The sequence below is a fragment of the Hibiscus syriacus genome, unplaced genomic scaffold (genome assembly GCF_006381635.1).
Source record: "Hibiscus syriacus cultivar Baekdansim isolate YM2019G1 unplaced genomic scaffold, ASM638163v2 tig00111402_pilon, whole genome shotgun sequence".
Lineage (NCBI taxonomy): Eukaryota > Viridiplantae > Streptophyta > Magnoliopsida > Malvales > Malvaceae > Hibiscus > Hibiscus syriacus.
Genome location: NW_024063082.1, coordinates 3,011,422 through 3,130,186, shown reverse-complemented (window position 1 = coordinate 3,130,186; position 118,765 = coordinate 3,011,422). Strand labels below are relative to the sequence as shown.

Here is a 118,765-nt window from a genome sequence, read left to right as displayed (position 1 = left end):
GAAGTGTTTTTGATCCAAAAATTCGTTTGAAACGTAAAAGTAATTCCAAAAATTAATACTTTTGTATTGAAAAACTCGTTGAAGAATCACTCCCAAATCGAAGCGAAGCGTATGTCTATATTGCATTGTAAGAAATCATTTTTGGTTACTAAGACGGCCGGTTGATCCAATTGGGCCTAATCCCTATAATCAAATGTTCAAAACCCAATATCACGGGCCTTCCTATTCGCAATTGTTATCCGTTAAGTGTTAAATTCAGATGTATTATTTTTCATATTAATATTTATATTTTACAATCAATTATTTAAATAAAAATGAAAATATATTATTAATTAGTAATTCGTGCGTGTCTCCAGATTGAATTATTAAGGCTAAAATTGTATCGTATCTCCAGACAGCACCTCTTTTAGCGTTCAACGCCATATGCTTTTTCCACTCAAAATCGCTTGGGTGACTATCTCAGTTTTTCAACCTTTTTTTTATTCCACTTTGTCTTGCTTCCCACAATACTTAAATAAATATAAAAAAGTCTTCAAAGTCAAATTTATTGAAGAGAAAGTCAACTATAAAGAGATCCACTATCTTCTTCAAGAGAAAAGAGATGATAATCAGGTTGCATTTATATTAGAAATAAATTAATAAAAGTTTAAAAAATAAAAATTGATTGTCAATATAAAATATAAAAATACATATAATATAATAATTAAAATTTTTAAATAAACGATTGTCTCCAACCGTCTCGATTCATCCACGACGATGATCAAGATTTGTGCTTTTATTACTAGGTGAACGACATGGAACAAGTGGCAACGTTTTATCATTTACAACGATTGACCCCGTTCATTATTGTGTCTCGAAGATGCTTATATCTAAAAAAATATCAACATGCTTATCATTTAAGTAGTTTTTATTAATTTAAAAGTTGGCATATGAATGATAAATATTTAGTATCATCGTCTTTAATTTTAATTTTATAATATTAGATTAATATATTTAGTCATTTTTATTAATAACTTATTTTTCTTTAAAATATAAAATATGATATTTTTCATCAAAAACTGGGTTTTTGCCTTTTGAAGAAAACAAATCACACAAGCACATACATAAAGACATCATCTTTTCTGTTGTAGGGTTTAGGGTCCACAAATAATCAAATATACTTCAAGGATATTTTGTTTCTTCTCATGGACTCTTCTCTTTATTCACCTTCACTGTAGGAAATTATTAGCCTTTATGGGGTTTAAAAACTTTGGAGACGAATGAGATAATTTCCCCAGAAATACAGCTGAAATATCATTCAAACAGAAACAAGGCAGAGTACATTATACAAATATATACCTACTGGGAGCGTCTCTCCATTGGATTCCTGCATTTGACCGAACTTATTATGGAAGCAACAATATATATCTTTGATTGATTAACCTAAAAGAGCATATCTATTTGCTCTATGAATTACAAATGACTCCACATTGATCACCTTATCTCTAAATTGTAACCGATGTAATCTTTTTCACACGCTTTTTAATCTACCCTTTGTGAGCAGTAGAGACCTTCGGATAGCGAGTATAAGAACCCAGGTGGTGGCGGTGATTTTCTCTTTGATCATCAGAAGCAAAGCTGAACTTAATACGGTCTTTGTGATCTGAGCATCTAATCCCTTGAAAAAACCGAGAATCCCTTCGCTTCTCCAGATAATACTGACAATTCCTGGCAATGTTTTGCGGGATTTTGGGCGAGGTCTTTTAGTTTTATCATCATCGTCTTCATCTGGATCTGCAGCTTGAATCATTACCTTACACCTGCATTGAATTGGCATACATATGATTACTTCCGTACAGTCAAAAGTATAGTATGCTTTTATAATGCTTTTGAGAATTTAGCTATGCACCTGATTGCAGGATAAGTTATAATAGTTGCAATACTCTTCGATATTGCGCCCAACAAGAAAGCTGTGAAGGCAGATAAAACAACAGGGGATGAAGCATGGTCTGCTTTGTTTGATTTTTGCTTTAGCAGTCGTTGTTTCAGTTGATCGAAAACTGTATACTGCAGTTTTAACGTGCTTCTAGCCTTAGTTTCAATGAAGATAACTAGAAATATTTAAAGATTAAGGTTCGAGGCAACAGTGTAGAACCTGAATTGCGGGGTTGGAGGTCAGCAAAAGAGAGATGCCAAGGCCATCGAATGCGTCACTCAAGGTGCCTTCTGTGAGGGTCTTGCAGAGTCCTTTCGATTTCCCAAAGGCACTTGTCTGCATCCTTGAGGCGGCTGTATCCAGGGGCTACAAAATGATAAATGGTATTAAACATCAAACTCCGAAATTAAATTAGGCATATTCCTGGATTATGCAATATTGTACTACATGAAAAGGAAAGATACTTGAAACCGCAATGGCACAACATCATTATCAGCAATAAGTCATACCCTTTGGTTTGCTAAATTAATACCATACTCGGGATCTATAATTGCATTCTAATGTTCAATGGCATAAAACGTTTCATCTTCTATTCATTTCAACATTATTGATGGGAATAGTCAAAAAGAGCAAAATATTACTTTGTTTTCTGATATAATTAGTCTTTGCAGCCACCACATGGAAGGAAAAGATTCCATATTTTTCAACCACATGGAATTCTGCCAAGACAGTTGAAAACATAAATGGTACTACGGTAGTTTCCCAATTGCATATAGTAGGAGAGGATTCCATATTTTACATCATAAAATTCAATGTACTACACAATCAATGGATACAACTTTTGCTTTGATGGATACAACTTGAATAGACTATATATTCAAACGGAAACTTAAGAGACCGCGCCAAATGATGTCTCACCTGAGTGACAATAGCAGTACAAGCCCCTGCTGCAGCGGCAAGAATCAAGTTTGATTTTGTTCCAATCGACTTGAAACCACTCTTTTCTAGGTACAGTCTTTTGAAGTGGCTATATCCATAGAAGTAGACAAATTGTGCAATGAAGGACTGTAGGTTTTTTGTTCCTAGGCCCTGGTATAAGGAAAGAACTTGTCGGTTTGATACCGCTTCCCATAACACATCAGAGAGATTCCTACGTAAGATAAGAAATCGAGATCAGACACTGAAAAGCTCAAGCAAGAACTTCAAGCATTGCCAGCAGGCTGCGTAGTATATCAAGGAACATTCACCGATATCAAGCAGAGGAACAATACTTTCATTCCTATGAAGAAGGGAAGAAAATCTAGTATCTGAAACTCTAGTTAGAATAACCTCAATCTATAAACCAGAACACTGCTAAAATGTTATAGTAACCTCCCCAAAGATCTTAGACGACTTTGTACGGATAATTATACTAATAAGAAGTATAGTGACTGCGTTAATCGTCTATTAATACGGTGAATTTTATCCCACTATTCCTTTCTCGGTCATCACTGACTAGCTCCAAAGAGTTAGGCCAGAGTCAACTCTGAACTCTCCATATACCATCTCGCAGGTCATCATCTGAAACCCACCGGGCCAATTTTCCACATCAATGACTTAAAGAATATTGCAAAGACAAGTATAAGACCCGAAAAAACAGTAAGGTTATAATGAATGAAAATCATATAATCCAATTCAATTAACATAAGGTTATAATGAATCAAAATCATATAATCCAATTCAATTAACATGCAAATCTCATCATGCTAGGATTATAATAATTTTAATTAATAAGCAAACCAGACCTATATTAAGAATAGAAAATTTTAATCTCTCATCTATTCCAAACTTCTTTCCTTCCATTTCTAGCTCATTCACAAACACAATAGCAAGAAAAGAGAAGACTTTGATCCTTTAAACCTCACCTATCAATGATTTTAAAACGAAAAAACCATATTAAAAAAGAAATTAACTCATGAACTCAGCCACTAACGGAAAAACAAGCGAAATTCAGAATATACTGAATCATGATCAGTGATCAGAACAAAACAAAACAAAACAAAATAAACCCATAATAAAAAGAACATGTAAAAACAGAGAAAGAAAGCAAGGATGAGAAATGGGTACCTGTATTTTCGTTGACCATGAGCTTGAACCTCGGCTTGATACTTGGTTTTGCAGGTATCGAGAGGGTATAAAATCGTGGTGCTTAACAATGATCCTATAGCACCTGAAGTTGCCTCCGATATAGACTCCAAATCAACACCCATGTTCAAAAAATCTTCTCTATCTCTGTTGGACTTGATCTCCGGATCTGTAAATTAAATCTTCTCTATTTGAGCTGGTTGGTTATTTACACAAAAGAATATATATAGGGAGAATAAATGGTAGGTAGCTGGAAAAGGAAAACGTAAACACGAGCAGCCCAGGAATTATAGATTAACTGATGCGATGGAGTTTTTATTGAGATTTGAAAAAACGTGGGATTCTCCGTCCATTTTAACGGGCTGGAATTAGCGTCGTTTGTTTGGTTTTCTTTTTAGGATAAAGTACATAAATAGTGTCCTGATTATATGCTGTTACTTTGTTTAGTACTTTAACTATCAAAAGTTACAAAATAATTTTTTAATTATAAGAATTACTTTGTTGAGTCGCCCGACTATTGAAAATTTTAAAATAGTCAATCGACTATTCACATGTTCCAAAATCATCATTTTCTATTAAAAATTTAAATATAATTTGAATTTGAAGTTAATTTGTTGACTATGATATGATAAAATTATATTTTAATGGCGTCTATCGGTACCCCTGTTGCTTTCAAGCACTATTTCGATGACAGAATATTTGAAGTACTGACTCGACGACATAATATAAGCGATGTCTTGATCCACAAAATGCACCTTAAACGGGTTCTAGGATTATATTTTATCATATTTCAACAACATGTTAATGTTCAACTCATAAAACCGTCAATCTTTAACAAAAAAGAACAAGTTTGGAACATATGAATAGTTGAGTAACCATTTTATAAATTTTAATAGTCGAGAGACTCAACAAAATAACATCCTATAATTGAGTGATCATTTTGTATCTTTTAAAAGTTGAAACTTAACAAAGCAACATACTATAATCATGAGATCATTTTATAACTTTTAATAATCATAAAATTCAACAAAACAATATCTTATAATCTAAAACCATTTGTTTACTTTACCTTTGAAAAATATTCTTGACTTGATAGTGTTTAATTTATTGTCCTGTTTTACATTTTTGAATAATATTACTAATTGTATCTAAAATACAGATAATCTAATTCGAAAATATGTTTAGCCAAGTGCTTAGGAAATTTGGAGACAATAATATTCAAATAATAAAAGAATCTTTCAAAATTTTATAATATAGGTATTAGAGCAATTATTTTAACTCAATTTATTATATTTAATAAATTAACTTATTGTTCATAAATATATTATATTGTTGATAAAAAATCAAATATTGTAAAATTTTGATTTTTTTATAAATAATAGTATTCAATCTCAATATCCATATCGATTATAATTTTATAAAAAATAGAGAAGATATTTAGAATCAAAGTGAAAATTTGATACAAATCGAAATTAAAATAATATTTTTAATTATTATGCTAAAAATTTAATTGATCGATATTTATATTATTCATTAAAATTGGATCATAATTTATCATTTATGTTCATATTAATATAGCATAATATCTTTTTAAAGAAATAAACTTAAAGACTGGAACGATAGAATTTATTGAGCGACTTAAGTGGCTATATAGAGTAATTCTTTTTTGCTATCATATGTTTAAGTATATGTATCTGCAGAGTGTGTATGTGTTGTTAAATAGTTAAGAAAAAAATATAAATAAATACTACTCTCGTACTATTTATTTAAAAAGAAGAAGAAGATTAAAACGATAAAAAGGTATAGAAGAATTGGATGATCGTATAAATGAGAAAGTGTGGTCAAATTTTTTACATAATTCTAAGATGGACCGATCTTTTAATTCAATTTTGATTGTTAAAAGAAACTAATGAATATGACCCTTAACATAGTATTAATTATTAAAAAATATCTCAACATCCGTCCATTTGTCATCTTTCACTTCATTCCATGCTAATGCATGTGTTTCTTTTGGTAGGCTTAAATAAATACAAATTTTTTTATTTAAATTAAATAATGAGCACACCTTTATTGTTTTATTATAATAAATTGAATCAAATGGCCATTGATTTTCTTCTTCGACAATCCACCAAATGTTTTTATTAGAAATAAAAAAAACTGGAGTCCAAAGAGGCGATCTAAAACGGTAGTTAGAGGGGTCTTGGCTCTCCTAAGGTTTTTGAAAATAAAAAAATTAATCCTTTATAATTTTTAAGTTTAAATATTTTAATTAAAATTTCTTTTATATCTTTTAAAATTAAGTCTTAATTTAAAAAAAAACAATTTTAAATTTTAAATTTTAAATTTTTTAAAAAAGTAAATTATATTATCAAAATTCGCCAATGGTCAAAGGTGCGCTGAAAGAAGGAAAGCGGATTAAACTAATATCACCATTATCTAATAAAAAAAACTCCGTTATTCGTTAAGGGAAAAAATAAATCAATAACAGCTTAGACAGAATGAAAGTTGAGGGTTCAAATTCATTGGGAAAAAAAATAAAAGCATTACTCCTATTTTTATATCAATTTTGTAAATATAAATACGAGATAATTTGTTAGAAAAATATATTAAAAAATTAAACACATATGCCATACTTATACTAAAAATATCTTATTAATCATAATAAACGTATTTTAAAATTTTCATATTATATTCATTATACACGATCAAAGATTGTATTACTCTATTATATAGTATAAAGTTGAATGTAATATGGAAAACGAGTTAAAGAAGAGTTATTTATTTATTTATTTAAACGCGAGCATGTAGATACTATCTTACATTCTTGTATCATATATAGATGGATCGTCAATATATACATATATTTGTGGTAACACAAGTTCTTCACCCTTATTTATAAACTTCACGTGTTCAATCAAAATTGAGTTAAAAACATAATATAAAAGCTGGAAATGAAAATGAAAATCAAATGAAATCTTTTAGAAATTTGTAGAAGGCAATTAACAATATAATGTTGTTCTATACTTATGTTGTTTATTATAAATTTTTAGAGCAAATCGAATAAAATACTTCCTAAGGGTCCAAAGAATGTCATAGATGTTGAAAAATCAAAGCAACATAATGGGGGCGGCTTCAACATTAATGGGCGGCTAATTTAGTTAATTTTGGCCACCAATTATTAAATTAATAAATGGTAAAATAGCTAAAATTAGTCATTGTATTTTAGGGTATTTTCAAGATTAGTCCTTAAAGCTTCAACTATAAATACCCTAGCTCATTTAGCTTCAAAATCATCCCAAAGCATTCTAGCTTTCTTCCAATACTAGAGAGAATTTAGAGAGTTTATTGAGAGTTGTTTTCTCCTTTTTTATCAAGAGAGAATTATCATTGTTTTCTCCTTGGTAGATCGAGAGAGGTTGTAATTCCTATTTTTCTCATAGTGAAATTCTTCTACCATTGCCCGTGGTTTTTACCCTATATTATTTAGAGGTTTTCCACGTAAATTTTGTATCTCTTTTATCTTCAATTTTTATTTTCTCAAATTATCAGTTGCATTTTTGCTCTATCCGATAGCCGTCTTCCGCAACAATTGGTATTCGAGCTAGATTTGAGCGTGTAATATATGCTTACTGTCTTTGTGGTTGCCACCAAAAGGTGGATCCTCCAACATAAGGAAGTAAGAAGGTATTACCCATTCTTTGAAGGTTCCAGAGAACTATTCACGATAGTGAAATAGTGGGAGCTATCCGTAAAAGAAGCTATGACAACGGAATTTGATATTGAAAAATTCAATGGGAGAAATTTCTCATTGTGGAAATTGAAGATGAAGGTCATCCTGAGGAAAGACGGGTGTTTAGAAGCTATCAGTGAAAGGCCGGTAGATTTCACAGATGACAACAAATGGATCGAAATGGACGGGAATACTATGGCAAACTTTCATCTAGCATTAGCAGATGAAGTATTGTCAAGCATCGAGGAGAATAAGACAGCTAAGGAGATATGGGATCATCTCACCAAATTGTACGAGGCCACATCGCTGCACAATAAAATTTTCCTTAAGAGAAAATTGTACACTCTCCGTATGCCAGAATCTACTTCAGAGACGGAGCACTTAAATACACTGAACACCTTATTTTCTCAGCTTACATCCTTAAGCTGTAAAATAGGAGAACAAGAATGTGCTGAACTTCTACTTCAAAGTCTACCGGATTCGTATGATCAACTCATCATTAACTTGACAAACAGTAATGTCACCAGTCTAGTCTTCGATGACGTTGTAGCTGCTGTTCTCCAAGAAGAAAATCGGCGCAAGAACAAGGAAGACAGACAAGTAAATCTGTAACAAGCAGAAGCATTGACAACGATGAGAGGGAGATCACCAGAACGTGTCCAAAGCAGCAATCACAAACATGATAGATCGAAGTCAAGGAGCAAGAAGAATTTAAAGTGCTACAACTGTGGAAAGAAGGGTCACTTGAAGAAGGATTGTTGGAGTCTAAATAAAATCTCCAATCCACAAGATAATATCGTAAACACTTCAGATGATGGAGATGCTCTATGCTGTGAAGCGTCAACCACCGTGGAAGGAAGAAAACGATTTACAGATATATGGCTCATTGATTCAGGAGCAAACATATCACATGACCTCAAGAAGAGAATGGTTCCATCAATATGAACCTGTCTCAGGAAGATCTATGTATAGTTGCAATGATCATGCCTTAGAGATCATTGGCGTAGGAACCATCAAATTGAAGATGTATGATGGAACAATTAAAGTTGTTCGAGATGTGCGGCAATTGAAAGGCCTAAAGAAAAATTTATTATCCTACGGATTGTTGGATAATAATGCAAGCAAGATTAAAACACGAAAATGAATCATTAAGGTGTTCCGTAGAGTGCTTGTTGTGCTGAAAGGTGAAAAGATAGCTGCAAACTTGTAGTTCAGATTCTGCAATGCTATGGCATAAGAAACTTGGACACATGTCAGAACAATGAATGAAAGTCCTTGTGGAGCAAAAGCTACTTCCAGGCTTAACAAAGGTATCACTTACTTTGTGTGACCATTGCATAACAAGTAAGCAGCATCGGTTGAAATTCAACAAATCAAATTCTAGAGGCAAAAGTGTTCTAGAATTGGTTCACTCTGACGTATGGCAAGCACCAGTTACATCCCTAGGTGGAGCAAAATACTTTGTCTCATTTATTGATGACTACTCCAGGAGATGTTGGGTGTACCCTATCAAGAAGAAGTCAGACGTGTTTTCAACTTTCAAAAAACTTCAAGGCGCGGGTGGAACTTGATTATGGAAATAAGATCAAGTGTTTCAGAACAGATAATGGAGGAGAATACACAAGCGAAGAATTTGATGACTTTTGCAGGAAAGAAGACATCAAAAGACAGTTCACAGTGAGGAACACTCCTCAACAAAATGGAGTGGCAGAGCGGATGAACAGAACCTTGTTAGAAAGAAAAAGAGCAATGTTGAGGGATACAGGCCTAGAAAAATCATTCTGGGCAGAAGTAGTCAATACCGTTTGTTATTTGGTGAATCGAGCTCCATCAACTGCAATACAGCTGAAGACACCAATGGAGATGTGGACTGGTAAACCAGCAGATTATTCAAACCTACATGTATTTGGAAGTATCGTGTACGTGATGTACAACTCCCAAGAAATCTCAAAGCTGGATCCAAAATCCAGGAAATGCAAATTCTTGGGGTATGCTGATGGAGTCAAGGGGTATCGCTTGTGGGATCCCACTGCCCGCAAAGTGATCATCAGCAGGGATGTTATCTTTGTAGAAGATAAACTACAGAGAAAAGAAGACGATGATAGCACTGAAAAGTCAGAGACTACACAGATACATGTGGAAAAGGAGGTTGAAGAGGGAGATTCTTCTGAAGCAGAACCAACACATGATGAACAAGAACCAGAGAGTTCTGAAGCTCCAACAACTCGTCAATCAGATCGTGTGAGAAGATGTCCCAATTGGCACTCAGATTATGTTATAGAAGGTAATATTGCATACTGCCTTTTAACAGAGGACGGTGAGCCATCAACATACCAGGAGGCAATAAACAGCTCAGATGCTTCACTATGGATGATGGCGGTGCAAGAAGAAATCGAAGCCCTTCATAAAAATAATACATGAGACCTTATGTCACTACCACAAGGAATGAAGCCAATTGGTAACAAATGGGTCTTCAAAATCAAGCGAAATGGTGATGATCAAGTTGAGAGGTATCGTGCAAGACTGGTGGTCAAAGGATATGCTCAAAAAGAAGGTATTGATTTCAATGGAATATTTTCTCCCGTGGTTCGACTAACAACAGTTCGAGTAGTTTTGGCAATGTGTGCTACATTGAACTTACATCTAGAGCAGCTAGATGTTAAAACAACTTTTCTTCATGGAAATCTTGAAGAAGAGATTTATATGCTCCAGCCTGAAGGTTTTGAAGAAAAAGAAAAGAAGAACTTGGTTTGCAGGTTGAACAAATCTCTGTACGGTCTAAAGCAGGCGCCGAGGTGTTGGTATAAGAGATTTGATTCCATCATTATGTGCCTTGGATACAACAGACTTAATGCAGACCCTTGTGCTTATTTCAAGAGGTCTGGTGATAATGATTTTGTTAAATTGCTGTTGTATATGGATGACATGTTGGTTGTAGGACCCAACAAAGATCATATTGAAGAATTGAAGGCACAACTGGCTAGGGAATTTGAAATGAAGGACTTGGGATCAGCAAACAAGATTCTAGGGATGCAAATTCACCGAGACAGAATTAATAGGAAGATTTGGCTTTCACAAAAGATTTACTTGAAGAAGATCTTGTCACGATTCAGCATACAAGATTGTAAGCCAATTTCTACCCCTCTTCCTATTAACTTCAAATTATCCTCCAGTATGAGTCCTAGCAGTGAAGAAGAGAGGATGGAGATGTCTTGAGTACCGTATGCATCAGCAGTGGGAAGTTTGATGTTCGCTATGATATGCACAAGACCATACATTGCACAAGCAGTGGGAGTGGTTAGTCGGTACATGGCGAATCCAGGCAAAGAGCATTGGAATACAGTAAAGAGGATCCTGATATACATCAAAAGAACCTCAAATGTTGCATTATGTCACGGAGGATCAAACTTACTGATAAATGGTTATGTAGATTCTGACTATGCAGTGGATTTGGATAAAAGCAAATATACTACAGGATATGTGTTCAAAGTTGCTGGTGGAGCTGTAAGCTGGGTTTCAAAATTGCAGTCAGTTGTGGCTACATCCACAACAGAGGCAGAATATGTAGCAGCTACACAAGCCAGTAAAGAAGCAATTTGGTTGAAGATGCTATTGGAGGAGCTTGGGCACAATCAAGAGTATGTCTCTCTATTTTGTGACAATCAAAGCGCCTTGCATCTAGCAAGGAATCCAGCATTTCATTCAAGGACAAAGCACATACGAGTTCAGTACCATTTTATTCGTGAAAAGGTAGAAAAAGTGACGGTAGATATGCAGAAGGTCCATACCAAAGATAACATAGCAGATTTCATGACCAAGGCGATCAACGCTGATAAATTTACCTGGTGTCGATCCTCTTGTGGCCTGACAGAAATATAAGCAATATGAAGGTACATGATAGAAAGAATGGTGTGAAGATATGATTGTTCTAATCAAATCTTCAAGTGGGAGATTGTTGAAAAATCAAAGCAACATAATGGGGCGGCTTCAACATTAATGGGCGGCTAATTTAGTCAATTTTGGCCACCAATTATTAAATTAATAAATGGTAAAATAGCTAAAATTAGTCATTATATTTTAGGGTATTTTCAAGATTAGTCCTTAAAGCTTCAACTATAAATACCCTAGCTCATTTAGCTTCAAAATCATCCCAAAGCATTCTAGCTTTCTTCCAATACTAGAGAGAATTTAGAGAGTTTATTGAGAGTTGTTTTCTCATTTTTTATCAAGAGAGAATTATCATTGTTTTTTCCTTAGTAGATCGAAAGAGGTTGTAATTCCTATTTTTCTCATAGTGAAATTCTTCTACCATTGCCTGTGGTTTTTACCCTATATTATTTAGGGGTTTTCCACGTAAATTTCGTGTCTCTTTTATCTTCAATTTTTATTTTCTAAAATTATCAGTTGCATTTTTGCTCTATCCGATAGCCGTCTTCCGCAACAATAGATTGGATCAAGTTGTGTTACTCTCTACAATTTTTTTTAAATTTTTAATTGATAAATTTATTTAAGATAAACTACATAGTATATAACTAAATTTAGATGTATTGTTTATATTATTAACCTTTCAATTGTTTCAATTGAAGTACTAAACTTTTATTTTCTTTTCAGTTATACCATCATACAATTAATTAGGTAATAGCAGTATAGCGAGATGATATAGATAACAATAACTGACGTAAATACCATATCGAAACGCCATCATTTTGATAAGAGAAATTAAGAAAACATTAATGTGTCGGATTGAGTTTGAACCAAAGACTTGTACGAAAATCATTATTTTGCAAAAAAATAGAAAAATATTAATCCAATGCTCATTGTTTTGTCTTCTGTTGCTGTACATGTTGAGGTTCTGCAGAATGGAGCCTTCAACCAATTGATTCGATAATTGAACCGTTCTTTGATCAATAGTATTCTATGAATCGTTAAAAGTATTATACGAAATCATTAACAAAATTAAATAAAAATATAAAATTATGAATCGTTAGTAGTATTGAGGATTCAACAACAAACTCCACAATCCAATACCACTGAACTTTTTTCACCCTGTTATTTCCTTAAGTTTTCTAGACAAAGTAAACACGAGAACGTGTAGGCTGCGGAAACCTATTAATCGTGACAGATTCTAAAAATGTTCGGTCACTAAAATCATCGCTTCATGGTGAAGCAAAGCATGATGAAAATGATCAACATGAGGGGACGGAACTACGATTAAACTATATATCGAATGCCTGAATGGATTTAGAAGTTGACAGATTTGATTCGAAGGAATCATTCGATAACGCTACCAACTCTTTCTCTTGTTGTTCTTTCAGAAAGTTCTGACTAGCTGCTGTTACGATTTTAATGAAGAAGTTTAGCAGCATCAGCCATACTACAGTGTTCCAAATCGAAGCAACCGATAAATCCCACTTGTTCACCTGTAAAAAACTAGATTAGTTTCTGAGGCATCCTGCATATGTATGCTCATCAGCTTTCATACATTACCTTAATGTTCGCGGGAACTGGAGGAGAGGGTGACATATATTTGTCCCTAACAGTATGCAGTTTCCCAATAAGGTTAGGCATGATGGTGGCTAGTCCGGGAATGAAGCTGAGCACTCTAACGAACTCGTTTTCAATGAAGTCGAGAAGCTGATAGTTGCAAACTGAGATGATAAAAACCGTCTGCAATATCAACCATAAAATAACATCAAAGTTTCATTTTACTTACATTTTGAGATGAAATCTAGGACTTTTCATACCTGAATGTGAGTTTTAATAATTGCCTTTCCCAGTAGTGTTGCTAGAAAGAATTTCCAAAATGGAATACCAAATTGCCCACACATGATACCAGCAAGGTCGAATAGTGGATTCGGAACCTGAAAATAGACCACTTGAATCAGAAAAGTATAAATTCATGTGTTACTAACAGAAAGACAGCCCTTTGATTCAAGAATAGCACAGAGATTCATTAACACAAATCAGTAGTACATTACCATGAATACCTACCTACTCTTTCATAGCATTGATCAAAGTTACAATCACAAGTACAAATAAAATTGTGAAGAAAATGAAAAAGAAAAAACGTTCCGGATTACCGAAGCAAGAACTAAGATTGTGAAGAAGTTCAAGTATTGGGAGTGTGAAAGTAGCCAATTCTTAATCTGTTTCAGATGATTGGATGTGTTACTACCATCTTCCATTGGAGAAGAACCAAAATCATACATGATATCCAACTTGCTACCTGATATCCGAGCTGCGAAAGCATTTAAGTTGGGAAATGAAGATTATAAACCGGCAAGGTCGAATTGTGGATTTTGAAACAAAAAAGATTCGGGAAATAATGGAAGTGTACAAGCCCTTGCTACCTGCTCTAGATATGAAGTATGGAGGGAGCTCCCCTAGTGCAGTTCCAATACCCCATAAGATGGCCTCTAATTGAACCTGAGGCAATATGCTACTGAGTGGAACTCTAGAACCATGTGCTGATGAGAACAATGGAGGTCCATATTCGGAGCAATTTTTATTCAGCCATGAAGGACCGGTGTTCAGTCGAATCGTGTCATATAAAGCAGTTTTTAAATCAACACGGCCACATTGCACAGCTTTCATAGTAAAAAAGGCGATGTGTGGACCCAAATACAAGACAAACGTGTGCAAACCAGATCCTAAGAGAATACAACAAATTCAAAATCCCATAGGAAAAAAATCCATGTGTGAAGATGATTTTATTGAGAATAAGAAGAAACTTGTTTTAAACAGAAAAAAGAACACAATAGCAATACCAAAGTAGTGTGACAGCTAATCTAGTGAAGCCATTATCACCATCTATTTAAACTGAAATGCCAATGCAATTCACCATCGGGGTAAACTTGCAGGGAAACTATGAACGGAATACTTCGGAAGCAAATTTTAATGTCCGAGTTCTAGGATGTCTTCCCCTAAGCGCCCAATGGATTCGGTCCTCAAGGATTTGTCACCGGCAAGTAGGCCTCTCATTTGAGAGTCATTTCACAACATAAATGTTGATTAAGCTAGCTAGCTCAAATCCCAGAATGTAAGGCGATGCAAGGGAAACGTCATAGAACCCGTCTATTACGCTAATGGTACGAATACGATAACCTTGAATATAATAGTAGCAGTAAAAAATCTGATAGTGACAAAGTAGAACTGCCCTTACCAAGACCAATTGATGATGCAACCCCAAGGGCCAACCACCAAAGTCCAAATTGAACATAATGAAAAAGCTCTTGAATCTGTCAAAGTACCATTCTTTATCAGAACAGAGAAAAAAATCAAAATACTATTGCAGCTTCCAAGTATGCATTGAAACATTAACATGAAATGAAGCTGATAACTGTAAATATTCCTATTCAAACCAACACACAAGCAAAAAACTATGATCAATATTACAATTGTTTGCACTTCCAACTTGGATGACAAAAGAGATTCACTCGAGGTGAGTGTTGGATACAGGTACAGGTCTAAACACCGTTATGTTCATGTCCGAATATGTGTCGGGTACGGGTATCAAAGATGGAGGCTTAAAATAAAATGGAGTACTACCAACCAAAACACAAGCAGCGATTTGATCTTCTATGATTTAGATTGAAATATTCACTACAAGCAAAATAGTGTAAATAATATCTGATATCATTGTCGAAACGATTTTTTTTAAAAGGTGAAAAAATGTGAGATTTTGAAAACCACATTAATTCTTAATTGTCTCTTTTCATTTTAAAAACATATGCGATTTAAAAGACCTCTCGTTTCGAAAAATTTGAATTTCCTTTACGATCGACAAATAAGGTTCGAAGAGTCGCCACCAATCTTTGATTAGGGTGTGATTGGACACCCAAAAATGCGTTGTCATTTTAAATAAAAATTAATTTTAATTAAAACAACAAATTGAGGTCTGCGTTACCAAAATCCGAGTTCGGGAGTCGGTTGCGTGTAGGGAAGGATTAGCACCCCCACAACGCCCTAAATCGGTACCTAGTCGATTAATTAACGTCTTTGCAATGAACTTTATAAATTCGAGTTTATTTTGATTCTTGATCCCATAAAGTAAAAATGTAAATTTAAAACATTCAAAAACACTCAAACAAATTAAATTAAAATTACCAAGTCATTTTAGAAAGATAAAGAATGTTCGATTATTTACAAATATCGAGACCAGATCTTAAAGATATAACAACCTTTTCTCGATATATTTAAATAAACGAACATTTCTTTTTCTCTCGTTCCCAAATTTTAGTGTGATGGATCAATTTTTAGGTTTCACTTTCGGGATACACTTTTATTTTAAAATCATTAAAAGCGGACCTCAAATCAGTTATGACTGCCCACTTAATACAATTTTAAATTAAAAGTGTATTACCCTTAGTCCGATTATGTAATAGGTCAAGTTATGCAAATGAGGCTATCATGCAAATTATACCAAAATGATGTCATGTAAAGATCGATTAAATAAAAGTATATATTATATCTAAATCCATGCTTATGAACCGTATAATAACATATGCACACATATCGCCATCATTCAAACCTAGGATAAACATACACACGAAACGAACCCTAACTAACCATACATGCATACACATAAGAAACTTAAACATGGACTAAAACGAAACATGCGAAAATTAAGAATGAAATGTCTAAAAAAATAGATTTTAAGTATATTACTAATTAAGGATGAAATCAAATACGCAAAAAAATATGAGAACTAAAATGAAAAATAAAAGATTCTAATCGAGGACTAAAATATACTAAGCTAAATATACTAGACCTCACGCTAATAACTTCTAAAATAATTAACCCTAACATTTCTAATATAAATTCTAAATATACTAAGCTAAATATACTAGACCTTACGAATAATTAACCCTAACATTTCTAATATAAATTCTAATTATAAACTAAACCTAATCCTAAACTCACACTACCTTAGCCGCTCTCTCACTTTGCTCTCCACTCATCTTCTCCACGACAACACCTCTCTTCTCCCCTAACTCTCTCTGTTTCACTTCTTCGTTTAACCCCTACAACCAAGATGAGAATCAGTTCCCTCAATCTCCATGAGTACCGTGAACTCCACCATTCATTGGTGATGAAATCGACTCTAGCTATCATCCGTGACAGTCGTAGCCTAGATGAAAACTCACAAATCCAGACTTCATTCTTTCCTACCTCAAAACCTAGGACACTAAAATGAATCTACAAAGAAAACCTCCCAAAGCTAACCGCAATAATTCATGCTCTTAAGCCCAACGACTAGACGAGAACAGTCTCTCTATTCCGACGAAGATTCAATCAAAGCAAGGTAACTCTCTTTCATCTCATCTCTGCTCTTTCATTTCTTATTATTTTGGTTCAAATATGGGGAAGAAAACTTACTGGAAATGCAAAGAAAAATGGTTGATAAATCTCTTTACTATTCTTTGTACACTATTTTCGTATGGGAGAAAAGAAATGAAAAATAGGAATGATTGTGCGTTTTGTTTTCTCTGAAAAACGAAGGGGAAGAAATTACAAAGCTTTCCTTTATTTTAAAATCCGAGAAGCCTGTTACATTGCTTCTAAAAAAACAATGGTAATACGGGGCTTTCCAATATTGCTTCTATTTGTGTTTGGAAATACTCTGCTTGCTCTTAAAATCTGGGGCCAAGAAATATCCTATACACCCGTCTAACAAATTTCCACTCTCAACGAAGACTTGGGATCACTCCTCTCCAAAGAAATTGAAGTAAAATAAGTATAAAACTAACTATTCATTTCTGTTTTTACTTCAAAGCTTTCTTCTTTTATCATGCTTATCTAAATAGAACACACACTACACTGTAAATAAAAAATAAACTTAGAATGAATATACCTCGAGAAACTGCTATTGCCTTTGTGAATGAATGATATTTACTTCTACTGGCAGAATGAATAAAAGAATGCTTTCCTTTATTCCTTCCAAAATGGTGGTCGAGAGACCTTTACAAAAGAATTTTTTTTTTTTGATTTGTTCTCTTCCTCTGTTCCAATGGTCTTTGTTTTCTCTCGTTCTTCCTCCTCTCTTTTCTGTGATCTCCCCTCGTTGATGTCCCTCCTGATGGTTTCCAGTCGTTCCAAAAAAACTGACCTCCCTCTTTCTTTTTTAGTGGTTAAATGTCCCACGTTTCTGGTAGTTATTTCCCCACTATCTTTTTTTTTTTTTTTTCTGGTTTCTAACTTCCCAGACAAATTAAGCATCTACAATCATCATACCATTTCATGATGTTTACCAACGGTGATGACCAAAATCCCAGTACTTCCAGCCAAAGTGCTTGAAAACATGAACCAACCAGCTCGATTTTGAATTGTTTGATGAATCCACTGAGTAATAGCAAGAACAAAAAGTTTCAGAGTTCTTAAGGGCTGATTTGTTAATGTAAGATTTTCCAATTCTGCTCTGTGCTTCTCACGAAGTTCTACAAGATAAAAATATATGATTGTAATGGTTACTCCTTCCAAAACAAATATAAAACCACTGCTATCCAAATTAGTACTCCATAAATCAACAGAAATTTCCAAATGAACAAGTAAATGAAGAAAAAATGAATTAAACTCTATTTAATAATTCAGCTAGTTTCTTATTTAAATTGATAAAGATGATGAAAATGGGAACAAAAGAACATACAGAAATTAACAGGGCAAACTCCACGAAAACCAAAACTTAAATCAGAAGCAAATGATTTTCCCGGGAATCAAGCAGAGAGTACACAAACCAAGCAGTTCTGGAAATGGAAAAAAACAGTCAGTGAACTCACCAGAAATTAGGAGATCCTGACCTTGGGTGGTCGCCATCTAAAACAAAGAAAGAAACAGAGATCGCACTCTGAAAATTCTAGCTTTAGCTTAATTTATATAGTATTCAAACAATTGAAAAAAAACTGATGCCATGGATTTTAAAAAGAAAACAGAATAAATTATTAACGGGAATATTTGCTGTTTGAAAAAGAAAGGTTATCGAAAAGTGGAAATTAGATTTCGTATAGGGAATTGTGATCGTGACAGAGACCACGCACCATTGGCGTGAAACAGAGGAGACGGAGACAGAGGGAAAACAAAAAGTAGGGGGCAGAAGTCCATGCTTCTAAAGTAGAATGAGATCCGCTGCAACCGGTGTCTTGGGCTGGCAGTCAGCATGTTTGCCGAATCAGGAGGATAAGGACATGGTTATGTGGCCCAAAGGGCAAAGGTAACCCATAAGATTAGTCTTATAAAGATTAGTTATTTTTTTGTTCATTTCTTTAAATTCATCTGTTTAAATTCATTTATGTTGATAGAAATAAATGGGTGTTATCGACCATGTATAGTTCATTTTTTTTATTGAAGTGTTAATCAAACCTCAATCAATTGAAAATATTAATGATACAAAAGAAAAATTAACAGTGAAAGTTTTAAAATTTTCAAAACTAGTTAAAAAAAATCAAACTCTTCTCTATTAAGACGAGTTTATATATTGATATTTAATTTTAATGTCAGGTTTAGAATAAAAATAGTTTTTTTATAAGTTAGGTAAACTTAATTGATATTAATTTTAATATGTCACCTGAGTGTTCTTATATCAAAAGATGCTCATATGAAGCTTCGTTCACGATTATGTTAAAGATCTTAATATTCGAGGTGGTACAACAGACTAATATTGATCTTTCCTTTGAATATAATTATAAATTGTAGGACATACGTATTTGAAAAGCTTGGGATGGACTGGCTCTCGAGATCAACAAGTTGTTCATATTGAATCATCATGATTCACAAATGCCATAACTCATAAAGAAGAATTCTACTTCGATGAAGCTTTGGATGATGGGACTTCGAAGCCATTGGCGATTGAATTGAGTTCTTGCCACATCCATATGGGGATCGATGTGGTGTTGTTGGCAAGGTTTATTCATCTGAACAACATAGAGTTGAAGGTTCCATATGGTTGTTTTTTATCAGAAGACTTGCAGTCGATGATAAAGATTCATCAACCGGTCTTCAACTCTGATAAAAGACAATGCATATGGTGTTGATGGATTGGAATTTTGGTTTGCAGTTGAACAATGGGTTCGAGATTACTGTTCATTTTACTACAAGACCAATGAAATGGTTCAACAAGACCCCAATTTTCAAGCCGGGTGGAAGATCGAGAGGAGGGTCTTGGTGACAAGAAATACAAACCATTGTGGCTTGAAATGCAAACTCGAGAAGACATCACAGATTCATGCACAATGATCATATGGCCTTCTTCATCTCTCCATGCAACCGCTAACCTAGACCAACCGTCCGACCTGAACCTGCAGGTTCATGCTGGAAAAGTCACACTCGAATATACTGAACTCGAGTCAAATCTTGACAAGGTTTTGATCAATACAAAGCGTGTCTATATAAAGCTTAGAAGACATAATATCCGGAAAACAATCAAAAAGCAACTCAAAACATTAATTTCAACAACATCCATACTTGATCAAAACCATAAAGTAACAAGCTTAGAATCAAATCCTTAAAACTTACTACAAAATCTAACATATCTTGGAAGCAAGAAAAAACAAGTTGAACCATGTTCAGACAAATATCTTCAAAAACAGAAAAGAGAATCCATTTTCAGAACAACCAATACTCGGTGTCAATGGTGTAGCAGATCAGTCTCCCTTCTTCCTGAAAGAGCATCCCTCGGTGAGTCTAGCTCGACCTCCGGTTGGCTGGCAGAGAACAGTCTGACAGTTACCACACACCACCACTGTTTGAGAGTGGCTAAACACAGTTGTTCTGTCCAAAACAAAAACGAACACAAGATTTAGACAATATGATCCATTGAAGACAAATTACATTAATTTTAAAGATCGATAGACAATTCAAACAATAAAAGAACTTACATATTGAAGCAGCCTTGACATTTGACATCCTTAATGAAGAACAAAAGAACAAATTTAACACCCCAAACATATTTATACGAGCAGATGTAAGATTTAGATCATAAAGAATAAAGTTTTAACGATTACCATGAAGAACGAATTAGGGGACTGAACGAGACGCTTGAGCTTGTGTTTCTTCTTCTCAAGCTCCGCTGGAGGATTCAACAAATCGACATCGTTTTGGAGAACCTAAAAATTCCAAACATCCACAAATCAAGTTCAATTATTAAAAAAAAATAAGAAGAAGATACCAGGCAAGAGATTAAACAGACCATTTTGGCTTGGCCACTAGATGTTTCAAGAGCAACCTCAAAATCCCTCGAAAGCTTAGCAGGCGGCAGAGGAGGAGGAGGAAGCAAACGGCAATGTGAGGTTTTATATGTAGATTGGTTGACCTAACTCGGTTAACACAGAAAACCCAAGGTTTTGAAAATCGATCCAAACTTTTTTCCCAACATTAAACTTGGGTTTATGTTTGAGCCCAGTCTTGTTTTGGCAATTGAGTTTGTTTACTTTCTTATTTTCTAGCCCAATATAAATTCAAACAGAGAAACAAGCAGCCCATTTGTTACACACATAGTAAAACCCACTAGGGGTGAAAACTAAAGTATTTTATTAAAATATGAGAAAAGTTTTAATTTTTTAATATCAAATCATAATTATTGAATTTTAGAAGTTATATTGTTTTGATTATTGAATTATAAAAAAATATTTTCATACTTTTTAAATTGATTTTTTAATAATGGACTGTTATTTTTATCCATGATAGTAATTTGCAGTAAAATTAATATCAAAATATTTATACTTTCTCATCTTATTACAGTATCTTTTTTCTTGTTTGAATACACGTCTTATTAACAATACTACTCGAACCCTTGGTTCCATTCTTGTTTGTTGTTGTCTCGAGTATGGAATAGCGGTACCTGAACTCCTGAAGAGCCGCATCCCTTGTCAGTGAGCACTGACTGGAACTTTGGCAATGGTGAACGACTATAAATCAAGGCAATCTAGATTCTAGCGTCATAATTGCATTGATGCGCTCATTTTAAAGGACATAAAGCAACAAGACTATGAATAGTCCGTGCGAGCTTTAGGAGGGGTGTAAATGAATCAAACTCAAACGAAGAATGTTACGTTTGTTGTTTATTTTTTAAGTATTTATGTTCGGTTCGTATTCGTTTAAATTTTTTTTATTTTGTTCATATTCATTTATTTATTTTTAAAGTATTTGCATTCTTTTGTTTTATGTTTGTGAGCATGGTCGTTTAATATTCATGAACATTTTCGTTTATATGTCCACGAACAAACTCATTTAGTGTTCTTTGACATGTTTAATTAGCTTTTGTTTATTGTTTGTTTAGTGTTCAATTTTTTTAGTTTTATCCTCTCATTTACAAGCTAAAGAGAATTTGGTAAAATTATACCATAAGTGCTTAAATTCGTTAAAATTCACAATTTTAATTTTTACTATGTATTTAATTTAGTCACTACATTCACCAATATTTAAAATGTAAAAAAATTAAAGGGAAATGAGAACTGGGTAAACAAACATGTTCATGAACATAAATGAATGAGTCGATAAACGAGCTTAGAAAAAATTTCATAAACGAGCTTGTTCGTGAACATAAACGAATCGAACACACCTCTATTCGGGTTCGTTCGTTTATTAAATGAGCATAATTTTTTTTTCAAATTCATTTGTTTAGCTTAACAAACAAAAATAAACGAACTTTATACGAATAGTTCACAAAACACTCTGTTGATTTATACCCCTAAGCTTCAGGCCTTCAGCAACGCAACATAGGCAAGTGCTACATTCTTGCAAACTGCAATGTGCCGTATGACGAATAGCAAGGGATGCATTGATCTTAATAAAAAAATTCAATATAATATATGATCAATGAGAGATAATGATGGTACAAAGTATATTTAGCGCATGCAATGACAAAAGAATGGTTTAAGAATACGATTTGCATAATGTAATGGTATAAGAATGGTTTATGAAATCAATGTTTATCGTATATAATATACAGGATGACGTAAAATCAAATATGTTTAAGAATGGTTTTGCATAATAAAAATTTGATATAGTTTAGGGTCAATTTGTAAATAAAACCTTTTCTTTTTCAGTTGAAATTCCTTTTTAAGATATGATGCGAGTGTCAAACCAAAAGGTTAACATCCGGAGACCTCCCTCTAAAACTACATTACATTTTTAAACAGTTCGCGGCTAAAACACTTCTCAAACTCGAAAGCCTTGTATCTAATACGTACATATTTCTCTGGTCAAACTCAAATGCGCGAGACAAACACTTAGTAAAGGCAATCAAAAACCGACGACGATGGCGGGGGCAATCTCTGGCCTTGCGTACCCCGACCGGTTCTACGCGACGGCGGCTTACGCTGGATTCGACGGGTCTCCCAATCCCAGCAATAAGGATATTGTCTCCATGTTCTCCAACGACACTGCTTTGATCCTCTACGCCCTATACCAGCAGGTAATATCACCATTCTCTTTTCCCTTCTCTCTTTGTTCATTGGATCCCGCCTTCTCCAATTCGACTCCGGCTTGTTAAGTTTTTTCTGATTTCCAGCAATGTGATGTGTATCTTAATTCGGATAAGGATTTCGTATGTTAGAATTGATTTCCCGTATACATAATTAAAGCATTTGAAGTATAATTGTGGTAGATCTGGCTGTACACTCTGAATTCAAAACAATTCGAACGTTGATCTCTCAAATAATTGAATAAACATTTATGCAGCACTTGAAATATGAATTGGATGAGCTTGTGTTTTTTTGGTTTTTCTAGGAGGTTTATTTATGCTGTAAGGTGGTGTTGTTGTAATGGTCATTTTATAATGTTTTTTCTTGGTTGATGATAAAATTTTGAGCACTCTTTTCCTCCTTCTAATGTCCGTCGAGATACCTTAGTGTTTTGACGGTTATGAAGGATGATTTTTAACGAGGCCTCCCTTCTTTTTTAAAAAAAAAATGTAGCACTTGAAATATGAAGCTCATGTTTTGTTAGGTTACCATTTTGCTGAATTGCTATGTGGTTTGCAGGCTACTGTAGGTCCTTACAACAACAACAAAACTCTATTTCCATATGCAATGGGGAAAGGAGGAGGTAAGGTAGTAGGTTGTCCCCCAACGCCAGGTTGAGAGCAGCTTCCGTGGAAGACATTCAGCAGTCAAAAAATTAAAAATAAAGATAAAATGCAATACATGTTTAAATAAATAAATAAAATACGTAGTTGAACAATCTTCATATGTAATCTTCATATGCACGTCTGTAATGGGAAGTAATCCCTGCAAATAAATCCCTTCGTAAAATTATCTGCATATAGACAGAAACGAAAGACCCGGCCAAAATTAAAAAGAGGAAACATGAAGAGTAGTATACACAGGATTCAACGATAGCAGGCTACGAGAAGGAATAAAGTCAAATGGAATAAAACCTAAACTAAGGCAACACTACTCCGCTACCTTAATTCTAAGCCTTCATAAATTTCAATGACAAACGTATAAAAAGTATAAGTAATGAAATTACTACAAATACATTAAAAGAAGACAAAGATGATATACCCAATGGATGTGACTCGCCCTACTCGACTACCTTGATCTTAAGTCGCCATAATTTCCTATCAGAGGTCATGTCCTTGGTAAGGGCTAAATTCTTCAAATCAGATCTCAATCAGTCTTCCCACTTCTGCCTTGATCGACCTCTCCTTCTGGTACCATCGACTGTAATCGACTCTACTCTCCTAACCGCATCTGATGGTTGTCGTCTTAGGACATGCTCAAACCATCGTAGTCTTCCCACCCTCAATTTTTCGAATACAGACACCATCCCCAAGGACATCCTAATAGCAGAGTTTGGTGTCATGTCCCACAGAGTCTTACCACATACCCATCGAAGTATTCTCATTTCTGCAGCATCTATCCTCCTTACGTGATCTTTCTTGATTACCCAACATTTTGATCCATACAACATCGATGGTCTTATTGCCATTCTATAAAATTTTCCTTTTTAGATGTACCTTCTTGTCACACAAAACTCCAGTCCACTTTAGCCATCCCGCCTTTATACGGTGTGAAACGTCATAATCTTCACCCCATCTTTATGTATCATAGATCCTAGTTACTTGAAACAATCCTTCTATGCATGTTCAAAAACTGAGTTTGTGGAATCCTGTTGAACAAGGGAAATGGAGAAGGTCTGCAAGCTCATTTTCTTCTATCTGTAATTTTACCTTTGTAGTCTTCTTGTTGTTGCGTTGTAATGGTTATTTTAGTTTATTATTGTTATGCTTAAGGTGATAATGTTCTGATCTGTTTGCTCAAAGTGGTGCTAATGGTGGCAGTGTTTATTCGGAGAGATGTGAATGGATAGGCAAATATGCGGGTTTGATTTTATTGGTTGTTTCAACATTTGGTGACATTGTTGCACTGTTCTGCATAGTATGTGTATATATATGCGCTTGTTTTTTATGTTTGTCTATTGTGTAAACTCAAGTATTAGATGATCAAAGCAATTTATTATATGTCAAATGAATGTTTTGTGTAATTTTTCTTCTTCTTCCTTTTTGATATTCTTTTGATAAAACTTTTCACTATTAATACAGCTGGCAGCAGCTCGGGAAGATGGTTTCTACAGAAGCTATGCGTCTCTTCGTGAAGATATTGGAGGTTTAAATCAATAACTTTTTCGGATAATTTTTTTACGTATACGAATCAATTTAGTTTGAGGACTTCTTGTCCAGGAAGAAGAACCAGGATGGTTTTCACGAGCTTCTAACTCTGGCTTGGAGCCTGTCACAGATGTACAATTTAATGTGAGTAACCTGTTACTTTCTCATTTTTTGTTCTTATTTTGATATTTCCCATGCTCTGTTATTTTAACAGTTTTGGTTGGGCAACGTTATCATTTAAGGGCATGTAACTCTGTTACAGATCTTCTTCTCAACTTTTAGAGGAATTTGTGTCTGTACAATTGTTCTTTTCGGTCTGTAGTTAAATTTTAAATGAGAGAAGCCATATTGCTCACTGGAAGTGCTTTTATCGAGGTCTTTAGTTCTCTTCACTTTCTTTTTCCTTTCAAACTTGTTTGCATGTTCACAGCATAATTCAAATGTTGAACCCATCATCGAGAATGGGAATTCTTTCATTGAGATAACGACAATTACTGCTGAAAATGGAGGGCTGATGGAAACTCAGGACAAAGATGTTGTACCAGAAGGCCTTGGTTCGGTTGTTGTATATGATCAATGGATTTCACCTCCAATAACCGGTCAACGTCCTAAAGGCCGATATGAGGTATTGGTGTCTGTCATTTAAACCATACCTTTCTTCTTCATCTTTCCTTTTTCTGCATCTAAAGAATGTTTGCTCTTACTTGTCAACATGCAGCAGCAGTTGTCGAGGACAAGATGTATATACATGGTGGAAATCACAATGGTCGTTACCTAAATGACCTTCATGTAAGTAATTTGTTTACCTTTTAAACATGCAATACGCATGGTTATGCAATTTCTCCATGAGTTGTTCTCGTAACATCTTATATTATATTCCTTATACAATTCAATTTAATGTATGGTTTTGGACTTGAAATGAAATATTTCTAAATTGTAATTCTCACTTTCCAGTTCTTTGCTTGGAAATTATAATCTAATTTTGCAGTCTTGATAAGCTTTGCATTATTGTTCATACTCTTTTATTAAGCTATTTTTACATGACAGTTTTCATGTCCCTAACGTAAGGTTTGATACAGGTTTTAGATTTGAGAAGTTGTATATGGTCAAAGGTTGAAGATAAGATTGGATCTAAGTAGGTGGAACCTCCATCTACTGTAAATATAATCCCTTGTGCTGGTCACTCATTGGTTAGTAGAGAGCTGACTTTCTTTTTATTTTCCTTTGATTTCTCAAAAGCAATGTTCTCTAAGAATTATGCACAACTCTTTAGAATATGTTGGATAAATTTTCTAGTATTCATGCTTAATTCTCTTTGTCCTTTATACTTTTTTCCATGGATACTTTTGAAGAACAAGTTTCTTTAAATTTCTGGCCATAGAGAACCGAGTATCTTTTTATTTTCCTTTCATTTCTCAAAAGCAAAGTTTGAGTGCACATTTCATTAGAATCTGTTTGCTAAATTTTCTTGTATTCGTACCGGTTGTCTTTCTGCAGTTATATTATTTAATTCTCTCCCTCCCTCTCTTCTATTTTCCCTATAGATACCTTGGGAGAACAAGCTTCTTTCAATTGCTGGCCATACAAAGGATCCTTATGAAACTATCCAGTGTCCTCATTCTTTCCCCTTATAACAATTTGAAATTTTGAAACTATTTTTCTCCATCTTTCTCTTGTTTTCTTATTCTACTGTTCTGTATTCTTATGGCAGTGAAGACATTTGATCTGCAAACCGGCACATGGTCAATGTTGACAACTTAAGGAAAAGCACCGGTATTTATCTTTTCTTCTGGTTAACTATCTTTCTTTCTCCTGTACCAACTAGAAAAAATTACAGCACTATATTTAGAAACTTTAGCAGGTTCATGGTTGTTGTGGTATTCACAAAGAATTTGACCAGCCTCCGGATTTTTTATGCGAATTAACGTTTCTTGCTCAATTGAATACGTTATCTAAGAAACTGAAAACTAAATAATAGAATGTTGATTGAAAGGCAATGTTTAGCTGAAAATTTATAGGTATGCTTGAACAAAGGCTTGAGAAGCAAAAATGTCGACTGGATATGTGTGTTTATATAGTTTTCTGCCCCTTTATTTTCCTCATGGCAGTATTTTTTCTGAAATTCTTCCCCAATAGTTTTGAGTTTTTCACCCTAAGTTGAGTGTATTGCAGCTGGCTCGTGGTGGTCAATCTGTTACCCTCGTTGGAAGAATCTTAGTAATATTTGGTGGACAGGATGCAAAGCTAACGCTCAGGAATGATCTACATATACCTGACCTAAAAACCTTGACCTGGGATGAAATTGATTCCGTGTAAGAATATTTTTGGCAATTTTGGTCCTGCACCGTCTCTCCACACTCCACATATGTTACTGGATATCTTCATTCTTCAGTTAAAGATGTGCTTCTGATACTTATAAAGCCTTTAACATGGAGATTGTAAATGAGTTTACATTTGCTACCTACAAAATATCAAAATCTGGCTTGAACTAGGTTTGTTGCAAAGCACAAGCAGATTGGTCCATAATTTTGACCTAATAGGTTCCACTATCATAACAGCTATCTGATGTTTCAGTTTCTATCTTTTTCCTAAGAGTAGTTTGCCATCAAAATTGAATTCACAATTACGTCAGCTTCATTCCAGTAAAGAACTTATTATTTAAATTACCAAAAATGCTATACAAAACTGATATCGAGGTTGTGGTCCAAAATTACTTCACATGCATGGATTCATTTTTGTTTTTGGTACACTGACATTGGACATGCAGCATACTTGAATCCAAATTCTGCTTTCTAGTACTATTTCTGAACTTCTTTTCTCTGTGATTGATATGTAAGCCAACCACTTTACAAACGGACATTTATGAAGTAAAATTCAGCATGATATAATCCTTGTATTATACTTCTATTTTTAGGTGTCCCTTGCACCCAATTATTTTTATAGATTGGAACAGTTGTATTCCACGATAACTCTTGATATTTGTTTATTATCATCGTCATGCAGGGGGGTACCTCCCTCACTGCGGTCTGGACATGCTGCTGCAGTACATGCAGAGCGTTATCTTCTTATTTTTGGTGGGGGTTCACATGCTACTTGCTTCAATGATTTGCATGTCTTTGATTTGCAAACTGTAAGATAATTACTCTTTCAGTCTTTTTGCTTGTGCTTTTGAGAAATTAGTATATCTCTTTTACGTACTTGGATTTATAGATGGAATGGTCAATACCCAGACAACAAGGTGAGATACCCACTCCTAGGGCTGGTCATGCAGGAGTGACTGTTGGGGAGAACTGGTTTATTGTTGGTGGTGGAGACAATAAAAGTGGTAAATGTCTCACATCGAAATCAAATAGAAGATTACTATTTTAAATTGTTCCTTGGATGATTTTCCCATTATATGCTTAGTTTAGAGCTACTATAGTTTACAGTTATTGTGAGTTTTACAGAAGAGTTCTCTCTGATTTTATTTCACTTGAATGCAAAAGAAGAGATTTTCCTAATTTATAGAACTAGAGTTACAATCCTAATTAAAGTAAAATTCTTTTAAAACTAGTTTAGAGATAAGATAGCATCTTATCCTTTTGGTAGATAAGACTCGTACTAAGATTTAAAATTACTAGCTAACTAACAAACACGCACGTCATCTATAATCTACACTCCCCCTCAAGTTGGTGAGTATACATTGTAGAGTCCCGGCTTGGAGTAAGTTCATCAAAGGTTGTTCTTGGAAGTGTTTTGACGAGTACATCAGCTAGCTGTTTATGAGTATAAACAAAGTTGAGTTTAACTGTCCCACTAGTAATCTTCTCAAGGCATGATAGATAATTGTTTCGATTTCTATGGTTACATACGGCTGTGGATCCCAAGTTTATTTAACCTATTTTTTGGGTACAATAAGAGTACGTAACTTGATGGGTGAAAATATAAGTTTCAACTGTTAAACCGCGACTGTTTCTGATGGATTTGAGGCTAATTTGCTCGAATTTATCAGGAGCAGTGCTTTTATCTTGCCTAATATGTTCAATTAGTAAATGACAGATTTTATTAGATGATGTGAAAGATGCTGTTGACAAAATATTTCTTTCGTGAATTTTAAATAAACTGCAATCAAACTTAATTGTCAAATATTGAAAGTAAAAATGAAATATATATATATGATTTTTGTCGAAGATAAGAAAAAACAAGAGTAATAATTGTTAAAAATACGTGTTAATATTAGTACATACACAAATTAGATCAAACAACTAACATATGTTTATCTTTAATCAAATTTTGGAGGAGTATATTAAAAATAGTCCTTATTAATTCGTTGAAGATAAAAATTTTAAACGTGCAAGTATCGTCTGACAATGTTCGTTCTAACATATCTCTTCAACACATACATCATTGTTTTTTTTAAAGACTTTGGTCCTATAATTTTTCTCTAAACACATTTTTCTTTTTATTTTAATCTTCCAATATTACATAAATAAAAATACACACATTCAAATATGGTTGATATGTTTTTAAAAACACATCTTCACCTTCATAACAAATAAAAGATATCAAATTAAATAAATAATCAAAAACAATGATTACCAATTTGACATTTAATCATTTTTATGGGTAAATGAAACTAGTCTTGAGAACCCTTTCAAAGAAAAGGAATGTTTTCATGAAACATTATAGCTCTTGGAAAGCATGATTCCATTTCACTCGTCAACCTTTAAACATAGAAACCCTTTGAAGCATAATTTTAACACAGCTTCGCGCCCATTAAACCCCCAAAATGATACAACTAGTTCCATCCCCTTTCCCACCTATCAAAACCTGAAAATCAACATGGGTAACTCTAAAAATTCCCGAAAGCAAACCAAAACGAACTAATCCTTGTTTTACACTGATTTCATATACTAACATCAAACCTTGACATTTAGATCATGTCACGACTATCACCAACTCCGAGTATAAGATTTAATCTTGTGTAATGCAAAGCCGAAACGCATATCAAGGAAACAGAAAGGCAACGATGTATTAGGTTCAATGCAATTAAACCAAGTAGTAAACATTGACAAATCCACAAACCAAGTTCAACATAATCCTTAAAAGAAACAAACTAGAATTTAATAGTCATTGACAAAAACATTTTCCCCTCCCATGTTCCACTACTGCTGACGGACTTCGGCTTTCTTCTTCTGCCAAAGCCTATCAAGTGCACTGTCAGCATCACCCTGCAAACATGAACAAACTAATACTTAAGACAACTCAACTTCATCATATGATCTTGTAAATATATCGAAGAACTTCCAAAACATCACATATACCAACAATAAAACATGGCAAAAAATAATAATTGAGATTCGCGACTTAAAAGCATAAAACATGCGGACCAAGCAACGGCCCAAAACAACTAATCGGCTAGTAAAGACACCGAACACGGACCTGGGCACGAACAAAGCCACAAAGTGCAAAAGTGGAGAATGTTCCGGTGTATCTGCCAAGCTCATCCAAGTGTCCAACATTAATCTGAACAGAGGCATGATCCTTCGAGGTGATCAGCCTATTAGTGGCCGAACTGCAACAACAACATACATACATATAAGCTTCCAACACAATCAATGTAAATGAAACAGAGGTGACCGTCAGGATCAACACCATTTTCTGGGGATGTAAAGATCCATGTTTTGACCCTCTTCATTCTGCATCTTTGCAAATTGCTTAAACCAACAAGAATCCCGAAACACTCAAATCACCTATTTCAACACCAGTTTATATTCATCAACGAAAAATAACACGCACAGGAAAAATAAAGAAAAAGCAACTTCATTTCAAAACCCAATAAATAAATTACTAATTCGAAAAACAGAAAGAGTAACAAACATTTCTAGAGAGAACCCTAAATCCAAGCTTAACAATTGCTATTTAAGAAAAAGTTTACGATCATGTTTGTATTAACATTTTAAGAGAAAATAGAAAATGCATGCTTATCAGAATAGCAGAGAACAACAACATTTAGAACTGTAAAACATGAAAGTTAAATCCAGATAGGCAGGGAGGCGTACAAGATGAGAAAGAGAGGCTGCTGCAAAAGAGGTTTAGAGCTATTTGTTTGCTGAATTTATATGCGAAGAAAAAAAAAACCCTAATTTATTTTCATATTTAGCCCACTGGTGAGTAGAAATCTATGTGTTTACTCCGAATCTGAGCCTGTTTTGTTCTTGAAATACTGCTCGGTCCACTAAGCCCAATATGAACCCACTGTTTGCAAGGCCGAAAGTCCAAACCCAAATCATGCCCTTTTCATTTAAAATTAAATCTAAATTTTTATATTTAGCTTAATTTTTATAATTTAAATTAAGAATGAATTCAAAAAATAAATATTTTAATTAATTTAAATATTAAAATGCATTCTATATGATTATATTAATTTTAGTATATATATATTCAGAAGATATATTATTGTACTATTATCAAAAGAATTGCTTTTCATTTTCAAATGTTTTAATTTTTGTGTAATCTGTTTGATAAAATATAATTGATTTTATTATAATATAATGTATGTACAATAAAAAAAATACTTTTTTATAATTTATAATTTAAATTTTGGTCTGATTTAAAGTGTCTTATGGTGCAGTTTTTTTTAGTGGAAAATAAATTACGAGAAAAAATATGAATTTATTGTGAATGTAAAACTATTGAATTAGTAGGCCCGAGACCAAAGTCCATCATTGATTTTATTGGAATGCAAAAGTTTCTTCTATGGTATGATATAATTTTTTTTAATTAGAGTTAATATGTTTGCATAACTATATATATTTATAAGATTTTAAAATTTGATATATTTTATTACTGATTATGGTGAAAACCTTTATATTTAATTATAATTTTTTATCATATTACAATTAGTAAGTTAACTTTCAGATCAAACTGTCGGTAATTTTTTAATAAAAAATAATAAATTTAAAACCTAATGAATATTTGTATGATTATTTTTAATTTTTAATTATAAAAAAATCAATAAAATAATATCTTATTTACTTAAGAAACACTTAAAATGTGAGTTCATATATCTTTTTTACTTTGGCTTTGAAACCGCAGTTGTTCTAGAGACGAAATAAACTTTTTACAGAGTTTCAGCTTTATTTTTGCCGTAAATTCCGACATCTCTTGTCTTCGACTGGGCCCCCCATATCTAAGTTCAAACTATTTTCTCTTCTTTTATTTGTTTAGTTAATATCTTCTTCGACGTCTTTTATTTCATTCTTAATAATTTATATATAATTTATTGATTAATTAATTTAAATTAAATATCTTAAAATTTTATTACCAATATAGCAATATCTAACATTCGACTCAATTTTATAGTTACAAATTGTATTTTTATATTAAACGCGAATTAAATCCTTTTACATAATTGTATATTTAGCAACCGAGCAAACATGAAATAAATTATAGAATTAATGATTATTTGTTGGCAAATGATAATTTGCATTTTACTGCATATTTAATGTAAGCGAAAACTATGCTGAGAGTCACTAACTTTTAAAGTGTTTGCAATTTGATCACTAAACTTTTAAACTTACATTGGAGTCATTAAATTTTTAATTCAATTTTATTTGCGTATGTCCACATGTCATCTTTTAATAAAACACCTTCTATTCAGATGACAATATACCTCATTATCTTATTGGTATAAAACTGAGACGAATAAATTATACTCGTTGAGGATCGAACAATGGACTTTAGAAAATATGAGGGTCGATGTGCTTCTGATTCTACAATGTTGGGGTTGAAATTTGAATGGCGTTCAATAATGGATGAGGAATCCGACAGATCCCATGGAAGCCGTGCAAGCAAGGCATGGACATGGCTGGCTTCCTTTAGCCACCACATGGAGACTATTTTTTTTTAAAAGTTTTAATTTTGAAGCATTCTCACTTTGTATTGTTTATGGATATTCCCCTCATATGGCCAGTTAGGTTTTGTTGCATATTTTCCAATTCATATCCAGCTTTTCTTTTATATATACTAAGAAATAGATCAATATTTTTAAATAGAGAAATAATGTTGGAACCAAATTTTATAAAAATATCAAATATGAGCCCCCACAAATGTAAATACAAATAATATTTATATTTAAATTACTTTTGGATATGTAAGTAATGGAGATATATAATTCTCCCACACAAAATAAAATTTAAACAAGAAGGAATATCTTCCTGTTTTCAGTGTTTTGTACAAAGCATATGATTAAATCACACAAAATAATAAAGATATTGAAAAAAAAGTGATTAAAGGAAGTGTCGTTCTACAATCATATAATACGTTTTAGGATTCTTACATATTTTTTTGTTACGGTATAAAAACGCAACACCAAATTTTTTAAATAAAATAATAAAAGTTATTGATAAAATACAACTAAATTTAAATTAGTTGATTCTAACTTTGGTAACCCAATTTCGCCCACCGATAACAATATTATAAAATAAGATTAAATTTACAGTAACTAATGTCAATGAAAACAACGTCAATGAAAAGCAATCCAACCCGTTGAAAACAACGTTGAAAAAGAATCTAAGCCATTCGATGATTTCTGTTCAGACAGCAGTTATTTTGTAAATCCTATCCACACCCACAGATAAAAAAATGAATTGAAAGAGAAAAGACAGAATATAAAACATTAGAAAAAAATCCTACCCAAAAAAAAAATCCAAAAGATAAAAAGAAAATTTTTCGTTTTCCAGTTCATTTTCATTTCTAAATTTCTTTGAAAAATCTGATTTTTGCGTTTCTGTTTAGTCAATCAGAAACGAATTTAAGACGACAAGTATTTTTTTTTTTTTTGCAATTGTATCTGATTGGCATCTGAGGTCGAGTACGTTATAAGGGAGGAAGAGGAGGAGGTTGATTTGAACGGTGTAATTTTTTCTTTTGAATTTTAGGAATTTAGATTTTGAGATATCGGGGTTGGGTTAATTTTAAATTTAAGTTTATAGTTGTTTTAATTATGGGATTAGGGAGTAAAGGTGGGGTGGTGGACGACGGTGATGGAGGTGGTGGTGGTGGTGCTGCTGATGGGAGCGATGGTGTTGATTGCGAAAATGGAGGGAAGTCTTTCGGTTCGGTTTTATGCTCGATTTGCCTTGAAATGGTGACTGATAATGGAGATCGATCGTGGGCTAAGCTTCAATGTGGGCATCAATTTCATTTGGGTAAGTCAAAATTGTCGTGATTTGGAACTGATTTTATCAAGGAATTTTCATTAAAAGAAAAACTGGGATGGGAAGATCTGAGCTCCAAGTTTGCTCATTTGATTTATAGGGTGTGTTTAGTTCTGGTTTTGATTGATGATGCAAATGAGGAAATCATAAAGATTAAGCTTTTTTATTGCTTATGATATTTTATTAGCTGGCGGTGAAAATGAAAATGAAATTTAGCTTCTTGAAGAATAAGTTAAACCAGAATCAATCTAATGCAGCTTTGATGTTTCAATAAATTGCTCCTTCTGTTTTTCCTGTCAATTGCTATCTAATTAGATGATCGGAGTGAAGTTTTCAATGCAATTAGTTTTTGCCTTTTTTAGAGACTATTTGTCTGAGAATCAGGTTGGAAGCAAAAGTTTATGTGATCTTCGGATTTGCTCAGTTATATTATAATATTTCGATGCGCTGCAGCATGAGGGAAATGACTACTGGCATAGACATTTGCGGAATTTGAAGGATTTGAGAGTATATTGTATGTTATTTTTGTTGATGTGGTCAGTAGTAGACAGTGTGAGAAAATGATCGTTTTAAGTCTGTTTTAAAGGTTCTAATAAATTATTACTGTTTGCAATGATTGTGACCAGATTGCATTGGTTCAGCATTCAACATAAAGGGTGCAATGCAATGCCCTAATTGTAGGAAAATCGAAAAAGGTCAATGGCTTTATGCCAATGGTAACCGTTCATATCCGGAATTTATTGTGGATGATTTGACACATGATGAAGACCTTTATGATCTAAGCTACTCTGAAATGGTAATGTTTTATGTCGCCTTATTTGGAATTTCTTTTCTTTTCTGCATCTTGGTAGGTTTAACCATCTCATCACTCATCCCTTACCCTCCACCCACGCCATGTCAATTTAAAGGACCATCAATTTTATTGGTTATCTATTGAGTGAAACTTGAGTTTTGATGCTCATAGTTAATGAACCATATCTCTTTTGCTAAAGTTGAGCCAGTCGATTCTGTGGGTTTCTTAAGTTCAACAATTTATGCCCCAATGAGAATTTGACAGATTAGGGTTTAAGTTGCGCTGCTCTTTCCATGTATGGTTTTGCAAACCTACACAATCCTGTCTCCAAGTTAGTATTTGCTTTGGGCCCTCTTTGGCTCTTAGTGTGCATTCATTTTAGACTTACCGATGAGTCCATTTGAAATCTAATTTTCTGCTTACTTATTTTGCTTTTCTTTTTTATTTTGTTTTTGTAGTCGTTTGGAGTTCACTGGTGTCCGTTTGGAAGCTTAGCACAACTTCCTTCATTCGAGTAAGTGTGATTAATTTGCTGCTTCAAATTTTCTGTGCTGAAATGTGTCCTTCCTTTGTCTCTTCTTTAACATCAATATCTTCCATCTTTTATTTTTTGCATGGAATCTTTGTGATAATAACCGCGAGAGCGAGAGAGAGTATGGTGGAAAGTTGGTATCTTTTTAGTTAATATTGATTTACAAATTGGAGAATATTCATCCTCTGCTTATTATTTGTGGTGGCAAAATGGAATTGGAATTAAAACAAGTAGCCGATCTGTGATCTGTCTTTCACCTTACTAAAATAAACGTAACACCAGCTTGAATGTAACTGAAGCAGTTTTAACAATCTAAAGTCAGAAAATAATGTCATGCGACCCAACTGCAAAAACTTATCTTCATGGTTCTTTGTCGAATGCAAATTCTTTCCACATGAGATGCACCACATTACTTACCAATGTTTTAAGGGGTTTATTCACCAGAGTCATCTTTAGGCTGGAAGTATTTCATGAGCTTAAATTAAAGGAGTATAGAATATAATGGCATAACTGCATTGTTTATTCCGTTGGAAGTTACAATATCCTTATTATTCTAAGTTGAAAAAAGCTGTTTTAGTATAACGTTCCCTTTTATTTCTTTACACAAATTATTACTGTATTGCTTGCCCGGTTCTTCTTGCCTTGTTCTAGTTTCAATTATGTTCTTCCCTTAACAAGTCCTCTTTTTGTTGCTCCTAGGGTAGGAGAGTTTTCATCAACCTCATGTAAGTTTTTTCCTTGTTTTTTCAAGTTTGTGAAGGTTTTCTGGCCTAATATACTGATTATAAGTTATGCTGGATGCAGATCACGAGTTACTGGGACAGCAAGCCATCTTTGCCGAGCATTCAGCATCTGCTGGTCATCCATGTCCATATGTAGCTTACTTCGGGCCAACTATTCATCCCTCATCCTCAAATTCCAGTGGAAGTATTTCAGACAGTCCTACTTTCACTCACTGGAATGGTCCATCAGTGCCTAGTGAGATGCCTACGTCTTATGCTTTTCCTGCCATGGATCTCCATTATCACAGTTGGGAGCATCATCCCCCTCCATTCTCCACATCAAGCAGTCGAGTTGGTAGTTCTGATCTACCTTCAAATCCGCCCATCAGTCAAAGGTCCACCAGGAGTAGTTCCGATATGCCAAGACCAGGATCTTTTATGCATCCATTTGTTGTCGGCCACAGGTATTCCTCAATACAATTGACATTTGGGATGCGATTGAGTTTTTCTACTTTATGGAAAATAGAAAATATGTAGAAGCTTTACCATTTTGTTCCGCAACCATTTCCAAGAAAACGGCTACAATCTCTTCCCTTGAAATAATAACTCCCCTAAAAAGTGCCGTAATGATACACACCGACAAAACATAAAGTTATTTTTAGGCCGCTGTTTCATTTTCAGAGTTAAATTGTCATTCAGGAAAGAGAACATTTTGTTACATGTGGCCATTCTTTGTTATATAAATATCATTGTATTGATGGTGTTTTATCTGCCAATTGTTTCAATTCAAGTGATGTGTTTTGCAGTTCTGGTGCAAGAGCAGGGAGTTCGGTTGCTCCCTCGTTGATCCCTCCTTACCCTGGTAGCAATGCTCGGGCCCATGATAGAGTTCAAGCTCTCCAGGCATATTATCAACAACAACATCCTAGCACTTCGCCAGGCATACGGACACCCATTATTTCCGGCTCCCGAAGATCAAGCAATCACAGAAGTCATGTCCAAGCTGGACCAGCAGCCTCATCATCTGACCAGGTGGGTGGCTTCTATTTCATTCCATCTGGCACATCCGGCCGTAACTTTCAGGAAGCAGAAAATCCTCCAACTCGGTTCCATGCATGGGAAAGAGATCACTTTCCTCCATTTTCACTAAACCAGGTTGACAGAGAATCCGGTTGGAGCACATTCCATCAATCTGCTGCCGGTGCATCAGATCCCGGTGTAAGATCCAGCAGCTTCCGCCAGAGGCACGGATCCGAGAGGACGCAATGAAAAAAAAAAACTTTCGTAGTTTATCTTTCCTCATTTACACCCTTATTGGGTGAAGCAAAAACTACCCTACTGTGAATGAAACCGAAATGTTTATGTATGGTTTGAGAGACGGATATATGGGTGAAAACTATGATGTGGCTCCGAAAACAATCATTTTGGTAGCCGCATGGTGTTTGTGCTGCACTTGGCTTCCTCTCCTATGCTTTGGTTTTGAGGCTTATCAATTATTTGAAAATAAAAAACCGAATGTTGGATAGTATAATTGGATTCAGCTATTGCATTATGACTTGCATACGGTTTGAATATTAATGTTCAATTCACATATTCAACGTTTGGAAAACCATTTTACATGATAAAATGACAAACATGCTTGTATGCATTTTGTAAACCACAGATGGAGTTTAATTCAAGAATTCTACTAAAATATTATCATTCGTCATATTATTATTTATGCACTTGTTATATAATTTGACTAACTGAACCAACTGAAGAAGCAAGAATAGTTAAACAACTCACCTGTAGGTCTTGCCATGAGGCTGAAGAAGGTAAACCTCGACAGTCAAAGCCTATAACCCGAAACTTGATTTCTTCTTTCTTTGCCTCATAAAAATGAAATACGAAAATTCACCTCAATGAAAGCATAACCAACCGGCCTTATTGGGATCTACACAAATAATGACTGGATGACCTAGAAAACAAAATTTAAAAGTTGAATGATAAAATCAGATTTTTTTATAATAGTTTGAAGGGATTTTATCTATTATTATTACTTTATTTTAATTTAATATTTGAATTAAGCCTATTAGAAAATTAGAAAAAACAGACGAAAAGAAAAGTTTACAAATCACGTGGTACAGTCCAATATCGTAGGAAAAGTAGTCAACTTTGTCTTCCTAGATTTTCGACGGCTCACATTTTTACTTCTCTCCGTCGCCAATTTTGCTTTGCCTTTCTCATTGTACAAGAATATATTTCTAATTTGCTTCCCTCTTTTATTTCTGTTTCTCTCGGAAAGGCTTATATTTTCAGTTATACACAATAATGGCGGAATCAAAGACCAAGTTTGAATCCATAAGGGGATGGGTTGTTGATCACAAGCTTAGAACTGTTGGTAATTATTTTCTTTTTCTATTTCACTTTTTTCACTGGAATTTTTTTTGAGTTTCTTTTGCTTAATTTTTTTTATTTATGGTTTGTTTTCAAACGAGAGGTTGTTTGTGGCTTAGCGGAATTGGGAGTTCCATTGCTTACAATTGGTCTCGACCTAACATGAAAACCAGCGTCAAGATCATTCATGCTAGGTAAATCCTTTTATCAGTTTTCCATTTAATTTTGTTTTTGTTTGGTTATTGGAATTCGTATATATTTCGTTCGATTCATGCAAAAAGGTATTACGAATGAATGATAATTTTCCTCTGGAAGCTTGAAAGGAGGGATAGAAATTTTGCCTTCTGTCTTCATAACCGATGTAGGAATTTATGCTAGGAATTTATGCTAGGAGTGCAAACTTAAGAAGTTAAATTAGAATGCTAGGGGTGAAATTAGATAATCAATAAAAAATATAAAAAAACACCTAAAATATAAGAGAATTTGAAATTTGTAGGGGTGTGGTAGCATCCCAACACCCCTTTGGTCCATCCCTGTCTCTATTCCTCTTGGTGTTGGTCATAAATGGCTTGATTACTAGTTTTTCTAGCTGTTGGGTTCGATTACACGGCCATATATATATATATATCAACCACCTGTGCTAGGTGATGCAGATAGTGCTACGTTCGGTGCCTGAACTAGATTTTTGTTCCATCCTGGTTTCAAGACATGAATTTGTTAGGAGGAAAGTAGTATCCCAAAATGGTTCATCCACCTACTTTAAGAGCTGGATTCCAGAAAGGATGGGGCTCGATCCCCGGTTCTCGCATTTGTTAAATCCCCCTTCGCCATTTCTTCCTACATCTTGGTTTATTACTTACCAAAAATGAGTTTTGGGAACTTTTTAGGGTCTCCCAACATTTTTTTTTTATAGGAATTGAAGGCCTCATTAAAAACCTCCTTCTTGATTAGAGAAACTTAAAGAGAAGCTCCTTAATCAGCGGAAGAAGGAAAAGAGTGCCTTAAGATTTCATTGAACATAAGGACACCAAAATACATCCAGATATCGACCCCATACATAAACAAAACACCATAAAACAACCAAAAAACACCCCCATAGCAGCAACAGTAGCTCAACCTAATATCAACCACAACAACCTCTAAAGGACTGACCCAACTAAAAGTCTAACTCTTGACTCGGAGAGCACCAGAAAACAGACACCTAAAAAAGAGACAAAAAAATGACAGCTGACTCAAACCATAGTATCCAAAATAAAACACAGACATCCAGGAGCTTATATCCACACGAAGAGGGAAGAAAACCAAACTATAGACTCTGGCTCCAAAGCTGGAAAAATGGAATCATAATCTGGCTCCCAGAACAGACAAATCTCCCACACATTGAACCTTCTACTGCTGCTTGATTTGGCTGTATCAGGCCATTAATTGGGGACCCAAAACTTTCTCTGCTAACCCCGATATATCTCTTCCATCCAGCCTGTCAACCACCGCCCCAACCTGTTGGGCATCCCCATCCTGGTGGGCCTCCACACCCTTGGAACTACTAATAGCACGCCTCTTGATAATGTTAATCACGTTCTTCATCACCTTTGCCTTTAACCGACCATCCAAGTTGGATGAATCAAAAAAATCCAATATTCTCTCTCTATCACGTGCAGACATACAACTTTCGCTGCTTTCAAAAACTGACTCTCTAGCCCCTTGATCCAGCACATTCTCGTGCTCCACCACATCCTCGAATTCCGATGGAATAATCCCCAAACCAGCAGCATAATTCCTTAAGCCCATAATAAAATCCTCCCCTATGTTCCTTTCCACTACTTCCCCACCCGACGAGAAGCAGCCACTAACTCTTTCCCCCATACAACACCCCACCAAAGATAACGGGGAGGCAACTGCCTCATCCATCAAGAACGAGTCTGCCCAGACTGAATCGGGACTGAAACAAGGCTCAAACTCAGAAAAACAAACTGTAAATAACAAGTCCACGGCTTTCAAAACAACGGATTCTTCCACACGTGTTTGACGGTTTGTAATAATTTGAAACAAAGCCCTTTCAAAAGAACCTGGATTCACAGATCCTTCGTCAATGGAGATAAGTTCTCCCCATTTGTCTGCAATGCTTCTGAAGGTGGAGGGATTCCACAAAAACGGTGGGATCCCTTTGCACGAAAGCCACGCCCGACGGATGCTGCAATGAAAGTTTTCCGACCACACTTCTACTTTGCCAAAACATTTATTCAATGCCCCCATCTGATTATTCAGCGTGAAATCCCTACTCTCATCATCTTCAAAAATGATTAGAACTGCTAACCCGCTTAGCCTCATGATTTTCGGGCCTAAAATGCCTTCCTTATGCATTATGGTAGCCAACTCATTCATCTTTAAAAAATTTCTGCACCACCCTACCAAGCTGCCTCTGCAAGTTAGCAGTTTGTCCTCGTCAACAGAACCCACAATGGGAGCCTCTAAATGCCCAACATCCTCCCTTTTACTTTTGATCTCGGCTGGTTTTAAACCCGAAAACTTCTTTCTCCAAAAAGCTTCCCGGGGTTGAAATCTGGCCAAAGAAACTCTAACTTCATTACCGCGAATCCTAGATCTGTCAACACAGTTGATAGCCTTCCTTGCGTCCTCCAATCTGGTGAAACGAACAAAGCCAAACCTACTTCCTCCCTTGCTTCTTTTGTTAGGGATGAAAGAATCGACCACCTCTCCATGTTTATCGAATAACAACCAAAGCCCTTTATGATGAAGACGCTCTGGAATGTTGAAAATGATCACCGTAAAAAAATTTTTCCCAGCAGAACTAGTCACCTTACTTGCCATCATAAGACAAAAAGAGGGATCAAAGAAAGAGCTGTAAAAAAACGCCTAAAAAACTAGAGAGAAGCAGGAGCTTCTCTCACTCCTTCGAAAAACTATGGAAGCCTAAAAAATGTCTCCCAACATTTTTATTAGAGCTATGGTAATCTGGTTAGGATTGTTGCAGCATATTTGATTAATTGAACTGTAAGGACTATCAGGAATCCATTTTTTACGTACAATAAATGAATTTGAACGATTGGAATGATTTTCCTTGGTTTTTTATGAGTGTACTTTTCTTAGTTATGCTGAAACTACCGTGACGTGTTTAGCTTCAACTTTTTGCCATTTCATCTGTTTTATTCTTCAAATTTGCTTGAAGGGTACATGCTTATTCTTCAAAAATTTACAAAGTAGAAGTTCTGTGTTTTTACACATGCAACTAAAAAATTAATGCGGCATGTTATTTTGCTTGAGCTTTGTGTGATAGTTTCTGTTTTATTCTGCAAGTTTGCTTTGAGGTTACATGCATAGTCTTTTACGCCTAAAAGATGTAAAAAATGGGGGGAGGCCCTAGGGGGTTTTCAAGGGTTTACAAAATAGTAGTTATGTCCTTAACTTGTGCAAAATTGTTACCTCTTTAAACCGTGCTTTGCTCTTCTTTTCCATTTTCATGTTGCTTATCTTATCGGGAGCCCCCTGGTCACCCAAGGAATTGTCTATCCCCTCTTAGCCTTGATGCGATGTGAGTTCAGTTTGGTCCGTACGTGCTAATAGCGGAAGTAACGTGACGTCTGATCTTTAAGTAGCTTTTTTAGGGGCACATTTGTTTTGTATTTATTGCAGAAATCAATGTTTATCTTAGCCTAATAGAGGACAATAATGGTCGAAGGGTTTACAGACTTAGTAGTGCTGCCATTTTATACACGAAATATCGATTCCTCTTTAAACAATGCTCTACTCTTCTTTTGCATCATCATGTTGCATATTATGACGACTTCTTTTAGGGGCTTATTTGATTTGTGTGTATCACAATACTTAATATTTGTATAATCCTTTTTGTTCGAGCTGGACTTTCTTTTTGTCTTCCTCAGCTTCTGATAGCTTTTGATGTCTACACCTTTCTTTACTCACCGTGCCTCATCGGTAACTCATTGCCATATGCCTTCCCGTTCAGGTTGCATGCACAGGCCCTTACATTGGCTGCATTAGCTGGTGCTGCGGTAGTTGAATACTATGATCACAGGAACAGGCCAAAAGCCGATCCATACGGGAAATATCTTCCATACTCGCATAAAGATTAGATGACTCTTGATTAATTTTGCCTCATTTCTCATCACATTCTTTTCAGCTATTTACCTTATATACATAAAGCATGCATGTGAGGCTTGCAAATGGATTGAGATTAAGTTTTTATCCGAGCAATATATGGAAAACCAAGTGTTTTTCCATCGATTGAAGGATGACTAATTCCAATTTGTATTGAACATTGATCATCAAATTGATTGAGTGAACTTTTAGCCACTTGGTAAATCATCACCATCTTATGTGATTGATCATTCATGTGTTGGTGAATGAAAATTATTGCAGTTTAATGAAACCAAAATGTGATTTTAACAAGTAATGTAAAACCATTTGAATTGAATTTGAAGGAAGACATGTTTTTGAGTAAAGCTTTTGGGTGTTTGTGGTTAGGAAAAGAATTTGACTTGTATCTTTTGGACAAAGACAAGTGGAATAAATGGATTAAAATTAAGTTTTTAAAATCATATTGAACTAGCATAATTTATTCATCGTTAAACACCTTACTACTTAAGCAAAAACATAAATAATGATATAAGAGGGGTTAATAATTACCAATATTATTTATAGTATTGCCTCGAAAGTGCAAAGGCGGCTAATGACCTAACCCTAAGCTATTTTCTCCTAATTTCTTCCAACAGTAATCCGAATGGATAAAGATGAGGGTATTTTGGATTTTTTGGCTTTGAACTTGATAAAGGATGACCTAGTCACGTGACACTGATGTGGCCTACTCTAAAATAAGTGGATAAAGATAAATCAAAACTTAAAATAAATGATTTCTTTAATTTTCGTCAATAAAATTTATTGATATCTCGTTAGGTTTTATTAAAAAACCATTATTGTTTGACTATAACGTAATTACTAAGAGATTATTTTTAAGAGAAATTTGCGAGATGTAATCTGTTACATAATCAGTGTAATATTTAATAATTAAAGATATTATATTTAACGATTTTTTTATAATTATGGGGTGAATACTGCCATTAATAATAGTCATACTCTCCGGTTAAAATTTAATTAAAGATATTAAATATTATTCTGATAATATTTTTACACTTTTCCATATTTCTTGGCATAAAATATTTTTAGAGATCATTAAATTATATTTAAATAATTATTTTTTAAATGTGATTTTAAAAATTATAAAATAATTATTAAATTTATCAAATTACTTTAAAATAGTTATTATAGTATTATAATTGAGTGTAAAATTTAATAAATTTAATGATTATTTTAAAATAATTTAATAAAATTTAAGAATTATTATTTTAAAATCTTAAAATTTCAATAAATAAAACAATAATTTAAACATAATTAATTGGGCTCTTATTAACTTTATCATATTTCTAAACAAAATGAACTAAACAGAGATCCATTTGTTGGACTCCCACCCGATCTTATCTGCAACCACGTGCCTTCCTTTCATTTGCCACGTCATCACTTTTTCTCAGATCCAGATCAACGGTCTATGTTTATCCTAACTTGTTCGACTTTTAACTCCCCTCATTTCGTCGTTAAATATCTCCCATTGAGTCTCCTTACCATTCCGACTATCAAGTTCCATTTTAAACAACAAAAGATCTTAAGAAACCCGACCTCCTGTCCATCTTCTGATCTATGGGGCTACTTGACCAGTTGTGGGACGACACGGTTGCGGGTCCCCGACCGGAAAACGGTCTCGGCAAGCTCCGAAAGCACTCCTCTTTCCCTCTCCGGCCTAACTCCTCCAAGGGTACGCTTAGTTAGGCCACTCCACTTTAGCCAATCATCGGAATGGCAATATATATATATATATCAGTAAAAGCAATGAAAATCGTCACCAAAAGTGATTGAAAAGCGTTGAATTGAACTGTCGAGCAGCTACCAATAAAGAAAAATCGTTACGAAACTCGAACTTTATTATTTTTCAGTCAGTAGTTTGAGATTTTTATTATCTTTTAACTTGTGTTATTTTCTTTAATTTGGTTCGACGATGTAAATGATCAGAACCCGATGGCGGGAGTATGAGATCGTTCAGTGATGAAACGACGTCGGAGGAAACGACGAAAGTGACACGTACGATCATGATCGTAAAATCGCCGCGTTACCAGAGCGGATCACCTCCGGTTTCGCCGGCCGAATCGACTCCTCCGGTATCTCCTTTTTCTGGTAATATATATGTATACAAAAACTTTTCCTCTGTGATTGTCGAATTTGTCCCTGATTTGTTTCGTAAACCCCAGATTTGTGCTCCCTGGGAAAGTAGAATATCGAGGATTCGAAGGGTAAATCGGGCAACTTAATTTGTGTAATCTTATTAGCGCGCTTTAGGAGGGTAGTTATGTCATTTGATAACTTTTTATGTTTTCCTCAAACGGACATAGATAAATTCAACGTTTGGTGGATGCTAGCGTGTATTTTGTCCTAGTGTTTGGAAATGACAATAAAGCCCTCGTTGACGTACAATAATGCATGCAAAAGAATAAAGTTTTATGGGAAGTATATCTGCCCCAGTTTGGTCCGTTTAGTATGTTAAAGAACTTTTATAATTTTGTGGGGTATAATGTCACAACAATCTACATATTTTGACGCTAAAAATCAAAACTAAACATTACACCAAGGTTTTATTTTATGTAGGAAATTTATGTCAACTAACTTTGCTTCATTTGTTTGATGATAGATGTCATTGTTGTACAATTGTTAAATGTTTTTGGTCCTTTGAATGTCCTTGCCCTATTGATATTCAGCGCATTGTGTAGGAGGCAGAGAGCCATTTCGGTTCCGGAGAAGGTCAACAACGGATGCATACGAGAAGGCAGGGAGCGAGGTTGGACCTCGGAGCGCTCCTCCTCCTTATGACGTGTGAGATGTGAGCCTCTCCGGTGATCTTTTATTCTACGTCAAACCGATGTTTGCTTACCTACGACGTCTTCACAGCTTAAGCTTATAATGTAATGTCAATTAGAGTTTGCTGCTTTGTTCTGCAATGCAATGCATACTTATAAGGTTTCGACGGCGCAAAAGAGCTGTAAACTATGTAGAGATGGTAATGTAAGGTTTTCTTTCTTTTCCTCTCTTCTTGTAAATAAATTTTCGGTGTCGGTTTTGGAAAAGGGGAAAGACTCTTTTTCAGTTACTCATTATTGCAATTCAATCCACACCCACATTGAGGACGCTCTTCAAAATTATGAAGGGGAAAACAAGCAGCAGCAAACCCTACAGATGAATTCAAGATCATCTCCTTTCCTTAAAAGATTTCAACAATATTAGCCCATATGAAAAAAAACCTTCACTTTAACACCTTGCAAGTTTGCCCTTTGATATGTACCCTTTGATGGTAATTCTTATATTTCAACTGGTAAGACCCTTCAAGAGAGAAACTACAAACTATCATTCAAGAAAGCTTACAACTTCCCCGATGAAATTGTCCAGATTATAGCCAACAACACCTTCTGGGAGAAGACCAATGGGAAAATTGAAATCTTTCACAACTTCATTGGCTGTTGGCTTATCGTTCTCACGGCAGATTGTTTTTGGGATAAAAGATAGTGAAATGGCAAGAAAATATAAGGGAAAAGTTGGTGAAGAAAATATTGTTTCCATAGTTCTGTGTCTGGATAGCTATTTTTTTAATAGAAAATGTAGTTGAAAACAAAGAAGACAACAAGACAAGCAGGGAAATTTTGCAACTGCTTCCTTCAACAATCGACAGCAGTATCTGTAATTTGTAATCTAATAGTTAGAGTGGACACAGGGTATTGAGTTTGGGATAGCTTCGATCTTAGGATTAAAAATATAGTCAATTTTAGCTCAACGGGCCCTGATATGGCTTACTCATATTTCATTGGGTTAATTTATAATCTCTTAAGATTAAATATCTTATAATTTATTATTTATTAAAATAATATTTTTTTATTTCACATAAGTAAATACGTGTATGCCAAAATATACTTTTGAAAAATGTATAGTCACTCGTGATTTCTGGAAATTACGAATCATATGTGTTTTATCCTATTTGATATTGAAAGAGTTTGAAGAATGCATATATATATATAGTATAGAAATTTTATATAAAAAACATAGATAATACATATAAAAAATAAGTGTTAGCACAAGCAAAGAAACATCATGATAACAAAAACATACATATGTAAGTTTTGTTTTTAATCACTTAATAAGTACATGTGAAAGATTATATTTAAACACTTAAAAATTAACATCAATTTTTTTTAAAAAAATAGTATCATTATCGCCCAACCTAATTGTGTTAATAATAATACTAATGTTAACACGGGTCAAAACATATTTACAACACATACCACATGTGTGTGTGTTTCTTCTTTTTAGAAGAGAATTATTTAATTTGTTTTCATTTTAATCCCCAATAATTCATTCATTTTCAAAAACAGTTGTTTTGTATTACCTAGCAACCCAAATATGGTGACTAAACTAAGCATTTTCATGGGGATTCAGGTTCAAAAAGACAGGAATAGAAAACAACTCCTGGATAGGCAAATGGATTTGCAGATAAAATACATGAATATTGGATCCTGATTGGAAGTGGAGAAAAGTCTTCCATTTCACTTACTCCCACATGGGTGGTATTTAAAAATAAAATAAATATATATTTTTAAAACAAATGGATATCTTTAAAAAAATCACTTATTAACTTATAACGAATTGATTTAGTAGGATAATACACTAAATTATCTAAGAAAGTCCTGAATTCAAATATTAACGTTTAGATATACTAAATTGAGTTAGGATGATTAACACATAATGAACATATGTAATACTCGATCCAATTTAATCAATCAATAGATAAAACACGAATGATTATATATAAAAAATCACTTATTAAAATGATAATTAGACAAAGGGGTACACCAAATTAATCGTTCGTTAACGGTTGAATCTATATAAATCCGAAGATTAATACAACTAAAGTCTATAGGGCCTAATGCCACCAAATACAAGAGTTGTAAGAGAATTTTAATTAGTTAATTGTTTTTTAATTAAATTATTTAAATAATGTCAATTAATGATTAACCTTAACCGATAACAACAACCGAAAAAGTTAACAAATTTTTACATGACCAAATTAACACGTTAAATATAATTCAGTATCTAAAATTGAAACGTTTTAAGGTTCTATAGTAAAAATCGATATGCAAATTAAAAAAAAATGGATGTCCCTTGTTCCCATATGTAATGGGATAAAGGGGAGGTAAGATAATAGGCTACCCCCAACACTAGGTTAAGAGTAGTTTCCGTAGGAGACCTCCAAATTATAAAATGCCCTCCATGGGACTCTATCCTACAACCTCAAGGTTAAGAACCTTGTGCTCTACCAATTGATCTGGATGGTCATTTCGATATGCAAATTAAACTTTTCTTCAATTAAATTATTTCACGATTAACGATTTAATAAAATAGTATTCTAATTGAATCTCACGCTAAAATTCAAAACTACAATTAAAATAATTTTAAACTTTAATAATGAAAAACATACACAAGTTTAATAATTAACGATATAAATTATCCAAAGTTTTGTATACAAAAGTAATATATTACTTAATTTAATTACAAAATTTATGAAAGAAAAGTAGGAAAATAAAATCCCCACCTAAGGTTGTAAAATCAAGTAATCGTTCAAGTTTCAGTCAGATTTTGTCAAGTCAGGTCAAATCGGATATAGGTTGAGTTAGGTCAATTTAATGGTTTGACTCGGATTAGGTCAGATTCAAGTCAAATCAGTTCGGGTTATTTTCAAATTGATTTGACATCATATTCAATTTGAGTTCAGGTTGGGTTAATTTTAGTTCAAATCGATGTCAGTTTCTGTCAAAATCACTACAACAAAACATACTTTTAGCAGCGGTTTTTTAGTCCTATAGCGGCGTTTTTAAGCGCCGCTAAAAACACCACAAGAAGCGCCGATCATACCAATGCCGCTAAAGTTAGCGGCGTTTGAGAACAAAAAACGCCACAATAGGTCAAGATCATAGCGGCGTTTTTGGAACAAACGCCGCAAAAGATCGATATCTATAGTGGCGTTTTTGGAATAAACGCCGTAAAAAGTCAATATCTATAACGACGTTTTTGGAATAAATATCGCAAAAGGTCAGATTTATAGCGGCATTTTTGGAACAAACAACGCAAAATGTCAGATCTATAGCGGTATTTTTTGAAACAAACTCCGCAAAAGATCATATCTATAGTGGCGTTTTTTGATACAAACACCGCAAAAAGGCTCATTATAGGAAAAAAAAAAGAACCATTAATATAGAAGACTAGATGACAAAACATTTCTGATTCTAACACTGCATTCAAAATAAGTGTTCAAATGAAAATCAGAAATGATAAGTAATTCATGTCAAGCTTTTATAGGCTTCAATAATAAATTATAAGGAAAATTAGGAAATATTTACAGTGGGGTATTTCATGGAAAATATTATATTATCAATACAATAAAGCAAGGGCTCACAAACCATGAAGGTATTTATCCATGGATGTATATAAGGCCTGAAAGAAAAAAAACAATATAGACCTTATAATAAATGTAAATATCTTCTCGGAAGAAAGCTGTTACAAACAATATAGACCTAGCCAAAAACAAGAGACAAGAATCTCTTATCAACAAAGAAAAAGGTGAGGAGGAAATTAGCTAAATGCTGATCACCAAAGATGTTCTCACTTGGCGAAGATTAAAAGCAAAGTGCAAACAAGAAAGTTGCAGCCATGAGGTATCAAACAACCAACACTTCAACTAGAAAAGTAAAAAGTTAATCCTCAATGAAAATTTCTACTGTAATTCCTATTTATACTGATATTATAAACATGGAACAAAACAGAAACACGAAGAAAGTAATAGAATACATGTTGATTAGTGCTGCGATCGATCAATTTCAGATGCAAATTAAACAAATATCAAGATCTAACAAGTTTCAGTCTATTCCAATAACTTATAGGTAATCTAAAAAGTATAAAAACCAATGAATTGATAAGCAATTGCAACAAAGGGCGTTTAAATAAATTGATAAACAATAAATCAGTTGCATCAAATTAGTAGACAGAAATATAGACAAATATTTAAAAACGATTAAAGAGTCAATGTCGGATATCAATTTAGATTCCAGATGGGCTGACAAATATGTTTCTACAACGAATAAAATAAAGTGTATCGGAAGTAGAAAATAATTTATCAAATTCTGAATGAATATCTATATTTTACAAGTTTCAGTCTATCCCAATAACCTTATAACCATTATAGGTAATCCGAAATTCATAAAAAAACAATGGATTGATAAACAACAAACCAGTTGCATCAATTTAGTAGCCAAAAGATTAAAGAGTCAACGTCGGACATCAACTTAGATTCTAGATGAGCTGCTAAATATGTTTTGACAACAAATAAAATAAAGGCTATTGTAAGTAGAAAAAGATTTATCAAATCCTGAATGGATATCTATATTTACAGAAAAGATCATACTGAAAACTAAGATTTATCCCTTAAAAATCTCACATGGACATCACAAATTGAAACAAAAAAATGCAGGAACAAAAACTAACAGAACTAGACAACTTAGTTCTTCTACTTATACAGTGGATTAATATGATTAATAAATTTATGGATTTTAATTTTCTATTATACTAATCTTTTGTGCAAAAGACTTGAAAATGGTGTTAACCAAATGAAAACTACCAGCACAAAAGATTAAAGCATCACAGAAAATGCTAGAACAGACTACAATTATGGATGTTACTCTCAATCAACAATAAATAGGAACTTACTAATTTCAATGTAAAATGGATGTTACTTTGACATAGAAAACTCTTACATCGAACCATCGTAACAATCCCTTAGAGAATGACCTTGTAAGGAGAGTGCCTTGTAACCATGTGGCCATTACTAGTCGGTCCATTTCCGTTTGAGGATTCATAAACCCTCTCCATAAGTATAGAGAAATCAGTACTCCTTGGTGAAACCCTCCCACCTTGACTGAGTAGATTACTTGCTAAAGTCCATACAAAAAATCATTCCGGCATTACAAAAAAAACCCTGCAGGAATGAGGACGAGGTGGAACCAAAGTAATTTCATGCAATTGACAATGACAAACCCAGAAACAACATAAATCCATAAAAGAGAGGTGTGGAGGTTGAATTTTCCATTGAGAACTGCTCAACTCAAAGCCAGAAAATAAAATTTTGAATGTAAAAAACAGACATGAAACCTCTCAAGAATGAAATAGAGCAGAAAACGTTGAAACCTTGAAGTTACAAAGAACCAACATATGAATTTCTGTATATTTTTTCTGCAGCAATTGAACTGAGAAACAAACAGCAATTCAAGCAGTGGCAGAGGTAATATAAGGGTAACTCTCACCAAACTAAAGTAGAAGCAAGAAGAGATAAGAAGATGGGTAAATAAGGAGAAAAATCCAAAAGTTCCAGTGTTTAAAGCCTAAAAAAATACTGACATAAACAGCAAAATGAAAAGACAACCTTAAATTTCAATCCCAAAATTAAACAAAATCCAGAATCCAAATCAGTGTAACACCAGAGGAATCAACTAAGCAATACAAAAAAGGAATAATCTTTTGGCCCTTTGTTTATCAGTGTGGATTAGAGTTCAATGAAGATTAATTAAAGGGTAAACGAAATTTATCTTCCCAAACTCTTAAAAAAAGGAATTGATTACAGTAGAGAAAATAACAAAAGCAAGAATACCAATTCCCCATAGATTCAAACAAGCAGATTTTCTGAGGCACAGCACGTCACGTTACAGCAGAGAAAATGGGTAAACTGAACAGAATCCCGAAAATTCGAATCTTAAATGGTTTGAAAACTCGAAACAATGAATGATGATCCGAACCCAGAAAAAAAGACCCAACTTTATCTTAAACTTCAAAAGCTTAAAATCATTACATTTCTTCATAAAACTAATCAGAACCTGAACTCAACCCGAGACATAAAAACTCGACTGAAGACAAACTCACCTCAAATATCTAACGTCCTCTCAATCTTCTTTGTGGCGCACGAACGCTAACCGAAAATAATCGAATTTGGTGTCTTGATGATTCTCGATTCCCTTCTCCTTAAATAAAACAAAACCACAACTTTTGATTTTCGGAAGAGACTAATCTTCCAGTAGCAAAATACCGAAGAAAAAACTACCCAAATTAATAAACATGAGATCGACAGTGAAAGAGATGGGTTTGGGGTTTGGTAGTGAAGCAGATGAGTTTGGGTAAACGACGAGATTGAAAAATGGGTGAAGGGAAAAAACGAAAAAGAGTTAAAGGACGCGGGATTTAAAAATTATAAACTATAGCGGCGTTTGTATAAAAACGACACTAAAGTACAGGTCTATAGCGGCGTTTGTATACAAATGCTGCTAAAGTACGAGTCTTTAGCGACGTTTGGATAAAAACACCACTAAAGTACTACTTTGTTGTGGCGCTTTATGAAAAAATTCACTATGGATGAACCTATTGTGGCTTTTGTATAAAAACGCCGCTAAAGTTACCATTTTGGCGTTTGGTATGTAAACGCCGCTATATGTTTAAAATTAGTGGTGTTTACTCCCAAAACGCCGCTAAAAATGCCAAACAATTTTGTTGTAGTGAATGGTTCAGGTCCGAAGCAGTTAAATACCAGGTTAATTCATGTTAAGATTGACAGTGAGATCTCATTCAGATCATGTCACATCTTTAACAGACAAAATTCTGATTGAATCTTACTAGATACGAATTGATTTCAAGTCAGATCATTTATGGGTTAATTATTTTTCGCCTTTCAATGTTTTATGAACGTGAGAATTTCGAATTGTAATTATATATAATTTAGAATAAATTACAAAAAATATAAATAATTATGGGTCAATTTTGATAAAATTATAATTTGAAGTACTAAATTGAACAAACATGAAATTAGAAACAAAAATTAAATAAATTAAACAACACACATGGATAAGAGATCAAATCGAAATAATTATACAATGTGAAGTTTAAATTAATATAAAAATATACTAAATTGCATACATTTAAAAAGTTGATGAACAAAAGTTTATAGAATTTAAAATAAAATTTATTATGTGATTCATAGGGTTTGAAGTAAATTACAAAAATATAAATAAGTAAGGGTCAATTTCAGATACAAATATAATTTTAATGACTAAATTGAATAAATATAAAATTACAAATTTAAATAAATTAAACAACAAAATATGATCAAATCAAAATAATTGTAAAATGTGAGGAAAAAATTGTAAAATGGACTGAATTGCATTCATTTCTAAAATTAAGGGAAAATGAAACAATTATAATATATATATATATATATATAATATATAATATGTATGATGAATGTTATGATAATATGATGCATGTATATAAAATGTACATTATACTTATGCATATATTATAAGTATATATATATATATATATATATATAAAGTATAAGTATAATATATTTATTAAATATAAGTATATAGTATAAGTATACAATATATATATATATAAAGTATATAAAGTATAAAATATATTTAAGTATAAGTATATGAATATAAAGTATTAAATATATAAAAATAAATTAATAAATTGAAGTATTAAAGTATATAAATTCAAATTTCCTATTTATACTTAAGCTAAAATTCAAATTCAAATTTAAACTTGAATTTTAATTATAAACTTATATATATATATATATATATATATATATATATATATATATATATATATAATTATATAAAGTATCAAAAGATAGTATAAGTATATAAATAAAAATATAAGGCATAATGCAAACAAATTCCCCTAGCGTTTGACACTATATGCATTTGTGCCCAAATCGTTTTTTTGGAGCAGTTCTACCCACAACGTTTGATAATGAGGCATAAGTCCCCCCGTTGAATGGAAACCGTCAGTCAACTGACGGTAAACGGGTCCATCTGACGTGGCATGCACATGTGGTCACCGATAATGACGTGGCATTTCCATGTCATTATTTTATGCTGATGTGGAATTTACACGTTAGATTTTTATAATAAAATGTAAATTAAAAATGTGAATCAGTAGGAGAGTGACACGTGTCACTCTCCTATTGGTGCGTATTTGATAGAGGGGATGAAAAGCTTCAAATGCGATGAATGAGATTCGAACCTGGGGTAAGGGCGTGAAATGAGATGGCCCTTGCCATCAGGCCAGGCATGTTAATCGATAGTTATGTGTAACAATATGGTAATAAACCAAAAATAAATGTCCAGGTTTAAAAAAAACTTGATACACGCATTTAGCATACATATACGCTTCAAACAATATTTCCCCCCAAACCCAAGTATCCCCAAATACAAATAAAACCAAAACCCTAATCGTATATCCCCTTTCAATTTTGACTCCATCAAATCTCCTCTACAAGAACGAATTCCGAATCTTTCCCCATTCATTCTCTCCATCTTAAATGCAATAGAAGGTGAATTTAGTTTGTAAAGAATAACATCGATTATTTGGGTTTGTTTAGGCATAATGGGTTTAGGGTTAAATGTTTTGGTTTATGTCATTGTGTCGAAGCATTTGTAAAATATTTGGGTTTTCTAACTTGTGGGATGTTAATAACTTGTGGGTTTTGCACAAAAGGGTATATATTTGGGGTTTGAGGCTTTATTACTTGGGTTTCCTGTAATTAATCAAATGTGGAAAGCTCATTTTGGATGCACATATCATCGGTGGGGGACTTTGTAGGGTATATGAGTGGTAGGGATTGTATGTTTGGGTTTTTTATTGGGAAAGTGGTCCTCCATGTTCATCATCAATTATCTTTTTTTACACTGTTTGGGTCCCTCCATGTGCATGCTAACATTAATGTTTTTTTATTATAAATACAGATGGCCGAGGAAAATGAGTATTACATGAATTTGCATGTTGGTGGCAAATTTGTCTGCGATCCATACGTGCGATATGTAGGTGTGAGTCAATTAGGATGAAAGAGGATCCAGATACAATTTCGTATTTTGAAGTTCGTAAAATTATTCAAAATACATTACATTTTAATGGTATCCAAATTATATACTTCCATGAACCATTTAGTGGTCGTTTACAAGATAATCTTATGGTGGTTTGGGATGATACAAGTACAATTGCCATGTTGAATTACTGGGTAAAATATGGTTTTATAGATATATATGTTGAGCATGAAGTAGACACTCATTTTTTTGTTGATGATAATTTACGAATAACTGCCGCTGAGGGTGTTGGTGAGGGTGTTGTTGATTGTGCTACTGAGAGGGTTGCTAAAAATGTAATTGCTGCTGGTCTTGATGAGGGTGCTGGTGATTACGCTGCTGAGAGGGTTACTAAAAATGTAGTTGATGCTGTTGGTCTTGGTGATATTGGAGATGTTACAGAACATGATGGTTTAGATTGTGATAGGGGTGGTGTTGATGATACTGATACATGGGATAGTGGTGTTTAGGATGTTGTTGCTGAAGGAGAAGGTGGTATTGATCCTACTGGTGGTAGTAGTGGCAAGGGTGTGGAAGAATTTGAGGATACAAATGAAGATGATGAAGAGAGTGATAGTGAGGAACAAAGTGCATATAGTATAAATGTGCCACATTTATCTAACGATGAGGGTGATGATGAACTAAAATATGCCAGAGAGAATAATAAAGGCAAAAAACATGTTGATGAGGAGAATGATAGTGGTTTCATAGGAAATGACATTGATTTCCATGATGAGGTAGTTACAGAAGATGTAGGCGGGAATGATACTGATTACTATGATAATGATGACCATGGGAGTTTGATTATGTCAGATGATGATGAACATGAAGAATGTGCTAGGAGAAGAGGAAGATATCATATTTACAACCCAAATACATAGAGTCCTCATTTATGTTTGGGGAAGATATTTTTAGATGGCAAACAATTCAAAGTTGTCATCCATAAATACTCAAGATGCAGAAGAAGAGAGTTGAGAATTGTACTGTAACACCCCCAACCCGTATCCGACTCGAATACTAATCCGATGGGTCACATTGACTTTTCAAAGCTTGTGCTTTTATAAAACCATCATAAATTTAAAACTTTCATTAATACAAAACTACATTACAAGTTCAAAACATTACACTTCGATCAGAGCGTACATAATATATGACTATATTTACATGGCAACACATATAAAATATAAACCAACATATTATGTAAGGTGCTTCTGATCTGATCTTCAAATGAGGATATGCTGATCTGTTGCTCCTAAGACCGGTCTTCTTGCTTTTCTGAACCTATGTGTAAATCACTTACACGTTAAGTCATAAACTTAGTTAGGCATAAATATATAATAATGCATTCCATATGGATATGAATATAAGACATGTTATTCATCTAAAATCATCACTATCATTCACAATTTCATTTCATTCATATGATTCACTATGAACAATATTAGTATGATACCCTATAATGCAATACACACATTTTCCATATTATTTATAGGCCCGTATATATACTGAGAACTTAAGGTATTCGAGTACATAGAGGTTGTGCACATATGCTGTCACCACAGCTCGTATAATTCCCACTGAGTGGCATATGAAATTGTCTCGAAGGACCTGTGAGTATGTCCTGAAGGACCTATGAGTTGTCCCGAAGGACCTATGAAACCCTCGACTCTTGGAATGTCAACTATACCTATAGCTCTCACATTACATCACATGGGCATTAATATTATATTTCATATAACTATGTACTTGTATCATTTCCCTTGTAATCACATATATCATTTGTTCTATCACATTTCCCATGTACATATAACCATTAATCTCATATCATGTAACATAAGTATTTGAGTACATTCACATGGATCATGTATCGAATCATATGTCAACATATATATAATTTATGTATATTTAATAAAGACTATAATGTATGCATGTTCATAACTACCATACTATGAAATTAATCTAGGAAATAGACTTATCACAAGTCTTAATTCCTTTGAACTACATCTCTAATATGCACTCACCTATATTCCTTTGCTTTTCCCCCGATCGATCTTACTAGGCAATTGTTCCGGAACTTGTTTAAGCTCTGTATCTACATAAATAAAATTTTCAAAATGATTATCAGATGCCTAAACCTTGTAACTTGCTTCTAATAACTTAAACAAATTTAAGGAATCACTATTCTATTTTTCCTTTAGGGGGTATCGATACCCTCAATACATTATGTGATTCTTTCGTTTGAGAGAGTATCGATACCTGTTGAATGGGTACCGATACCCCTAGCCCAGAAATGCCATTTTAAGCACGAAAATCATTCTCTTTTCAGCTCAACTCTTCATATTTCACCTCCTTTAACATCCCTAACTTGCGTACATATACTTACACTCATTCCTACTCAATAATCACTTCCTTAAACTCAAAATCCTATCATTTATATGATATTCAAGAATTACACTTAATTTCCAACATGTTCTAATTTTCATTCTAACACTTCATATTCCTTAATTCCATTAATGACAAGTCAAATTTAAGCTTGTAATATACTTAATACTTTCCTATCAAGATTTCAATTTTCTATTTCCTTTCTTTAATCCTTCATATTCTCCTCATCTTGTTGTTTTAGAACAAATTAAGTTTTCCTTAAGCTTAATTATCACCTAATAATCAAAACATAACTTGAATTTCAACTAATAATCAATTAATAATGAAACTTACCTTTACTTTGGGGTCTTCACGTTTGAAGAGAAGAGAAGAAGAATATATCTCTGGAAGCTTAGATTTTTAGCTTCCTTGCCTTTCACGTGGGTTAATATAACCATAGCCCAAATTAAATTATTTTATTCCAAAAAAATCATTTTGTCCTTCAATTTCTTCTTCTTTACACTTCAATCCTACACAATATTTCTCATATAACTCATTAAACTATTTAATTATTCTACTTTAATCACCAAATTCTGAAACTTTATAATTTAATCACTAACCCAATATTGAGAATGTTACAAATCTCCCCCTTAAGAAAATTCGTCCTTAAATTTTCAATGGGCAAAGAGATGTGGGTACTGATTTCTCATATCCTCTTCATGTTCCTACGTTGCTTCCTCAACCTTGTGATTCCTCCACAAGACTTTAACCAATGGAATAGTCTTGTTCCTCAATTGTCTAACCTCATAAGCTAAAATTTGAACCGGTTCTTCCACATAAGTCAAATCCGATTGCACCTCAATCTTTTCTGATGTTACGATATGGGAGGGATTTGATATATACTTCCAAAGCATTGAGACATGGAAAATATTATGAATCTTTTCCATTTCCGGTGGCAAGGCCAATTGGTATGCCACTGGTTCTACTCTTTTTATAATTTCATATGGTCCAATAAACCGATGACTTAACTTTCCTTTTCGACCAAACCTTAACACCTTCTTCCATGGAGACACCTTTAAAAATACTTTATCTCTAACTTGGAATTCAATTTCCTTTTTCTTTAAATCTGCATACGATTTCTTTATATCATTTGCTACTTTTAAATTATTCTGGATCACATGAACTTTTTCTTCCACTTCCTGAATCAACTCGGGACCCAGGACTTCTTTATATTTGAGCTCATACCAGTTCAAAGGTGTACGCCACTTCCTTCCATATAAAGCCTCATAGGGAGCCATTTTGATACTTGACTGATAGCTATTGTTGTAAGCAAATTCAGCAAGTGGGAAATATTTTTCCTAAGATCCTTTAAATTCAATCACACAAGCTCTCAACATGTCCCCTAGGATTTGAATAGTTCGTTCATATTGTCCATCGATCTGAGGATGAAACGCTGTGCTAAAATTCAATCGAGTTCCCAATGCTCCATGTAATGATTTCCAAAATCTCGAAGTAAATCGAGGATCTCGATCAGAAATAATGGAAACAGACACACCATGCAACCTTATAATCTCTATAATATACGACTCAACATACTTATCCATGTAGAAATCTGCTCGTATCGGAATAAAATGGGCTAACTTAGTTAATCATCTACAATCACCCAAATTGAAACTCTTTTGTTCGGAGTCATAGGTAACCCCGTCACAAAGTCCATCGTTACATTCTCCCATTTCCACTGAGGAATCAACATAGGTTGCTATAATCCTGACATAACTTGATGTTCAGCTTTGACTTGTTCACAAGTCAAACACTTGGATACGAATTCCGTAATATCTTTCTTCATTCCAAGCCACTAATAGCGACTCTTAAAATCCATATACATTTTATTTCCTCCTGGGTGCATTGTCAATGGACTACAATGAGCTTCTGTTAACAACTCATTTATCAAATCCTTATCATCTGGAATTACTAGTCTCCCTTGATAGTATAAACCCCCATCAGCCTTAACCTCATAATCTGTAAGCTCTTCATTCTTGACTTGCTGCAACCTCTTTGAATATTTTTCATCTTCAGCTTGCAATTATTTAATTCTACTTATCCATGATGGTTGAAGGGTTAATTCCGCACATAAAACATCATTATCATTCAATGAAAACCTAGCATCCGAGGCTCGTAAGGCTGCAAACGTCTTTTGGCTTAAAGCATCCGCTACCACATTTGCTTTTCCAGGATGGAAATCTATCACAACATCATAATCTTTCAAAAATCTATCCACCTCCTTTGCCTTAAATTCAACTCCTTCTGGGTCATCAGGTATTTCAGACTCTTATAATCTATATATAAATAACATCGTTCACCATACAAGTAGTGGCGCCAGATCTTCAGGGCGAATATCACTACAGCCATCTCCAGATCATGTGTAGGATAATTCTTCTCGTGCGATTTTAATTGCCTCAACTTATACGCTACCACTTTACCTTCTTGCATTAGTACACATCCCAAGCCATTATGGGACGTGCCACTATAGACCACGTAGTTTTTACCAGACTCTGGTTGAACTAATACTGGAGCTTCTGTCAAAATATTTTTCAGCATATCAAAACTTTCTTGACATTCAGGGGTCCACAGAAGCGTTACACCTTTTCTCATCAACTTGGTCATTGGTAGAGTGATCATCGAAAAGTTCTTAACGAACCTTCGATAATAACCGACAAGTCCTAGAAACTGCGAACTTCAAATACATTCTTGGGAACCTCCCATTCAAGAATAGCTTTTACTTTCTAAGGTTCCACTCGAATTCCTTCACAGAAATCACATGTCCGAGAAATATAACTTCATTTAACCAGAACTCACATTTGGATAGCTTGACATATAACTTCTTGTCTCGAAGAGTTTGCAAGACTATCTTCAAATGTGCACTATGTTCTTCATTTGTCTTTGAATATACTAATATGTCATCGATAAACACCACTACAAATTGATCCAAATAAGGTTGAAAAATTTGATTCATCAAGTCCATAAAAGCAGCGAGTGCATTTGTAACTCCAAAGAGCATCACAATGAACTCATAGTGGCCATACCTCATTCTAAATGCGATTTTTGGAATATTTTTCTCTTGAACTTTCAATTGATGATATCCCGATCGCAAGTCAATCTTAGAGAAGACCGAAGCTCCCTTCAACTGATCAAATAAATCGTCAATTCTAGGGAGAGGATATTTATTCTTAATGGTTACTTTATTGAGTTGTCTATAGTCTATACAGAGACGCATTGATCCATCATTCTTTTTTACGAACAATACTGGAGCTCCCCATGGTGAGACACTCGGTCTTATTAATCCCTTATCTAATAATTCTTGCAACTGAATATTTAACTCTTGCAACTCCTTTGGAGCCATTCTGTATGGTGTCATGGCAATAGGCGCAGTTCCCGACATTATTTCGATATGGAATTCAACCTCTCTATTAGGAGGTAAACCCAGTAATTCTGCAGGAAATACATCAGGAAATTCTTGAACTATGGGAATTTCCTCAATCCCCTTTTCTTTAGTTCTCACATCCAGCACATTCGCAATAAACCCCTGACATCCCTGCAGAAATAGCTTCTTTGCTGACATCACAAAAATAACATTTGCCAATGGATTTCATCATTCACTGAATACTACCACTTCTAATCCATCTGAGTTGACTAACGTTACCCTCTTTAATCTACAATCAACATTTACATAATAACGATATAATCAATCCATTCCCAAGATTACTTTAAATTTTGTCAAAAGGTAATTCCATCAGATTAATAGGGAATTCAATTCCCTGAATATGTATGGGACACCCTCGACACCTTCTATTAACTCGAGCATTGTGCCCTAACAGATTCGTATTTATAACTTCATTACTGGTGTCTTCTTATGGAATGTTCAATTCTTTCACCATCTTACTATTGATATATAAATAAGTAGATTCTGGATCAGTCAATGCCATGACACATATATTCGATAGTAAGAAGGTACCTATTATAATTTCTGAATCATCCCGGTCTTCATTAGTTTTGAGGTTATATACCCGAGCAGTGGATTGAACCTCCTGTTGAGTAGCAAATTCTATCGGATTTCTTCCTCTTCCTCTACCTCTACCTCGTCCCCTCTGAGACATTGAAGCAGATCTTTCCGGTTGGATTGGCTCTTCGGTTTTCACAAGACAATCCCTCATAAAATGCCTTGTTTCCCCACATCGGAAACAAGCTCCTATTTTAACTCTGCATATGCCACTATGATTTCTCCCAAAATCTGACACTGTGTAACTTGAATCTGATATGCTCGCCCTTCACCAGACCCTAAAGATTGAGTCTGTCTTACTCTCATCTGATTTGATTCTCTAGCAGATGATGCCACCGATTCTGATCTTGCTTGAGATCGAAAGCCTGAATCTCTACCTCTCTTGGGCGGTACAGAACTCGATGAAGCTCCAACTCTTTTGGATGGTTGGGATCTTTGCTCCCCAAACTACTCATTCTGAGCTCTCTCAAGAGCTTTAGCACGATTCACTACTTCTTGGAATGAAGACAAATTCAACACAATCAACATCTCTTTCAACCTCGGGCGCAAGCCTTCCACAAACAATTCGCATGCATCATTCTCTGTAGGCATTAGTTCCGCTACAAAGCGACTTAGTTTGTTGAACTCACACTCATATTCATACACCGTGCGGTTCATTTGCTTTAAGTTCAGAAATTCTTGCTTTATTTGTTTGATAAATTTGTCCCCTATATATTTATGCCGAAATTCTTCTAGAAATAGAGACCATGCCACAGGATCACTTGTCATCCTCAATGTGACATTTGTCCACCATATTATCGCTTGCCCACGAAGCAAAGAGCTACTCCGTCAAGCTTCTCCACATCAGAACAGTGGAGTTCTTCTAGCATAATCTTCACATCATTAAGCCAAAGATCCACAACAACAAGACCTTCTTCGACTTCACCCTAAAACTCTGGAGCTCTTAAACCCTTTAACTCTTTTACAACATTCATTCTCGGAGTTGAAGTAGCAGGAGGTTGGAAACGTGCCAATACCACGTCCAACGTCCTAAATAATACATCTTGATCAGCTACATGCACTCCAGAAGGTGTTTGTTCTTCACCTTGCCTGGCCAGGGCAGGTGAATTACTGCTCTCAGCTAATCTCTCATCTCCCACTTCACTTCAGGAGCTATCTTGTTCGGACATCTAATAAAACATAATCAAATATCTATATTAGCTAAACAACATACTCATTACTCTTATCAGATTAGAAGTTCTTATTACTATGTTGGCATATACACTTTTTATGACACTTTGAACTTTGATTTATGCAGAGAATTGACTAAACCTGGCTCTGATACCATTAAATGTAACACCCCAACCCGTTTCCGACCCAAATACAAATTCGATGGGTCACATTGACTTTTCAAAGCTTGTGCATTTATAAAACCATCATAAATTTAAAACTTTCATTAACACAAAACTATAATTACATTACAAGTTCAAAACATTACACTTCGATCACAATATACATACTATATAACTCTATTTACATGCCAAAACATATAAAACATAAACCAACATACTATGTAAGGTGCTTATGATATGATCTTCAAATGAGGATATGTTGCTCTGTTGCTCCTAAGACCAGTCTTCTTGCTTTTCTGAACCTACGTGTAAATCACTTACACGCTAAGTCATAGACTTAGTGAGGCATAAATATATAATAATGCATTTCCTATGGATATGAATATGAGACATGTTATTTATATAAAATCATCACTATCATTCACAATTTCATTTTATTTATATGATTCACTATGAACAATATTAGTATGATACCCTATAATGCAATACACACATTTTTCCATATTATTTATAGGCCCATATATATACTGAGAACTTAACGTATTCGAGTACATAGAGGTTGTGCACATATGTTGTCACCACAGCTCGTATAATTCCCACTGAGTGGCATATGAAATTGTCTTGAAGGACCTGTGGGTATGTTTCGAAGGACCTATGAGTTGTCCCAAAGGACCTATGAAACCCTCGACTCTTGGAATGTTAACTATACATATAGCTCTCACATTACATCACATGGGCATTAATATTATATTTCATATAACTATGTACTTGTATCATTTTCCTTATAATCACATATATCATTTGTTCTATCACATTTCCCATATACATATAACCATTAATCTCATATCATGTAACATAAGTATTTGAGTACATTCACATGGATCATGTATCGAATCATATGTCAACATATATATAATTTATGCATGTTTAATAAAGACTACAATGTATGCATGTTCATAACTACCATGCTATGAAATTAATCTAGGAAATAGACTTATCACAAGTCTTAATTCCTTTGAACTACATCTCTAATATGCACTCACCTATATTCCTTTGCTTTTCCCCCGATCGATCTTACTAGGCAATTTTTCCGAAACTTGTTTAAACTCTGTATCTACATAGATAAAATTTTCAAAATGATTATCAGATGCCTAAACCTTGTAATTTGCTTCTAATAACTTAAACAAATTTAAGGAATCACTATTATATTTTTCCTTTAGGGGGTATCGGTACCCTCATGGCATTATGTGATTTTTCGTTCAATGGGGGGTATCAGTACCCAGCTGGGGGGTATCAATACCCTCAATATATTCTGTGATTCTTTCGTTTGAGAGGGTATCGATACCTGTTGAATGAGTATCGTTACCCCTAGCCTATAAATGTCATTTTAAGCACGAAAATCACTCTTTTCAGATCAACTCTTAATATTTCACCTCCTTTAACATCCCTAAATTGCATACATATACTTACACTCATTCCTACTCAATAATCACTTCCTTAAACTCAAAATCCTATCCTTTATATGACATTCAAGAATCACACTTAATTTTCAACATGTTCTAATTCCCATTCTAACACTTTCTATTCCTTAATTCCATTAATGACAAGTCAAATTTAAGCTTTGAATCTACTTAATACTTTTCTTTCAAGATTTCACTTTTCCATTTTCTTTCTTTAATCCTTCCTATTCTCCTCATCTTGTTGTTTTAGAACAAATTAAGCTTTACTTAAGCTTAATTATCACCTAATAATCAAAACACAACTTGAATTTCAACTAATAATCAATTAATAATGAAACTTACCTTTACTTTGGGGTCTTCACGTTTGAAGAAAAAAGAAGAAAAAGATATCTCTGGAAGCTTAGATTTTTAGCTTTCTTGCCTTCCACGTGAGTTAATATAACCATAACCCAAATTAAATTATTTCCTTCCAAAAAGATCATTCTGTCCTTCAATTTCTTATTCTTTACACTTCAATCCTACACAATATTTCTCATATAACTCATTAAACTATTCAATTATTCTACTTTAATCACCAAATTCTAAAACTTTATAATTTAATCACTAACCCGATATTAAGGATGTTACATGTACATTCTGAAACTAACATGATTAGTTACAAATGTAATGCATCTAAGAGTTGTCCATGGAGAAACAATATGAGTAGAAATAAGAAGGTAGGGAGTCTACAGGTGAAGACTTTCATAGATGAACACAACTGTCATGTTAGTTTTAATAACGGGATGGTGACTGCAAAGGTAATTGCAGAACATTTTGAAAATACAATTAGAGACCACCCAAAAATGAAGCTTAAAGAGATACAAAGAAGGGTGTAATATGAAATACATGTAAATGTTAATCTAAGTAAATGTCGATGGTCAAAGAAAATAGTGACATCAATGTTGGGTGGAAACATGAAATAAGAATTTGCAAACTTGAGGGATTATACAGATGAGTTACGGGCAAAGAATTCAGGGAGTACAATAAAGATGACAACAAATAGGGTGTCAGATAATTCTCCACCTCACTTCAAATGATTTTATGTATGCTTTGATGCTATGAAGAGAGGTTGGAAAGAAGGGTGTAGGCCTATAATCGGTGTAGATGGCTGCTTCCTTAAGGGCCCATTCAAAGGCATACTTTTATCTGTTGTTGGGAGAGATGTCAATGATCAGATGTACCCTATCGCTTGGGCTGTTGTCGAGGGTGAAAGCACAGATTCTTGGTCTTGGTTTCTAAATATAGTGGTAGCATACTTGGGATTGGATTATGGATTTGGCTACACCATCATCAGTGACCAACACAAGGTAAATCAATATATTAAATTTACTTGATGCTAGTTGTTATTGTACTGTTAACAGTCTGACTTGTTGTTGTTATATAACTTGTTGTTCTATGATAATTGAATATAATCTCAAACTAAGTTAAATTTTGCTTGATAGGGTATTGAGATTGTTGTAAATGATGTTCTACCACGAGTAGAACATTGGAATTGTGCTCGACACGTGTTTGCCAATTGGACTGGAAGGAAGAGAGCAAAATCATATCAGTTTGCCTTTTGGAAAATTGTGAAGTCCATGACTGAGAGAGAATGGGAGAAGAACAAATATGTATTATCAAATATTGATAGCGTACTTGCTGCTGAATTGTTTAGCAAAAAAGAGAAAATGTGGACCAAGGTCTTTCAAATGATGCATTCCAAGTCAGATATAGTGGACAATAATTTGTGTGAGGCTTTTAATTCGAGTATTGTAGATGCAAGGTACAAGAGCATCATTACAATGCTTGAAGAGATTCGAATCAATATAATGACAATAATAATTGAAAAACAAAGATTCCTCACTACATGGAAGTACAATTTTGGGCCACTAATCAAGAAAAAAATTTGACATCATGAAGAAAAACATCATTCAGTGGAGAATGATTTGGAATGGAGATAGTAGAGAATGATTCGAGTGGGTTGTGCTGCTTTTTATTAGGGTATATGTTTTGGGTTGTGCTTCTTTTTATGTATGGCAAATATCTGCCTAACTTCATATGATATACCCTGCAACAGTAATATATGTTTTTTTTGTATGGCAAATATATGCCTAACTCAAGAATCAATAACATTTCTTTTTGACTATTTTCTGTTTATTCGGTTTAAGCATATTAACTAGGCAATATAATATAAAACACTAAACATTTAATATTAGACATAGTCATTTCTTCTCAATAAGTAACAATCATACACTTGGTATTACACATACATAAACACTTAATCTTTAACAAAACACCTAAAGTGTTATTGCAAGTACAATTACCACAAAGATACATATGACACACACCATTGAGAAAATACACATTGTCTTATAAAAATCCTTTTGTTTCTTCATTGTTTTAGTTTTTTCCTTCAAGCTCTTAATCTTTGCCTTTAATTCATTATCATTGTCTTCACTTTGCGCACTTCCAATCTCATTAACTTTGCTTTGAACACTTTCACTTTCACTCACTTCCAATAACACACTAATCCTTTGAGCAGCACAGGAACAACTTCTAATATGTCTTTTAAGTCTTGCATTCTCTTTCGTTAAATTTCACTCACTATCACGTAATTGTCATAGTAGGCAATTAGCTCGCTCTGGCATGCTACCATCATACCATTCAAAATACCTACAACCATGCTAGAATAAGGGAAAAACATATTTGTTATCAATCGATATATGCAACAACATTTTATCGTTCAAGCTAACTAATACAAGGTCATTTTAAACATATTCTTACCGAAAAGTTTGAGCAATCGTAATACCTTCTCCCGGGGTTTAAATCGCTCCATGAAATTTTCCTAGATGCCAATTTATTACAATAACACTTTTTTGGGTCACCGTCGTAGACGAAATCTCGTCGCAAACACTAACGATGGTTGGACATGTGAACCTGTCCATTACACAATTTCTAATACAACCCAAATAACAAACAAACAACGTTAATTATTAAATTAATTCAAGTAATATTCATTAAACAAAACTAAATCAAAAACCCATTCGAAACCCGCACATACCCAAAATATTTAACAAAACTAAATCAAAAACCCATTCGAAATTGAGGATATTTGATGGAGTCGAAATTGAAAGGGGATTTGCGATTTCAAATAATTTATGATTTCATTCAAACAAATCAACTCACCTTCAAAATATACGCTTAATTGATCGGCTTGAGGCTGTTGCTTGAAGGAAAATCCGTTCTTGTAGAAGAGATTTGATGGAGTCGAAATTGAAATGGGATATGCGATTAGGGTTTTGGTTTGATTTGTATTTGGGGATACTTGGGTTTGGGGGAAATACCGTTTGAAGCGTATATGTATGCTAAACGCGTGTATCAAGTTTTTTTTTTAACTTGGACATTTATTTTTGGTTTATTACCACATTGTTACACATAACTATCGATTAACATGCATGGCCTGGTGGTAAAGGCCATCCCATTTCACGCCCTTGCCCCAGGTTTGAATCCCATTCACCGCGTTGGGAGCCTTTCATCCCCTCTATCAAATACGTGCCAATAGGAGAGTAACACGTGTCACTCTCCTACTGGTTCACATTTTTAAATTACATTTTATTATAAAAATCTGACGTGTAAATTCCATGTCAGCATAAAATAGTGACATGAAAATGCCACGTCATCATCGGTGACCACATATGCATGCCACGTCAGATGGAACCGTTGACCGTCAGTTGACTGACGGTTTCCATCCAAAAGGGGGGACTTGTGCCTCATTATCAAATGTTGTGGGTAGGACTGCTCCAAAAAAATGATTTGGGAACAAATGCATATAGTGTCAAACGTTAGGGGTATTTGTTTGCATTATGCCTAAATATATATATAATTAAATATATATATATATATATACATATTATTAGTACACACACGCGTGAGCGCGCGCGCATACACACATATATATAAAATATAGTATAAATATAAAATATATATAAATAAATTTATAAATTTAAATATTAAAGTATATAAATTCAAATTTCTTATTTATACTTGAGCTAAAATTTAAATTATATTTGAGATAAAATTAAAATTTATATTAAAATTTACATTGAAATTTACGCTTGAAATTGAAGGTGAAGTATAAACCATATTTATACTTGGATTTTAATTTGGTGCTTTGAATTTTAAATATATATATAAATATGAGAAAATAACCTCAGTGACCAAAAATGCCTTATAATATACGATTTTAACCATTTTTTTTGGATTTGCCAAAATGACCAACTAAATCGCAATGCGATCGATAATTCGCAACGCGATCTCCGGTATCGCAAATCAGTTTCCAGATTCGCAACGCGATTCTGACTATCGCATTGTGATTTTCCAAATTCGCGTTGCGATTTTCCTAATTCGCAATGCGAATACGTAAATCGCAACGCGAATCTGACTATCGCAACGAGATTCTGACTATCGCAATATTGAATTTCAAATTCGCAACTCGATTTCTGAATTCGCAACAGGTTTTAGTTTCACAACACAAATGTTTTGGGTATATAACTACGCAGCAGCAACAACTCATAACCTAAATCCCTAAATCGCAACTCATTCCATCTCCATCTATCACTCTCTTAGGCGACATCCGTTCCTATATCCAACGACATCCTTCCCCATCCGGCAACAAATTTTAGTTTCGTAGCTCGTTTGTTTAGTAAATTAATTTACAATAATGAAAACATCTAATGTTGATCATGTTTGGATAGATTTGTGTTTTGGAGGGTCATGGGAGAATGTTCATGGGTGTTTTACAATATATGCCTTTACCCATGAATCTTCAACTAAAACTGTCATTAAAAAAGTTAACTTATGAAACTCTAATGTTACGTGTTGTAAATAAATTGAATTTAGAGCCCCTAAGTGGATTTAGGCTATCTTATCAAAGAAATGGTAAAGTTTATTTGTTAACCGACAATGAAGATGTTGAACGATTCATTGCTTACATTAGTGTTTCAAGTGATGATGTTACATTGTATGTTGTTGAACCTAGAAGTAGTGAAGTTGGGTCAGTAGCGGGTAGTAATCAACTAAGTTTTTCAACCCCAGTTTATGGTGCTCAAAATTTAATGGTTCCACCATAATTTTATCACCAAGCAAATATTGTTTCACCACATTTCCAATACCAAACACAATCTCAAAACCCACAACCTTTCCCTAATCCAAATCCCAATCAACTTTCAGCACCAAATTCCAGTTTTCGTATTGACCAGTTAGACGATGATGAGCCAACAGAAAACATTGTGAGTACTAGTCAGTATTCAAAATTTGATCTTAGTCAATACCCAGACTTTGATCTTGGTCAATACTCAGATTTTGATGATTTTTCAGAAGAAGAAACAGACCCTGCGTGTAATGATTTTGATATTGGTCAATACCCGAATTTTGATGATGAAACAGCCGTTGCCGAGGAAGATATTGTTGATGATAATGAGGAGGAAGTTACGACGGTAAATGAACATGTTGAACATCCATTCTGTAATTCATATAACCCTGAATAAGAAAAAGAAGAAGAAAAAATCCCCAAAGAAAAGTCCCCGAAGAAAATGCCACGGGAGTATAACTGGAATATGCCATAATTACTTCAGATACCGGAAGAAGAGTTGGTAAATATAGCAGTTGATTGTTACACAAAAATTATTCGTATCAAGAAAGATGATTGTTTTGATACAAATGAAGACTTGAAGATAGCTTTGTATACGAAAAGTGTGGAAGATGGCTATCAACTAAAAGTTAACAAATCAAGCAAAGATCGTTCCGAAACAAGGTGTATGATTGACAAAAACTGTACGTGGCATATGATTGCAAAGAGGATAAAAGATTGCGAAATGTTTCAAGTTAGGACTTTTATTGATAAACATACATGTTCAAGAACCCAAGTTTTTCCTCACCATAGACAGGTAAACAAAAAGGTGTTGGGTGGTTTTCTGGCTGTGTTAATGTTTTTGAATAGCAGGGTATATCGGGGACATGAAATTATGACTGACATGAATGCTCGGTTCAAGATTAGTATCTCATATTCTCAAACTTGGAGAGCCAAATGTTATGCCTTGGAATTGTTGAGGGGGTCGCCAGAAGCATCGTTTACCCAACTGCCGGCTTATTGTCACAATTTAAAGCTGAAAAATCCTGGGTCGGTACCTCATATCAAAACAGATAGAGATGGACGCTTTGAGTTGCTGTTTATCGCCATTGGTGTTGTGGTTAGTAAATCAATATAATTTTGTTGACTCATTTTTGTTAGTTACATGGATTTCACATTTAAATGATTATATTTCTTGTGTATATGATTTTGTAGATTCGTTCGTTTATTACTTGGATGCGCCCATTTATTATAGTTGACGGAGCACATTTAAAAGGTCGATACATTGGAGTAAACTTATTAGCAGTAGCCATGGATGCTAATAATGGGATACTGCCAATAGCTTACGGGGTTGGCAAATCTGGAACCTCTGATTCATGAACATGGTTTATGGGGCATCTTAGGGATTGCATAGGTCCTATTAGCAATCTGACAATCATATCCGATAGGGCAAACTCAATTGACAACGCTGTTAGAAGGTGTTTCCCAGATGCTTTTCATGGACTTTGTGGTGTTCATTTGTATAGAAATCTAAAATCAAGGTCTGCTGGTATAAAAAATCACAAATGGACATACTGGAAGGCTGTAAAAGCTTATCGGGAAGTGGATTTTAATAAGCATATAAACTGTTTAAGACGTGTTTTGCCTCAGTGTGCTCAAACACTAGAAGATGTCGGGTTTGAATGGTCAAGAGTACATCAACTTGGAGCAAGATATAGTTTCATGACGTCTAATAGTGCATAATCAATCAACGCTCTAAGTCATCATTCCCTGAAATTACCCATTACTATGTTAATGGAGTTTTTTCGAGCCTCTATTCAACAGTGGTACTACAAGAAAAGAAACCATGCAGGTATTATTTCTTTAAATTCGTAACTTATCATATATTTTACTAAGTATTATTTATTTAAATTTACAGGAACATTGGAACATCGTGTTACACCATGGACTGAAAAAAAGATAACGAAACGTGTTGTGAAGTCAACGTCATAGAGAGTTGAACAATGTTCAAACACTTTGTTTGAAGTACTGGATAATAACTTAAATGGGCTTGTCGATCTAAATGCAAAGATGTGTAGTTGTATGAAATGGCAAACATCTGGTTATCCGTATGGCCATGTTATAAAAGTTGCTCTTTATCTAAACCAAGATGATTTAAGCGCATACGCTATGGATTGCTACACTACAGAAGTATATCGACAGACTTATGTCGAGATTGTCTACCCTATTCCACATCCTTCTGAGTGTGACATACCATACGACTTACAAACAGTTTTGCCACCAGCCATGGACAGAAGGCTACCTGGTCGACCAAAAAGTCACGATCGTATACCGTCTAAGGGTGAAGAGAAGAAGAGATCGACATGTAGTCGGTGTAAGAAAAGTGGTCATACAAGGTTGACATGTGGATCACCAATGCCATCACAATCATCTTTTCCTATACCAAAATATGGATCCTCATCAAAATCCTAATCACAACCGGCTTCATCTTTTGGGACTGTTAACTTAGGTGATTTTTAAATGCAAATGTTGTATTATGTGTATATTATGTGTGAACTTTTAACATTTTCAGTTAGACATGTATTAGTAACTTGAGTTTGAACATTGCTATGATATGTTCAGTTGTTATCACTTATTAGACATTCATTTGACTATCGCAACGCGGAAATCGCAACGTGAATATGACTATCGCAACGCGGAAATGACTATCGCAACGAGAGAATCGCAATGCGAAATGAAAATCGCAACGAGAGAATCACAATGCGAAAATGAAAATCGCAACGCGAAACTAAATTCGCGTTGCGATTTTCATTTTCGCATTGCGATTCTCTCGTTGCAATTTTCATTTCGCATTGCGATTCTCTCGTTGCGATAGTCATTTCCGCGTTGCGATAGTCTGTTTTGCATTCAACATAATGCATATTGAAATCAACAAATCAACTATTACATTTCAATCAATTAAACAAGCACAAATAATAATTATGTACACATCAATTAAACAAATCAACATTTACAAATCATCTTTTACAAATCAATTAAACAATCAAAAAATAATAATAAGAATTATTTCCTCATCAATTATTGAATCAACTTTTGCACCCATACATCCATTTCACACAGCTCACTTCAGGATTAACCTGCAGAAACCAAACATTGAATCAACAACACTTTCTACACATCTAAAACCTACAAACATCAAATTATTGAATTCTAGCTACTTAACCAAACATTTTCAAACCAAAAAGAGTATATATGTTTAACAACACTTGCATTTGACTTACAAATTGTTTATGGACACTTTCATAATGCGGATGCAGGTAGGCAGCGTCTCGCATATATCGTTCTAGCCATAAAATGTCAAAACCACAAGCCTACTGCACCTCTATCTCTATCGGTGGGAGGTAGAAACTGTGTACTTCCTGTCGTCAAACGCTCCAAGCACATGCATACGAGAGGACCACAATCCCCTCTGACTTCCTTCGTTTGTTGTGGCGCGGTCTCGTCTCTGATAACTGTAACATTGAACTTCTTTGGTTTCTTGTTTCCAGAATTAGTCCAATAATTAATTGCATCCAAGAATTTAGCCAAATGAGAGCTCCATCCCTTAATAATATCTCTCAAATCAGACAATGATATGTAATTTATCATGCTGTCATATACTATTGTCTTTAGGGATGGGAGCTGAAGCTCGATGAGAAGCCAATGAGTACGTTCCAAAACAGGGATAAACACCTGCGTCGAAATGTAATAATTCAAATTGCGCACTTATTTATGAACACTTTTAAAATATTTAAACAAATAAATACTAACCTTATCGACCTCCCACCATGCAGGATAAAGTTTAGTTTGTCCATTAGCTAACACATATGATTCCTGTCGTTGATTCTTCAAGTGAACTACGTGAAAAGACGTAGGCATAATTGTATATCGCGTTTTTTTTATATTTTTCTTCAATTTCCTTACAATTAGAAAACGTGTCACCCATGCATCAATATGTTGTTTTACAAAAAAAGACATATATTAGTGAATTACATAAATTTAAAAAAAAATTAATCAAACTGAAATATAAGAAGAAATATAAGACTTATCCCCCATCGAAATAGCCATTGTCTTCAACCCCTAATAACACACCCCACCAAGACCGTTCAATCAACAAATACATATCATCGATGAGTTTGTATATGTCAGCGTAACACCCTTGGCTCCGCTCATGTAGATAAAAATCAACTGCGGTCTTAGCCCAAAGGGTATTATCTAGAATTATTTCTGGTAGTTGTTTCTCTCCACTTCATCTGTCGGAATGGTACTGATCGGTAACTTATACGAAAGCCAACAGTCATCCATCATGTCCGGCACGTGAGGGGGCTTCTCAATAATTCGATATATTACGTCGTGTGAATCGGGCTCTAGAATGTTGGGAGGAACCTCTTCAACGATGACAGTGGCCTCTTGAATGGTGGGAGGGGACTCTTGAGGGATGATAGGGGCCTCTTGAATGATAGGGGAGGCCTCTTGAACGATGAAAGGTGAGTCGGGCTTTTTCTTACGGATTCTTTGCACTATTGGGGTGAACGGAGACGTAATGGCACGTGCACGTCGTCTGATGCGTGAACTCTGTCTTGCAAGAAAAACCCGACGTAGAGCATCCACCTTAGCGGGCCGCTAAAAATAAATTAATACATAAATCAGTAAATAAACAGACATGATATTAAACAGTGAAAACAAAGACAAATATATTTCAAACTTGCACGGTATTCACCCAAGTCATTATTATATCATTGTTGACAAAATGCATCAGATAACATTCCAGAAGTAAGCACTTATATAAACATTTAAAAGGACAACATATATGTTTAGTGCAGGTTCAATGATAACATAAAGAGTAGTAGTTTATTCTTGAAACTTAAATTTTCAACACTGTGAAGTTAGTATTTGTCTTTTGGTTGAAGTAATGCAATTCATTCAAGTTTCAATTTGCAGAATAAGAATAGAATCTGAAACTTAAAATCGCAACACGAAAATGACTATCGCAACGCGAAAATGACTATCATAATGCGAAAATGACTATCGCAATGTGAATTTGACTACCGCAACGAGAGAATCGCAATGCGATTTTTATTTCGCATTGCGATTCTTTCGTTGCGGTAGTCAAATTCGCATTGCGATAGTCAAATTCACATTGCGATAGTCATTTTCGCGTTGCGATTTTGTTAATGCGATTTTCATTTCGCATTGCGATTCCCTCGCTGCGATAGTCATTTTCGCTTTGCGATAGTCATTTTCGCATTGCGATAGTAAACTATTCTTCTTCTGCAAATTGAAACTTGAATGGATTGCATTACTTCAACCAAAAGACAACCAAAAATAAATACTAACTTCACAGGGTTAAAGAATAAACAGTTAAACAGTATTGGCAACAACCGAATGAATTTACTAAGCAATCTAAGTGAAATTACGAGTAAATTTATCATCAAGTTAAATATGAAAAATATTAAACTTACCTCGTTGCGTAGAGTATGAACCTCGTTCTGAAATGATGTTACAATCTCACGTAGAGCTGCTACCTCACCACGTAAAGTAGACACCTCAACACGCCATGCACCATTGTCATCGTGTAAAGTACCGACCTTCTCACGCAAGGCATTGACCTCATTACGTAACTCTTCTAACTCATCCCGTGGAGGTGGAGAACAGGGAGATAAACGTCGTGGCATCTTTGCCGGTCACCTATCATGAGGTGATGGTGGAGAAGAGGCTCGATGATGTGACAAAATAGGTGATGACTCTCGTTGTGGAGGTGTATATTCGGGTCGATCAGGTGATGGCTCTGGGTGAGGTGATGGCTCTTGAAGTGGTGGCTGCTCATCCGTGCCATCAAAAAAACGCTTACTAGCTTGCCACCAATCAGTGGCAAGCTCAGCTTCTGTGGGTGTCAGCCTCTGTAATGGAGTGTTGGCCTCCTAACAATATAAAAGCTCAAACAAAGTTAAACGTGTACTAGTAATAACTTGTTTATAAACATATGGTAGTATTTGTGTTAACTTACATTATTTATTGTAGTATACGGTAGTAAATCTTCCCATTGCTGCAAGGACCGTTTCCTCTTCCAGGAAATAGCCCTAGGAATATCATTAGAAGTTTTTAATGCATATGTCTGCATGGCGGGAAAGGCCTCAAATATCCAAATCTACAAACAATATAATAACAAACATTAGTAATTATTAAAGAATTAATTATAATTTTGGAAACATTATATAAAAATTATTACCTTAAAGGCCCAAATAAAGCCTGACAAAGTGTATTTGGAACCATCGCCACGCAAACTTTTCCGATCATCAAAGGCAGACGACAACTTATTCCATGTAGCTTTCCATAGATACGAACCCCACGGAAACAAGTTCCATGCATTTAGGTCCTCTACCAATTTAATTAAATCATTACGAATAGGTTGTCGGGTCTCTCTGCCTAAAAAGCCGGCTTGCAAAAGTATTAGAAGGCATACTCGGACAACATCGACGTCATCCATCCGAGTAAAACCATCTTTCTTATTCAATAATCTCGTCAAGTCTTCCACGTGTAATTCGACTTATCCGTTGACAGCTCAGGAAAAACCTGGGAAAACCATGATAGGTGGGTAATATGTCTAGTGTACCGATTTACATCATCGTGTCCGAAGCGTAGACCGGTGATTAAGCAAAACTCCCCCCGCCCAAAACACGTATACGCCGGTGGAAAATCAAACCATATCTCTTCATCACGACGTTGTATAGTCTCTGGTAGATCGCTAGTCATGGTTTGAAGAAACAGATGGGTCAACATAGCATCTCCACCCGAATGTTGTACTTTCAGACATGGCCCGAAGCAAATATCCTCAAATATTTTTCTTTGTGCAGGTGAAAGCTTCGACGCAATTGTTTTGGCCAGGCTTACTTTATTTCTTAAGGTCAATTGAGCCGAATAAAAGTTCTGCAAAATCAATAAACATACCAAGTTATATATACCAAAAACTACACTATGAAGATATAACAAGAACAATAAACATAAAGAGTAGTAGTTTATTCTTCAAACTTAAATTTGCAACACTGTGAATTTAGTATTTGTCTTTGTTTTTTGGTTGAAGTAATGCAATTCATTCAAGTTTCAATTTGCAGAAGTCTGAAACTTAAAATCACAACACGAAAATGAAAACCGCAACACGAAAATGACTATCGCAACGCGAAATGAAAATCGCAACGACAGAATCGCATTGCGATAGTCATTCTCGGTTTCAAATACTAAAATTGAAAGAAACTTGAATGGATTGCATTACTTCAAACAAAAGACAAAACAAAGACAAATACTAACTTCACAGGGTTAAAGACTAAACAATTTAGCAATATTGGCAGCAATCGAATGAATATAATAAGCAATCTAAGTGAAATGGTTAATCTATTATTGAAAACACCAGTAAACTTATCATCAATTTCAATATGAAAAACCTAATAATCATGCAAAAATTTTAAAATAAAAATAATTAAAAAAACTAACCCTCGGTGGTTGATTTGGTTGATTTTCCATTTCTGACTGTGAATGATTTCGCCGGAGATGGAGACTGATATCGTTGGAGATGGGGACTGATTTCGTCGGAGATGGGGACGGATGTCGCCTTAGAGAGTGAGAGATGGAGATGAGACTGAGTTGTGATTTAGGGTTTTAGGTTATGAGTTGCGATTACGGGATATATTGTGGACGGTTCAGTGTTCCGATATATTAATATATTCGTGTTTGGAATTTGAAAAAAAAATATGCGTTGGATACGAATGGCGCTATTTAAATCGCATTGCGATAGTCAGATTCGTGTTGCGATTTATGTATTCGCATTGTGATTTACGTATTCGCATTGCGAATTAGGAAAATCGCAACGCGAATTTGGAAAATTGCAATGCGATAGTCAGAATCGCGTTGCGAATCTGGAAACTGATTTGCGTTACCGGAGATCGCGTTGTGAATTATCGATCGCATTGCGATTTAGTTGGTCATTTTGGCAAATCCAAAAAAGTTGGTTAAAATCGTATATTATAATGCATTTTTGGTCACTGAGGTTATTTTCTCTATAAATATATCTCAAGTAATAAATTTTATTTATTCATTTATAAATTATTACTTTTAGTATTTGTTATGTTATTCAAATTTCCTATCTTAAATAAATTCATCTTATACATATATATTTTAAAATTTTAAGTTAAATTATATTTAAATTATTAATTAATTTTTACATACAAATAAAACAGACTTATAAATATTTTAATTAATTTTATATAACCTAATAAAATCATGTTCAATAAATAAATTATATAAAAAAATTAATTTAATGATTATAATTAAAATTATAATATAAGGATTATAATTAATATAGAAAATAAATTTATTAATTTAGTTATCATAACTAACAATTTATTTTAAATTTCAACAAGTAATCATATTAATTTTATTATAACAAGTTTATAATAAATTTAAAATTTCATAATTGCATCAATAGTAACTTATTACTTATAAGTGAGGTAAATATTAAATAAGTTTAATAACAAGTCAGATCATTTATAGATTAAGTCAAATACATGTCATGATCATAACATGTTAGGTTCATAAAAGGTCGAGTAATACCAATTATTTACCATATTAATCTCAAGTTCGGGTTCATTTTGATCGGATACATGTCGGATTCATTCATCATATTATTAATTCGATTCAGGTTCAAATCGTTCTCAGATCCAATGCACGTCGAGTTCAGACCCACAATTTCTAGGTCCAATTCAGTTCAGATCAACATCAGTTCGAACTCAAATTGGTTTCAGATAATCTCCACCTGGGTCACAAATCAATTTTAGTCAATTTTACATATCAAATCAGCTTTTTACAACTCTATCCCCGGCAAAACAATTTAAAGCCCTAAAGGAAGGGGCAAACAAACCTGGAGCCTCGAAAAAGGAAGCCCATTGATCAATACCCAACTGCACTGAAACAATTCTCAACCTCGCCCGAATAAAAGGCCATTCAAAACCCTAAACTCTTCTTTTCATTTTCGTATATCACAAGTCGCGGCGCCTCCTCCATTTCACGACCACCATCAAGCTTCACCAATGGTCTGTTACCGGAACTCTTCTTTCTCCTAAACAAAATCAGAATGCTGTTTTATATTTAATAATTTGTTTTTCCTGCCTTTGTATAAACAGGGGATCGATTTAGTAGCAGGAGGCAAGAGCAAGAAGACCAAAAGGACTGCTCCCAAGTCCGATGATATTTACCTCAAGCTTCTCGTCAAGGTCTCACCTTTGTCTTAATTTCATGCTAAAAGAAAAAAATTGTTTCCTTTCTTTTTCTGTTCTGAATAAATGATATGATTTTTGTGTTGGGTCTTTAGCTTTACCGTTTCCTTGTGAGAAGAACTGGGAGCAAATTCAATGCTGTTATATTGAAACGCTTGTTTATGAGCAAAGTTAACAAGCCTCCACTATCTCTCTCTAGGCTTGTTCAGTTCATGAAAGGAAAGGTATTTATATCTTTATTATATGAAATTTCTGGGTTTTTGTTTAGGATCTTTATATAGCTATGTGTTTTTGGTTTAATCCATATATATATTGTAGGATGATAAGATTGCTGTTGTAGTGGGGACGGTGACAGATGATATTAGGGTTTACGAGGTTCCAGCTTTGAAGGTTACTGCTCTTAGGTTTACTGAGACTGCCAGAGCTAGAATTGAGAAGGCTGGTGGAGAATGCTTAACTTTTGATCAGCTTGCTTTGAGGGCTCCTTTGGGTCAGAACACGGTATGCGATTTCTTCTCATAATTATGTATATTTGTTGATTTTTGTGCTTTGGAATTGAAAATGCTGGTATTACTTCAATTATATGCTTGAAACCAATGACGTCTAAAGAACATAATATTTTGAAACTTGTCTTTTTGCAAATGTGAGATTTAGTTCTGAGGATATTTATGATTCTGTTAATTTATTTGTTCTGAGTCTGTCCGGTGCTATAACTCTTTTAATCCCTCTTCATTTGAAGGGTGATTGTATATGGTTTAACTTTTCTCCATCTTTTGTTTATATTAACTTTGAAATCAATATACCATTTTTCTGGAATTCTAGAAACGGAATATGTTAAGGTGGTAGTGTTGCTTGCCTTAAAGCCGGTTTTTCTGCTTCTGCATGGCATTTTTTTCCTTCTGAAAGAAAAATATGTTGCAACTGGCGTTCTTAAGAGGTTCTTTGGGTGCAATTTGCAGGTTCTTCTCAGAGGTCCGAAGAATGGCCGTGAAGCAGTTAAACACTTTGGTCCAGCTCCTGGTGTGCCTCACAGCCACACTAAGCCGTACGTGCGCTCAAAGGGACGGAAGTTTGAGAGGGCCAGAGGACGAAGGAACAGCAAGGGATTTAGGGTTTAGGATGACTAGTATTTGTTTTGGGGATTGTCTTCCATATATTACTGCAAACCGAATTTTGCTGTACTTTAGGTTTCCATGTATTTGTTTACTTAATGTTCTTCGATTGTTTGATTATGGAATGATTTGTATCTTTAAAAGCTGCTGGGGTTTTCATGATTTACTCCAATTTGCAGATGAAATAAAGGACACTTTGCCGACAATAATATATGGATGCATGCTAAAAGGGGACAATTCAATCATTTAAGAAGAGATGATAATAAAACTTTGGTCTTTAACAGATTTAATCAAACTAGATCAAAAAATATTAAATAGAGAAGGTTTAAGATTTAGGGTAAATGGTTTAACTTAAGGGATAGTCTCCAGCATCAGAAAACCATTCTCATCGTAAGTTTGCTGGAATAACCGAGTGGCATACACTTCATACCCATTAGAATCCTCTTCTTGGAAAGTTGTAACAACACGGAAAAAAATGAGAAGAAAAAAAAATATTATATAGGTGTATTGGTGTAATTTGGTGACTAAATTAAAAGTTTTGAAAATTTGTAAGCCATTTCAGAAGTTGAAGAAAATTCAGGAACCAAGTCCTAAATTCTTCCAAGGAGTGTCGGCAGAACATGTTCTTAAATAATTGCATTTCGTTTCCGATTTCAAAACAAGAAACCCATTTGCTAAAATATACATCCTCCCGCACCCCTACTTTCAAGCTCGATTATGACGCCGTTCGATCTCCAATCGTAAAATTGAAACCACCGTCGTGTTCATCTTTGACCCGTGAACAAAACCCAGTAAATCAATTATAGCGAAACGCTGCCAAACGACGTGAATTTCGAGTCAAAGTCTCGACGTTTTTTTAGCACTACCGCCGAGAAAATCTTAAATTCATCTCCGATCGTTGATCGGTTTTCGACACCTCCCGCACCATCGTGTTCTTTGTGCCATTTCGAGTCCGCCGGTGTCAACCTTGGTCTCCGTCGACAGCGGCGCGTGAGGAGGTGGAGCAGTCAAAGATTCGGACGTGTTGAATTCGAGCTCTCCGCCGTTCAAAAATTTGAACCGATCGTTGTAAGTATCTTGAAATCGCTCAAAATAATTTTTGAAAATTTTTCCGTAATTTTTATACCCCCGGAGGAGGTCTCACGCGCCACACGCGCCGCCGTAGGGAGAGTGAGCAGCTGGAAAACCGGTTTGACCGGTTTCGATCGGTTTGACCGGTCTGACCCGACCCGACCCGACCCGACCGTTGACCCGACCCGAACGTTGACCGTTGACCGTTGATCTCCTTTGACCAAAACTTAAAATGGCTTTGACCGACCATTAAATGACCGTTAATCTTTTCTGAGTATACATATTCTAATAGTTTTCGACGTCCCGAATCCGTTTCCGAAGTTCGTTTCATCAAATTCAAACCCGAAGGCCTCCAAATTGACGGTCAAAGTGGTTGACTTTGACTTTGACCAAGAATTTAAATTTTTGAAAAGTCATACTTTATGTTTTTCGACGTCCTGATTCCGATTCCGCAATCCGTTTGACCAAATTCAGACTTGAAATCCTCCAAATTGATAGTCAAACCCTGAAAATACTTATATACTTAAGAATTTTAGCTTTGAACAATTAAGTAAGATTTGGGGCTGATAAATTATTATTTGTTTGAAGGTACAAGAGATTCTCCGGATCGTTCGACAGCTCGACCCAGCTCTTCTAGATCAATTAAACCACGTGTGTCAGTATTCACCCGTAAGACCCGTAAATTTTATGATTTTAGAGATTTATTTATGTTACCCATAAGTAATATAGGGTTATTATAAAATAGGTTCGAAAACTGTAGCAGAGCGTGGTGAAACCAGCAATCAGTAGATCTACTATTTGAACCTATTTCTAGGTGTGTTCCTAATTATTACTGAACTGTTTTATTGGTTTTAATATGAGGTACACTGAGTTCTTTGGTTACTGTTTTATTGATGCACCAATTTAATGTGATGATTTATGGAATTTGTGACACGGTGCAATTGAACTTTTGGATTGAATTACAATAGTATAGCTCTGATCAAGCTAATAAACAGAATGGGCCTAATGTGACTCTTGGGGCCCCAAGATACATTAGGTTGGCTTCCATTGCTGTGTGCTTAGGGTAAGCTATATGGACTTGGACTTACAGGCCTAAGGATACAAGCTCTAAAGCTTATCCTTAGGTTGGCTTTCTTTTTGTTGTGTGCTTAAAGTAAGCTATATGGAAAATAGTTTTGGGAACTACTGATAGTGTACAAGAAAATGGTTTAAACTATGATTTTCAAAAGTTAAACTCTTTTATGAATTTATGAGATTTACTAGACTATGATTTGTTTAATGTACCTATTGTGATTTTAAGGTAATATTGGGACACATTGAGCCTAGCTCACCTTTCGAAAATGTTTTTCCCCTTTCAGATACTGTTGGTTAGATATCTCGGTTCGAGTACTTGGAGGATCAACATATCTCTTGAAGTATATCTGATTGTAATGTTTTATCTTGCTAGTTGACTTTATTTTGGTGACATGGACCTTATTTTAAAGTATCATATTTTAGGATGATGACACTTTTACTATTACTGTTCGGTTTATTGTGATTTTGATTTTGAAGACATGTTTTAAATTAATTTATTACTTATTGGTATTATATTTACAAGTTGGGTTTTGATAGTATAATATCATGTCATTTATAATGTGATTTTACAATGATTGAATAACGGTTTCAGAAAATGTTTTTAAGAATCATGTATGTGATCCACTAGACTTAGTCGAAACGCATAGGTCGGGTCTAGGGGGTTACATTTATTAGTATCAGAGCTTTTGGTTTTTAAACCGCAGACTGTGTATGAGTCCACATTGAAAATACGGTTTTAGAAATATTTTACAAAACAAGTTACTAAGGCCATGTCATAAGTTATTAAGATTTTAATTGTGTTCGAGACTCAAAGTGCTTGTCTAACCCTATGTTTTATCTCCTATAGTAAACTCGAGATCCACAAAAAAAATGAGTGCTAGACGTGGTCATCGAACTAGCCGTGGACGAGGTCGAGTGGCTAGATTTGCAGATCCGATCGATGAGATACGAGTAGATCCCCCACCTCCGATAGGTGATCCTGCTCCTACGACCCCAACGAATCTACCTCTTTCCGCTGGTATTGGCATGACTACACCGATCATAGGAGCGACCGATATTGAGTCAGAGTCTACCGGAGTTGCTTTGGATGATAATTTTGGTAGATAATTTCTGCAGTTGATACAGGGAGCAGTCAGCGCTACTGGTGTTGTATCAGAGGTTCCTATTTCGCAGACTTTGATTGCCAATGGAGTTAGAACTTTTGGGGGACAGATTGGTGGAGCTCCTACTGAAGCTGAGGATTGGATCTAGGATACAGAGAGACGCATGGATCAGTTGGGTTTAGACTCAACTAAGAGATATCAGGGTGATGTGGCGATGTTAGATGGCAATGCCTACATTTGTTGGACCGATCGTTTGACCTGGAATTTCTTTAAGGATCGCTTTAGGAGTCATTTTCTGGGAGAGCGCTACTTAGCTCAGAGACGTCAGCAGTTTCAAGACCTGGTTCAGGGAGACATGACTGTTTCTGAGTATGAGATCGAGTTCTTGAAGTTGCTGAAGTATGGATTCAGTATGGTACCTACTGAGAGAGATCGATGTCGTAAATTTTCCCTTGGACTCAGATACGAGCTGCGTAGGCAAGTTGTAACCCATCAGGATGAGATATTTGATGTGCTGGTGGGCAGAACCAAAGATGCTGAAGAGGTGGAGGTTTTAGCTTCTGGTAGAGAGCGTGTTGAACAGGAACGATCTAAGAAATTTTTAGGCCCGATGGAGTCATCAGCACAGTCCGGGAAAAGGACTTGTACTTCAGTCCCTCAGAGAAGCAATACACGTTTCAGGCCTGCAGCATCCACACCGTTAGTTGGCAGTCGAGGCGGTTCCTCTGTGAGTTTTGTGGTAAACAACACACATGAGAGTGTCGTAAGAAGATGGGTCTTTGCTATCAGTGTGGATCTAGTGGTCATTTTCAGAGGGATTGTCCTCAGCTAGCTTCGTTTGAGCAGACCGCTACTCAGACTCCTGTGCGTTCTCAGACTACAGTACAGACCCCAATTAGAGATCATAGTCAAGGAAAGACTCGAGGATCAGCGTCTAGGACTGACAGTAGAGCCTGACCTCAGTAAAATAGAGGGCCAACAGTTTCTGCGGCTAGACAGGCAGCTTTGGTTTATACCACTAGACGTCGGGATGACAGAGATGAGCCTGAGGTTATTGCAGGTACATTTACTATTTATTCTATCCCATACTTTTCATTACTGGACAATGGCTTCACTCACTCATATGTATCGAGATCGGTATCTCGAAACCTTCAGATACCGATCGAGAACACTGAAAATACTGTTACAGTTACGAGTCCAGTAAGACAAGCGGTATTAGTTAATAAAGTATTTCGGCGTTGTCCTCTCGAGGTTCAGGGAGAAATTTTTCTCGCTGATCTTATGGAACTTCCTTTAGAGGAGTTCGATCTAATTCTTGGGATGGATTGTTGAATAAACACAAGGTAAATCTGGATTACGAATACAAGCGGGCTACTCTAAAGACTTCAGATGGTCGGACTGTTGTGTTAATTAGTGAACGGCGTGGCTATCTCTCCAATATAGTTTCAGCGATGGAAATTGATCGTATGATCCGGAAGGGGTATGAGACTTTCATTGCTTGTATTTTGAACACTAAAGGTTCATTGTCCACGATCGAAGAGATCCATACAGTTAGCGAGTTTCCTGATGTCTTTCCAGAGGAGTTGCCTGGTTTACCTCCTGATAGAGAGGTAGAGTTCGAGATAGAGACTTATCCGGGATCTGTACCTATTTCTATGGCACCTTATCGCATGGCTCCTAAAAAACTTAAGGAGTTGAAGGTCCAATTGCAAGAATTATTCGATCGAGGATTTATTCGGCATAGTACATCACCATGGGGAGCTCCAGTTATGTTCGTGAAAAAGAAGGATGGGTCGCTAAGATTATGTATTGACTATCGGAAGTTGAATCAGATGACGGTCAAGAATAAATATCCACTACCCAGGATTGATGACTTATTTGATCAGTTACGATGAGCTACTGTATTCTCTAAGATTGATCTTCGTTCGGGGTATTATCAATTGAAAGTTAAAGGATCTGATGTTGCAAAGACGACCATTCGCACTAGATATGGTCATTATGAATTCTTAGTGTTGCCTTTTGGTTTGATGAATTCTCCTGCAACTTTCATGGATTTGATGAATCGGGTGTTCCGACCATATTTGGATCAATTTGTGGTGGTCTTTATTTATGATATTCTGATCTATTCTCGTACTGAGGCAGAGCATGACGAGCATTTGAAGATCGTTCTGCGGACTTTGAGAGGGCATCATCTATATGCCAAACTAAGCAAGTGTGAATTTTGGCTTCAAGAAGTATCGTTTCTGGGGCATATTATTTCTGCGCGAGGTATTCAGGTCGATCCAAGCAAGATCGAGGCTATTGTGAATTGGAAACGACCCAAGAATATCTCTGAAATTCGCAGTTTCTTGGGCTTGGCTGGTTATTATTGACGTTTTGTTGAGGGCTTCTCGATCATTGCTTCTCCTTTGACAAAGTTGTTAAGGAAGAATGTGCCGTTTGACTGGGGTGAGGTACAATAGGAGAGCTTTGAGAAATTAAAGGCGGTATTGACTCAAGCACCAGTGTTAATTCAACCAGAGTTCGGGAAAGATTTTACAGTGTATAGTGATACGTCACACTCAAGACTCGGCTGTGTTATAATGCAGGAAGGTAAGGTAGTGGCTTATGCATCCCGTCAGCTGCGACCGCATGAGTGTAATTCTCCTACTCATGATTTGGAGTTAGCATCAGTGATTTTTGCCTTGAAGATTTGGAGACACTATCTTTATGGAGAGAAGTGTTACATTTTCACGGATCATAAGAGTTTAAAGTATCTTCTGACCCAGAAGGAGCTTAATTTGAGACAACGATGCTGGCTAGAGATTTTAAAGGATTATGATTGCGTGATTGATTATCACCCTGGTAAAGCTAATATTGTAGCGGATGCTTTGAGTCGAAATGCGGTAACAGAGTTGAGATCTTTAATGGCCAGGATGAATTTATATGATGATGGCACTCTGTTAGCAGAATTGCAAGTTAAGCCGACCTTGGTTGATGAGATCAAAGCTAAGCAGCCCCTTGATAGCTCTTTGCTTTCCATCTTTGAGCAAGTAGAGCAAGGGACAAGCTCAGATTACGCCCTTGATCAGGATGAAGTTTTATGCTTCAAAGGTCGGTATTTTGTGTCGGATGATGCTGAGTTGAGGCAGACTATCCTTACGGAGGCTCATAGTAGTCCATATGCTATGTACCCCGGTGGAGATAAGATGTATCGGAATTTGAGAGAGAGGTATCATTGGGTCGGTATGAAGAAGAACATCTCGAATTTTGTGGCGAGGTGTTTGACTTGTCAGCAAGTTAAGGCGAAACATCAACATCCATCAAGTTTGTTACAACCTATCAAGATTCCTGAATGGAAATGGGAGCGTATTACTATGGATTTTGTTACTGGTTTACCTATGACTCCTTCGAAAAATGACTCAATTTGGGTGATTGTTGACAGACTTACAAAGTCAGCTCACTTCATTCCTGTGCGGGTAAATTATACTTTGGACAAGCTGGCGAGATTGTATATTTCGGAGATTGTCAGATTGCATGGTGTTCCATTGTCTATTATTTCTGATCGAGATCCGAGATTTACTTCGAGATTTTGGAAGGCGCTACATATGGCTTTGGGAACAAGATTGGATTATAGTACATCCTTTCACCCACAAACTGATGGTCAATCTGAGAGAGTGATTCAGATTCTGGAGGATATGTTGCGGGGTTGCGTAATTGATTTTCATGGTAGCTGGGAGAACTTTTTGCCGTTAGCTGAACTTGCTTACAATAACAGTTATCAGACCAGTATTCGTATGGCATCCTATGAAGAACTCTATGGGCGAAGATGTCGCACCCCGATTTGTTGGACTGAGTTGCGTGAAAGGAAGACTTTGGGACCTAAGTTAGTACGCGAGACGGAGAACACAGCCAAATTGATCCGTGACCGTCTGAAAGAGGCATTTGATAGACAGAAGTCTTATGCAGATCAAAGGAGGAAAGATATTCAGTTTGAAGTTGGAGATCAAGTCTTTTTAAAAGTATCACCCTGGAAGAAAGTATTGAGATTTGGGCGTAAGGGTAAATTAAGTCCAAGATTTATTGGACTTTTTCGTATATTGAAGAGGATAGGACCTGTCGCATATCAGCTTGAGTTGCCTCCCCAGCTCAGTCGTATTCATGATGTCTTTCATGTATCAATGTTGAGGCGATATCGTCCAGATCCAGGTCACGTCATTCAGGTTAAAGAGGTAGAGTTGAGACCTGATTTGTCATATGAGGAGGAGCCCATTCAGATCTTGGAAAGTGATGAGCGAGTTCTTCGGAATAGACATATCCCGATGATAAAAGTTCAATGGAGTAACCGAAGCCCCTCTGAAGCTACTTGGGAGACATTGGGGTCAATGGAGGCTCAGTTTCCTCAACTATTCTCATAAGGTAAATTTCGAGGAAGAAATTTCTTGTAGAGTGGAAGAATTGTAACAACCCAGAAAAAAATGAGAAGAAAAAAAATAATAATATTATATAGGTGTATTGGTGTAATTTGGTGACTAAATTAAAAGTTTTGAAAACTTGTAAGCCATTTCAGAAGTTGAAGGAAATTCAGGGACCAAGCCCTGAATTCCTCCAAGGAGTGTCGGCAGAACATGTTCTTAAATAATTGCATTTCGTTTCTGATTTCAAAACAAGAAACCCATTTGCTAAAATATACCTCCTCCCGCACCCCTACTTTCAAGCTCGATTATGACGTCGTTCGATCTCCAATCGTAAAATTGAAACCAACGTCGTGTTCATCTTCGACCCGTGAACAAAACCCAATAAATCAATTATAGCTAAACGACGTGAATTTCAAGTCAAAGTCTCGACATTTTTTTAGCACTACCGCCAAGAAAATCTTAAATTCATCTCCGATCGTTGATCGGTTTTCGACACCTCCCGCACCATCGTGTTCCTTGTGCCGTTTCGAGTCCGCCAGTGTCAACCTTGGTCTCCGTCGACGGCGGCGCGTAAGGAGGTGGAGCAGTCAAAGATTCGGTCGAGTTGAATTCGAGCTCTCCGCCGTTCAAAAATTTGAACCGATCGTTGTAAGTATCTCGAAATCGCTCAAAATAATTTTTGGAAATTTTTCCGTAATTTTTAGACCTCCGGAGGAGGTCTCACGCGCCGCCGCAGGGAGAGTGAGCAGCTGGAAAACCGGTTTGACCGGTTTTGAACCGGTTTTGACCGGTTCGAACCAGTCTGACCGGTCTGACCCGACCCGACCCGACCCGACCCGAACGCTGACCGTTGACCGTTGACCTCCTTTGACCAAAACTTAAAATGGCTTTGACCGATCATTAAACGACCGTTAATATTTTCCGAGTATACCTATTCTGATAATTTTCGACGTCACGAATCTGTTTCTGAAGTCCGTTTCGTCAAATTCGAACCCGAAGGCCTCCAAATTGACGGTCAAAGTGGTTGACTTTGACTTTGACCAAGAATTTAAATTTTTGAAAAGTCATACTTTATGTTTTTCGACGTCCTGATTACGATTCTGCAATCCGTTTGACCAAATTCAGACTCGAAATCCTCCAAATTGATAGTCAAACCCTGAAAATACTTTTATACTTAAGAATTTTAGCTTTGAACAATTAAGTAAGATTTGGGGCTGATAAATTATTATTTGTTTGAAGGTACAAGAGATTCTCCGGATCGTTCGACAGCTCGACCCAGCTCTTCTAGATTAGATAAACCACGTGTGTCAGTATTCACCCGTAAGACCAGTAAATTTTATGATTTTAGAGATTTATTTATGTTACCCATAAGTAATATAGGGTTATTATAAAATAGGTTAGAAAACTGTAGCAGAGCGTGGTGAAACCAGCAATCAGTAGATCTACTATTTGAACATATTATCGAGGTGTGTTCCCTAATTATTACTGAACTGTTTTATTGGTTTAATATGAGGTACACTGAGTTCTTTGGTTACTGTTTTATTGATGCACCAATTTAATGTGATGATTTATGGAATTTGTGACATGGTGCAATTGAACTTTTGGATTGAATTACAATAGTATAGCTCTGATCAAGCTAATAAACAGAATGGGCCTAATGTGACTCTTGGGGCCCCAAGATACATTAGGTTGGCTTCCCTTGCTGTGTGCTTAGGGTAAGCTATATGGACTTGGACTTACGGGCCTAAGGATACAAGCTCTAAAGCTTATCCTTAGGTTGGCTTTCTTTTTGTTGTGTGCTTAAAGTAAACTATATGGAAAATAGTTTTGGGAACTACTGATGGTGTACAAGAAAATGGTTTAAACTATGATTTTCAAAAGTTAAACTCTTTTATGAATTTATGAGATTTACTGGACTATGATTTGTTTAATGTACCTATTGTGATTTTAAGGTAATATTGGGACACACTAAGCCTAGCTCACCTTTCGAAAATGTTTTTCCCCTTTCAGATACTGTTGGTTAGATAGCTCGGTTCGAGCACTTGGAGGATCAATTATATCTCTTGAAGTATATCTGATTGTAATGTTTTATCTTGCTAGTTGACTTTATTTTGGTGACATGTACCTTATTTTAAAGTATCGTATTTTATGATGATGACACTTTTACTATTACTGTTCGGTTTATTGTGATTTTGATTTTGAAGACCTATTTTAAATTAATTTATTACTTATTGGTATTATATTTACAAGTTGGGTTTTGATAGTATAATATCATGTCATTTATAATGTGATTTTACAATGATTGAATAACGGTTTCAGGAAATGTTTTTAAGAATCATGTATGTGATCCACTAGACTTAGTCGAAACGCATAGGCCGGGTCTAGGGGTTACAAAAGTTGTAACTGTTTCTCACCTGCCACCCTTGTCATGGACAGAGACGTCCTTACCGTCCCACGGCTGGTTGCTGTTTTATATCGAAACATAGACAAGTCATTGGAATTCTCCGTAGTCCCCTTCGCAACAATATCCTGGACTTGGAGTTGGTTCTTCAATGTCCGTCCTTCAATGTCCGTCCTTCAACATATCTCGAGTATATTGTCCGCCGTGGTTTTGCCGACTCCTTCAACGTAAGTTTCTCCTCGGCAGCCATTTGTTGAACCCCATTGTTAAACTTGAACTCTTAATTGATTTTCACTGTCGGTTTTTCAGACCCAATGTCCATCTTTTCAATCATAAGCCTCAGCTTCATCTCCTGATCAGCAGTTTCATCCATGGAATCCTTCTTCCGAAAGACGTTGGACACCATGGAGCCAACTTTTTCCCCAAAGCTCTTTTTGGACGTAACCAAAGGTTTCTTCTTGTTGTCGCCATTGTTACCACTGCCTCGGGCGTGTTTTTTTTCCTTTCATGGCCTTAGCAAACACCATTGGGATCCTGTTTCTTGTTGTTGGTTGAAGGAACCAGATTCTGATAACGGACGAAAGATGCGAGTTTGGTGGAACGGGAACTCCATCTTCATTATTTTTCCAGACATATTGGCTATCATCTAGAGAAGACGATCGTCAAGAATCATAGTATTACTTTAGTTTAGGGTTTAATGTAAAAGAAAAGGACTTTGAGTTGTATGAGAAGGGGGAAAAACAAAGGAAACATGATAAGAAGTTTGTTTCCTACGTAACCTCAGATTATGAAGATAACTAGGGATATTGTTTAGAGAAAATCGCCTCAGTGACCAAAAAAAAGTTATAATATACGATTTTAACCAACTTTTTTTTGGATTTGCCAAAATGACCAACAAAATCGCAACGCGAAATAAAAATCGCAACGCGATCCCCAGAATCGCAAATCAGTTTCCAGAATCGCAAATCAGTTTCCAAAATCGCAACGCGATTCTTGAAAATCGCGATGCGATAGTACAAATTCGCATTGCGATTTTCCAAAATCGCAACGCGAATATGAAAATCGCAACGCGAACACATAAATCGCAACGCGTATCCGTAAATCGCAACGTGTATCCGTAAATCGCAACGCGTATGGGTAAATCGCAATGCGTATCCGTATATCGCAACGCGTATCCGTAAATCGCAACGATAATACATAAAATCGCAACGCGTATCCGTAAATCGCAACGCGATATTTAAAGCGCCATTATAATCGCTACGCGTATTTTATTTTCAAATTACAAAAAGAATATTAAGACAAAATCCCGTAATCGCAACTCATAACCTAAAACCTAAAATCACAACTCAGTCCCATCTCCATCTCTCACTCTCTACGGCGAAGAAATCCGTCCCCATCTCCGAAGATTTCCGTCCCCATCTCCGGCGAAATCCCTCACAACCATTCACGGTCAGAAATCCCTCACAATATTCAGAAATGGAAAATCAACCTCCGAGGGTTAGTTTTTTTAATTATTTTTATTTTGAAATGTTTGCATTATTGTAGGTTTTTCATATTGAAACTGATGATAAGTTTACTGGTCATTTCAATAATAGATTAACCATTTCACTTAGATTTCATTTCGCGTTACGATTCTGTCGTTGCGATTTTCATTTCGCGTTGCTATTCTCTCGTTGCGATTTTCAAGTTAGTATTTGTCTTTGTCTTTGTTCTGTCTTTTGGTTGAAGTAATGCAATCCATTCAAGTTTCAATTTGCAGAAGAGTCGCAACGAGATAAATGAAAATCGCAACGAGAGAATGACTGTCGCAACGAGAGAATCGCAACGCGAAATGAAAATCGCAACGAGAGAATCGCAACGCGAAACCAAAATCGCATTGCGATTTTGGTTTCGCGTTGCGATTCTCTCGTTGCGATTTTCATTTCGCGTTGCGATTCTCTCGTTGCGATTGTCATCTCGCGTTGCGATTCTCTCGTTGCGATTTTCATTTCAACCAAAAGACAAACAGTGTTGCAAATTTTAGTTTCAAGAATAAACTACTACTTTTTATGTTTATTGTTTTTGGTATATCTTCACAGTGTAGTTTTTGGTATATCTAACTTGGTATGTTTATTGTTTTTGTAGAAATTTTTTTCGGCTCAATTGACCTTGAGAAATAAAGTCAGCCTGGCCACTACAATTGCAAAGAAGCTTTCACCTGCTCAAAGACAATTGTTTGAGGAAACCTGCTTCGGGCCATGGCTGAGAGTACAGCATCCGGGTGGAGATGCTAATTTGACCCATTTGTGGCTTCAGACCATGACATCAAATCTACCCGACAGTATACAACGTGGTGAGGAAGAGATATGGTTTCATTTTCCACCAGCGTATACTTGCTTTGGGCGGAAGGAGTTCTGCTTAATCACTGGTCTACGATTCGGACACGATGATGTAGGCCGGTACACTCGTCATATCGCCCGCCCATCATGGTTATCCCGGGTTTTTTCCGGATGAGTCAATGGAGAAGCCGAACCTACATGTCGACGACCTGAAGAAATTATTTAATAAGAAAGCTGGTTTCACTCGGATGGAAGACGTCGATGTTGTCCGAGTATGCCTTCTACTACTTGTGTATGCCGGCTTTTTAGGCAGAGAGGCTAGACAACCTATTCATCGGGAGCTAATAATATTGGTAGAGGACCTGAATGCATGGAATCTGTTTCCGTGGGGTTCGTATATATGGAAAGCTACCTGGACTAAGTTGTCGTCTGCCTTTGATGACCGCAAAAGTTTGCGGGGCGATGGGTCCAAATACACTTTGTCAGGCTTTGTTTGGGCCTTTAAGGTAAGAATTTCTATATAATGTTTCTAAAATTATAATTAATTATTAACAATTACTAATTTTGTTATTATATTGTTTGTAGATTTGGATATTCGAGGCTTTCCCCAGCATGCGTACATATGCAATAAAAACGTCAAATGATATTCCCAGGGCTATTTCCTGGAAGAGGAAAACTCTGTTGGATTGGGAAGACTTAATACCATATGCCACAATAAATAATGTAAGTTAACACAAATACTTTCATATAATATATAACAAGTTATTAATAGTAGACGTTTAACTTTGTTTGAGTTTTTATATTTTAGGAGGCCAACATTCCATTACAAAGACTGTCACCCACGGAGGAAGAGCTTGCCACTGATTGGTGGCAAGCTAGTCAGAGTTTTTTTGATGGCACGGATGATGAGCAGCATCCACTTCCTCCAATTCGAGAGCCATCACCTCACCTAGAGCCATCACCCGATCGTGACGACTATACACCTCTAGAACGAGAGCCATCACCTATCCCGTCACATCATCGAGCCTCTTCTCCACCATCACCTCATGATAGGCGACCGGCAAAGATGCCACGACTCCTATCTCCCTGTTCTCCACCTCCACCTCAACGGGATGAGTCAAGGGAGTTACGTGATGAGGTCAATGCCTTGCGTGAGGAGATCGGTACTCTACGCGATAACGATGGTGCATGGCGTGTGGAGGTGTCAACTTTACGTGGTGAGGTTGCCGCTCTACGTGAGATGATAGTATCGTTGCAGAATGAGGTTCATACTCTACGCAACGAGGTAAGTTTAAGATTTTCCATATTTAACTTAATGATAAATTTACTCGTAATTTCACTTAGATTAGCCATTTCACTTAGATTGCTTAGTAAATTTGTTTGGTTGCTACCAATTCTGCTAAACTGTGTATTCTTTAACACTGTGAAATAGTATTTGTCTTTGTTTTGTCTTTTGGTTGAAAGTAAATTTGTTCGGTTGCTGCCAATTCTGCTAAACTGTGTATTCTTTAACACTGTGAAATATATTTGTCTTTGTTTTGTCTTTTGGTTGAAAGTAAATTTGTTCGGTTGCTGCCAATTCTGCTAAACTGTGTATTCTTTAACACTGTGAATATATTTGTCTTTGTTTTGTCTTTTGGTTGAAAGTAAATTTGTTCGGTTGCTGCCAATTCTGCTAAACTGTGTATTCTTTAACACTGTGAAATAGTATTTGTCTTTGTTTTGTCTTTTGGTTGAAAGTAAATTTGTTCGGTTGCTGCCAATTCTGCTAAACTGTGTATTCTTTAACACTGTGAAATAGTATTTGTCTTTGTTTTGTCTTTTGGTTGAAAGTAAATTTATCCATTCAAGTTTCAATTTGCAGAAGAATTTATAGTTTACTTTCGCAACACGAAACTTAAAATCGCAACGCGAAACCAAAATCGCAACGCGAAATGAAAATCGCAACGACAGAATCGCAACGCGAAACCAAAATCGCAACGACAAGATCGCAACGCGAAACCAAAATCGCATTGCGATTTTCATTTCGCGTTGCGATTCTTTCGTTGCGATTTTCATTTCGCATTGCGATTCTGTCGTTGCGATTTTCATTTCGCGTTGCGATTTTGGTTTCGCGTTGCGATTTTAAGTTTCGTGTTGCGAAAGTAAACTATTTCTTCTTCTGCAAATTGAAACTTGAATGGATTGCATTACTTCAACCAATAGACAATCAAAGACAAATACTAACTTCAGGGTATTAGTTTGAAACATATTTTTCTTTGTTATCTGATGCATTTTGTGAACTATGATAGAATAATGACTTGGGTGAATACAATGCAAGTTTGAAACATATTTGTCTTTGTTTTCACTGTTTAAATATCATGTCTGTTTATTTACTGATTTTTGTATTAATTATTAGCGGCCCGATAGATGGATGCTTTACGTCGGGTTATGCTTGCACGACGGAGTTCACGCATCAGACAGCGTGCACGTGCTATTAAGTCTCCGTACACCCCAATAGTGCGAAGACACCGCAAGAAGAAGCCCGACTCGCCTGTCATCCCTCAAGAGTCCACTCCTATCGTTGAAGAGGCCCCCCATATCATTCCTCGAGAGTCCCCTCCCACCGTTCAAGAGGCAACTGTCATCGTTGAAGAGGTCCCTCCCACCATTCCAGAGCCCGATTCACATGGGGTAATATATCGAAGTATTGAGAAACCCCACCGGTTCCGGACATGATGGATGAGAGTTGGCTCTCGTATGAGTTACCGGCCAGTACCATACCGGTATCTGAAGAGGAGGGAACAACTACCGGACACAATTTTGGATAACACCCTTGGGCTAAGACCGCAGTTGATTTTATCTACATGAGCGGAGCAAGGGGTGTTTCACTGACATATGCAAGCTCACCGATGATATCTTTTTGTTGCTTGAACGGCCTTGGTGGGGCGTATTATTAGGGTCGAAGACAATGGCTATTTCGATGGGGGGTAAGTCTTATATTTTTCTTATATTTCAATTTGATTAATTTTTTTTTAAATTTATGTAAGTCACTAATATATGTCTTTTTTTGTAAAACAGCATATCGATGCGTGGGTGACACGTCTTCTAATAATAAGAAAACTTAAGAAAAATAAAAATATACGATATACAATAATGCCGACGTCTTTTCACGCCGTTCACTTGAAGAATGCACGAGATGAATCATTTGATTTGGGCAATGGACAAGCTAACTTTATCCTGCATGGTGGGAGGTCGATAAGGTTAGTATTTATTTAGATTGAGTTTAAAGGTTTTATGAAATAAGTGCGCAAATGAATGAATTATTACTTATGATTGCAGGTGTTTATCCTGTTTTGGAACGTAAACATTGGATTCTCGTCGAGCTTCAGCTCCCATCCCTTAAGACAATAGTGTATGACAGCATGATAAATTACATATCATTGGCTGATTTAAGAGATGTTATTAAGGGATGGAGCTCTCATTTGGCTAAATTCTTGGATGCGATCAATTATTGGACTCGTTCTGGAAACAAGAAGCCAAAGAAGCTCAATATTACAGTTATTAGAGACGAGACCGCGCCACACAAACGAGCGGAGCCAGAGGAGATTGTGGTCCTCTCGTATGCTTGGCGTTGGAGCGTTTGACGACGGGAAGCATCAAGTATCTACCTCCCACCGATAGAGATAAAGCTGCAGTAGGCTTGTGGTTTCGGCATTATATGGCTAAATCGATATATACGAGACGCTGCCTACCTGCATCCGCGTTATAAAAATGTCCATAACAATTGGTAAGTTTATATACTTATAAATGAAAATGTTTTGTTAAGTAATTAGAATTCAATAATTTGCGTAGAAAGTGTTGTTTGAACAAATGTTTGGTTTCTGCAGGTTAATCTCAGAAGTGAACTGCGTGAAAATGATGTCGAGCTGCAAAAGTTGATTCAATAGTTTAATTGATTGTTTTTTGATTGTTTAATTGATTTGTAAAAGTTGATTCAATTTTGATTGTTTAATTGATTTGTAAAAGATGATTTGTAAAAGTTGATTTGTGTAATTGATGCGAACATAATTCTTATTTGTGCTTGTTTAATTGATTGAAATGTAATGGTTGATTTTTTGATTTCAATCTGCATTATGTTGAAGGCAAAAATGACTATCGCAATGCGAAATGAAAATCGCAATGCGAAATGAAAATCGCAACGAGAGAATCGCAATGCGAAATGAAAATCGCAATGCGGAAATGAAAATCGCAATGCGTTTATAATTTCGCATTGCGATTATCTCGTTGCGATTTTCATTTCGCATTGCGATTTTCATTTCGCATTGCGATTCTTTCGTTGCGATTTTCATTTCGCATTGCGATTTTCATTTCGCATTGCGATTTTCATTTCGTATTGCGATTTTAATTTCGCATTGCGATTTTCATTTCGCATTGCGATTCTCTCGTTGCGATTTTCATTTCGCATTGCGATTTTCATTTCGCATTGCGATTCTCTCGTTGCGATTTTCATTTCGCATTGCGATTTTCATTTCGCATTGCGATTCTCTCGTTGCGATTTTCATTTCCGCATTGCGATTTTCATGTTGGGATTTTCATTTCGCGTTGCGATTGTATTTTCCGTGTTGCGATAGTCAAATGCATGCCTAATAGTGATAACAACTGAATAACAAGAGTTGGTTAAGTCAAAATGGTTGGCCTGAGTCATTAATTCAACTGAAAATGTTAAAAGTTCACACATAAAATCCACATAATACAACGTTTGCATATGAGCTTTTGATGGCAACGTTTACATAATACACATAAAATGTAAATGTTAAAACGTTTACATAATCAATGAATAACAACGTTTACATAATACAAAGTTCACACCATATGAGCTTTGGATTTTGATGAGGATCCATATTTTGGTAGAGGAAAAGATGATTTTGATGGCACTGGTGATCCACATGTCAACCTTGTATGACCACTTTCCTTGCACCGACTACATGTCGATCTCTTCTTCTCTTCCCCTTAGACGGTATACGATCGTGACTTTTTGGTCGGCCAGGTAGCCTTCTGTCCATGGCTGGTGGCAAAACTGTTTGTAAGTCATCTGGTATGTCCCACTCAGAAGGATGTGGAATAGGGTAGACAATCTCGGCATAAGTCTGTCGATAAACTTCGTAGTGTAGCAATCCATAGCGTATGCGCTTGAATCATCTTGGTTTAAATGAAGAGCCTTTTAACATGGCCACACGGATAACCAGATGTTTGCCATTTCATACAACTACACGTCTTTGCATTTAGATCGACTAGCCCATTTAAGTTATTATCCAGTACTTGAAACAAAGTGTTTGAACATGGTTCAACTCTCCATGACGTTGACTTCACAACACGTTTCGTTATCTTTTTTTCAGTCCATGGTGTAACACGATGTTCCAATGTTCCTGTAAATTTAAATAAACAATACTTAGTAAAATATAAATATGATAAGTTCGAATTCAAAGAAATAATACCTGCATGGTTCTTTTCTTGTAGTACCACTGTTGAATAGAGGCTCGAAAAACTCCATAACATAGTAATGGGTAATTTCCGGGAATGACGACTTAGAGCGTTGATTGATTCTGCACTATTAGACGTCATGAAACCATATCTTGCTCCAAGTTGATGTACTCTTGACCATCTTTCAAACCCGACATCTTCTAGTGTTGAGCACACTGAGGCAAACACGTCTTAAACAATTTATATGCTTATTGAAATCCACTTCCCGATAAGCTTTTACAGCCTTCCAGTAGTCCATTTGTGCTTTTTTATACCAGCAGACCTTGATTTTAGATTTCTATACAAATGACACCACAAAGTCCATGAAAAGCATCTGGGAAACACCTTCTAACAGCGTTGTCAATTGAGTTTGCCCTATCGGATATGATTGTCAGATTGCTAATAGGACCTATGCAATCCCTAAGATGCCCATAAACCATGTCCATGAATCAGAGGTTTCAGATTTGCCAACCCCGTAAGCTATTGGCAATATCCCATTGTTAGCATCCATGGCTACTGCTAATAAGTTTACTCCAAGGATCGACCTTTCAAATGTGCTCCGTCAACACTGGGCGCATGCAAGTATAACGAACGAATCTACAAAATAATATACACGAAATATAATCATTTAAATGTGAAATGCATGTAACTAACAAAAATGAGTCAACAAAATTATATGATTACTAACGTAGCACCAATGGCGATAAACAGCAACTCAAAGCGTCCATCTCTATCTGTTTTGATATGAGTTACCGACCCAGGATTTTTCAGCTTTAAATTGTGACATAAGCCGGCAGTTGGGCAAACGATGCTTCTGGCGACCCCCTCAACAATTCCAAGGCATAATTGGCTCTCCAAGCTTGAGAATATGATATACTAATCTTGAACGAGCATTCATGTCAGTCATAATTTCAGTCCCCGATATACCCTGCCATTCAAAAAATTAACTCAGCCAGAAAACCACCCAACACCTTTTGTTTGCCTGTCTATGGTGAGGAAAAACTGGGTCTTGAACATGTATGTTTATCATAAAGTCTAACTTGAAACATTTTGCAATCTTTTATTCTCTTTGCACATACGCCACGTACAGTTTTTTGTCAATCATACCCTTGTTTCGAAACATCTTGCTGATTTGTTAACTTTTTTATAGCCGGTATCTGAAGTAATTCTGGCATATTCCAGTTATACGCCCGTGGCATTTTCTTTTCTTCGGGGACTTTTTCTTCTTCTTTTTCTTCTTCAGGATTATATGAATTACAGAATGGATGTTCAACATGTTCATTCACAGTCGTAACTTCCTCCTCATTATCATCAACATTACATTCTTCGGCAACGGCTGTTTCATCATCAAAATTCGGGTATTGACCAATATCAATATCATTACACGCATGGTCTGTTTCTTCTTCTGAAACATCATCAAAATCCGTGTATTGACCAATATCAAAGTCCGGATATTGATCAAGACCAAATTTCGAATACTGACTAGTACTCACAATTTTTCTGTTGGCTCATCATCGTCTAACTGGTCAATACGAAAACCGGAATTTGGTGCTGAAAGTTGATTGGATTTGGATTAGAGAAAGGTTGTGGGTTTTGAGAAAAACTTAGTGATTACTACCCGCTACTGACCCAACAATACTACTTCTAGGTTCAACAACATACAATGTAACATCATCTTGTGAAACACTAATGTAAGCAATGAATCGTTCAACATCTTCATTGTCGGTTAACAAATAAACTTTACCATTTCTCTGATAAGATAGCCTAAATCCACTTAGGGGCTCTAAATTCAATTTATTTGAAACACGTAGCATTAGAGTTTCATAAGTTAACTTTTGTAAAGACAATTTTAGTTGAAGATTTATGGGTAAAGGCATATATTGTAAAACACCATTAACATTATCCCATGACCCTCCAAAACACAAATCTATCCAAACATGATCAACATTAGATGATTTCATGGTTGTAACTAAACAAACGAGATGCGAAACTAAGACCTGTTGCCGGATGGGGAAGGATGTCGTTGGATATAGGAACGGATGTCGCCGGAGAGAGTGATAGATGGAGATGGAATGAGTTGCGATTTAGGGATTTAGTTTATGATTTCAGTGTTATATACCCAAAATTTCAGTGTTGTGATTTACAGATTCTCGTTGCGATTTACGGATTATCGTTGCGATTTACAGATTCTCGTTGCGATTTACGGATTATCGTTGCGATTTACGGATACGCGTTGCGATTTACGGATTATCGTTGCGATTTACGGATACGCGTTGCGATTTACGGATACGCATTGCGATTTACGGATACGCGTTGCGATTTACGGATACACGTTGCGGTTTACGGATACGCGTTGCGATTTACGGATACGCGTTGCGATATACGGATACGCATTGCGATTTACCCATACGCGTTGCGATTTACGGATACACGTTGCGATTTACGGATACGCGTTGCGATTTATGTGTTCGCGTTGCGATTTTCATATTCGCGTTGCGATTATGGAAAATCGCAATGCGAATTTGTACTATCGCATCGCGATTTTCAAGAATCGCGTTGCGATTCTGGAAACTGATTTGCGATTCTGGGGATCGCGTTGCGATTTTTATTTCGCGTTGCGATTTTGTTGGTCATTTTGGCAAATCCAAAAAAAGTTGGTTAAAATCGTATATTATAACTTTTTTTTGGTTAATGAGGCGATTTTCTCTTGTTTTAATTCTTCGGTTCACCCCTAAAATGTTTGATTAGTTTTGGTTTTCTCATAAAAAAATTATCTTAAAAATTGTTTTTTTTATCTTTTCTTTTAATTTTCTTTGAGAAGTGACTGAAGTGGAAAGCTTTGATCTTTAGGTCTATATGGGTTGTTGTGAAAGGTGTTCTCCTTTGATGATTAATATGTAATTGTAAGATCAATATGTTTTCTCATGTAATTAACTGTCCTACACACGTTTCCAAAGAAATCAGAACTCTTGCTTGCACTTGATGGAGCAAAGGAAAGGCTCCATTTGTTCAAGGCAGAGCTACTGGAGGACGGCGCTTTCGATTCGGTAGTCGATGGATGCGTAGGAGTTTTCCACACAGCATCTCCTTTTTATCACAATATTAAGGATCCTCAGGTGCTTTTCCCTCTCTCTAATTGCATTTTTCATGATTGTCTATAATTATTTGAAGTTAGATTGTAGCATTCTGATCGTTTGGGTAGTTTCTGATTTCCCGGGGCAATCGAAATGGCCCAATGAACTTTACTAATTATATCGGTTCATCTGCTATACGGTTCTAGTTGTTGAATCTACTTGCCAATAGGAAAAGAAACAAACTTGCATACTGTCTAGATTCTGATTCCGATTGGCCGGTGTATGGTTTTGCATACTCTTACTTTCCGATTATTCGATGTTGCGAACAGATTCCTGATAGTTGATTTGTTCTTCGGCATTTCTATGCAGGCTGAAATGGTTGACCCAGCTTTGAAGGGAACACTTAATGTTCTTAGGTCGTGTGCTAAGGTTCCGTGGATTAAACGTGTTGTTATAACATCTTCAATTGCAGCTGTTGTGTTTAACGGAAAGCCTCTTGGTCCTGATATTGTTGTTGATGAAACTTGGTTCTCAGATCCCAATTACTGTGAGAAATCAGAGGTATGTAAATTGACTAACTCGTATAGCATATATATCTGTTCAAAACGTGTGGAGCATAACTGTATTAGTTTTCTTAAGTTACTAAATGATGTCATACTTCCAGTATGAGCAAGAGCCCGAAGCTAGCCATGTATTCTTAAGAATCATATGTAAACGCTTCTTTTTGTTCTTCCTCGTCGTTTATCCACTGATTCATGAATTTGTTAAAGTCCTTTTCCCATATAAACATTGCTCCCAGTCCTAAGAACATAGAAGATCATTAGAGAAATGGTTAAATTATTATATTTTCTTCTGATCTAACTGCAAATCTTTAATACTAATGCTTATTAGCTCCCTTTTCCTTCCTGCTTCTGTTATGGTTTCATTTTGTGGGAATTGAGGGTTTTACACTCTAAAAGTCCTTTTCCCATATAAACATTGCTCCCGTCCTAAGAACATAGAAAGATCATTAGAGAAATGGTTAAATTATTATATTTTCTTCTGATCTAACTGCAAATCTTTAATACTAATGCTTATTAGCTCCCTTTTCCTTCCTGCTTCTGTTATGGTTTCATTTTGTGGGAATTGAGGGTTTTACACTCTAATATGAATGCTTAATTCGATTCGTTTTTTAGTTTCATACCTGTTTCTGCTGAAAGGAACATTTCGAGGCATGATAGAATCTTTTGTTTATCAATGTTTATTTTGTTTGTCATCATCAGCTTTGGTATGTCCTTTCTAAGACGTTAGCTGAGGATGCTGCTTGGAAGTTTACAAAAGATAATGGCATCGACATGGTTTCAATAAATCCAGGGTTGGTGATCGGACCTCTCTTACAGCCAACTGTTAATACAAGTGTGGAGCCGATTTTGAAACTTATTAACGGTATTATCCTTCTAGATTTAGCAGACCGGATATTATCCATCTTAGCCAACTATTGCTGATAAACTTACCTGAGAAGAAAATATTTGCATTTCGAACTGAGATTTACTTCTTTTGCTTTAGCTTATTTCTTGTTTCTGTGCACAAAAGGCAGTGTTTGAGCATAAATAAAATAAAAAATATACTGCAAAAAGAATATATATATGTATTGTAAATCTAATACGAATCTGGAACTTCTCGAGCTTTAACATTTCCTCTATTTGATGCAGGGCCTGAAACATATCCGAATGCAACATATCGATTAATAGACGTTAGAGATGTTGCGAACGCACATGTACTAGCATTTGAGAATCCTGCAGCTCATGGAAGATACCTTTTAGTTGAGAGAGTTATGCACTGCTCGGAAGTTGTGCAGGTTTTACACAAGCTTTACCCTGCTCTTCGTCTTCCTGAAAAGTAAGTCTCAAGCATATGAGCATCATATCATGCACGTAAAATTCTAACCAATTCGCAGAAGCAGCTAAAATTTCAATAACTTCTCAGCTCTGTTTGTTTTATCTATGTTATCCGGACTTACGAGCGCGTGTCATCTGAAAAGTGTTTTTTTCCATATCCATGTCTCAAGCATAGGTGTTGGACACAAGCAACTTAAGGAAAATGTGAAGTCCGGGTAACGTATATTTTATAGATCTCCCATGTAAGGAGTGGCAAGGATTGTTTGTGAAATGTAGCCTCCGTGTTCTTAACCGGAACTGCTACTAATTTTGGCAGGTGCGCAGATGAGAAGCTAGTTATGCCGGTGTTTCAGGTGTCGAGGGAGAAAGCAAAGACTCTAGGCATTAACTTTACCCCACTGGAGGTGAGTGTAAAGGATACGGTTGAAAGCCTGAAGGATAAGAAGTTATTCAGTGGGTGAATCATGGCTATACGGGGGATTAATTGATTATTCTGAGTGTCAAATATGGAACAATTACGTCCTGCTACTATATATCTTTTCTTAATCACTAATAGGTCCTTCAATCATACAATGCTTATCCTTTATTTAAAAAAGATAAAACACTTTATCCTTCAGTTCCTCCTACTAAAGCCTTGTTTCGATTCTTGCCTTCCACTTCCGCACCTAAACGAGTCGAGATTCCGGGAAATGACCGGTGTTAAGAGGCTTCTACCATCTCATTCATCTTCCACTTTCTTCCGTTGCTCGTTAATAATAGGGGTGCATATTAAGCGAGTAGTGTGTTTACTTGCGTTTGTTGAAAATTTTGCTGCCTTTAAATAGGATATATATGGATAAAAAATATATAAATATTATTATTTGTTGATATTTTTAATAAAATGTTTTGTGTTGATTTTTTTAATGAAATGTTTTGAATAGGACAAATTTTAAGTTTCAAAATAGACAAATTTAGTGAGACAGAGAAATAATAATTAATAAAAAGAATGACGATAAATCAAATAATTTTTATTATAGAATTATAAATGTCACCCCCAGTTTAATTTTAATTATTTGATTTTAATGAGTAAAATGGCAGTTTTTGAAAATTTTGGGATTTATTTCAAAATTTTGAGAAATTTGGGGACTAGTATTGTAATTATTTCATAACTTTCCTATAAAAAAATTAAATAGTGAGCTAGGTTGGTTTGAACATATGACATAAGGTATAGTTGATAATACCCCTATCAACCAACCTATATCACTATTTATATTTAAATGTAATAAATATATATTTTATTATAATTCAGTTGGGTTATAACATATTTCCCAAAACACAAAATTCCCTAACACAATCGTGAACCTCGATAACCCAAATCCCAAACCAAACAACCCCAGCGTCTCCGTGGCGTTGAGAATTATCTTGGGTAGGCTCTCAGGCCCCAAGGTACTCCTTTAGGTTATGCAGTTCTGGGAACTGCATATGGTGTTCGGTTGGAGGGCGATTCCAAAATATTTAAACTAAAAACTCTTCTGATGTTTTAATAACTGTGATTTGCTCTAATTTTAAAACATAATTGTTTGTTTTTATTTTTGCATTGTTGGGACACACTGAGCCTCTAGCTCACTTTTCAAACTCTTTTACCCCCTTTCAGATACTCTTGGATAGACACTCTGTATCAGACACTTGGAGGATTGACACATTTAGTACAAATCTTTTTGTTGTAATGTTTCTATCTTCCGAACTGCTTTTAATTACGGTAACACATGCCTTATTTTTGAAGTACCTATCTTTTTATGATGTTTATTGCTTTTGCTACTGACATTTGATTTATTGTGCTCCAGATTTATTATATGATTTATTTTACCGGGTCGCTTTTAGTTTTATATTCACGAGTTGGGTTTTATCGTTATTTATTATACTTTTATAAATGTCATTTGTAATATGATTTAAATTACCGAATAAAGTTTTTGGAAAATGTTTTTAAGAATCTTTAATGCAAGACTTAGGTGGTGTTTATTTTTACTGTGTAAGGTATGCGAAGCTTAATGTCTGCGCCGACAGAAACTCTTTTAACGTCTGCGCGAGGTCTTCTTGGTGTAGACATGGTTTTATGTCTTCAAACGTCTTCAAAGAAATTAAAATTATTTAAATCTATTTTAAAATATGAATTGATTTATTTTAAAATATGGATTGATTTATTTTAAAATATGAATTGATTTATTTTAAAATATGAAAAAATTTATTTTAAAATATGAAAAAAATTTATTTTAAAATATGGATTGATTTATTTTAAAATATGGAAAAATTTATTTTAAAATATGAATTGATTTATTTTAAAATATGGAAAAAATTATTTTAAAATATGAATTGATTTATTTTAAAATATGGATTGATTTATTTTAAAATATAGATTGATTTATTTTAAAATATGGAAAATTTTATTTTAAAATATGGATTGATTTATTTTAAAATATGGATTGATTTATTTTAAAAAAATTATTATTGTAGTTGTATGGATTATTTAAATTTCAGTATTATAAAACTAAAATTATTTAAATTTCAGTATTGTAAAACTCTTTTAAGTTTAAAAAATCAGTTTATTTATATTTCAGTTTATTTTAGCAGTCTGCAGATGTTAAAAAACAAACAGTCTTCTTCTTGCAGACTGCAGACTTTTGGTCCACCTCTTCTGCTGCAGATGCCTGTAGATGTAGTCCGCAGACTGCAGACTTTTTACCTCTGCAAAAACAAACACCACCTTAGTGGAAACGCATAGGTTGGATGTAGGGGATTACAATAAATTTTACTTATTATAAAAAAGTAATCAATTTGTTCAACAATTCAATCATACAACTTGAATAACAAAATTAGAGAAACAACAAAATCATATAAAACGGAACTTTTGCTTTCAATATTCTTGAAATTTTAATAAACAAAAAATTTTCATTATTTTTTGTGAATATAAATTTTAGTTTTCTTAGTTGGTTGATACTCGTATTCACGCTGATCGTTGGGTGGTTCCAAACCGGTTCGTCTCTCCGATAGATATGTTGATAATCCCTCCTCAGTCCTCACCCTTTCGCTGTTCCAACTTCATGGTGACAGGTAAACCGGAATGGGATGCCCCAAAGGTCCAATCGGTCTCCTCGGACGAGGATGTCCGACTGGTTCTTGACAAGATAATCTTGCCTACAACTGAGAATACTCTTGTTTGGGAGCACCACAACACAGAGTTGTTATTCGGCTAAGTCGGGTTATAACTGGCTTCTCATGAGAGCCGGTACCGTACGTGACAATTCATCTATTTGAAAACTTCTCACCGAGCTCCCCACCCTTCCAAAAATCAGAATTTTTGGGTGGAGAATATGCCACAACGCCTTTCCAACGGGAGACAAACTCGCGGCAGCTGGGATCGGCGACATCATTTGTCTGATGTGTAACCATGAGCCGGAAACTATTCTTTATACTCTGAAGACGTGTCCAAGATCCCGCTCCATCCTTGTGTTGTCCAGGCTTGATATAGCACTGGTGGACTGGCAAGGTACCTCGCATGGCATTGCTTGAGAAGGTAGCAGCTTCCCTCGATCGCAATGGCTTTACCAAACTCCTTGCACTGCTTTAGAACATTTGGAACAACCGAAACAGGAGGGTGCACGACAGAGAATTACAGGCGGATGGTGAAGTGGTACAGTCAGCGTGGTGGCTGGTTCAAGATTACGCTGAGACGAATGCAGGTGTTACCAGGTGGCCCTCGCCAAGTGCTAACACTGCTCATGGTTGGAAGAGACCAATGGAGGGTTCCATCAAAATCAACGTCGACGATGCTTTTATCATGAACACGGGAGAGGCGGCAATCGGCGTGGTAGCTCGAGATCACGATGTTATGGTGTTAGGAGGTGTTGGGCGTAAACTCGGAACCCCAAAAACAAAGAAAACATTGACATTCATTCATGGTAAAAGATTTACTATCGAGAATGAATGGAGCCAAGTCACCATTGAAGGAGACACTATGCCATAGTTAATCGACTGGCCAACAATAAAGAGGACATCTCCCTCGTCGGATTGTTTCTTAAAGAGGCACACGAGTCACTAGTTCTTAATCCGAGCATCAAGATTTGTTATGCCAAACGTGTTGCAAATAGGGTTGCTCACACTCTAGCCCAGTGGGCATTGTCGATTTCTAATATGTTTTGGTCCTATTATGATGAACCAATTGTATCAAAAACGATGTATTTCTTGACACTTTGAGCATTTAAAAATAAAAAATGGTGTACGCTTATTTCAGAATACTTGAATGTTGGGTCTATATGATGGGCTGCGTTGTCCACGATCAAGGGCAAATGACACACCAAATAAAAAGATAAAGAGTAAACTACGCCAATGGTCACTGATGTTTGGGTAAATTATTGTTTTCATCACTAATGTTTAAAAAGTTATAAATTTGTTACTAACGTTATCGTTTGTCACAAAATGGTCACTGGCCGTTAACAGCCGTTAGGAGCCGTCACAGAAAACACACGTGGAACATTAGATGCTTACCTGGAATGCCATGGTGGAAGAGAGCAGTACTATAACGTTCATTTTCTTCTCCCCTTTAAATAAAACCAATCCCTAACCCTAATCTACCTCTTTTCCTTCATATTTTTCTTTGTTGAAATTTTTCTCAAATCCTTCCCAAGATAAAAGCTAGCTAAGGTGAAGATGGAAGACTCCATTGAAGTTTCTCTTTGTAATTGTGGACAACCAGCTAAGGTGGTGACGACTTGGACGAATGAAAATTGTGGGAGGAGGTTTTTTGGTTGCCAAAACTATGGGAAAAAGATGAGTACAAAATGTCGTCTTTTTGTTTGGATGGATCCTCCCATAGTGCCTCGGGCAAGATTTGTTTGCTTAGGGTTGTTGAAGAAATTAAGAAAAATGGAAAGGGAAAGGAGAAATGAGAGGATTTTTTAGCTTGTTATTTTGATTTTATGTGTCTATAAGCTTTGGGTTAGCAAATGAAAATGGTGTTATTTGAATGGTGGATTAAAAGCTTTGTAATGGAAGTTTTTGTAATGGAAGTTTGTATATGTTTCCAGATTAATTCTTATGGTTCTATTATTTTGTAATGGTTTTGCTTCCTTTGTATGTCTATAAACTTTGATTTTTTGCATTGTGCATTTAATTTTTCTTCATTTTGCATTGAACTGCAAGATGGATAGTTCATAAGTAAACTTTACAAAAAGAATGGCTATGCATCAAAGCCAATCAAGCAGAAGCAGGTATATGACAAAGTAAGTCAAGTTCCTAGGTAAACTACACAAAAAGTTTCATCAACACTACCCATTTCATTCTTTTGATGTTGTGTGCAAATCTTGATTGTGAGGGTTAGAAACAGAAGATTCTTGACTGCCAAGCATTGCATGGTCTGTTGTAGATGGTGGCATCATCCAACGGACTGTTGTAGGTGGATTAAGTGACCTCATTGTAGGTAATTTTGGCCTTAATACTTGACGCCTTGTAGGTTGGATAGTTCGAGCTTGTCGTTGCATTGGAGTTGAGTGTTTGGGATGGCTGGTCAGGTGTATGTGGTTGGCTGGATCTTGATTCACGTTGGTTTAGACTCCTGATACCGCCAACTTCTCCTCTACAAGTCCTCTTATTGTGGCCAGGTTTACCACACTTAGAACAGTTTCCCATCGAACCTTTCTTGCTTAATTTAGGTCCATTCTTATTTTCTTCATCAGCTTCCTTTCTCCTTTTTTTGGTTGGCCTTCCAGGCGGTCTTCTCAATTCTGGAGGCATAATAGGCTCCATTTCAATGACAGGAGTCCATTGCTTAGCACCTATTAACAAAGAAGAAAGAATTTAGAAAATTAGCATGACATAAATTATTTAGGTATATGTAATTAGTTGAGTAGTTCACCTTTGACAGGACAAATGAAATTAGAATATATTACAAGCTGTGTGGATTTGTGGTAACATGTATGAACATAAGGTTCAGGTCGATCATTGTGCAGTTGCATGACTGCTACTGCATGGATACATGGGATGCCTGTCAGGTCCCATTTTCTACAAGAACAAGAGTGGGAGCCCATGTCCACCACATGTTGGTTTCCTGGACCACATTCAACCTGATATTTCAACCCTCCAGCATGTGTAGCCCAACACCTGCATATATCAATTAAAACAACATAGTTTGATAGAATATTTAAACATTCATAATGGTCTGCACATCTCAAATGGTCTCAACATATCTCAACATATTTCAACAACATATCTTAACATATTTGATAGCATATGTCAGCATATCTCAACGAAATATTAAATTTGAAAAGAGTTACCTAGTTGCTTGATCAATTATAATGTTCAACTTCTTCTGAATATTTGGACATAATGACCTATTAATCTTTTCAGCTACTTCATATCTGCAAACAAATCTTCTCATAATTTTGGTTCTAATTAGCTTCATCATAGTATGGATGGGCTTGTCTCTAGCTTCCGAAATGATATGCACAATATATAATTTGTTAAGAGTTATAGAAAAATAATATATATATAAACAATATTATAATAAGATTACCTTGTTAAAACATTCACAAAGGTTATTGAGAAGCATGTCAGATTTAGTAGTGGTGGAGAAGTGTGCTTTGGACCACTTTTGAGGGTTAAGATGCTTCAGCCACTCAAATGCATCATTAAACAAAGTCTTCAATTATGTTATGGCATCTTGGAATTCTCTACCATAAGTTGCTCTAGCAGCTCTCCACAGTGCATCTTTAAGAGCTTTTCCTTTGTGATCTTTTTTGAAGTTGGCATAAATATGCCTTACACAATTCCTGGCTTCAGCATTAGGGAATAGCTCTGCCACAGCTTCAACAAGTCCCTACAAGGATAACTTAATAAATAATTATGATAATAGGCTTACTAATTTATAATAGATGCAAAAGTTAAGAACATAACCTTTTGTCTATCAGACATAAAACACCATCCATATGAGTTGTCAATGTCCAAGTCTCTTCCAAGAATTTCCAGAAACCATAACCATGAATACTGATTCTCACTCTCCACAACAGCATATGCTATGGGATAGATTCCACCATTAGCATCGGTACCAACTGCTGCTAGTAAGTAACCAGCATAATAACCCTTCAAGAAGCATCCATCAAGGCTGATAATCCTTCTACAACCTGCTTTGAACCCCTCTTTGCAAGCTTGAAGACAAACATACATTCTTTGAAATAGTCTATTATCTAGTTTGCAAACAATTGTAGTTCCAGCATTTGTATTTCTTAGTTCAAGTAAATATTCATAGATTTTTCCATATTATTCTTTCAATTTACCTTGAATCATTTCTAAGGCATGCTCTCTAGCCCTTCCACATTTAGTCAAAGAACAAAATGTCCCATAGTCAGTTATCACATCTTGTTTGAGGGAAGTCAAAGAATAATTCATATCAGACATGAATTTCTGAATATATTTCATCCCGATGAACCTATAACTGACATTCTTATTTTTCAACAACTTAGCACAAGTGTGTTCGGACTCGTAAGTCTTAATCTGCCAAGTGTTTGAATCAGAATCATGTGAATGCAATGGGGAAGACCATAATTTCCATGGACAACCCTCACTATAAATTGCTTGTAATCTTTTATTGTCATTAACTTTAAACAAGCCAACTGTTCTATTCACCCTCCCATATTGTCTAATTGCCTCCTTTAAAGTCTCTTTACTACAAAATAACATACCTTTTTGAAATTTAGGGTTCTCTATATCAGTCTCTTTGTTGAACTCAGGGAAGGTAAGACGGGCATCTAAGTCAGAATCTCTGTCAATGTTTAATTCCCCTGAATTAACAGGACTAGAGTCAAACATTTTATCAGGTCTATTGTTAAACTCATGCCTACCCATGTCCCCTAAAATATTTATCACATCCTCCTCTACCATACTAGGTAAACTCTCCTCATCATCAAAAGAATTTTCACCATCAGTTTCTTGAAAATCAGAATCTGATTCATTAGATCCATGGTTTTCATCTTCTACCACAACTTCTTCAAAATCAGCTTATATCCCTCTAACACCTTCATTACTAGACTTGTCTTTCTCATTGTCCTTTTCAACATTACTCATTTCAGCATTATCCATTTCTACACCAACACTTTCAACATTGTCCCTTTCAACACTACCCATTTCAGCATTGTCCCTTTCCACACTACCCATTTCAGCATTGTCCCTTTCTACACTACCCATTTCAGCATTATCCATTTCTACACCAGCACTTTCAGCACTATCCATTTCTACACCAGCACTTTCAACATTGTCCCTTTCAACACTACCCATTTCAGTATTGTCCCTTTTTACACTACCCATTTCAGCAGTATCCATTTCTGCACCACTACTTTCAGCATTATCCATTTCCACACCACCACTTTCAGCATTATCCACTTCTACACCACCACTTTCATAACAACCACTTTCAGTTATACCCTTAACTTGTGCATAGATGTGAATATATCTATTCTTAGGTAAACTCTGTACCATTTTCATTACATTGGAATCAGTTCCTAAAGGCATGATGGAAGACTCAGTTAATTTTGTACTTGGCAGTAACCAGAATAATTGTAAAGGAGTATGGACTAATATTTGCTCCATCATTTCACAAAAGTCAAGCAAAGAGATTGTGTCACAATCACACAAGTCAAAATAAGCAATCTTGTTACCAGTGAACTTCATTCTAGGTGAATGTACAAATGATCCACCGCAGTGACACACAATAGAAAATTTTTCATCTTCACGACATGTAACAAGATTTTTGAATTGATATTCAGCATAGTAGGACCCATAACACACATATACACTTTATCATATTAACATATGATCCAATATTATTACAAAATTCAACATGCAAACATGTAGGGCATGCAACAGTACAATATTCAGAATATTTATAGTTACAAGCATATCACACATATACACATAAACATTCATAAAGTCATCATAATTTATCAAATCCTTGTGGTCTACAAGAACACAATATTAACCATTATTTTTCAAACATGTAGGGAGCACAACATTACAACATTCAGAAAATATTATTAAACTGCATGGTCTACAACAATATAAAACATTCAACATACAAACATGTCAAAACCACAAAGTCAGTATATCCCACATATTTCAGAAATTTCAACATTCAACATATCCCACGTGTCAAAACCTTTACACCATAAAGCATATAACAAAAAAAATAGCATGAAAAGTGGATACATGATTTCAAGTGGATATAAAGTGATCATATCAAGTGATCATATCAAGAAAATAACATATAGCATCAAGTACATATACTTTATGTTAGACAGAAATCATATAACATATAACATAAAGCATTGACAGTAGAGTTGTAAAGTCGTATTACATATCATATAAACAAAAAATATTGCAAGTCTAATTGTAAAGTTGTCAACAGAAAATCAACATTACTTCAACATAAACCACATACATTTTCTGTCAAAAGAAAATAGAAAACATTGCAAGTAAAGTTGTCAACAGAAAATCAACATTATTTTAACATAAACCACATACATTTTATGTCAACACAAAATCAGTACATTTGTCAAAAATCAAGAATCAAGAGTAATATAAACCAAAATAATCGATATTATTTCAAAAAAAACCCATTCAATTTTCTGGCAAAATTCTAGGTTAATCCATTTTCTCTCAAACTGAAAATGCAGCTTACCGTAAAGCATGGCGTTGTCCCCTTTTTTCCGTAGCCTCCATGTCAGAACCATCTTCACTTTGAACCCTAAAAATTTCCTCGAACCCCTCTTATATCCAAGTGTTGCTCGTTATTTTCTCTTAATCGCTTTCTATGTTTCCTCTCTTTGTTTCCTCACGTTTTCGGTTTATGGTTTTCTCAAACACCTTCTGCAACTCTCTGAAACTGCTTCATTCGTGAAGGAGGAAGTGAAGAATGGAATCAAAATAGAATCGGATGGATCCCCTTTATTTTCCCCGTTCATTTTATGTTTAATTATTTTTTGGCTAAATTTTTGGTAAAACACTGGTCAACGGGAGAAGTGAGGTTCTTCACTCTGGCAATCAAACCATTCAAGTAAGCATCTAACGTTCCACGTGTGTTTTTCGTGATGGATCCTAACGGCTGTTAACGACCAATGATCATTTTGTGACAAACGATAACGTTAATAACAATTTGTAACTTTTTAAACATTAGTGGTGAAAACAAAAACTTACCCAAACATCAGTGACCATTGGTGTAGTTTACCCAAAGATAAATATGTATTAAAATTGAAAAGTTAATGCGATATTAGAAGAAGTGATCTGAAAAGTTAATGTGGTTTTAGGAAAGGTGAACATTTAACGAGGACGTACATTTAGTTGGTTAACTAAATTGTTCTTTGTTTTCTTATATTAAACGATCAAACTGCTCATTTCTATTCTAATATATTTCCTTAGGTCATAAATTCTAATCTTCTAGACTCACTAAGAATATTTCCCTTCCTTCCCCTAGAGTCCCCCTCCCCTCCCCTCTAGATAAAATTAGAATTCGATTTAAAAGTTGTCAATAAAAAAAACTTTTTCATATTGAAAACACACACAATGAAGCCCCATGAATATTGTAATCTTTCCTTCTTCATATTGAAAACACACACAATGAAGCCCCATGAATATTTAGAAGACGAGAACAAGAAAGAAAGACACTGATTCAATGAGTTCAATAATAACAAATATATACTATCCTACCACCAATTGTAACCCCTCCTCGGTTCATCATTGCCAAAATTGCTGAACCTTGATGCCGAATATCTATGAGAATTCCTTGTTTTAGATGATCGAGAACTTGTTGTACTATCACCAGAAGCTGATGACGACTTCTTACGTCCCTCCGCAGGTGGTGTTTTGGGAGAACTCCAATGGCTCCTTGTGTACAACTTCCTGCTGAAGCCGTTTTCTTCAAACTTTATTTTTTTCCTTTTGCGGATCTTGCCCTGATCATGAGGTGCAGACTTGTATCCCAAGTACTCTCTATTTTCTCTACGAGGTCTCCAATTTGGAGTAGATGCTTCACGGTTTCTTTTACCGACCTGTTTCACAAAGAATAGCATTTTTCCATGACAAATCAAGCACAAAAATTACCATGCAAGTAAAAAACATAAATGAAATTTACTTTAGCAGAACTGCATTCACGAGCAAAGTGTCCTCCTCCACACTTATAGCATAAGCTAGATGATGGAGTACCGGTGGTGCATTCTCGTGCGAAGTGTCCTCCTTCGCCGCACTTATAGCATAAGCTAGGTGACCCATCATCAGTTATTTCCCAGTGTGATCTACATGACTGCATAAAAAATTCTCATGTTAAATGGCTACAATTATAACAAATGAACATATTCAAAATGCAAATATGATCACGTGAATGAAAGAACAAGTATTTTGAAGAATGTTAATGGAAATTATTGTTCGAAGACTAGTAACAAGAATGAGAACACTAATAACAAGAACTGGAAATATATATATATATATGTATACACACACACAAATAATGGGGCAGTGGACAACTGGACACATCGAGAATCAAAAGTTAATATTCTGAAAATAAGCTCACAAACAGATAAGCAAACATTCTTCCTGCGACCGAAACAGTATGTACATTCTATTAATTCTGAAAAAATAATGAGCATAACTTGTAAAACTCACCAAACCAGTATGACCCAATTGGCCACATCTGTAACAAGAAACTCTTACATCGGTATCAACAAAGTTAACACAACATAAAATGGCCAAAACTCTTGCAGATATAGCACTGTAACTCCTGGTTTGAGTGGAAAAAAAACACAAGTAATATAATTAGAGAACAAGAATCCTAACAGGAAATCGCAATCAGCAATAATGGAAAAGATAATAATTAACAATACTAGTAGGAAACATGAAGAAACCTTGATATCATCATGGGAATAGTCATTCCTGCATGAAAACATGTCATGCCCAGAACCTCCACATCTTAAACAAATATTACCGTACTTTAATCCACTATTGTGTTTGTTTGGACAATCTTTTGCACGGTGACCACTTTTTTTGCAGATGAAGCAATCTTGTGCCTACAAAGAAATTAAAATTATAAGCCCGACAATAATACTGACCCCAATTAAAAATCTCAAAACATGCTATTAACAATCACTAGTAGGACCACTTGCTAGTTTCCATTTGATGTAAATGACGCATCCACTGTTTGGATCTACAAACAATTCAAAGGCTAAAGCCTAAAAGCAAGCGTAGATATATCCTATTTGCTTAACCACTAAACAGTATCATTGCAATATCAACAGTCTGCCAAGATTCCAAATCTATAAAGGCAACAGACGAGCATGTCTAACCATTTTCCAGGAAAAAACATTGTAGCAACTTCTAATAGCTGAATTTGCCTATTATGAAATGAGAAAAACTAACAAAAAGATCCCCCACTTCCAACCCAGAAATGGGCACTGAACAGTTCAAAAAAGAGCTACAAGTTAAAAGACATGGTAAAAGATATGTCATCAAGTTTCACAGCAATCTTCTCATTCATACCTTTGAGCACTGTCTAGCACCATGATCCAAACTTCCACAAAGAAAGCATGGTTTCTTCCTCTTTGAAGCAGATTTACAGTTCACTGCCATATGCCCTTCTTCGCCACAAGTATAGCATGTTTCCCAACCACTATCTGGAGGATCAAAGTATCTTGCCCCTCGCTGATAGAAGAAATATCAAAGAGATGCTAAAAACCAATCCATCAAGGAAACTTTCTTCTAAACCACAGATCAAAGAAAATATTCAACTCACAAGAAGCTTTCGGAGCACAATATTGTCAGATTTGTTTACAGAATTTGGGTCAAGTGATTCAACAGGCTCTACAGCCTTGGCCGTAATAGCCTGCTCAACTGTCTCAACCTTGTCTATCATCTCAGCATTATCCCCATCCTCTACAATGGTGACCTGTTGCAACAACAAAAAATAATTTTTCCTCATAAGATATGGCAGATTTAATTAAAAAGTTAGCCATATAACATGCTGCAAGATTGAATGCAGTACAAAATTTATTCAACTCATTCAACAAGAAAAACAAGGCATGGTCAGCTTAATAAAAACCATCACGGCAATAAAAGCAATGTTGATAAATAGAAGTCCAATTCAAACTGCATTTTGAAGCCACGTCCAGCACACCAGGGTATGTATTATTTGAATTATAAAGTTCAACAAAAGTATGATTCCTTTCCCACGTTCTCCCAGCAGAAAGTTGAGCCCATATATTACAGGGTGATAACATAAGTATATGTACCCTGTATATAAAGGCAAGCTGGCATCCCCAAAGATAAGGAATCTCCTTTACCCTTCTGTCACTCTCTCATTTTACTTGTTATCTTTAACTATATATAAGACACTGACTTGAGCATTGAGAGTCCATCGGAGCACCAACTCCATCACCCCTTAACTGTCTTTATACTTTAAGATCTTAAAACGTGAATAACCACCACAAACTCAGATGTCACCAGAGAACTGTAATCTACAGCAGACATTCTATCAAATAAATAAACAAATAATAACCGGAAAAAAAAAGATCCACTTCCTGCTATAAGCTTGCAGGAAAAGGGAAAAGATCTAATTTTCTTTGGCAATGAACTCACAGAAGGAAACAGAACAAAAACCAAGAACTAATTAAACTAACAAACAGAAAACAGTTTATTCAACAATATTTACCCAACAATTCTTCAATGACATATGTTGAACAAAGAACTAAGCAGAACCAGCTCGAATTCCAATTTTCATAGCAACACAAGCAGTGAAGATCCCGCCTTCGAATCAGTTACAATAATTCCAGGTTTCTTTCCAAATTCGCAACACTTTAAATCATATTCAATTCAAATTCAACAAAAATCAACTTTTCAAATAATGCATTCGATCCAAACGAACATTACTGAAAAAACAGCAAAAACATAAATTTAACCTTTTCAACTTTCGTTTTCTTCGTTTTCCTTTTAACACTCCTCTTACTTTTCAAATCCAAATCCGCCTCTTCACCGACACCACCGGTACCAGCTACATCAGTTCCCCCGCGAGAAGACGAGGGGGCCAAATCCACCACAGAAATGACGCCTCTGTCATCGGAAGCGCCGTGATTTCCTTCATCAAACCTCGAAGCTTTCACCAATAGTGCTTTCTCGACAATTTTCAAGCTTAGGTCTTCATTGGCTGCCTCGTCGTCACTGCTGCTTAGTACCATCAATGATTCTGAATCTAACGGTCCCGATTCGCCCTCTTCGATCTCAATTTTTGCCGACTTTGCCTTGCCCTTCTTCGCCATGAATAACTTTAGCCAATGCAAATTTCTTATTAATTAGGGTTTGCAAGGAAAGATCCCAAACGATGCAATGGAAGCTAGGGTTTTCTGTTTTATTTTACTCTTTTGTGCATTGGATTAGCGCTTGAAATTTGAAAATAAACGTTGGGCTAAAACGCCCACTAAAAAGATCCAGCATTTGTGGGTTTTATAGTTAGACCTTATCCTAAACTAATACCATTAAACATTTTCCCCCCAATTAAACTACATGTAGATCAAGCCTAAACCTTAATCTAATTTATAAATAGATCCAGCATTTGTGGGTTTTATAGTTTGCTTTTCATTTTTTTATGATTAAGGGTCATTTGTGTCCATGTAGTATACCTAATTTATCATTTTACTCTTATTGTATTTTCGCATCAATTTAGCCCTCAAAGTTGTATAATTGCATCATTTTATATTTTACCCCCAACTTAAAACCCTAAATTAATAGCCCTAAACCCTAAATCATAAATCTATTACCTCTAAACCCTAAATCTCTAATTTAAAACCCTCTATTTAAGATATTAAGTGAGGTGTAGGGTTAGGATGATGTAATTGAACAACTTCGAGGGCTAAATTAATGCGAAAATATAATAGGAACGAAAATGATAAATTGGATATTTACAGGAACAATAGTGATTATTTTAGATTTTTTACTACATTAAATAAATCAATATAAATAAAATTTTAAGATTTGTTTCTTGAATGAATGAACTGTTCAATTCATTATAGTTATAAATAAATTTATTTACATTCAATCAAAATTTTGTTTGATAAATTATTTAAAGTATATTATTGTTCGATAATTAAATAATCAACTGATAAAAATCAAAACCAAAAGTCAAATTAATATTAATTATATTACCTATTACACTCGTCTAATCTTGTAGCAATAATACTCAAACTTAAACCCAACGCAATGATTGTTCAAATTCAAATTCAAATTCAAATTCATCAATTAATGTATAAAATAATTTATAATGATTAAAATATCCCTAAAAATTTAGTGATGGGTACGAGAGTACAAAACTTGAAAAATAAATAAGATAATCTTAAGGATTGTTAAAGGGATGTTCAAGACTCTTAAGTGTCTGATGTTAATGGAAATGTCTTGAAGGTTAAAATGGCTAAAATATCTTTAAGTATTAAATGACCAATTACCTCTCATATGCATATATGTAAGACTTAATCTTCAGATGTTTCAATAATAAAAAAAATTAATACTATCATCTCGTAATATAACATTTGACTTTTTAAAAGGACATGCACATTCTTAATATCCTTATTTGTATTTTGGTCACGAACTTGTACTGCTAGCAGAAGCACTAGAAGCTAGTAGGGTGCCGTTCATATGGCCTTTAAGAGACAATGCAATGTAGTATTTGCCTCTAATGGGTTCGTAGATAAGGTAAATAACATGGCGGTATAAAGGGATTCATATATAAATATATTTAGGATGAGTAAATTTTGATTAAAAAAATATTTTTTTTAATTTATAATTATTGGAGTCCAATAAAATTTTGATATCGTATTTTGATTTTGGTTTTGGGTTTTATTAATTTGAAAAATAAAAAAAATATTTTACAATCTAATCATTGATTTTCTTTTATTTTTCAAATCTTCTTTTAAGTTATTTTTTTTACCAAATTTGAATCACACACTTCTAAACTATTGTAGAATACTTATCGATTTTTTTTGTATAGCCTACCAGTTTTCGATTTATTAATTGATTAATCCGAATCAGGTATTGCAGAGGTA

General features: G+C 35.2%; 10 protein-coding genes and 2 pseudogenes across 16 annotated transcripts; 7 read left to right on the top strand and 5 right to left on the bottom strand.

Annotated features, from left to right (window-relative positions):
• Positions 1-1,490: 1,490 nt before the first annotated feature.
• Positions 1,491-4,243, bottom strand: LOC120161886 (peroxisomal adenine nucleotide carrier 1-like). Its single transcript, XM_039172095.1, has 5 exons — positions 4,022-4,243; positions 2,834-3,065; positions 2,135-2,281; positions 1,889-2,046; positions 1,491-1,799 (listed from the first exon to the last, which is right to left on the bottom strand). The coding sequence occupies exons 1-5, from the start codon at positions 4,162-4,164 to the stop codon at positions 1,511-1,513; spliced, it is 969 nt and encodes a 322-aa protein (XP_039028026.1). The 5' UTR covers positions 4,165-4,243; the 3' UTR covers positions 1,491-1,510.
• Positions 4,244-12,970: 8,727 nt separating this feature from the next.
• Positions 12,971-18,832, bottom strand: LOC120161793 (vacuole membrane protein KMS1-like). Its single transcript, XM_039172004.1, has 8 exons — positions 18,545-18,832; positions 18,003-18,205; positions 14,932-15,007; positions 14,120-14,419; positions 13,850-14,007; positions 13,514-13,630; positions 13,257-13,436; positions 12,971-13,189 (listed from the first exon to the last, which is right to left on the bottom strand). The coding sequence occupies exons 1-8, from the start codon at positions 18,579-18,581 to the stop codon at positions 12,986-12,988; spliced, it is 1,275 nt and encodes a 424-aa protein (XP_039027935.1). The 5' UTR covers positions 18,582-18,832; the 3' UTR covers positions 12,971-12,985.
• A 1,339-nt stretch (positions 18,833-20,171) lies between these two features.
• LOC120161841 (40S ribosomal protein S27-2-like) lies at positions 20,172-21,107 on the bottom strand. Of its 2 annotated transcripts, XR_005519507.1 has the most exons (5): positions 20,950-21,107; positions 20,765-20,866; positions 20,639-20,667; positions 20,322-20,531; positions 20,172-20,288 (listed from the first exon to the last, which is right to left on the bottom strand). XR_005519507.1 is itself a non-coding variant. In XM_039172048.1 (4 exons), exons 1-4 carry the CDS (start codon positions 20,950-20,952, stop codon positions 20,405-20,407), a joined length of 261 nt encoding a protein of 86 aa, XP_039027979.1. In that variant the 5' UTR covers positions 20,953-21,107; the 3' UTR covers positions 20,172-20,404. The 2 variants fall into 2 exon arrangements, 1 of the variants encoding a protein (XP_039027979.1); XM_039172048.1 differs by having other exon boundaries at positions 20,172-20,531.
• A 4,597-nt stretch (positions 21,108-25,704) lies between these two features.
• LOC120162442 lies at positions 25,705-28,777 on the top strand (annotated as a pseudogene).
• A 1,649-nt stretch (positions 28,778-30,426) lies between these two features.
• On the bottom strand, positions 30,427-31,530 carry LOC120161589 (40S ribosomal protein S21-like). Its single transcript, XM_039171809.1, has 4 exons — positions 31,413-31,530; positions 31,006-31,103; positions 30,793-30,925; positions 30,427-30,581 (listed from the first exon to the last, which is right to left on the bottom strand). The coding sequence occupies exons 2-4, from the start codon at positions 31,053-31,055 to the stop codon at positions 30,516-30,518; spliced, it is 249 nt and encodes an 82-aa protein (XP_039027740.1). The 5' UTR covers positions 31,056-31,103; positions 31,413-31,530; the 3' UTR covers positions 30,427-30,515.
• Positions 31,531-34,073: 2,543 nt separating this feature from the next.
• On the top strand, positions 34,074-38,146 carry LOC120161953 (E3 ubiquitin-protein ligase RFI2-like). Of its 2 annotated transcripts, XM_039172151.1 has the most exons (7): positions 34,074-34,562; positions 35,198-35,367; positions 35,823-35,878; positions 36,596-36,621; positions 36,701-37,082; positions 37,425-37,650; positions 37,774-38,146. In XM_039172151.1, exons 1-7 carry the CDS (start codon positions 34,358-34,360, stop codon positions 37,885-37,887), a joined length of 1,179 nt encoding a protein of 392 aa, XP_039028082.1. In that variant the 5' UTR covers positions 34,074-34,357; the 3' UTR covers positions 37,888-38,146. The 2 variants fall into 2 exon arrangements, with proteins under 2 accessions (XP_039028082.1, XP_039028081.1); XM_039172150.1 differs by having other exon boundaries at positions 34,077-34,562; positions 37,425-38,146.
• A 662-nt stretch (positions 38,147-38,808) lies between these two features.
• LOC120161956 lies at positions 38,809-43,190 on the top strand. Its single transcript, XM_039172157.1, has 3 exons — positions 38,809-38,998; positions 39,098-39,188; positions 42,977-43,190. Exons 1-3 carry the CDS (start codon positions 38,929-38,931, stop codon positions 43,101-43,103), a joined length of 288 nt encoding a protein of 95 aa, XP_039028088.1. The 5' UTR covers positions 38,809-38,928; the 3' UTR covers positions 43,104-43,190.
• A 1,470-nt stretch (positions 43,191-44,660) lies between these two features.
• LOC120161954 (dormancy-associated protein homolog 3-like) lies at positions 44,661-46,196 on the top strand. Of its 5 annotated transcripts, none has more exons than XM_039172155.1 (3): positions 44,661-44,836; positions 45,091-45,236; positions 45,846-46,196. In XM_039172155.1, the coding sequence occupies exons 1-3, from the start codon at positions 44,722-44,724 to the stop codon at positions 45,954-45,956; spliced, it is 372 nt and encodes a 123-aa protein (XP_039028086.1). In that variant the 5' UTR covers positions 44,661-44,721; the 3' UTR covers positions 45,957-46,196. The 5 variants fall into 5 exon arrangements, with proteins under 5 accessions (XP_039028086.1, XP_039028085.1, XP_039028084.1 ...); XM_039172154.1 differs by having other exon boundaries at positions 45,843-46,196; XM_039172153.1 differs by having other exon boundaries at positions 45,091-45,252; positions 45,846-46,155.
• Positions 46,197-65,073: 18,877 nt separating this feature from the next.
• LOC120162440 lies at positions 65,074-66,219 on the top strand. The gene is made up of 3 exons (XM_039172592.1): positions 65,074-65,088; positions 65,395-65,637; positions 65,773-66,219. The coding sequence occupies exons 1-3, from the start codon at positions 65,074-65,076 to the stop codon at positions 66,217-66,219; spliced, it is 705 nt and encodes a 234-aa protein (XP_039028523.1).
• A 12,204-nt stretch (positions 66,220-78,423) lies between these two features.
• Positions 78,424-88,534, top strand: LOC120161692 (60S ribosomal protein L18-2-like). Its single transcript, XM_039171906.1, has 7 exons — positions 78,424-78,559; positions 78,650-78,739; positions 78,838-78,966; positions 79,061-79,243; positions 79,702-79,985; positions 87,235-87,236; positions 88,521-88,534. Exons 1-5 carry the CDS (start codon positions 78,557-78,559, stop codon positions 79,858-79,860), a joined length of 564 nt encoding a protein of 187 aa, XP_039027837.1. The 5' UTR covers positions 78,424-78,556; the 3' UTR covers positions 79,861-79,985; positions 87,235-87,236; positions 88,521-88,534.
• Positions 88,535-100,634: 12,100 nt separating this feature from the next.
• On the top strand, positions 100,635-103,168 carry LOC120161582 (phenylacetaldehyde reductase-like). The gene is made up of 5 exons (XM_039171803.1): positions 100,635-100,836; positions 101,164-101,355; positions 102,057-102,219; positions 102,486-102,672; positions 102,988-103,168. The coding sequence occupies exons 2-5, from the start codon at positions 101,170-101,172 to the stop codon at positions 103,130-103,132; spliced, it is 681 nt and encodes a 226-aa protein (XP_039027734.1). The 5' UTR covers positions 100,635-100,836; positions 101,164-101,169; the 3' UTR covers positions 103,133-103,168.
• A 10,129-nt stretch (positions 103,169-113,297) lies between these two features.
• On the bottom strand, positions 113,298-117,060 carry LOC120161583 (annotated as a pseudogene).
• Between the last annotated feature and the right edge of the window lie 1,705 nt (positions 117,061-118,765).

Coding starts and splice junctions, on each gene's coding strand:
- LOC120161692 (XM_039171906.1), top strand. Junction 78,740..78,837: donor ACCTCAAGCTTCTCGTCAAG/GTCTCACCTTTG, acceptor TTGGGTCTTTAG/CTTTACCGTTTCCTTGTGAG. Junction 79,244..79,701: donor CTCCTTTGGGTCAGAACACG/GTATGCGATTTC, acceptor TGCAATTTGCAG/GTTCTTCTCAGAGGTCCGAA.
- LOC120161582 (XM_039171803.1), top strand. CDS start 101,170: ATGGTTGACCCAGCTTTGAAGGGAACACTTAATGTTCTTAGGTCGTGT. Junction 101,356..102,056: donor ATTACTGTGAGAAATCAGAG/GTATGTAAATTG, acceptor TGTCATCATCAG/CTTTGGTATGTCCTTTCTAA. Junction 102,220..102,485: donor GATTTTGAAACTTATTAACG/GTATTATCCTTC, acceptor TATTTGATGCAG/GGCCTGAAACATATCCGAAT.
- LOC120161953 (XM_039172150.1), top strand. CDS start 34,358: ATGGGATTAGGGAGTAAAGGTGGGGTGGTGGACGACGGTGATGGAGGT. Junction 34,563..35,197: donor TGGGCATCAATTTCATTTGG/GTAAGTCAAAAT, acceptor GATTGTGACCAG/ATTGCATTGGTTCAGCATTC. Junction 35,879..36,595: donor GCACAACTTCCTTCATTCGA/GTAAGTGTGATT, acceptor TGTTGCTCCTAG/GGTAGGAGAGTTTTCATCAA.
- LOC120161793 (XM_039172004.1), bottom strand. CDS start 18,581: ATGGCGACCACCCAAGGTCAGGATCTCCTAATTTCTG. Junction 18,206..18,544: donor TCAGGATCTCCTAATTTCTG/GTGAGTTCACTG, acceptor TTTATCTTGTAG/AACTTCGTGAGAAGCACAGA. Junction 13,631..13,849: donor CAATCTTAGTTCTTGCTTCG/GTAATCCGGAAC, acceptor GTCTATTTTCAG/GTTCCGAATCCACTATTCGA.
- LOC120161589 (XM_039171809.1), bottom strand. CDS start 31,055: ATGCAGAATGAAGAGGGTCAAAACATGGATCTTTACATCCCCAGAAAA. Junction 30,926..31,005: donor CTTTACATCCCCAGAAAATG/GTGTTGATCCTG, acceptor TTGTTGTTGCAG/TTCGGCCACTAATAGGCTGA. Junction 30,582..30,792: donor GTGGCTTTGTTCGTGCCCAG/GTCCGTGTTCGG, acceptor TCATGTTTGCAG/GGTGATGCTGACAGTGCACT.
- LOC120161886 (XM_039172095.1), bottom strand. CDS start 4,164: ATGGGTGTTGATTTGGAGTCTATATCGGAGGCAACTTCAGGTGCTATA. Junction 3,066..4,021: donor CATGGTCAACGAAAATACAG/GTACCCATTTCT, acceptor TATCTTACGTAG/GAATCTCTCTGATGTGTTAT. Junction 2,047..2,134: donor CCTCCAACCCCGCAATTCAG/GTTCTACACTGT, acceptor TTAAAACTGCAG/TATACAGTTTTCGATCAACT.
- LOC120162440 (XM_039172592.1), top strand. Junction 65,638..65,772: donor TCATCAGTGACCAACACAAG/GTAAATCAATAT, acceptor TTTGCTTGATAG/GGTATTGAGATTGTTGTAAA.
- LOC120161841 (XM_039172048.1), bottom strand. Junction 20,668..20,764: donor CCCCTAATTCGTTCTTCATG/GTAATCGTTAAA, acceptor TTCTTCATTAAG/GATGTCAAATGTCAAGGCTG. Junction 20,532..20,638: donor TGTCAAGGCTGCTTCAATAT/GTAAGTTCTTTT, acceptor TGTTTTGGACAG/AACAACTGTGTTTAGCCACT.
- LOC120161956 (XM_039172157.1), top strand. CDS start 38,929: ATGGCGGAATCAAAGACCAAGTTTGAATCCATAAGGGGATGGGTTGTT. Junction 38,999..39,097: donor TCACAAGCTTAGAACTGTTG/GTAATTATTTTC, acceptor TTCAAACGAGAG/GTTGTTTGTGGCTTAGCGGA. Junction 39,189..42,976: donor GTCAAGATCATTCATGCTAG/GTAAATCCTTTT, acceptor CTTCCCGTTCAG/GTTGCATGCACAGGCCCTTA.
- LOC120161954 (XM_039172152.1), top strand. CDS start 44,722: ATGGGGCTACTTGACCAGTTGTGGGACGACACGGTTGCGGGTCCCCGA. Junction 44,837..45,090: donor CCGGCCTAACTCCTCCAAGG/GTACGCTTAGTT, acceptor GTAAATGATCAG/AACCCGATGGCGGGAGTATG. Junction 45,253..45,842: donor TCCGGTATCTCCTTTTTCTG/GTAATATATATG, acceptor CGCATTGTGTAG/GAGGCAGAGAGCCATTTCGG.